The 144179-nt window shown below is 34.7% G+C and overlaps 6 protein-coding genes across 9 annotated transcripts; 3 read left to right on the top strand and 3 right to left on the bottom strand.

Annotated features, from left to right (window-relative positions):
• The first annotated feature begins 16998 nt into the window (after positions 1–16998).
• Positions 16999–21078, top strand: LOC128995761 (uncharacterized protein K02A2.6-like). Its single transcript, XM_054420779.1, has one exon. It carries the CDS (start codon positions 16999–17001, stop codon positions 21076–21078), a length of 4080 nt encoding a protein of 1359 aa, XP_054276754.1.
• Positions 21079–22442: 1364 nt separating this feature from the next.
• Positions 22443–30437, bottom strand: LOC128995375 (GILT-like protein 1). 3 transcript variants are annotated; one of them, XM_054420384.1, is made up of 7 exons: positions 30366–30437; positions 27938–28010; positions 27400–27534; positions 26906–27088; positions 26083–26238; positions 25234–25319; positions 22443–22664 (listed from the first exon to the last, which is right to left on the bottom strand). In XM_054420384.1, the coding sequence occupies exons 1-7, from the start codon at positions 30401–30403 to the stop codon at positions 22631–22633; spliced, it is 705 nt and encodes a 234-aa protein (XP_054276359.1). In that variant the 5' UTR covers positions 30404–30437; the 3' UTR covers positions 22443–22630. The 3 variants fall into 3 exon arrangements, with proteins under 3 accessions (XP_054276359.1, XP_054276358.1, XP_054276360.1); XM_054420383.1 differs by lacking the exon at positions 25234–25319 and adding an exon at positions 24807–24892 and having other exon boundaries at positions 30366–30433; XM_054420385.1 differs by lacking the exon at positions 25234–25319 and having other exon boundaries at positions 30366–30420.
• A 3554-nt stretch (positions 30438–33991) lies between these two features.
• Positions 33992–45874, top strand: LOC128995760 (pickpocket protein 28-like). Its single transcript, XM_054420778.1, has 11 exons — positions 33992–34041; positions 34426–34656; positions 35511–35604; positions 41511–41677; positions 41880–42081; positions 43015–43117; positions 43453–43620; positions 43927–43986; positions 44450–44609; positions 44860–44954; positions 45310–45874. The coding sequence occupies exons 1-11, from the start codon at positions 33992–33994 to the stop codon at positions 45495–45497; spliced, it is 1518 nt and encodes a 505-aa protein (XP_054276753.1). The 3' UTR covers positions 45498–45874.
• Positions 45875–48857: 2983 nt separating this feature from the next.
• On the top strand, positions 48858–54822 carry LOC128995159 (GILT-like protein 1). Of its 2 annotated transcripts, none has more exons than XM_054420076.1 (6): positions 48858–48970; positions 49562–49628; positions 50750–50896; positions 51869–52048; positions 53840–53986; positions 54573–54822. In XM_054420076.1, coding segments are annotated over exons 1-6 (627 nt in total). In that variant the 5' UTR covers positions 48858–48968; the 3' UTR covers positions 54657–54822. The 2 variants fall into 2 exon arrangements, with proteins under 2 accessions (XP_054276051.1, XP_054276050.1); XM_054420075.1 differs by lacking the exon at positions 50750–50896 and adding an exon at positions 50553–50699.
• A 1260-nt stretch (positions 54823–56082) lies between these two features.
• On the bottom strand, positions 56083–84335 carry LOC128994104 (AP-3 complex subunit delta-1-like). Its single transcript, XM_054418365.1, has 26 exons — positions 83877–84335; positions 82525–82620; positions 81272–81400; positions 80670–80810; positions 79319–79448; positions 78618–78757; positions 77544–77617; positions 77008–77057; positions 75902–75951; positions 75473–75521; positions 74668–74813; positions 73855–74003; positions 70815–71039; positions 70104–70254; positions 69599–69822; positions 68748–68904; positions 67986–68106; positions 67296–67417; positions 66734–66846; positions 66455–66551; positions 65995–66157; positions 64783–64943; positions 64088–64234; positions 62890–63027; positions 59009–59188; positions 56083–58343 (listed from the first exon to the last, which is right to left on the bottom strand). The coding sequence occupies exons 1-26, from the start codon at positions 83970–83972 to the stop codon at positions 58134–58136; spliced, it is 3459 nt and encodes a 1152-aa protein (XP_054274340.1). The 5' UTR covers positions 83973–84335; the 3' UTR covers positions 56083–58133.
• Positions 84336–89478: 5143 nt separating this feature from the next.
• Positions 89479–127200, bottom strand: LOC128995973 (uncharacterized). Its single transcript, XM_054421068.1, has 4 exons — positions 127052–127200; positions 103585–103677; positions 92277–92344; positions 89479–91365 (listed from the first exon to the last, which is right to left on the bottom strand). Exons 2-4 carry the CDS (start codon positions 103675–103677, stop codon positions 89703–89705), a joined length of 1824 nt encoding a protein of 607 aa, XP_054277043.1. The 5' UTR covers positions 127052–127200; the 3' UTR covers positions 89479–89702.
• Positions 127201–144179: the final 16979 nt, after the last annotated feature.

Genomic DNA, 144179 nt, shown 5'->3' with positions numbered 1-144179 from the left:
ACCTACGGTAATAGCTTATTCCCTATTTGAGAAATTCGCTAAAAGCAAATTTCGTCCACAATACCACGATGGATACACTATACAGTTATTACTAAAAAAAACTCACCATTTTTATATATCTCCTCAATTAGTCCTTAACAGAAAAATTGTGTTTACCTAAGAAAACATATCACGTAAAAGGTTAAATTACACAATTAACTCACCATGTTGCGTTCTAAAAGCCACTGAATAACTGAGAATGGGTGTTGCATGGTGTTATGGTTATTATTTTATTCATAAACTTTGAAGGTAATTACATGCTTCACGAAAGTGGTTGTCATTACATTTCAGTGTAATTTATAATTATTTAGATTATACTACAGCTATTGTTTCTCGTTCGGTCAACTTGTGTGTTTTAATACCAATTTATCGAAGTAGAATAATAGAGTTTATACTGTCGAAATATGCTTGAGGAAATATTGGAATAGTCGTTTGAGACAGATTGATCAAATGGAAGACTCTCAAGTTCAATGGTTCAATTTTATTTGTCATAGTTTTTGGTTATTTGTCTTTAGCTTAATATGCTCATATTACTTTACTTTTTAGAAAAAAAGGTTTGAAGTTAAAATAATCTGTCCAGTCTGAGTCTGGGAGTGTTTGTGTCACTGACATGAGCTGTGTGAGGAACTCTCCTGGCACTTATGTCACTTATGATGCCACCACTCTGTGATCTGGGCGAGCTCTATGATAGGAGAGCGAGCTGGTCTAGTGGTTAGAGCGCGGGACTCCGGACTCCGGGGCCCCGGGTTAAAATCCCGCCAAATCACCAATGGATTTTATCTAAGTGATAATGCCGTAACCCCTAGGTCTAGCCTGAAGTAATGTGAAAAACAATTCCGGGCTCGTGCCTCGCGTACTAGGACAAAAAAAAACTCCGGGATCTGGCACTGTACTGGTTCTGCCACTCCCGTCTCTGGAAACACTTCTTTGATTTCTTTCCCATTGTCATAGCAGTTACTGGCCTTGTTACTGGAGTTTTGTACACAACAGTTGTCATGATTAAAGGATTCCCAGAAGAAATACCCCCTCAAAAATGACAGAGGTGTTATTTGTCAATAATGTATTTGGTCAAAACAAGAATAAATTGTACAGTAAATTTATTAAATCATCATTCAATCATCCATATACAAATCCCAAAGTACCTATGAATTTTTGAGATAACTACAAGTCACACCCCCATAAACCATATACTTAAACTGTTCGTCATGAGCAGAAACCTTGCGTAAAACTATCCATTATTTCAATAATTGCCCTTTAAGGTCGTTATTTCTTTCTAAAGGGAACTTTCAATATACTTAATGTTAAAAATACCCCAGCTGTATTTGTATGTTATTCTTTCAATTTATTGCCTTATTAAAATCAGGTGTTAAATTTGTTTGTATTACTGTATTCTGTTTTGTTTATTTCAGCTTTATTTAACCAATCAATAGTTTTATTAATACTTATGAAGTCAAACGGGACGAAGCCCGTAATTTAACAGCTAGTTTCATATAAATACAAATAACCTATTCAAATTACATATCATTCTTTACCTCAAAAGGTCACTGAAAAGTCTAAAATATTATTGAAAAAACTGGTGGATATGGCGAAAATACTTTTTTTTAGATAATTTGGAGAAGTAGAGCTAAGTTTAACTTAACTTGGTATAATTTTTCCAATATGAGCTACTTTGCCATGAAAAATATATTCTTTAACTATTTTACAAAATTTGAAAGTGTGTGTTCGGAATTTTTGGTATACAGTTGACAAAAACACAGTTATAACAGTCACAAATTTATTTTTACACTGTATACATACAATATTCAAAGTGTTGCACTGAAATGTTACTAAGTTGGAGTTGGAGTTACTTTAATGTTACCATTCTTGTTTTTGAACCGCAGAGTACAAAAGTAGAAGATTTCAAACAAACTGAGGAAACTAAATCCCAAGAATAGTCCTAGGAGGCCTCCGATGTTAGCTAAAAAATAAACATTAATTATTAGCTTCAGCTTATTTAAGTACTACCTGCTGTACCCGTGCTTTGCTAGGGGGAAAAATCAGTTTCATAATCATTGAAATATATTTAGAATAAATAATCTATCATTAAGTTTTAGAGTGAATAATCCTACCACAGCTGTGTAAAATATATTTAATTTCTTTGGATCAGCTGTCTGAAATAATTGTGAAACGAGCATTTGGCAGTTCTGATTGTTTACATTTAAATGTCTACGCAAAGGTAAACATTGTGAATTTTCTCATGCTTCCATGGAGACCAATTAACATTTACTTTTGAAAACCTCACCAAAAAACCTTGAACTTCCAACAGGAAGGTGAATAGGCCTATGACATTCCTAGATATGTGGACCATTCTTGTGCTTTATTTTGGCTGAATCGGGTTTGTATTTTAGTCTTGAAAGCTGCCCAGACAGACAGACACGGCTTCAATTTAAAATAGTATAGATGTATTTTAGTGAAAACCCTACAAGCTAGGGAAGTAGACTTTCCATTTAAGCGAACTAGACGTACCATTTAATGCAGCCTTTTACTAGGTACTGCAAATAAGAATTCCATTAAAGAACGTGAACCAAAGATACCATTGAGTTTGGATACTCCAAGTAGACATTCCATTGACGCGAACCAGACGTTCCATTTTCTTTGGATACTGCAAATCACTCCATTTATGTGAATAAAATGAACCACTGACTTAGGATACTGCAGACATTGCAGGATGAATATGCTAGCTCCGCTCAATATTACTAGCAGACAACTGCATTGTACACCTAGTATTTGGATGTTTCAAATTCAGCTAAAATTTGTACCTATTATTACTACAATACAATTACTCTAATACAAATACTACCATACTAGTAGGGGTGTGACACTTCCTCAAAGTTTGTGTTTATGTAGTTCCTGTTTAGTTGTATTTAATGAATAAACAAAACAAATATTACCTATGAAGTCGCTCAGTCCAAACACCGCAATCCGTTTCATAGCAGTTACTTTCTGTGTCTGATATTGGACTGTCAAAACTGCAAAATTGTTCCTAAAAATTATCAATTTTTATAATTCACATAGTTAAACAGTAGTATTTGTTTAGTGTACAATGAGGTTTATCAAATTGGCCAATTTTCTGTGATACAAGGCTGTACTTAAACTTAAGTCAAACGACTAAATTCAAAACTAAAAACATTAATCGCTGATTGAGGGGAAACTAAATTAATGTTGGGAGTGTTAACAGCATTTTACATTCGTTACACCAGTATCGGTAGATGTTTTAACCATGAGCCTTCTAGAAAACCCTTCGCCTCAATGTTTTCTAAATTTATATCACAGACTTTAATAAAACTATTCTCGGAGGAGGAGGAGGTGGATAAGGAGGAGGAGGAGAGGAGGAGAGGAGGACGAGGAGGAGGAGGAAGAGGAGGAGGAGGAGGAGAAGGAGGAGGAGAGGAGGAGAAGGAGGAGGAGAGGAGAAGGAGAGGAGGAGGAGGAGGAGAGGAGGAGAGGAGGACGAGGAGGAGGAGGAAGAGGAGGAGGAGGAGGAGAAGGAGGAGGAGAGGAGGAGAAGGAGGAGGAGAGGAGAAGGAGAGGAGGAGGAGGAGGAGGAGGAAAAGAAGGAGGGGGAGGAGGAGCCAGCAATTAAGTAGGCTACTAATTCCAAGTATGTGGTTACATGAAGTAAGTTATGTTTTTTTCTGTAAATTAAGCTCATGAAATAGTAGTAGCTTTATGATGGATTAGCAAAAATGATGACTACTTAAAATTTACTTACTCAACGATCTTTCCAAAACCATTTAATTTGAACCCTTTTTTCGCTGCTACTGTCCAGTTTCTTCGATAGTTGGCCACGTCTATTTTGTAGTCGACCTCGAAACAAGATGGCATACAGTTACATCCTGTAGAGAGGGGGTCTAGTGATTTACCTGAAATTAATTTGATAATTTACACAAATTTCACTAAAATATACAAAAATAATAACCAGAGGATGCATTTTGAGAACTAAGAAAAAGTATAAACAACAAGTGTTATAACTTTTTAAATGATAAATTTGTGTACATCTGTATGAGTAAAAAGTCTTGAAAGATGTTTTTATTTATTTAAATGATAGCTAACACTAAAATTTACTGTGGTAACAATTATTTACGAAAGCAACTCAAACCCTCTATACGGTAATAAATACGACGTCAAGTTAGTAAAGTCACCACAAAGATTTGCAAATAAGTTTTTTTTTATAAAAAAACCGCGTAAGCTCAGTGAAATAACACATTGTACACATTGCATAGTTGCAGGATTTGGAACCTTTGCAGTGATGTTGAGGATTTATTAAAAACGGTAGCATCAATAGGGGAGTCAGAGGTCCTACATATCTTTGGTAATGTTAACTAAATGTCACTTTTCTCATTAGTTAGAACAGGTAGGATAGTGAAACTTGGTATACTTTTATATTAACTCAAAAACTAGTCACAGACAAAAGATTTTTCATTTAAAATTAAAAACATTTATTTTTTTAGTTTTTATAATTTTTTGTTTACAGGCTTCTACCATAGATAAAATGACTATGTTTTATCTATGCTTCTACTAGAGATATGATGAAATCCTCACGTCTGTGTTTAGAATAGTTCAGTAAGGCTACATGGAAAAAATTTCACAGCTGTATGTATTACCAGTCCTGAAAAAATACATTAAAGTTCTAAAAAGTAAAGTTGCGGAAATTGGTAAGTAAAGCCTCCAAGGGTCTACTAAGGTTCTATGAGTTTTACCTTTAAAACGGCACTGCAATGTTATGGAAAATATTTTTTTTTATACATTTCTAGGTTAGTAATTAAAAAAGTAAGTATACCATTTTAAAGAAGAAATTCTGTGCTATAAAAAGGGCATAATAAAAAAATCGACTTGGACTCCCCTTTCTGCTACTACGTTGAGTTATCTTCACCTTTTGCTCCACTCCATGCACAGGTCAAATATGTGCAGGTCAAATACCTAAGATAGGGAAAATGGTAATAAAGTGCTCTCTTGGATAGCATTTTTTTAACCATTGGAATACTTACTTATACTCTCCAGGAAACATTGTTGCTTTAAAGGTCCACAAACTGGGATGTCCTTTGTACCTGGAAAAATAAAATTTAATGAACTAGAAAGAGGTCAATGAGTTACCAAAAAAAATGTTGATCTGTTTCCAAACTAATTTTAAAATATATTTACACGCCCAAGAGAAGAGTTGGCCAAACAGCTATTTATGAAATTAATTTGACTTAAAATGGAATCAGACATAAATTTAGTTTCTAAAATTAGTAAAACCACACTTACGAGGGGCGTAATAAGGCGCACATCCACATCTCGACAGAGAAATGTTTGTTTCACACTCTAGGTCACAGTTTTTCTCTGTGTATATGTTGAAGTATTTGAGGAATCGCTCATCCTCAAAGAAACATCCTCGTTCAGCAGGGGTCCATTTTCTTAGGATTCTGTCAGTAACTTTGAGGTCAGGGGTGATTTTGACGACGGTGAGGTGATCTGCATGTACGTACGTTGAAGGATGAGCTAGAGTGGGTAGCTCAGCTGGACTGTGAAATGTTATCTGGAAAATGTTTTAGGTTATTCATAAAACGTAAGTTCCTGCAAGATGAGAAATTTTCACTGGTTGATCTCATTTAAGAAACTCTATCATTATCAGTAATTTTAAGTGACACATACTTAGGTGTGTGTTTTAAGAGTCCTTGGAGGCAAGTGGCCATCTTGGATAATTTCAAACAGCTGCTGAAGAGTAAACTGTCATCAAACAATATTTTTTTTCAAACACCAAAGTGGTTACAATTTAAACATCTAGGACACTGTGGGATCATACATTTTCTTTGCAGTTTTGAAGTGTTTTCCAAGAAAGTCCATGAAAGCCTACGGCCTAACGGCCATCTTAGATTTGCCAACCATAAGAGCAATGTTAATTTCAGTACCATCTCAAAATATGTTTTCAAATACCAAAGTGATTGTAATTTAAATAGTAAATTGTAAGATTAGAAATTTACTTTGTAGTTTTCTAATTGCTCTATGAGTTAGAACGTCTAGGCTCCCAGGACTGCAACGTGAATGAGAGTAGATTGGAGTTAGATGTTCATTGTAGTTTTCTTAATTGGCTGAGATAACCTTTTTCTATGTAAGGATCATTAAGCCCATTAATTAAAAAAATATTTGAATACAAACTTTAATTCAGCTGCATCATATACATAAGCAAAAAAGTAGTGGGGGACTTCCCTTCAAACCAACTAAATTTAGTGAACAGACTATAACAGTGTTATAGAAAAAGTATAAAGACAATAATTACTCTTTAAAAGATTTTAAACTACATTTCAGATAATCTTAAATTAGCTTAAGAAAAAAGGACAAAATTAGCAACACACAAATTTATTATTCAGAGATTGTAAATAGATTGTTGTAAAAACCATGAAATTTTCAGCTGTGCAAAATATAAGTGCTCAATTTTAGAAAATAAAAAAAATAAAGTGTTCGATTTAAATAGATTTTGAAAGATATTATTTTGCTGCTAATACATGTAGACTATTATAACCATCCCACAAATGATTATGTCTGGTGATTAGGTCAGACAAATAAATAACATAGTATAACTAATAACATAGTTAAGAACATTGCAATAAATAGGTAACCTGTGTTTGCTGCATTATTAACTTTCAAAAATTACATTCAAAAATAGTTTTGTGCAGTTCCAACTGTCATCGAATGAATAAATGGGATACTAAATCATAAAAGTCAACTAAAAGTGCACAGTCTACTACCGTTCTGCGTAATGAGACAAGCCTATGTGTAATAAATGTTTGTATCGGATTTATTTATTTGTTTGTGTGCTTGTGACAAAATGTCAATCACGCTTTTGCTACCCTGGCTATAACATGTAAGGTTAATTCATCTCTACGAACAAGTTGTATTAGATGACAAGTTAAATGTTGATGGCCATTATTTTAGAATATTAACCAACCAGAAACCCGTGGCCCCCGAAGAAACAGTTGTCGTCAAAGTCTTGGTTGTGGAGATTCAGTATAAAGGTTGCATCTCTGCCGTAGCCTCCGCCAGACATTCTCCAAGGCGGGCTGTCATAACGCTTCTGGCTTGGGTAGCCTCTATCAGGGCTCCAGATCATGCCTTCGTTGGACGACTTGACGGTGTACGTGTGTTCGTGAAGGCTATACAAACATACAGGGTGTCCCATTAACAGTCAAACGTCGGAAAATGGTTCTACGGGTCAGAGTTAAGAGAAAATCAAGAATGATTTTTTTAATGGCTCGTTGGCATGATATTCAATATTTGTTTGTGATTTAAATTTATATCTTGAAAACTACTAAAGATATATATATTAAATTTTGTATACAGTTTTAAAGAGCCGAAAACTGTTAGGTGAAAAATATGCATTGAAATTGTTTTTGTTTCAGAATGGTTGCAATTTTAATTTTTACAGCTTAAATAAAAAAAACTGGTTTTATTAAAAAACTCAATGGCACTTGTATTTAGCATTTAAAAGTTCCTATCAAATGACACCAAGTATTTGACACCTGTTGTATATATATTTACAAGTTGTAGACAGATGGTCGGTACAGCAGATCTCCAGGCAGTGCATTGAACGTGTGGCAAGCCCCGGCAACCGTCAGCATCGGCTGGAAGATGCTGCAGGGTTCTAGAAAATTCCGACTCATCCACGTCATCAGGTAACTGGTGTTGCAGTGTCGCCAGATCTCCTGCGGGGAAGTTGAAAAAAGTATGTTTTGCCCTAGGACGCTAGGCACGAACCTAGAATTGTTTTACACATTACCTTAAGCTGGGTTTTCCTAGACGCGGAGTCGGCCAGCGGAGAGAGGAACGCGGAGAGCGGAATTGAAATTAACATGGCATTCCGCTCCGCTGCTAGGAAAACAGTAACATTAAATTACCTAAGACAAGCTGAGTCCGCTCTCCGCGTTCCTCTCTCCGCTGGCCGACTCCGCGTCTAGGAAAACCCAGCTTTAGGCTAGACCTAGGGGTTGCGGCATTATCACTTATATAAAATCTATTGGTGACTTGCCGGTATTTTAACCCGGGCCCTCAGGGACCGACGCCCTGCACTCTAACCACTAGACCAGCTCAATCCCCTGAAGAAAGTAATAGATGGATGCATAAATATATATTGTTGAATAAATAATTAAAATAAGCAAAACTAAATTGAAAATTACAGATTACAGATGGTCTAATAAATAAGTACATGCATTAGACAACCAAGGGAATAAAACAAACTACTAAATATCGAATAAAGTTAACAAATCAAAAAGATACATCTAGGTAACAAAAACAAATTGGCAAATAAAATAAATAAATACGAACACAACAAATACGAAAAAAACAACATAAAACAAATACAAAGGGGAAAAATAAAAAAAGAACCAAGAAATTGATCATCCAACAAACGACTAGACAAAATAATCACACAATGAAAGTAACAAATCAACCCACAAATGAAAAGCAAAAAGCATTATATAAATAAAGAGATACAATTAATGAATACACAAAATTTTAAATCAATTTAAAAAAAACTATGTATTATATTGATATCTTAATATGTATTTAAAAATGTAATGTAGTAAATGTCCACAAACTATTAACATTTCTCAGTTATTTACTTTTCAAGTATATTAAGGTCAAAAGTAAAACCTAAAACCATTCTACATGATAGTAAAGTTATCTAAACTTCTAATGAATTATGGTTTGTTTACATTTAACAGTAGGCCTACATACGCTGAGTCATGGTCTCTTTTAATACAAGGCAGTGGCGAGAAAAAAGTGATAACGCCGCAGCCACGGCCTACCGAAACAGCTGTTACCAAAATTCATATGGAGCTTCTACGCAATATTTATATTGTTTACACGTTTGTTACCAAGACAACAGGCCACACACCAACGCCGAGGCCTTGAAAGGTGTAACAAAGGCAAGTCATTGAATTATTTGAAACAATTTAAGGTTAAGGATTACTCTCAATATTCTTTACTTACCTGATGTACATCATACAGGGTGTCTGGAGATATAAATTCTAGCTTGGAGTCTGTTATGTTTGAATTGCAACTCATTGATATGTACTCGTATATCTCACGTCTGAAATTTACAACTTGAATTAACATTCGTTTTGAGCCTTTTAGAAATGAGTAAATTAAAAATCTATCATGGTTTTGCGCTAAAACATGTTTTCAGCTGAACTTGTATTAAAATTGTGCTGTAGAGGTTTTATGCCATTTATCCTTTTAGAATAAAGATTGTGTCGTAAAAATTGCAATCACTTGTTTAGGAATATTTTCTCAGAGGATTTTTAAAACATTCACTTGTTGTGTTAAAGGTTAAAACTGTATTTAAATATTATGTACCTTTGTTGATGTTGCCTGAAAATGAGTCCCTACAAAAACTTAAGCATTAGTTAGAGTGATTTTGAATTTAAGGCAGCTTAGTAAAGAACGATAATTCAGCTTTTGATTTCAGCATGATATTTTATTGTAACAATCTTTATTGTTCTCAAATACAAGGTGTCAAGGAATTAACATAATCAGAAATACAGTTCAGGCAAAATACCATGTTTTATACAGTATAACACGCTGGACTATAAATTATAATGTCATTTTAGATAATACTTAAAAAAAACTGGTTACACTACTCAATCAAGTAATATATTATATTATATTTCTCCAAATAGTAACGTATTGTTGGTTTGTAGTATCTTCGTGGGAAGTAAAGTTAATTTATTACTTTCTCCCCCTATACAGTACAAAGAATGTGGTGAAAGTATTGTTTTCGGAATGTTTGAGTTTTTGTTGGATTATAATTTGCCCCCCCCCCACGGAAACCAAAACAGTGGTAGTCCGATATTGATGGAAGTTGGTATTTGGGTACTAATCTATTGCACCTTCATAAGTTTTTTTTACATTTTTAGGTAATTTTGTTTTTTAGACAATTTTTCAATAAAAAATAACATAAAATCACATTAAAAAAAAAAATGAAACGAACAAGTTTGATTAGGATTATTTACTATGTTATAGTCCTTTTAACTCTAAACAAAATAGAACAACCCTATTAATGTACTTAAAAAGTGATTGCATCTTTAGTGATGTTACCCATAAAAGATCACAATTACTCCCCCCCCCATGTTCATAAACAGGGTTGCCGATAAGCCAATGGGAGGAAGTACCTGTTAGATTGCTGACAATGTTTATTATTTACTTACTGCTCTTGTGTCATGCTGGTGTTGCCCTCGAAGGCAGAATGGTTGAAGTAAGATGGCCGCACCTGGTTCTCACTGCAGATAGTGATGGCAGGAAAGGGAACGTCCCATACAGGGGTGGGTTTGTCGTCTATACTGATCAGTACAGGTGTGTGTATGAAGTACATGATCTGGTCATAGACTGCGATCACTGCACCGACGTAGACCAGCGTTAGAGCTACTATCCAGAAATACCTGAGGAAAACATGATTTTCACTCTAGAATCACACTTAGGCTAAAACTTTGGTCCAATCAGAGAGATTGGGAAAGGTGTGATCATTGCAAGACACACTCATAAAGTTGCGTATCCTGTATCCATCTATTGAAACAAACAATTTTTGAAATAAAACAGATTTTGATTTTGATTTGATTTGATTTGCGTGAGCTGGAGAAGGAGGACAGAGTAATACCAAGGTCAGCCGCCGTCAAACTCTCCCACGCTAGTTTCCGCAAGGTCTGCAGCCCTCAACGCCTACAACCATCAAACTCTCCCCCTTGCCTCTGAGTTTGAATAGTTTGGTTTGGCCGGCCCAACAAATCTGTTCTGCGGACCACTGCCGTTAAGGTCTCCCACCGATAAAGGGAGACCACTTTAAACTAACTGATATCCTATTCCAGTTTACGGATAACTAAAGTAATGGCATTGACTGCATTTTTAAAGAATCGTCTACAAGCTAAGTAAGACCTTTTCTCTCCCTTAATTGAAAATTAATTTAAGAGCTCAACAGGCAGTTGACAAAGCCACAGTAGTTTACACAAACTTTTCTGATTGGTCTTATAATTTATTGAAGTCGGTAAAATGACCTGTAAATAAATAGAATACATTAGTGAAACCAAGCATTCCTAGACGTACAGTTTTCTATAAATAGTGTTTCAGATGAAAAATGGTGGCTTGTCAAGGGGCACCCCCGAAGAAAAAAGTTCAAGGGTCCCCTCCTAGACAATTTGGTATTTGTAAAGCAGTTTGGTAACTTTCATAATTTATTTCAAGGGTACACATTTTTTCAAAGGTCCAATGGGGAGGATCTAGTCCCTGCAGCCCAGCACCACCACCACTGCAGGTGAGCCAAAAAGATAATAAATAAAAGAGGAAGTATGTTTAAAACAAGCCATCTTTGATGGTGCCTCCTGTTTTCCCAATCTGATACTAAATTTAAGGAGTAAAGTACGAGTCCTGACCTCTCACTTAGCGAACGTCCAGATTCAGAGAAGTACTTGAGCCCATGTAGAGACGTTAGGTCAAAGTATTCCTTGATCTTCAGTCCTCCAGGGATGTAATGCCACCAGCTCAGAGGGATGTCCCTTGTAACCGCTCCTATCTGCTCTTGTATTTTCTTCTGAGCGTACTCACAGTTCTGAAACGGTAATAATATATTTATTATAAGTTTTTTGCTAAATTATGTAGCTACTGGCACAAGGTGTAGATTGACTTAGAAATATACATGACATTAATGTAGCATAAACTATACGCCTTATTTTAATATACCCTAAAAGCTTTCCCAATGAAGTTTTTGATTTGTTTGGGTAAAACCTAATAGTTTTCGTATGCAATGTGTTTTTCTTTTTTAATAACAAAATAGTCTTCTAGAATGTTGATAGATTATCCAAAAAGTTACACTATTTACCTTTATGTATGTACAATTTCATCGCAAGATTTGTTCATTTTTAGATTTTTTACAAAATTACTAAATGTAATTATTATTTACTGTAGTTATACTGTTGCATAAATGTCTGCATAAATTTAACACGTTGGCCTAATTAGGTTTTCTCCAAGCTATTGAGTATTAAGATAACGCTAAGATATTGTATCCAATTATTCAATACAACAATTTATTACTATTGTTGTGCTCAATCAATTCATTTAAGACTGAACAAAAGAAATGGGACGACAAAAATACATGTTTCTTGGGAAAAAACTAGATTTAGGTTGGAGCTCGTTCGCTACGCTACCTCGCCTCCAGGTTGAAGTTCGTTTGCTACGCTCCCTCACATTTTGGTTCCAAATTAGCTGACAAGCTGTTGTCATTAATAAAAAAAATAGTAATAGTGCTGCACCCTGTTGATAATCCTTGTAACTTTAATGCTATTGCACATCATAGAACAGAACCAGCTTGTTTAATTGAAACAGCTGTTCATTAATTCCATTTAAATATGAGTACTCATGAGGTTAACATGGGAAACTCCAGAGCCACTGGGGCGGAGCCCGAGAGTCCGATCAGAATAAAAACAACTTAGTTTTCCTATTTAATGCCTAATGAATCAGTGTACCAAATTTCAGCCTCCTAGGTATTGTAAATGGGAAGGGGGAGAATTAGTGATGAGTGAGTGAGTGAGTGAGTCAGTCAGTGAGGGCTTTGCCTTTTATATAGATTACTGAAGTTGATACAAATAGTTAAAGAGAGATAAGTAGCCACAAACGTTGGTTTTGGATGATGCACACAAAAAAATGTATATTTACGATTTTATTAAAGTTTTCCAAGTATGTGGGTGTAGTACTGTACACAAAAGGTACATAATAAAATCCACAGCTCAACTGAATAAGGATTCAATAAAATGAAATAAGCCAAATTCTCTGGTATTTTGAAACGAATTTTACTGTGGCCATTCAGTGCATTATTGAAGATTTACATGACCTAACACTGTTAATGTTGTTAAATAAACTTGATGAGTGTACAGTCAGGTCAACCATTCATGCGACACGCAACACGACACGCCATATTTGACATCATTCAGTTTGTTTGGTTAACCTTATTCACCACCATAATGTGGTATGAAGTTTGTCTTGAAAATGTATTGAGTTTGATTAGGGGAAAAATGATGTCAATAACCTCAATATTTTACAAAACCCAGGACCTTTTGTCAATTTAATTTCAAAAAATAATTTAATCATATTTATAATAAAGGCATTTAGCCAATTTCCCTATTTTAACAAACGAAAATAATAAAAAATGATCAATTAAACCATTTTTTCATCACGTATTCCCTAATATTTCCTGCACAAAAACAACAGATTGTGCTGATCTAAATTATTGATTTCTGTCGAATACAAGAATCTTTTACCAAGTCTATATAACAGTACGTTTTATTGCGAGCAATAGCAACTTTCAAGCTTCATAAACTTGATCAGCAAAAATAAGGTAGAAAACATAATTTTAGACACTAGCGCATTCTATGTCCAATCATCATCAGGGCCAATGGTTGACTTCGTTTTTAACATTCGTGAAACTGGTTAAACAAGGCTACATGATAACTCTTATTTTAGTTTGTCAGTTTCAGTTCATGGAAAAACTTAAGTCCTCTGAGTCTTTCAATTGGCTTATCACTCACTCACTGTTCGTGTTATCCGCTTATCACAGATCTGTTATAAGTTAACCACCGTTTTCCTGATAGGTCAACAACACAGGTCATTGCTTAACAAGGTTGTATCTACAAGACAATTCTCGTTTTTCCCACCCAATAACTTCCAATACTTTATATCTGACTAATCATTTATCACAGGGAAAATGAATTATTCTTGATGAAATCATTGATTCAAATGTTAGAGGACGTGGTACAATTTACAAATTAATAATTAAATTCCTTTAAAAATCGTTTGAAAACTTTTAAATCTAGAAAATTCCTATAGACAAGCATTTTTCTTGAAAACACTTTTTTCTCAGCTCGTGTGCATCGCTGGGAAAATGTATGTATACTGTTTGAGAGACAAGTATGTTTTATCTATGATATTATCCTGTAGATGTGCACAATCCCTTTACAAATAAAAATAGGCTAAAATATAAACACGAAAAATAAATTAAAAATTAAAAGGGCCTTATGGGTTGCCATGCTGGGGACGAAATAACCACGAAATACAAACAGAAAATAAAACCAAATGGAAGGAATTCCTATCAGATGTTTTATTTACAGTGGTGAAACAAATAGAGAAGTCTGTAAATGGTATATTTTTGGTAGAGTTTTCGACCACCGAACGACCTCTAATATTAATTAAAGAGTACAACTCGTCACTCAATTGTAAAATTTTAGTTGTGCTAGTATCGAAAAGATACTTACTTTGTGTCCATGTGACGAACATGATTTTTCACCGCACTGCGCCATAATTCCCTAAACGTACATTTCATGCATTAACCTTTATAAATGATCTTCCAAAAAGGTTTCATTATTGTTTGGTAATACCTAATACTATACACGAATAGCAGCTATTGTTATTTAGATGTATTGCGTACTACTTGTCAATATTCAATACCATTAGTTGTGTGAATAGTCAGATGTATTACTCTTCAAACACAATAATAAATTCATAGTTTATCGATGGAATTCTGTTACATTTCAATTAATCTAAATGTCGATATGGAGGTGTTTTTGAAGTGAAATATTGAAATATTATGTTAAAATAATGATATACAAGAACAAATGTAATGCTATGATAAGTATTTTGGTTAAAATAGGACTTTTTTCTTCGGAAAATAGAGGACAAACTTCACAACTGTAAAAGTGTACCTCCCCTGTTCTCAACTTCAGCCAACTCTTTTTCGCCCTAGGTAGAATTTTCGGTGCATTTGGTTACGGTTATTTATATTTATTTTTATTAACGCTAAGCTACGGTTATTTTGCAACGCAAGTATTGAAAATAGCCAGAGAGAAAAAAAGTGCTTAATATTTTTAGCTTTAACATTCGTTTACTAATTTTGACGGAGAAAATCGTTCCGAACAGAAAAAAACTTTAAAAGTAATTAGTTTTTGGTCATGGAAGGTTTGAAATTAAGTTTCTGACTGCGATTTCAGTATATAATGAATAAACTATTAATTTATTGACTCATTAAAATTTAGGGTAACGGAGCGTAAAAAACAAATGTAGACCTACAATAACTTGAGCTTGCGAAAACAACATGTTGGGTCTGGTTCCCAACAAATTCCTAATATCGATAATATCCAACAACGCAATTATGCATATTAGCTGATTGACAAAGAGCTAAAGAAAACAGGGATGCAGTAAGGAAACAGGGGACATATGCTTGTTTTGTTGGTAAAAAGTGTCTTGTACTTGTAATGTGGGCTGTGTTTAAAACACTCTGTATGTAATAGTCCTTTTCAGTCCCAAAAAAATTGTAAAACCCACATTGCTGTTTAAATTACGGTTCAAAAGCAACTTTTATGATCTCTCCCATAAAATATCATAGTTACTCCCACCGCTTACCCATGATAAGGGTTGTTGACATGCTAATCGGAGTTAGTATGTGTCAGTTTAGTAATGACGTTTACTTTTACATGGAAGTGTAAAACTTTAAGGACAATTTTCCAGGACACACTGTGTAATATTACATGTCATTCATTCATAATCATCATTAATATTAATTTCTCTATTATTTTTGTGTGTTTTCTCCTATAATGTTTTTTTAAACCTACTAATGATGTGTTAACAGTTATTTAAAATGTTTCTCCTTGTTAATATGTATTATTTTATAAATTTTTTGTTCAATGTTATATACGTTAGTATTCCACAACCCCACAGAAATATCATACATTATTTTATGTTACAATATATATTTATGTCAATTCTCCATATCTGTCTTTTACCTATAAAAAAACAACAATAATCAAATTTACTTAGGTTAATCATTGTAAGATAATTGCAATATAATAATAGTCAAATATAGTATTACTTTTCAAAATTAGTCCGAAAACAATAAAAATTGATGTGGCAAGTGTTAGGTGAATTCGTCAGCTGTACCTTTCAACAATGGAAATGTAGCTTCCATACCTTAACTATTGCATCTGCCAGCTGTTAACTTAATTTTACAGGACATTGTGTCAGGATATGAACTATGATATAAATAAATACCATCTTCCACTGTGATAAATACACTATACAGTTATTAATAAACACAGACTTACAATTTTTATATAATTTCCTTAATCAGTCCTAAACAGAAAAATTGTGTTTACCTAAGACCTAAACCTAACACGTAAAAGGTCAAAGTCCACAAGTAACTCACCATGTTGCGTTAAAGCCACTGACTTACTGAGAATGGGCGTTATGGTTGCATGACACGTCAACTTTTGAGGTAATTACAATATTAAGGCTTCATGCGATTGTCATTAGCTTTCTGTGTAATTTCTAATTGTTTAAATTACTGAAGCTATTGTTTTCGTTCGATCAACTTGTGAATTTTTAATACCAATTCAGCGAAGTAGTATTAATTGAGCGAAGCTCTTACACTACACTCCTGCTTTTGTTTTACAAATCCCCTCCTCCTCCTGAACGACTAAAGCGACATGCACCAAATTTAGCACAATCATAGTAACCAACCATGGGAAGGTATAAATCTGAAATGGTACAAATGGGACCACAGGGCTTTTCCCTAAGTGAATTGAAAATTTTACAAACTTAACATGGGTGTAGTAGAAGTCATTATAGTTTCATATATGAACAGTTATAATTATTAGTAACGGAAGAGTTATTATGTTTTGCGGGGTGGCTGCACTGTGCACTGAGCCCTGAAGTGGGATGATTCGTCACGGCTCCTTCTTCTATGTCCAACAGCGATCGTAAGTGGTTCTTTATAATTACTGTCCACTTTTCTAGCGTAACGTTAGGTTACGACATTTTGGCGCAGTCGGTAATAAACCTTTTTATCATAGTTAGGGTAGTACGCGATAACAGTTGTTGTTTTAGTGCGTATTATAGTTGAGATGATTAAAAATGGCGAGTATTAGTGTTGGCAGGATTTCTGAATTTAATCCAAGTGAGGAGGACATTGTGCCCTATTTGTTGCGCCTGAAACATTTTTTCAAAGCGAACAATGTCAAGAAGGAAAACGAGGTGTCGGTTTTAATTACAGTTATTGGTCCCAGGGTTTTATCGGTCCTATCCGATTTATTATCACCGGTAGAGGTAGATTCTAAGACCTATGATGAACTTGCAGCGTTGTTGAAATTACATTATGCGCCCAAGAAGTTGGTTGTGGCGGAGCGATATGTATTCTACTCTCGTGTGCAAAAGCCGGGCGAAAGCATAGCGGAGTTTGTGGTTTCAATAAAACATTTGGCTAGTTCGTGCAAATTTGGTACCTTTTTGAAAGACGCTTTGAGGGACAAAGTGATTTCCGGCATTTCTAATGAAACTATCCGGCAGAAATTGTTGTCGGAGGAATTGGACTTTGACGAAGCTTATGCGTCAGCGCTCAGGCTGGAACAGGCCGAATCGCAGTCAAGCCTATTTGTGCAACCTCGTGGGGACATTGCGAAAATCAATGTGAAAAGTCAAAATAGGCCTAAAACTTTCATGCATAGGAGTAGTGAAAATCAAAATTCTAGAAACTCTTGTTGGAGGTGTGGTTCTGCTGGTCATTGGCCTAGTGCGTGTGCGTTCGCCAGTTACAAGTGTCACGGTTGTCAGAGAGTAGGTCATCTCAAGAAAGTGTGTAAAGCCAAGAAATCTTCTAGTTTCCATGGTAAAAAGTCGACACCTAGGATGGGGGTCCATCAAGTGGAGGAAGAGGTAGGCCTAGGCCTAGAAGTTCCAATGGCAGAGATAGGTTTGTACAACCTTAAATCAGGATCAGACAACGGCTATAAGGTAGGCCTAGTGGCTAATGATGTATATTTAGAAATGATTCTAGATACAGGCAGTGCCTTGACTATATGTCCTTCTGAGATATTTTATGAAAAATTTTCTAACCTCAAACTTAGGCCAGCAAATGTGAAACTTACTACTTATTCAGGTCATGATGTACCTGTTCTGGGACAAGTGAATGTCAATGTTAAATATAATAATCAGCAGGCGAGTTTGCCTTTGACAGTAGTTAGTTTAGAAAGTAAGAGTCAGCCGATTCTGTTGGGGCGAAACTGGTTAGGCCAGTTGAGGTTAGATTGGCAAAATGTGTTTTCATGTAAAGCCACTGTGGATCACAGTTCTGATTTGGACATTGCTAAATTGAAGAGTAAATTTAAGTCAGTTTTTCAGCCTGGAACGGGCGAAATTAAGGGTGTTAAGGCTCATATTGTCTTAAAGGAGGGGACAGTCCCTAAGTTTTGTAAGGCGAGACCAGTGCCTTTTGCGTTAAGGGAGAAAGTTGAGAGTGAGTTGGACCGCATGGTTCAAGAGGATGTTGCGTACAGAGTTACTAATTCACAGTGGAGCACTCCACTTGTGGTTGTCCCTAAGCCTAATGGTGTTAGGCTTTGTGCCGATTATAAGATTACTCTTAATCAGTGTATTGAAATGGAACATTATCCGCTTCCACAGGCTCAAGATATTTTTGCAACTCTAGGCGGTTGCTCAGTTTTTAGCTGCCTTGATCTTTCAAATGCGTATCAGCAATTGGCGGTAGCGGATGAATCGCAACATCTGTTGACCCTAGCTACCCATAAGGGTCTGTATCGTTTAAAAAGGCTACCATATGGTTTGTCTTCAGCTCCTGCAATTTTTCAGTCAGCCATCGACCAAATTTTAACAGGTCTTCCAGGAACGGTGGCGTACTTAGATGACGTCTTAGTGGCGGCTCGCTCTAAGGAAGAGGGGCTTGCCCGTCTGGCGCAGGTGCTGCAACGCCTTGATGAGTTTGGTGTTCGAGTAAACCAACAAAAGTGTAAGTTTTTGCAATCTTCAATCGAGTATTTAGGACATGTGATTACTCGAGATGGTCTCCGTCCACAAGAAAGTTTGTTAACTGCGCTGCGTAAAGCGCCTGAGCCTAGTACTAAGGAAGAGTTACGAGCCTATATTGGTCTAATAAATTATTATCATGCATTTATACCTAACCTGTCTGCTAGAATAAGCTGTTTTTATGACTTATTACATAAGGATCATCCATGGGTGTGGTCGGAGGTGTGTTCTAAGACTTTTCAGGAGAGTAAATCATGGGTGTTGGACTCAAGTTTGTTAGTTCACTATGATGTTAAAAAGCCCATAGTTCTGACGTGTGATGCGAGTCCCAGAGGGGTGGCTGCTGTTCTATCTCATCTTATCGATGGTCAGGAAAGGCCAATTGCCTTCGCATCGAAAACGCTAAGTTCCAGTGAACGGAATTATTCTCAGTTACATCGGGAGGCTCTGGCTTTGATCTTTGGAGTCAAAAAGTTTCATAAGTATATATATGGAAGACACTGTATTCTACAGACTGATCATCAGCCGTTGACGGCTATTTTTGGCTCTAAAAAGGGCGTTCCTAGTATGGCGGCAGCTAGGCTGCAGAGATGGGCCTTGATTCTATCAGCATATGATTTGGAGGTTAGGTACCGGAAGGGAGTGGATGTCCCTCACGCTGATGCGTTGTCTAGGTTACCCTTAGCAGAAGCGGAACCTATAGAGCTGGATGCTAATTTTGTTTCACATGTAGATGTGTGTACAGAAGTGATGAACAATTTCTGTGTTGTCAAGGACATTGCACCTATTACTGCCTTGCATATAGGTAAAATGACGGATAAGGATCCGATTCTTTCGAAGGTCCGAGATTTTGTGATGTACGGCTGGACGAGCTCGGTTGAGCCAGAACTAGCTATTTTTCTAAGGAAGAAGGACGAGTTGTCCGTGGAACAAGGTTGTTTGCTGTGGGGTTCTCGTGTAGTGATTCCAAAGAAACTGTATTCATCTGTGCTTCAAATGTTGCATGATCAACACCCGGGAGTTACACGCATGAAGATGCTGGCGAGAAGTTATGTCTGGTGGCCAGGCATGGAGAAGTCGATTGAAGACGTGGTGGCCTCTTGTTCTGCGTGTCAGTTAACTAGGAATTCGGTACCTAAAGTACCGTTGCAGCAATGGCCTACAACATCAACTCGATGGCAGAGGATACACATTGACTTTGCGGAGGATCCAGAGTCGAGACAGCAACTTTTAGTTTTGATTGACACATACTCTAAATGGTTAGAGGTATTTATCATGAGTTCCATGAATTCTTCCAAGGTTATCGAGAAACTCCGTACCTTGTTTTCATCGTATGGATTGCCTGTTGAACTGGTGTCGGACAACGGAAGATCTTTTACTAGTCAAGAGTTCAAGACCTTTTTGCATAACAACAATGTGAAGTTCACATTAACTCCCCCGTATCATGCGGCTTCAAATGGATCTGCAGAGAGAAGTGTTCAGGAGGTCAAGAAAAACCTTTTGCGTCAAGTGATTGAGGAACATCAGCGTTCTCAGCGTACCACTCTTCAAATGAAATTAGATAATTTCTTGTTTGCGTACCGCAACACTCCAAATACAGTTACTGGCTTAACCCCTGCAGAAATGTTCCTGTCTTGGAAGCCTCGTACTCAGTTGGTTATGTTAAAACCCAATCTCCAGTCATCCATTGATCAAAAACACAGGGAACAAAAAGATGCAGCTGATAGGCTTAGGGGAAGAAGCAGATTTTTCTCAGAAGGTCAGGCAGTCTATGTCAAAACTGTCCGAAATGAAAAGATATCTTGGGTTCCTGGCAAAATAATTCTAAAGAGAAGTCCGGTCACCTATCTGGTGAGTGTTATTGGTGGAAAACCCCGATTTTGTCATGCGGATCACTTGAGAGCTCGGTATGCAGAAGAGGAGGAGATTTTTGTATCACCCAAGGACCCCGTTGTATCACCCCAAGTGCCCAAGAATTCACCCCCGCCGGAGGATCGACCAACCAGTCCCATGATGATGTCACCTGTACCTAGGCCTACGACCAGTCCCAGGGAGAGCCTAGGGCAAGCCCAGTCTCAGCCAACTCCTGCGTCGCCGCTAGCACAGTGCAGCCCACCACCCTCGCTGAGGAAGTCTGCACGGACTGTGCGAAAGCCTCACAGGCTGGACTTGTAAAATTATTACTGAATAATGGGAAGAAGAAATTTTGGTTGCATTTTATTGAAAGTGAATTTATTTTATTTTGAAAGTTGAGTTAATTTTGAATTTATGATATTGACTTTTTTTTTTATGGGGAAGGCGAGTGTAGTAGAAGTCATTATAGTTTCATATATGAACAGTTATAATTATTAGTAACGGAAGAGTTATTATGTTTTGCGGGGTGGCTGCACTGTGCACTGAGCCCTGAAGTGGGATGATTCGTCACGGCTCCTTCTTCTATGTCCAACAGCGATCGTAAGTGGTTCTTTATAATTACTGTCCACTTTTCTAGCGTAACGTTAGGTTACGACAATGGGCCTTATGGGTTAATTGGTTGACATGAGATTTTTTGCGAGACAACAATGAAAATGTAAACAAGAGTCACACCATATATTAGTCAACGAATCATCTCAATAGCACATTACAAATACCGTACAGAGAAAAAGGGAAGACCAATCGGATTAATACCATTGAGCATAATTTACTACAAAATGGATAACCAATAATTATGGTCAGCGGAATAAGGCTGATGCACCATTGACTTTAAATAATCAAAATAGCTATTCCATTAATGTGAACCAAATATATGCCTACCATTGAGTGTGGATACAAGTGGACTTTCCATTTATGTGAACTAGACGTACCATTCAATAATGCAGACTTTGAACGCAGAAGTTTTAGGTTATAATTGTATTTAATTTATAATGCTTTTATTTGTTTTCATTTGATATGTGGACCATCCATATACGTATAACTACATCGATGTATTGATATATCGATATATCGGTATATTGATAAATCGATTGTGTGGATTTTCTAGTCCGCAGCTCATCTTAATCTTTCGATTCATTTATCAACCAAACAGAAAAAGTGGAGTTCTCTCACAAGAGAAGAAATTTTTCAGTTTTGGAGATCTCCCCCCACTAATAAGCCATAACAATGGAAAAGTACTCAATCAAAATATTAGTTGTGTAAATGCATGAAAATTAGATATTACATGTTTTTGTATGGATACCGATAAGTAAATAATATAGCTTTCTAAATATTTTATGCTAAAAATATGTGATTCGTTTTATTTTACTTCTTAACTACTAACATTGAATATTTAGTCAATGCTACCACTTGATGAAATAAAAACAATATTATTGTTTAACATAAAAAATATAATTTTGGAAAATAAAGTAAGTTATGTGCCTTAATTTTATTTTTTTAGCAATTATAAAATAGCTACATACAAGACAATTATTTGTGAATTTCATTAATTTTATATGTAACATCTTTAATTTCTGCAGAGGATAAATTGTTATATTATTTTTTACAAACAATAAAAAAATACAACATTTAAGTTTTTTAGCTTTTTATTTTCCTCCACAACGTCCAGACGTAAATATACATTTTGGTGAGTTAAATACTATGATGGACTTCTCAAAGATTGGTTGTGAAATGAAATTTGATTAGTTCAGCAATACTTTAATTTTCTTCCTACACAGCTCTTGAATGTAGTGACAAACGGTCAACGTGAATTTGCTTACAGCTGCAGCGTGATCTCTCTTCTTATATTTCTGTAAAAATATAGAAAATATTAGAGAACTAACACACATTTAGGTGGCATAATGATTTGTATGAAACGGCTTAGAAAATAACCTATATACTAGCTTACTAGCGTTGACAATAATTGATACTATATTATTATAGACTTATTTATAGACTTAATTATACTAGACAAATCTTGTATTTATTTTTGTGTAAATCATCTTGCTTTGATGCGTTATTGTGTAATGGTATTTGCAGTATAAATAAATAAATAAAAAAAGAAGGAAAAAAAATTAATTAATAAATTAATTAACTAAAAATAATAAAATAAATAAATTAAAAAAATTATAAAATAAATTAATTAAAAAAATAATAAAATAAATTAATTAAAAAATAATAAAATAAATTAATTATTTTAATAATAAAATAAATAAATAATTAAATTCCAAACAGAGAAAATTGAAATAGTTTCATAAACAACTATTACATAAACTGTTATTTCATAAACTACTCGTTTTCCCGTGAAATAAGAACAAAAAAGAAATACTTGTGCGTTTTTGACCCACAGGCAGACGTAGTGTTGTTGGCTTCAATATTAAATTTAAAATCACAGGTTTTTTCAACACTAAGAAATTTATTTACGGTTTTCTATTTGTTCTGTTTATATTAGTAGAGAATAACTATAAAGCAATATGAGTGATTAAACAAATATTTGTATGGACACATAATATTCTGTTTTGCTAGTTGTGAATGTCAATTAATTATCCTATATAGTGAAGAACAATTCAATTTGAACTACATTTCTTAGAAACTAAATGAACTAGCTACCTTAATAGGCTTAACTTATGTGTTATGGAAAGCAGGATAAGAGTTCGCATGAAAATAAAAAAAACACATATTTTATCGAAAAATTGAGATAAATGACTGAAAACGCATTTATAAAATGTTTAGGGAATACGGATTTTTATCTTCCAATAACAAAAGAGTTTGCAGGTCAATTTGATTTTTACTTTATGACTTGCGCAAGTTATATTTGATCGTAGCCTCAATCTGTACAAAAGACAGGAAATATTGCATTACAGTCGAGTTTTGGTCATCGGGAAATAACCGTGTTTTGATTTTGCGAAAATACTGAAGTTTGAGATACGTCCCAGAAATTCATGTACCTATTAATATTATGAAATAAGTGAACATCAAGATTATCTATTTAAATTTCACTGACTTAAATTGTTCGATCATTTACAAAAATATTAATCAGTTCATAACTGACAAAAATTTGTTGACCAAAAGACTGCACGAACATGAAAAAGTCGTATTTCAAAATTATAATACTTCTTTAAGAACATTTTTTCTCTGACATAGGATGTGTGGACTTTATCAGTTTTGTGATCATACTACAAACATTCGCAAAGAGACAATTATCAAGTCTGTTCCCGCGTGAGAGTCGAACATTTCTGTATAAATTCATAACATTTATAATATACAACAAAGATAAGAATTTTATTGCCTGCAAAATATAGGTTACTTCCAGTAAAAAATGTTTTATGCTTTTCTAAATTGTATAGATTCGACACATATTCTATATTTATTTCAGCTTGGTTTGAGTAATCTCTTTCTAAACCTTCGGTCTATGCTAAAAACGTGTTTAAGTTAACAATGTAGGCAATGCTTTCTCGAGATACCGGAAGAATATTTTCATTGTTGTATGGTACTGGTTTTACCTAACCAGTTTTGACTTTTGATTTGAAATTAATTCAGTTATGTATTATGTAAAATCCCCTTGATTGATTTTCATTATTCGTGCATGTTGAAAATCTTAGTCGAAACATGTAAAGACGTGTCTGTGTTATTTTTACCTAGGCTACGACACGTTGACAATCAAGATTCTGCAACCAAACCTCAGGATGTACAACAATATTAATTATTTTAATCTGACCCACATAAATTAAATATTTAGATGAGGTAAAGCCTCTTTGATAATTTTATTTCACATTGTTCTACGCAAAACAATCACATTATTCATTCACAAGCCTATTAGTTCTGCAAAAACCGTACCTATAAAGTACTAGCTATTTAAAAACGGTGGATTTTCGTCGGTGTTTTCAAAGAACTCTCACCCTACTTTCCAAACTAAATTACTTTTTCCGATAATAAGGGTGGAAAATAATTACTTTTCTTCACACAAGTCCATTTGAAATCCACAGACTGTTTTTAAGAACTCGTTCAGGCCTTCGCCACGATCTTTCTTTTTAGGTGTCTGAAAGAAAATTAATACAAATTTACATTTTTCGATTTCATAGTTTCTATTTGCATGCGAACTCTTATCCTCCTAATGCTTTTGAGAAGTTCTGTTGGTAAAACTGGCCCAATTGTAGGTCTCTGGCATAACTACGACTAATTTTATCATAGCTCATGAAATTATTTTCTAAGTAGGCCTATTATTCCTTTGAACTTATCTGACACATGTTTACAAAATGGCAAAAAACAAAAATAACTATAAAAAAATTAGAAAGACCAATCGCCTGCAAACTCTTCAGCGACTCTTGCCCTGCTGTCCTTCCTAACCTAGAATAATCTAAAAAGTAAACAAAGAATTACTTCTCTTCGCACAGATCGAACACAATTCGACAGATTAACTTTTTGAAATTTGTCAAGGCTTGGGCATGGTCTCTCTTATTGAACAGCTGAAATACAAAACAATACGATGAAGATGTTACTAATAGACTACAAGTTTTTAAGCGTATTAAAACTATCTATGGTTTATTAAGACCATTGATAGCTGGTTTTAATAAACCAGCTATCAAACATAACCTGTACAGTAAAACCTACAGTCAACGGTAAAACTCAAATGTCTTTGGCTGGTGAGTGGAACTGTGAATTATTTTAACCTGAGTAAAACCCATTTTTCGTTTTTCCCACAAACAATTTTCTTTTTGGTGGGGTGATTGTTTCAAGAAAGATCACCATTATCTCAGTGCAAAATATATATTGAGCGTATGGTACTCTTTAAACTCTATTTAAATATAACTTAATTTAAACATTATTTAATCTATAATATATTTGGCTTATTGTGCTGTGTCATATGGAAATAGATAAAAAATGTAGTAAATCAGTTTTCGTTACAATGACGAACCATTCTACTAATCCAAGTAAGCACTTTTTCTGGGGTATGGAGATGACTCAAAATTGCACGAATTCTAAATACATTTTAAGTAATGCTTAGTTTGCCAGTAACTCTAGCCTGAGTTGGTGTCCTTGATCATCAAGCTCATTTTTCATTGTTTTTAGCATTGTGAACTTGTTCAAAGGGTTATTTCGGTCGAGCTCCACCGATTCACACAATTTTGAACTCAACATGAACAAAAAATATTATTCTAAGTATTAATAACTTTTTTGTTATCTAAAAGTGAAGAACTGTTAAATTTTTCCTTGAGGTTTCGTACTTACATCATTAAACACTATCTTAGGTAGGGAATCAAGCTTCTTGGGGAACATCTTCTGTGTTCTGATTCCGTGGTTGACGACCAAATAATCGGTGTCAGGGGAGTTGACACAATCAATGAACTTGTGAGCGTCTGGCCTGATGTGGATCTCGTCCAGGCACTGAACAATCAACAATCGATTAAAAAGGTGTTATGTAATACCAATATATGCATCATTATAGTTGGAGCTATCCGTTGTGAATGAATAAATAACAATATATAAATAAATAAATAAACAAAAAAATGAATAATAAAAAAAAATATAAAAAATAAATAATAAATAAATATTTTTTTATAATTAAGTTAGTAAGTAAATAGGTAAGTGGGTAAGTAAGGAAGTAAGTTAGTTATTAAGTAAATAAATAATTAATAATAAAATCAACTAAATGATAAAATGTAGAATCCCAACTGGAAGTCGAAAAATTAGTAACTATTTCGATATTGAACAAATTTTAAGAGAGATGTCTTGATAAATCACTAATGTACGATACAACTGGGTTGTTTAAACCTAAAAATTGAAACCTTCACAAAATTCTAAAAAGGTCCTAGGCGTAATAGCTATTTACGTTACAATCGTAGTAAGAGCGTTTTTACATCACGCAGGTGAATGTTGTGCAACGAGCGGAAGGGAGTTGATAATTCACCTAAGTGATGTAAACACGCTCTTGCGTAACGTGTAAAGTAGCCTACATTTATTCCACCTTAAAATTTTCCTAGTCCAATTAATTAATACTTGATTTAGGCTCACATAAGACTTAAATTCTTAACAAAAGTGTTACACGACTTACGTCTGGTAGTCCGTCCATTTGATCTTTCTTGTTGATCAGACACTTGATCACCTTGACCATTTTCAGCTTGTGCGCGTGCATCTTCTTGATCACACAGGCGTGCAGTTTGTTGGCGATGCATTCTTCTTCTCCTCGAGTGCAGACGAACTCCAGATGAGGTTCTGGCTCTTGCTCCACTGATACCTGTCACAGAATTTACATATCTCTCAGTTTATGACGTGATAAGCCAATCAGCTGTTCGGAACAAAGCGCAGACAAAACAATTGGATTGGACTTTGGATGATATTTTATACATGTAAAACCATTGAGCATTTCAGAAATTGAGTTTGTGGAAATGCTGCATTCATCAAAGCGAGTTATTTTGTTGATTTAGATACAATTTTAAGATAATTGACACAAGTAAATTTAATGGTTCAATTTGGACAATTCTCGACGGCTGGCTGAAGACACCAAATTATCTATTAATTTATTTTAATGAATACTCTACAACTCACGTTAGTTTTTCCGAAGGGGACGAGCTCAATCTCGATACCCTCTTCAATCTGTTCCCAGTGAGGTGAGAACTGGTTGTTGATGAAATCCTTGAAAACGGGATCCATCGCTTCGTAGAACACCGTCACCTTGACAGTCTGAAAAACATATGCAGTAATGAAGATAAAATACAACACAACAACAGCAACAACAACAACAACAACAACAACACGAACAACAACAGCCAAATATTAAACCAGACCAGAAAACATTCAAATCTTTGAAGAAACCTGAGGGGGGTAACGTATCTGAAAAAAGTTGATAGGAAGCAAGATTCCACCAACATGCCATTTTGTCGACAAGCCAGTTGACCGACATTATAAATTAAATATCCACAAGAAAACAATGTTGCTACCGAAATATAATTTTGCCGACAAGTTAGATAATCGAAAATATTTAATCATTTTCTGCATATGAACATAGTAAATATTGTTGTACAATAAATTGATAATATATATATATATATATGTCTCAACGGCAATTGACGGTAACAGCTCATACCTTTGAATCTCTGACAGCTGCGTGGAAGGCGGAGCTGGCCGCCACGCATAGCAGCAGAATCACACCTGCAAGCCTGAAAAAACGTAAAATAACTATAGGAACACAGCTACAATTACCATTAACAATACCAAAATAAAAATCCCGTCCAATTTAGCTGTAAAAGTTATTTTTATTTTATAGAACTTGATTTAATAACCACGTTGGTTTAACACTTACTATAGTGTGCAATTGGCCAAATTCTATTTTTAGTTTTGGGTTTTTATACTTTGACAATAGACGAGACAAAAAAGTAGTTAATGCAGAATATTCTAATAGTTCAATGTTTTCCATTATTTTTTATTATTAGTAAAAGCATAAAAGACTTATCGCCAAAATGTGTATACACTATTTTAAGTTATGTCACTACGATCACTATAGGAAAAACGTCCCATCTAATGTAAAAATTTGAAGCAAATAAAAACGTGGCGCAATCTGTTGGGATGGTAAAAGAACTAATGGCGATATTCTGTGTCAAGTGGTAAATCAATCAGCTGATGGCTATGATTAAGCTAGGATGGATCGGTGGTGAGTCGGTGGCTCATTCGGTAGCGACGCGGACTTCGGGCCCAAGGCAGCGATGTCGTGGGTTCGGATCGGGTTCGGATCCTGGTCACTGCCGATAACATTTTATCAGTACAGTTCACCTTTGTACTGTACCGGCTCACTCCTTGCTTTGCTGCAAACGATCCACGCACGGGCGCTTAGTCTATGTGGACGGGCAAATGCAAGGTTAAAAGAGGCCACCAACCTCTTTTTTTTTATAAAAAATAAAAAAATAATGAAACTGCATGTATTAATTAATATGTATTTAATTTATAGTACTAGGAGACTGAGCATTGCTCAGATTGAATTAAACATTAAATATATAAGTCAATCAGCTAAGTTAAATATATTTATTATGTACGGTAAACAATATCAACAGATATTAGATTATACAAAGTACACATTTTAGTACACCTTTATAAACACATAGATTGCATTAAAAAACCTGCATCAGCTGTTTTTACAGCAGGTAAAAAAGCGTATTGACGATAACATGGGGACTTTAAAGGGCTGTAGGGCGGAAACTGGATTTTACAGCCTTGTGACCAAGTCCAATCGATTTCTCGTGGCCAAATACCCCATAATAAAAAAATTAAAATTACTCTGACGAAAAATAAAAATTTGTCTGTACACGCGCTTGTTTTAGAGTTTAGGACTCAACTCAATTATAAGATGGTCCTGAACTTCATACATTTTCTTGGCTTCAAATTTTACATTGGACGAGGAGAAGTATACTCAGAGTATAGTCAATACCACAATTAATTCAATAATTGGGGTATTTTTAATACAATATTTTTAATTAAATATTTTTATAACTATTTTCTGAGTTGGATTTACACTCTGAAGCCAGTGTCACATTCATAAAACCGTTTTGACATAATTCGACATAAATCTAAGTTTCCAACAACTAAGGTGCAAAGTTATCTACAAACATATGTTTTATATCACTACGTTTCTTGCAGACGTCATCGATGTACAAGGAAGTTACATAATCGAATCATGACGATAAAACACGTGGCAATTCTACTGCAGCCTACTTTTCTCTGGCTAGAACTCATCTATTTGTAAAGCTTAGCAAACTATAGTCATTAAAAAAATGTGTAATTTATATTAAAGTAATAAAATATATAATAATACTATGTTAACGTAATTGTCCTTATTTCCCCAAACTAGAAACTTAACATACAGTACCCCACTTAGTGAAATACGCTCAATATGTAAAATGGCGTCGATTGAGTTTATGTTTCTATTGTCACTATGGTGCAGTTTAAAAAAAGTCTTTTTGTAAATTTTATTTTTTTCCAATTTTTTACATTAATTGATTTACCATCTCACAAACTACCTACAGTAAAATTATACAGTAATTATGACTAATGCAGTTAATTTTTTATTCAATAATTATTATTTGGAAAAAATATGCGTGTACTCAATTGTTTTAAGCACATATTGAATTGTTGCTTATTCAAAATAATCTATCACACAAAAGGTGCACTGCATGTAAATAAGTTGGAATTTAGTTATAACTACGATTTTAAAGTTCATTTATGCAAGACCTAATATTATAAAATACACAGTTTTTTGCACTCTAGAGAAATATTCCATTTAAAAATCTAAAAGTACATTTAACATTTTTCTACAATACAAAAACGCAAAAGTACCAACCATTGACAAAATCATCGATACATCGATCAAATGCGATTTTAGGAACCGGCGAAGGTTTTTAATCCGCAATGTGCAATCATTGTATGCAATCATTGACTATGCAATTCAATAATAAATTACGAAGTAAAGACCAAACTGCATTATTGAACATATTGCAGGGTAGGCAGGAAGGTGTTTTACTTACATTTTGCTTGTAGCCACCGTGTTGACTGATAAAATCATTCCAACGTTTGCCCTGATAGCTGTTATCTTTCTCTGTTACCATACGCGGTTCGTATTCTATCAATGATGCTTGGTTGACTAACAAAATATCACGAATAGATTTTGTACTTTCCCCCTATGGAGGAAGTATTGTTTTCGTAAACACAGAGTTTAAATTTTCGGTGGATATCAGCTTTGGGGTCCCCTGAAGCCAAAAGAGCATTTTCAAGTATCTGTATGGGTTTATGTATATGTACAGATACAGACCACACCAGTGATCCCATTTTGCTGAAATTTGATATGTGGGTAATTTATGGTACCTCCAGTTTTTTTATTTTTTTTCGAAATCTCGATTTTTAATGGTGATTTCCCCATAAAATAACGGTAAAGTCAAATAAAACCCGGCTCAAACTACTCTGATCATGATTAAGTATTTAATAGTCGTTTTAATTCTGAACAAAAATTTAAACCCCCAATTGCTGCAAAAATGACGGTTAAATAGTTATTGTACGGTAAAATTTGTGATTTTACCTATACATGATCTTAGTTGTTACTCCCTCTGCTTACATAAGTTAACTGCTTATATAAGTGTTGTTGAAAAGCCCATGGGAGAAAGTATGATTATCAAAGTAGTTTATTTACTGACTAATGGTGAGTTTATTGTAAATAGTTGAGAAATCATAGATTGCTCAGTTATATTTCGTATGTTTATTAGAATTGGATTATCATTTTAATAGGTTTATATTATTCTCAATTAACAATAAATGATGTCATAACTCCCGCTAATCCGAACTAATTGGGACTAGATCCTTTTCGGTTTATCTATTAGTTCGAATAAGTGAAAAACGTATTGTAATTTATTACTTACTTACTTACTGGAGTGGCCACTGGTACCCTAAGAGGTACTTGGCCTCGCCCACACACTGCCTCCAGATGTCTCTGTCTTTGCTGTCATTTTCACTCCTTCCCAGTCTTCTTACATCTTTTTGTACTTGATCCTTCCATCTAAGTTTGGGACGGCCTCGTGGTCTCCTGCCTTCGGGGTTTCTATCAAGTACATTTCTCGTAGTGGAGTCTTCCTCTCTTCTCGAAATATGTACTTTATATTGTAATTTATTACAAAATAAAATAATGCATTTTCAATTGATCCCACACTACATTGTTTTAATATACTTTCCATGCAAGAAATTAGTGCAGGTTCAGCTGGTTGCTTAATAAAAATAGGGCTTTATTACGTACCACTGTATTGTTATGAATTTTTACCGGACACCAGCTGATTATAATTGGCAATAAGTCGACTTAAAATATCCTCTCTTAGAAGTTAAGTGTAGTAATTGTCCTTTAGTAGTTGGGAATATACCACGGATTTGTACAGTTTTCACATTGTTCGGATAGTTTAGAGTAGTAGCCTATGGCGAAAATATCGTACGTAACTCGTCCAAAATGTGTTTACCGGACTAGTAACGTAATATAACGGGTTCATAATGACCGCTAACATTTTGTTTTGTAGCTCAGCTAATTCATGGGTTTTTGTTTTCGTTTAATGGTTCATTAATAGAATTTGTTTTAAATTATAAGTTGTTGAAACTATTCAGATTTTCTAATGGCGGTGGCATAACAAATAAATGAGGTGTTGTTTAATGGTTTTGCGGGCGTGAAGAAATAAATAAAACAACGCTGTGTAAAATAACAATTACAGTTTATTTAGACTCAAATAAATTCAAGAATTTGCGTTTTGCTCATATTTCTTTGAGTTTTAATAAACTAATTGTTATTTTACACAGCGTTGTTTTATTTATTACTTCACACCCGGAAAACAAAGATTACATTGATTTCACAAATAATTTATTTGTTATGCCACATCCATCAGAAAGGTTTAATAGTTTGAACAACTTATAATTTAATAAAATACTATTAATTAAGAAACCATTCAACGAAAAAAAGCATCTCTCTTGCTCTAGCCCATGAATTAGCTGAGCTGTCATAAAACAAAATGTTAGTGGTTATTATGAACCACCCTTTACTATATTTAAAATTTATTATGCAATGTAAACTGTGTTCTGATTAATCATTACCAAATCAGCTGTAAATAGCATTATAATCAGCTGTAAAATCAGCATTAAAATCAGCTGCTTGTATTGTTGCATTGTTTTCCTCAATACATTGTTTCTACAGCTGAGGCGGTACCGTAGCTTGTTTTTTTTATATTTTTGGAGTTAGCTTGTACACTTTCATTGACTCAAATCGTTAGTTCCTTGTTAGTTCTCATAAAATTAAAAGTTGAGTATTAATACAATGAATAGGATAACCTCAAATAAATATCCTATTTCTAACTAAGCACATTTAAGTTTAATGCTTCTTTTAAACGTTTCGACACTATTTGTTATTAACGTAAATTAAAAACAACTTCCATAGAAAATAGCTTGGAAATAATTGTTCCTATAATTGACAATTACATTTCGTCTTTATTTGCTCAAACATTTTTTGTTTACCTTTTTAACCTAGCATACATGTTAAAATGATGTCAAACGTCAAATCACACAAACAAGTCTTTCAACAGAATGAAAATAAATATTTGCATAGAATTATAAACACGCGAAGTAACGGAAGGGCTCTTGAAACACATGCAGACGTCATTCAAAAATAATAAGCCCTGAACCATTGACTACAAATTGTACATAATCAATGCTTAAACGTTCTTATACACATTGTGGTCGAGAGTAATCGTGATCAGTGTTTCAACATGAAGAGGATTACAATAAAAAGGGTATATCAGTGTTTTGATTGATAGAGCACAACGGTCAAGGTATTAACGAATTTACTGTTACGACTCTTTGAGATTTGAGAGGGATTATGAAAATCAGTTCAATTTTCTGTGTTGCAACAACCTCTTATGCTAAGAGAGGCATAAATAACATTAGGCTGTTATAGCTTTTGGAGTTGTAGGTTTTCTAAGGCTTAGAACTAACACACTCGGAGGATATGATTATTAAAACTTAATTTTGTATAAATAGTAGTTCTGTATACATGGAAGTTTTTTATGCATAAAACGATGTATATTTATTTGATGATTTTCCTGATGTCTGTAATGTTATCTTAATCTCTTCCTCGATCTTCTTCGTTGCTATATTTTTTTTTTAGTGAGTAATGTAACTGTCATCTTGTCTTCGCCTACATACACATACAACACAGGCACAAATTGATAAAACTAATTTTGGCTTTCTTATGCAATAACATGTAAAATTAATTAACACTTTTTATCATAAATTGTTTACTTATTTTCCTAATTCTTTTTTACATAGATGGGCAGTCGCCGACAGCTCTGGTGGGAGCTGCTGAAGGAGAAGGGTCCGGACTACGTGAGACAGTTTTCCGAGATGACAACCCTACATGGAGTCCGCTACCTGGCCGAGCGGAACAGGAGCTTACTGGAGAGGTGAGGTACCTTGCTTGAATTTTCATCTGACCTGCTACAGGTGACAATGGGATAGTCAGAAAGGTCCATGCGGTAGGTAGTTAGATAGTGCAACAGGGTAGGAGGAAGAAGTTGAGAGGGAGGGGAGGGGAGGTATAGGTATAAAAGCAAGTGGTCGAGAGGTATAGAAAGTTATGGAGGAGGAGGTGAAGAACGAGGTAGAGAGAGAGGAGCTGAAGGCAGAGTAAGAGGTAGAAGTAGAGGATGAGATCAAGATGGAGTAGAGGAAGAGTTAAATGTGAAGGAGATAGAAGAGGTGGAGGAGGGGGTTTAGGGGAATGAAGGTGTGAAGACGGAGGATAGCTAACGAGGAGAGCAGAGGTGGAGGTAGAGGTAGATGTGGAGGTGGAGGAAAAGACGGAGTTAAGGTAGAGGTGTTAAGAGTAGTGAAAGTGGAGGTAGATAGAGATGTAGAGTTTTAGGTACCGGTATTGATGCTATGCAACCTATATCCCTACCACTACCTCTTTACTAATTGTCTACCCTAATATGCCAAATTTTGTGTTAGTGTCATTGAAAACTATTTTCTCTCTAAAATTGTAAATATCTGGATTAATCAATTTGCCAGATTGTTCTGGGGCCTGGCCATGGTAGTGACGTACTCCAGTTGCTGGTACTTTGTCGCTCTGGTCAGTTCAGACTTCTACACCACCCCTGTCGTTATGTCTGTGGAGACCCGAGCCACATCTAGCTGGTCCATCCCCTCCCCAGCCGTCACTGTCTGCACATCCAGCCACATCTCTCATGCCAAGGTGGATGTCTCAGCACTCTACAAGGAGACCAACCTCAACGATTCAATGTAAGAATTAACTGTAACTAAGTTGTGTAGTTACCCCCTTAAAGCTGTACTGTAGCATTGCTATTTTATAAAACACAAACCATGGTAAATGTCCTTGGCAAACGTAGTCCCTCGTAATTTCTGCGATGAAATCTTAATACATCCAAGTACCACTTTTTCCAAAGTTGATATCAAGGATCTTTCAAAAGACCAACCTTCAATGGCCCAACCAATAATCTCAACAGTTCCAAGTGAGGTTTTAAAAGGCAATCTCTTTTTGACCAAAAACAAAATGTTGATTAAGTTGAGTCCTCATAAAGTCAGCTACATCTCTCTTTTCAAATTCGAACTATCCACACTTCTTTTTACAAGTGAAGTAGAATAAGCTCAAATTCGAATTTAATTTTTAATTTTTTGCAAGGTTTTGAAATGCTATACAGTAATTCTGGGGTCTCTCTTGGTGAACAAAGAATTTATCATTATAGTTTCTAAAATTAATTAGATCTCAATATCTAGAGATCTGAAAACAAGTAAGGTGTAATGTATTTTAAGTATAAATGAAAGATGAACTTGAAACAAGTGAAATGTGTTATGTAGTTTTGTAAGTTACTCAAATTTTGGACTTTTGTAATTAGTCCGTTAGCAAAATTTAGGCGGTTTTACGGAAAGGGAAGTTACCCCACTACTCTTTGCTTAATGTATGTTGAAGCTGATTGACATTTTGGCAAACCTCAACTGTTTAGCTATATTGTTTTAAATGTAGGATCAAGCGGAGGGGATAGATTTCTTTACCTAAAACTGCCTACATTTTGTGAGCATGAGTATAAGTTTCAATATTAGTTATAGAGATTATGACGTGTGTCTTTGCATCTCAGGAAGGCTCGGCTGGACGTTGTGCGTAACCTTTGTGGCCATGCTGGAGGAGGATCTGACTATCTTGATGATGAAGCTTTAACCCATGTAATTAAAGTAAGTTTTCAAAATAGCCACAGTCAGACAAAAAATTCCTATGTAGAAACTGAATAAAATCTTTAGATTTCCTAAGTTAGTAAAAATACCATCAAACTATAAAGGCCATTACTTACCATCTCAACAACAGTGGTGTTGAGACATTATATTGTTATTGATAAGAATAAATAGGTCAAGAGAAGATTTTATAACAAAAGATTATTTTGTACTGATAATGTATCTGTAAACTACTACATGAGGAAAAAGAAATTAACATCAACTGCTAGTTGTGGTTGAGGAAAAGCACGGCCACCTTTAACTCCAGACCGCGACCTAGTTGAAATGGCGACATTGCAAGTAGTGTTTTGCGGCAGACATCCCATAAAATAACATGACAGACAGGTGACACCAGCTAATTTAATTCACATACTATTTATTTAAATTTTAGAATGTATCTATATAAATAAAATTATAGTTTTGTCAGTACATTGCATACAATAATGCAGTTTTTGGTTATTTTTACGTTTCATAGCCTAAGAAAGCCGAAACGAGTCTTATCTCAATTTCTGTCTGTTTGTCTGTTTGTCCATTCTGTGGTTCCGTCTGTAACGCCAAAATGTCATTTTACGCGGCCTACTCCTAGAAAACTAGAGTACCGATCAAGGTTCTAATCATTTTTCTGTATTTACTGGAATGGTGAGAGTGTCTTTGGCTATAAAAACATGGCCTCGATTCTTAGAAAACAAAATAACGAACCATCAAAAACCCCAAATTTTATCCGAATGTTTACTATGAATTTTATGAAATAACGATCAGCTGTTTGGATTAGTTCTCACTTCTAGCTGTCACTGATATGTTTACATTAAAAGTTGTTTACAAATACCGCAACCATTTCCGATCAAGTTTTGTTAGCACATCCAAACCAAGTGAGATTAAAAACGTTGTGCCTTACTTAACCGGTTTAATTAATCGCAAGTGCAACGATTGTTCTTGAGTTTTGATAACCGGGGGAAATACTCTGCGAATCAGTGTTGTATTAGTGCTGGGAAACTTACAATTTTTAATCATCGTCACCAATAGCTTACAAAAAAGGTTTCCACTCATTGACGGCGCTTCAATGACAGTTGTGTAAAGTGCAAAGTAAAATATCACAACTGCAGTGGGTGATCGTGGATGTTGCTGCGTTCTTGGAAGATCTTTCTGATTTCGCTGTGATCGTAACAGAGGTTTAACTTACAGATGTAGCTAAACTCGCTTTTCCAATGTGTCACTTTGGTTTCTACTTACAGTATACTTACATTTCGACAACGATATCGGTACTTTTGCTACTTAAGAAGTAAAACTACAAACGTCCAAAACCCCAGATTTGTGCGTTTTTTGTCACATTTCCTCCGAATATTTGCTAGATATATGTACCGATTATCGTTTAGAGATTACGTAACCTTTAAAATAAGAAACCATTGTTTGGATAAAGGTGGTTTCATCAAACTGTCATTAATATGTTAACATTAAAAGTTGCTTACAAAAAATGCTATTAATGGGAATTAACTTTGATTTTCGAAAACTAAAAAAAACCAAGGGATAACTTAACTTTGGTACTGCACCACATTAACTGATGGTTTTTTGAGCAAACTATAGGCCTAGTGATTGTTTAAAGCTTTACATCGTTAACGTTACATGTTACATGTTTTGTGGCCTGTGTATTTATTTATTTGCCAACGGACCTATAATACAGTTTGATTAGAAGGACGGTTTGAATTGGTTATAAGTACTATATAGTTCTTTTCTTAAATGTAAACGTTGGTTATTGCATGGTTTTTTTGCTGCTTTTCCTTAGAACCGGTGGTAGTATTAAGAATCATTTTTACATACAAACGAAACCCAGAAACATATCACTATTTACAACTATAGTTAGGCCTATCGTTAGTGCTGCACCTTATTTCTTATTAAATTTAATTGATGTATTACTGTATAATTTTTGCATTTTCTGTCTGGACTCCAAAATGTTAGTTTATGCTATGAAAATGATAAAACATTAGTGAAAGATTTTTTTAGCAAACCATAATGAATTTGTAAAGCTTGGCGTTGATAACGTATCAATGATTTGTGGACTGTGTATATTTATTTACTTATTTATATATTTGCCAACGGATCTACACACTAATTTTACAATTTGATTAGGCCTAAAGACGATTATCATAAAATTTGATGACACTATCAAAACTTTCAAATAATTATTTTGTTTGTAATTTGCTTTGGTTAAAGCGTAGCAAATCCCCTAATTTAATTTTGTATTTGTGTGTGTATGTCTGTTGGTAACGCATTAATGTCCTTATTTCTCAGTGTTTCATGGAGAAGACAAGAGCGCCTTTGTTAATGAAAATTTCAACCCGAATAAAGTGAATTATAGACATCCCAAGAACAAAACAACCTGCGCAGAAACGAAAAGATCACGTTGTTCGCGCGGTAGGTGTGGCGTACCATTCAAACCTGCGCGGCTCGAAACGGCCCAGGGATCTTTCGTTTCTGGTATTACTATAGTGACCCGGTGGCTCAGTCGGTAGCGTCGCGGACTTCGGACCCATGGCAGCGATGACGTGGGTTCGGATCCTGGCCACTGCCACTAAAATGTATCAGTACAGTTCACCTTTGTACTGTACCGCCTTGCTTTGCTTTAACGTTCCACGCACGGGCGGTTAGTCTATGTGGACGGGCAAATGCAAGGTTAAAAGAGGCCGCCAACCTCTTTTTCAAAAGTAAAGTAGTAAAGTAAAGTGTGCAGTACTGAGGTTGATGTAGTATTTTAACTACTTTTAACCAGTGTCAAAAGTAACTTTCAATTACAGGCCTACCTTAGGGCTATGCCTCATAGATTTATAAAGCAATTCCTTTTATCATTAGATATAAAATATGGACTAACACGATCGGGTGACATTTAATTGCAAAGCATTCGTTTTGGCTTTGAAACTGTCAGATATTGTATTTGCGAAGGTTTATATGCATTCCTATACAGTAATAGTTTTGCCAGCATATCTGGAAAATGCACACTAAATATGCAAACCAACTCCTGTTCTGAATATAAGGTTTCAACTTACTACAAATATTCCCGTACTTTTCACAACCGATTGGATTATCGACATTACAGGTATTTAAACCACTTTAATTGTATCTTGATAATCCGGAGGCTACCCATTCGAAAAAATATATTTTAAAAATGCATCCTATTCCACCCCGAATGTATACTAAAAATATTTTAATAAAATATTTTGTTTTAATATTTTATAAATGTTATAAAAAAATTATTAAAAAATGTATTTAAATATTTTAAATAATAAAGATTTAGTGTGAAAAGCATAACTATTAGTTGAGTAAATTGATTAAATAGTTCATAAAAACAAATTTTGAAAAAAATCTAGAACACAATTTTTTTGCCAGGACGGGGAATTGAACCTGGTACCTTTGTCTTGTGAGCCTCCTACCTTACCTCTGAGCTATCTGTGTTAATTTGTTTTGAGGGGTTTCTAGTGGTGAAAGAGTAGCCGACAGTTGCAATGGTCGCAATACTTGAAATATTTTTGATACCACAGTATTTTCTGTTAATCTGTTTAGGCATCAAGTAGATGAATTGTTTTTCTGGGAGTTGGAGAGGGTACTGGTATTTGAATAAAGATTATTTAATTACAATTAGATTAGTAATGTTATTATAATTTATTATTATAACATTAATTAATGTTTCCCCTTTAATTGTACAACTATTAAAAATTAACTCAAATAAGTTAAAAAATATTAATAAAAAAATTGCATTATTTAATTGTTCTATATTAAGCAGGTGTTCCCTGCTCTATAATCTATAACTAAATCTATAATTTATTATAGATCCAATTTACTATAGATCCCATAACCGTACCGACCATTTCCCAACGTTGGGCCAACAATAACAATGTGTGCTACATGGGCGGACATCCGGTATGTTAAAAGTTCACTTTTATAAGATAGTCTAAACATTTTGTTTAACTGTTTGGAAAAAAGGAATTATTTTTGGGGTGATTTTAAGACAACTGTAATATACATGCGATTTATAGTATAGGCTACTTGAATTATTTAAAAAAAAAGTCTTTTACCTAACCCGCCATGTTAAACTTCCCTATCCTAAGCGTGATGTATACAACTTCCTTACTACTCGAGTGATGTAAAGTATCAAAAAACTCACTCGGTGATGTAATGAAACCCATTTAAATAACATTGAGTGGATAACTTAAAAAATATAACTCTATGGAGCCAACGACGTTTAACGCTAGAAATCAGCTGTGTGCTTGAATTTTATTGTTATTGTTATGTTTTGGAGAATTTTCCTAACCTAGCTTTTGTTTGTAAATGAACCTTACTGTTATAAGATGAGTGAAATGGGTAATGAAAAATATTGTTCGTAACCTCCTGTATATTGTCGGGTCAGGTAAAATCTTGTACGTTACACGTTACGCAAGAGCGTGTTTACATCACTTAGGTAAATTATGCAACTCGCTTCGCTCGTTGCACAACTTTCACCTGCGTGATGTAAAAACGCTCTCACTACACTTGTAATGTAAATAGCTATTAGTCATGGCCCTAAAACAATTCTTTAAGGAACAAGAAATTTGCTGTCAAAATATATTTTTTAAATGTGTGGGAAATATATTTTACCAAGCTCGGTTGAAACAAATTACCAAAATATATTTTTAAAACTTAAACAGGCTATTTATAAAATATTTCTATAATATTCTTTATAAAGGTGTTATAAAGTGTTTTTAAAAATATTTTTACAGTTACAATTCTTTAAAAATATTTTTAAAAGCTATTTTTTATGGTAAATAAAATATTTTAAAAATATCTTTTACATAAAAAACTAAATTATTTTGTCTTAATATATTAAAAATATTTTGTAAATATATTCAACCGAAAAATAGAAAATATTTACAAAATATATTTTTAAGACAATTAAAAAATCATTTTAAAATATTTTAAAACTATTATGTTAAAATATTATTCAAAAATTAAAAAAAAGTATTTTAAAAATAATATTAAAATATATAAAATATTTTAAAGATGGATATATATTTTTAAAATATTTATAAAATATCTTTGTGCTGTCTGGGATTGAACACCAAAACAAAAAAAATTGAAAATCTATTTCTGTACATTTAAAAGTGGAGTCAATATTTTCAAATCCCAGTAACCAAGCCTCCGTATAAAAAAAAATAAATCGGAACCTGGTCCAGGTCTTACCATGAGACCTACGGTAACAGCTTATTCCCTATATGGAAAATTCACTAAAATACACAAAATACCATTAGCTGCCACCAAACAAAACAGCTGTTACAACACTAGTTGCGACGTTTTTGCCACTTCAAAGGCCGCGGTCTGGAGTTAAAGGCGGCCATGGGAGAAGTATGTGTTGACATGTATTGTAATAGTGACAAAGATGAACATATCCTTTTCATTAAAACCAATTACTTGGGAATTTTTGGAGAAGAGGATGGACTGCAATACGTTTCGGGTAGTTAGGAATCTCCTCCTGTTTTCGAGTGACTCAACCTACCTAACATACCTAAAGTTTTTTCCAAACATTGACTACGCAACAATTATATATTACATAACCAAAAAACAAGTTTACCTCTCGAAACGTACAGTTTTCAATTAACGTACCATAAACTAAAATTAAACTAGTTACCAGTAACCATCACAATTATGCACTTTAAAACACAGAAGGTGATAAGAGTTTAGCTAACTCTGAGAAAATTAGAGTTCAGGGGACAAAAAGAAAGAAATACGCTCACTCTTTCCAACAATTTTACTGAACTAAAAATCAACTCAGTATTCTACCACAAACTAGCACAGTTTTCTAAATATAATCTTGACTGTGAATGTAATTTTACTCATCCTGTTGCCAGAATTATCTGCCGGATGTACGCAACGTTTTCATCTCCGTCACCAGGATGCACAAGAACATAGAACCTCTCCCGGCGCATCTACAGACCATTATAACTCCGTCGTCAATCTGCTTCGTCCACAACATGCTGCCGCTGGAAGCATTCCTCAGACCTGAGTTTCTGGAAGTGTGAGTTATCAGTCATTTAGCTTCCATATAGATGTCTACTTCAGTATCCAACAGTCAATGGTGCACTCTTACAGATTGTTAGTAAAAGTCTTGTTACGACACTCTTTGATGGCCAATAGCACCCTTTGGGGGATAATCTAATTGTCAAGTTGTATTTTCCTCTTTTATAAGTGGCTATTTTATATTTGCCTGATAATTGCAGGTACAAGAAGTACGGACTGTTGGACGGGAAGAGAGTGGACCACAATGTGTGGACTCCAGACCTCGGGTATCAGAGTGAGCGTTATGACGCTCTACCACTCAGATTGTGGGGTAACGCGTACTCCAGCAGCACACGGTACTTGCTGAGCGTCCGGGACAATGACTACGATGACGTTTGCAGCTTCAACAATAGGGCGTTCTCGGTAACTGCTTGGATATTGTTGATGTATTTAATTCGAATTGTAGATTTTAACAGGTTTGTAGTACTACGAGTAGTTGTGTCATAAAGAACTAAAAAAACTCACTTTTTAAAAGCTTTTCTTGTTTTCCAAGAATTTTAAAGTTTTAAAAACTAAAAAGTTATGTGAATGAAAATTATGAATAAAATACCCCCTTAAAGATTGGAATTGTCAGTTGTTTACATGAAATTAGCTAAATACTTGCATAAAGTAATCTGATTGCCAAGGTAGCAACTAGTTTGTTTCTTAAGAGTCCTTATGGAGCCTAGACGTTCTAACTCATAAAACAATTAAAAAACTGCAAAGCAAATTTCTAATCTCACAGTATACTAGAAAAAATATTTTGAGCTGGTAAATAACTCTTCAGTGGCTGTTTGAAAATAACAAAATTAAATATTGCTTTTATGGCGGGCAAATCCAAGATGGCCGATGGCCGTTGGATTCCATGGACTGCCTTAATATAAAAATACATTCAAAACACAAACAACATTTCTAATTTGACAGTATACTAGATATTTACACTATCACCACTTTGGTGTTTGAAAAACAATTTTTGGATGATAATTTACCCTTCAGCAGCTGTTTGAAATCATTCAAGATGGCTGCTAGCCTCCAAGGACTCTTAAGGAACCATCTTCAGTCCTAGTAGTTTAAAATTATCATTTAATTTGAAGGTCATTCACAAACTTCAACAAAAATTAACACAATTGAAGCACAAGATGTAACTAGCTCTAATAAAGGAAAAAACATTCAGTCACCATAATCACACTCAAAAGTAGACAATATGATTCACACTTCTTTTAAAATGTTATGAGAAGTCTACTTGCACTGTTCAAAATCAATAATGAAAATATACCAAAAACCTTTTCTTAAGAAACTTTAAAATATTTCCTTCAGATATATCTTCACAATCCAGCTGAAATACCTTGGCGAGTACACAGCAATATTTTTCTTAAGACAAATTACCGAGTCATGGTTTTCATAACTCCAGTTGTAACAAGTAAGTGTTATTTTTATTATTTTCATATGCCTATATAGAGTTTTAGTCTATTATTAAGTTAATTTTTGTATTTTTATCACAGAAACTACTATAAGCTATAAACAATGTCATTTTAAAATTAATTTTTAATTCAATTATTTGTATTTCTATTAAGTTTTAATGGAGAGATAACATACCAAAAAATTTAATTTAACATAAAAAAATGAATTCAACAACGAATCCATGAATTTAAAATAAAATTAAAATTTTGTAGATTTTACATTGGTTTCCTATAGTTTAAATTTTTTATTCTAGAATGGCCATTTTTTACTTACTTATATCTTGGGGATTTTCAGGTACTGATGATGTGGTGAAGGTATGGAACCCTATGAAGAGAGGATGCTACTTTGAGAGGGAGAGGTATCTCCGCTACTTTCACATCTACACGCAGCGCAACTGTGAGAGGGAGTGTGATTCTAACAACACCTACGCTAACTGCGGCTGCGTCTCGTTTAGCCACCCTAGTAGATATCACTTTTTTATGTAACATTATTTATATCCACTCCATGAGAATTAATTTGCTTAGGTTTTCTCTAAAGGAGAGGTCTAAACTCTGGTATTTTCCTAAATTTTTTTAAACGTTTGTGAATTTGACAGTATAGAAATTGACATCAACCTCTTGTGGTTTAATTCAATTATGTTATTTTCACTTTACGTCTAAAACTACAGCTTTAACATGAAAATAGAATGTATACTTCTCTTAACAGCCAAAGAAAATATGCTCTTAAGTGTAAGCTATAAATATGAAACTAATTTTACAAATTTTTCAGGAAATTTATCAATGCCACTTTGTGGTCATAGCAGACTGCTATGTGTGGAGAAAAGTCAATGTAAGTCATAACTTTTTTTACAATACGTAGTTTAAATAATTCATAACAAATTATATGTATAGTGGATATGGTGTTTTTAAAAATCTAAAATATTAACCTAGTGTTAGAATATAGTCAAGGTAATTTTTAAGTACTGAAATGGCTCAATACTCTCGGTATCATTACCATTATCAATTAGAGATGGGGACGCCACCTAGGTGTGTACTTTAACCCAATGAGTGAAGCATGTGTGTAGAATAGACAACTGTAACATGATCTGTGTAGCTTTTGCACTGACTAAATCAGCTGTTTCCTTAGTAAGGATAATTTATTTAAAGCCCTATGATCAGCAACAGATGTATTTAGTTACAACCAAACCATCAAAAAGCTACTGACTTTTCTAAGGTTCCGGCAACCTTTTATCAGGTGAGCACTACTGAGTTTGCCAAAGTGTTGTGTGTTTAAAAGTCGTTTATTGTTAAAGCTATGATGATCAAGCAGGAGATGCGATTGAAAGGCAAGGATAACTGTCAATGTCTTCCGTCGTGCAACGAGATAGACTACTTTCCGGAGATTCACTGGCGACCCTGGGAGTTCATGGTTAATTCTTCCTTCGCCACCATCCCCGGAAAAGTGGACCTCAAGTAAGGCCTCAAACATCTGTTTGTGGAAAAATGGAAGTGCCCAATTTTACAGCCATTGAGTTAATAGAGTCTGCCGGTTTGCAACAAAATTTTTAATGTTAACCGTTATGCGTGTTTAATGACAAAGACGGTTTTGTTGAATTTTCTATTTTAGATTCAATTTTCTAGTCAATTTCCCAGTACTGTTGGATTTGAAACTGTGTCATATAGTGCTAAAGATAATAGAATAATGATATTTTCTTAATTTCAGCACAACTTCAATTTCCCTCCTGGCCATTGCGGTAAAAAAGAAGTACATGAACATGACAAAAAGAACTGCTTTAATGGGTTCTGCAGCATATGTTGGTGAGATTTATTTAGCCCATTAATAGATAGTTTGATAGTTTAATAGATAGTTAGCTTGTGTAAAATTTGATAACTAAAAGTGTATATGTACCAGGTATTGGTTTAGTTTACACTATTTCAATAGTAGTAGTCCTCAATTATAAGAGATGTAACCTTATATTTTACAGATAAAAAATATATTGATAAAATTTGTGGTACAACCTTTATTGCTGTATTGTTAAAAAGTCAAATAAAACCCCCCCAGATTTAAAGGAAAATAAAAAATGTCTCGGATTACAGAATTGATTACAGCGTTACACCGTGGTTATTTTAACAGACATTTGATGAAAACATTCATTTAGCTTGGGTTTTTCAGCCAGCATTGGAGGGATTTTGAGTCTTTTCCTTGGCATCAGCGTGTTGAGCCTCTTCGAAGTTCTGTACTTCATTACGTTCCGTGCGATAACCAACATCTGGAACGTTTATAAGCAGGAACACCAATTGGAGATGAACCAAAGAACATTGTGGGCGTTCCGAAGCAGGAAAAATCCTTTCATACCTTAATTGTTCAAATAATTATCATCAAAAACAATTATAGTCTAGTTATATTTTTTAATTGTTTTACCTATACCAAATGTGACATTAGTGCGATAGTTTATTATGACTTTCCCTTAGACGATTCATCAGTTTTCAAATAAATTGATAAAGAATGTGGCTTTTCGTTGTAATTAAGAAGTAATCAGTGAATCATCCAAGCCTTGGTCAATAAAAATTTACTATTAGTAATGAATGATGTTAGATCAGTAAGATTATGATAACATCTTAACCGAATACATACCTCGAGCTTAGATTATAGATTAGACCTTAGAGTAGGAATGTCAACATTCTGTAAAAGAATAAAGGAATAAAGTCTAAAATCAGCAAACTGTATTAACTATGGAAATTACCAAAATAAAATTATACGGAATCCTAATCGAACTAATTTCCATCTTACACTATAGTGTATTTTGCTAACATGTGTTGTTTTATGTAAAGTCTTTTGGTGTTAATTTAAGGGAATGAAACTAAAAAAAATAACTAAATATAACTTAGAGATAAATTAAACATAATTTTTGAAAAACAAAGCATACACAATGTAATAAATGCCTGTTAGATATAATTTTTATCTATAACATTTAGATGACTATGACTAATAGGAGGCTTTTTGTTGACGTTTCTGAACAGGAGAGTTTTTTCCGGGATAAGGTTGTCAGCCTTATGCCCAACCCCAAACCTGGAGGACCAGGGTATCCCTTCTTGTCTGTCTCCTACCTCACGTTAAACCACCATACAACCTGTAGTATTGTATGGGTCAGAAGTATGGGCAATGTCAAAACAGGCTGGAAAAAAGCTGATGGTGTTTGAAAACAAAATTTTAAGGTGCATCTATGGTCCCATAAATGAAGATGGAATATGGAGAATACTCACTAATAAAGAGATTCGAGAGCTATACAGAGACCCGGACATAATAGCCCAAATCAAAAGTAGAAGACTCAGGTGGGCAGGCCATATCACAAGAAGAGAACAAAATGCAACAGTTAAAGCGATAAATGAAGGACTACCAAGAGGAAAGCGGCCCTTGGGACGACCACGACTTCGCTGGAATGACCAAGTGGAAAAGGACTTGAGAAGATTGGGGGCAGAGGCTCAATGGATGCAAGACAGAGAGAGAGGGCGAGGCATAGTTGGCGAGGCCAAAAACCTTCTGAGGTTTGAGTGGCCTAATAGGTAAGGTAAAATATGACTAATAGGAAATAATATCAGTATTTTATTTGCATCCTTACGATATGTACGCACCGCGATGTACGCAGACGCACTGAATGTAATGAAATATGTAATGTAATGAACTTGGTTTGATGGAGCTGAAATATAAGACTGCACATGGAGTAAAACACTGTTTATTGAAATATGATGATAATGCTAAAACTGTATAAATGATAATGAGTAAATGATAATATGTAACATGAAACTTGAAATGTAAACTTGATTGTGATATGTTAAATGAATGAAATTGTAATGCTTGAAAAATGACTACCGACGCGACCGAACGTTGGTGCCTTACTGACCTGTGTCACTCACACCCCCGAAGCCCCTGGGGTGGGGACGACACTTGCCGTTTTGGCGCGAACACTAATAGGAAATAATATCAGTATTTTATTTGCATCCTTACGATATTTACTTCAGAAATGACTCTTATTCTTTCTTATCCATGTTAACTTGAAAAAAAATTTTGGAATCTGTTTGAATAGGTATCTATTTATTAAGTGTTTATGAGTGAAAATTTAAAAACGTTCGTTTTCATGTCCCTGGCCTTTTACTTCGTAGATACTGGATTTGTAGTTTATTATTATGTGTTTTAATATTTTTTGGGACGGGGGCAACATGTTACACACATTTATTTGGTTTTAAATAGGTTCTAGGTATTTTTTCGTATTTTTAAAGTCTTGAAATTCACGACCATGACGTGTCCCTAAGGTACATTTTCCAACTTTCACGCTGTTTTTAGACTAATTATTCATGCCGAAATATATAAAGCCATATTTTTTGTCATCAATAGTTATTAAACTTATAAAAAAGGAGCATATTATAATTTTATTGTCATTGCAGACTGACTACCATGATAAAATAAGTCTGTCCCTCGATTTGGCGTCACGACCATTTGGGAAAAATTTTCAACTTTGGAGCACGACAGTGGCAAGCCTGGCGTCGATGGGGTCAGTTAGTTTTAGAGACTAGTTCGGGGTGTACGTCAGGATTGTAGTGCCGGTCGTTTTGAGTTGAAAGGAGGAATTACAAGATTAATAAAGGAAAGATTGTGTTTTTTGTAATTTTGGTGTGTCCATGACCGTACGTAGTCATTCGATGAAGTAGACATAGTGTTAATTTTTGTTTATAAGTTATTTCAATTGCCAGATTAACCTAGAAGTCCACTTTGTATCCTCGAACATGAGGTGCAGGGCTACTGCCAGAACAGAGCCAAATAACACGTAATTTCACGACCAAAGTTTCACGACCATCGCGGTTTTTTTCACGACCAATCCAGGATTATGGATTATAGTGTATTTGGTCGTGACAATAACTTTAATATAATTGTAAATTGAATTGTTGAAATTGTTTAGATCAATTGAAACATATAGTTTTATTATAACTAACAGTATAATTGAAGGATTGTTTGGAAAGACTTAGATTATTCCAGACAATTCACGACCGTACCGCTTGTCCCTGACCATCACGTTTATGATTTCTATCATAAAAATTTCAAAAATTAAAATATTGTCATATTTTAATGTTTTATACACAAAAGAAGCACACCTCTATACAAACATAACGATTTTTCGGGTCTCAGGTAAGTTTTTTCGGAGTTATACAAACTTAAAAAGATTTTATTGGCTTTTTTTCTATTTTTTGAGTTTTTTTATTTTTTTCTAGAAAGACCAAATATACCAAAAGCTTAGTGACCTTTTTATTGTATAATGGTCATAAAAGTAAATTAGTTTATAGCAAATCATAGTTATAAAAATAATATTAACTATTTTTAATATTAATTTAAACGTCCGTTATGGTCGTGACAGGATTTTGTGTTTTTCTACTAAAGATGCTCTTTAAAAAGAAAACTACCAAAGATATTGCGTTACCGTGGACATTTTATGAAACTTCAAATGTTAATGAAATAAAAAAAATAATAAAAGTTTTGAAAAAAAGGGGGAAAAATATGCAAAGTGCTCTTCCTGAAAACATACGTTTTTAAATTTTCACTCTAATATCGTTAGGTACTTGTAGAAACAATATTAAAAAATAAACTTGGTTTTCATTATCTAAAGGTTTGGTTGTTCTTGAATGATAGCCTCTTAAGATCTGGTTATTGTTGAGAAAGATAATGTCAAATGTTACTGATTGTGGATAGATACGTCGGAATTAATCCTATGCAAATTGAACAACCTTCTTCATTCAGTTTGGTGAGAATTTCTTAAAAAAATATCTGTGAAAGGCTATAAAATGTAAGTATAGTAGATTTAGATAGAACTCGAACACAATTTTTTTTTAATCATGCATTAAATTACACAAAATGTAGCTTTAAAAAAATGTTTTTACAGTTGAAAAAAAATTTGTCGGATGTTTCTAATTTTAGTAACTCAACACTCCTTTGGAGGGTGAATAGCTTATAAAGTTTGGCTTGATTTCTTAGTCGGATTTCACAAGATATAGTTTTAATCTGTGTGGTATTATTTGAATATTAATGTACATATTTTCAAAAAGCAAGGTTAAATGAGTATTTTATAACCTCTATACCATTTGTTTAGTTTAACACAAAAATGGAAGAATATCTTTAATAAAAAGGCGTTTGTCCTTGCCTAGATCACCTATAGATTATTATTCTAGATGCGGACCAACAGTTTGGATGGAAACCAACAAGATGGAAACCGCTGTGTCAACATTATCACACACCAAATTGCCAGTGATAAATGAGATTTGAACGTGCATGCTTCTTCAAGGCGCACGTCTTCTAAAAGACTTGTGTATTGATTTCTGGTTTCTTTATTAGACTAATTGCACCCCGTCAAAATCAATTACCCAAATGAATGTTACAGGTTTATCAAAGGCGGTTTTGTTGTTTTTAGCATTCTTCTAGGACTCCTCAAACTATCAGAGCAGAAAGTAAGTTGATATGAATTTTTAGATTTAAATTTCATCCAAGATTTACAGATGTTTGATTTTACATTACAAATTACATAGTGTCATTTTGAGTCAAATATTTTTGGGTGTCGAAAGAACAAATTGCAATGTGTAAGAAGGTTATCTGTAAACAGGCTTATAACAAGCTTTCAATGCGGTAAAGGGAGCTAAATAAAATCAGAAATCAGCTTCTACTACTACTTCTTGACTTCATTCACCAAAATATTCTATGTGGTCCTCTTGCGATACAACGATCCATCTCGTCAAAATAGCCAATGATAATGAGGGTGAAAACCGACAAACCCGCTAAGTACTATCCCTTTCTTGTGATTAGATTTCTATGGGACGAGAGTCAAACTCTAATTCCTCTTCAGGTTTTCAAAGTAGAAAATGAACAGCTGAAGTACTTCACTACAGCTGATTTTATTTAATGAGGAAATTGGCATGAGTGAAATTCCAATTAATTGTAGCTGTGTTAATGATACAGATCAGCTGTTTCTTTTAATCAGTACCATCAATAAATACAAACCCTAAGAAGCTAAATGCTTATGGAGAATAGTCAGAATAGTCTCCTGTTCAGCTGTTCCATAAGGATGGGAAATCTACTAAGGGAATATGTTTTATCTGGCTTTAAAATATTGATTGAAGAAGAAATCAAATCTATATACAGCCATGAACAAAGAAATGTTGCCATTTTACATTAACTGCTGTATGGGCTATTAAATGATAGCTGTGTCTAAGGAACATGTCAGCCTTAGTCACTAACAAGACCACAAGATCGCGCCACTCATATTTGGGTTAAAATACGCACATAGTGGCGTCCCTATCTTAAATAATTGATATAATTGAAACTGCTAACAAATAACTTACACCTTTCAAAAACTGTTGAAGGTTTTTATTTTTCAGGAAACTGTTAAGATTACTGTGTACTACGAGACATACTGCCCAGACTCTATTGATTTTATTCAAAAACAGCTGACTCCACTTATGGGAGAGTTCAATAGGTATCCTAACTGGCTGGAAATAGATCTTGTTCCGTTTGGTAAAGCTAAGGTACTGTAACATTAAACAAATGCAAAATTTTTATACAAATTTTATTTCAGGAAACATTAAAGATCACAGTTTACTATGAAACTTACTGTCCAGATTCAATTGGTTTCATACAAAAACAGCTGACTCCACTTATGGGAGAGTTCAACAAATACCCTGACTGGCTTGAAATAGATCTTGTCCCCTTTGGTTTTGCTAAGGTATTCACAATTAATTTATGTTTTTAGCTTAGACTGTTTTTGTCAAGAGGTTTTTAAGATGGTATGTTACAAGTTTTAAAAAGTGTAAAAAATAAAAAACATATAATAAACTACAACAAAAAACCAAACTTACTCACTGGGAACTAGTTTGTTGTAATTTAAATTGATAATTTCCTTAAATATCTTATTACTTATTTATACTTTTGGTCAACTAAGAAATTTTTTTTATCATATTGTCAAGAAACATCCATTTTTAGTTCTCTACATTGTCTGCAAAATCATCGTTTTCAGTTAACTTCAAAGAGGGAACAGAAAAAAACATACATTTTTGCTTCACTAACCTCCAAATTTGTTTGCGAACGACGATATTTTAAGCTATGTTTGTAAACAACAGAAATGTTAACATTGATGACGACTTTGTATAACCTCAAATTATGTCGTGTAATATTGTAATGATTAGAAGGTTATTTCCACAGTATGATGAAAATGGTTGTTCATCACACGGAGCGAAAGTGTCTTTTTGGTACTTATTTGTATCATAAAACACGATCGCATACTAAAAAGAGCCATTTTAGCTCCTAGTGATGAAAACTACTATTTCATTCCTTTACATTCAATGATTTTTTTTAAAGTAATTTAAACATTGTCATGTTGATTCCAACTTTAGGTCAACCAATAAAAAATATTTTGGTTCCTTTTTCAATAACTAATTAGATTTTAAGGTTATCTGATAAAAAGATAGGGCATTTGCTAGGAATTATTAAGGAAATAAACAGGAAACCAGGCTTACTTTTAAAAAAGTCCATAGAGACACATAATATATACCGGTACAACATATATTAAAGGTAAGCCTGTTTTCCTGTCAATTTCCTTAATAATTAGATTTTAGTAAGTATTTCCCGATACATGACTAAATTGTTTTATGATGTGGAGTTAGTTTAGTATGGTAATATGTTGATTTTTTTTACACAGGAGGTTGCACACTTGGAGTTTGAATGTCAACACGGACCAAAGGAATGTTTGGGTAACAAACTGAATGCTTGCGCTATCAAAAGTTTAGTGACTCACTCTAAGAAACCCCACTACTTGAAACTTATCAACTTCATATACTGCACCATGAATGCAGAAAACCAGATAAAAGCTGCATACAAGGTATTTAAGTGTATCATATGTTTGTTAAAAAAATGAAATGTATCTCTTATTTTTTTTTGTGACATATATACGTAAACTGCGCTGCTAGTGAGAAAAAAAAAAAAAAAAAAAAAAAAAAAAAAAAAAAAAAAAACTATAGTAAACCCTCATTTATTGTGGAACCAGATGAGATTTCTACTTCTAAGTTGTCAAGAACAATTAAATTATAGATTTGCAAGCTGGGGATTTCCATTTAAGAAGGGCTTGAGTCAAGCTTTTGGTAATACAGTAGGCCTACCTCAAGCTTTTTGTATATTATTTGTTGTAATGTCATATAATAAAGATTATGTGTCATAATTCTTCTTTTCAAAATGCAATTTAAAGTTAAATGATGTGTAGAGTTAATTATAGATTTTAAGAAGATCTGAGCAAGATGAAACAAGGAATGAAGGAACTGAGTATTATAAAATTGTACCTCATTTTATTTTCTTCAAAAGGCAATGTTTTCTGAAATTAGTAGTCATGAAGACCAAGAATACAAATAAATGCTTAACTTATAACCATTAAAATTAATCATGTAAAATGAAATAAACTGCACAGAGAAGTAATGTATAGAGGAAACATGCTTATGGAACGACTGCGCTCTTTTAGCTATAGATTGTTGTACCGGAAATATACTTGTGATGAGCAAGGGAGAGCCCCAGGGGCGAGTGGAAATGAAATTCCTACTGCACAGGGTACAGGGTCTTACTCCACCGTGAGCGTTGTAGTACACGAGGGAGAGGGAGGCGGTGTTGGACTTTGCCTTAGACACCAGTGACTAGTGCTAGACACACCACTTAAGTCTACCGTTGATTGTTTGTTCTGTACTTACTTCTCTGTGCTATAAGTAAAATGCATTAGAATTATATCGCTAAATGTAATCTAATCTAATCTAAATCTAAATCTACTCACTTCACAGTAGGGGACGAGCGGGTCTAGTGGCCAGAGCGTGTGGGACTTTGGTCCTTGAGGTCCCGGGCTCAAATCCCGCGACCAATGGATTTTATCCAAGTGATAACGCCCCAACACCTGGTCTAGCCTGAAGTAATGTGAAAAACAATTACGGGCTCGTGCCTAACATCCTAGGACAAAAAAATGAATATTTCCTGCAAATGGCGGAGACGCAATCGTTGTCCCCAGCAATCGTGTAGTAATCTTTTGACGGCACAAGCTTTGCTGAAGCTTTTTGTCCTATCTGAAAACGAAAAAACGTGTTTTATTTAACGGCTATAACTAAAGAAGTAAGAGCTAGCAAAGATTTAAAAGAATTTTCATGGTCAGGAAAAAAAATTTTCTACAAGACACTTGTGCGTTTTCAGATAAACGCACCCCTTCACAAAAAAAAAAAAAAAAAACGCCCTGTTAAAAAAAACGTAAAAAAGGCGTTAAAAAAAACGCCCTCCTTTAAAAAATTTGCATTTATTTTCAAATTTTCAATTGTTTTTACAACTTTTTCTACCTAAATAAATTTTTATTACATGTTTGTTTATTGTTAGTTCATCTAAAGGACACCATATTGACAACCTGTAAATGGTATGTAAAAAAACTTTAATGGTTACTCTTTAATATAAAATTAACCTCATATCCATATAATTATTAGTTTTCAAATTATAAACCTACAAAATCAGATGATTCTTTTTGTAACACACTGTATTATAATGCCTTAAAAACCATGTTTTACAGTACAGTACTGTGATTCGAGAGTGAAAAAACAATTCATTGTATAACTTACCACAAAGAATGACGAACAAATTCTGACGATGTTCACAGTGTGCTCAACAAACTTCGGTCAACTACGCAAGAATGATCCGTTGTTATGTGGATGGGACAGGAGACAAGCTTATAGAGGATTATGGGTACAGGACTGCGGCATTGGACCCTACTCTTTCATGGGTACCCACCATCGTCTTCAATGACGTGCGTAACATTGGATATACTTAAGTAAATTTTATTCAATAGCTGCCAAATGAAGCCAAACGCTGGCATCATTTTTGATTAGCGAATATAAACTTAGAAACATTTCATGTTAAATTATTTTGAGAGAATGCTACATGCATCCAAAGTATATTATGATTTGACGCAAACAATTGCTACAGCCACCACATCCAAAGTAGCTTTTGTTTAATTTGTTTCAAACTGTTGTAAAAACACATAGACTATTAAATTAAAAAATAAATTATAAAAACAAAAGTTTTTTAATGGTTTCATTTTGAAAAATATAACCTACTGACTGATCAATCTTTTAAGTATTACTAGTGTATAGGTTTACTGATGAAAATAAACAACTAAACACATCAAACAAAGACTTTTCAGATACACTTTCTGTGTGTAGTCGAGTCTTAGTGGAAGAAGGAGCGAGTACAATCCGGATATCCTTTGCTATAATCCATTTACCTCAGTAAGATTAGACTGCTGTTTAAGCCTTTCTACCAAAAGTACTTAAAAACTGGCTAAAACCATCTTTACAATAACATTTTGAAACATTTGATTTTCTATTTTTCAGGTGTTCAACAAAACAGAAAGTGACGAAGCTCAACAAAATCTATACGGCGTAGTTTGCAGATACAATCCTGACGCTTGCACCTAAGAAATATCAACTTGGAAATTATAGGAAAAAGTTATACTAAGCCAAAATATTAAAGAAAGGACAAAAATATATACAAATATTAACTTGGATCTATAGATGTATTATGCTTGTATGTACCACTTGCCTTTATTTTTATGTGACTGTGAAAAATAAATTTATTAAAATGCTTGTCATGTAATAAGCCTCTTTAACACGTTCGCTGCTGACCGCTAGATGTCGGGACGGCGCCAGGAGCTGAACTAACGCTCGCCGCTGTTTAAACATTGCTGCCGATACATTGAATTACAGTAAAAACAACAGTAGTTATACTGGATGGCAATGTTCTGCAATAAAACTGGCCTTGGACATAGTACTAAGTGATTCTGATAGATAGCAGCACTACCCAGGTTGCAGTCGGTAAAGTGGTGTCGCTATCTAGCAGGAAAGAGGTGGGACAAAGCCCTGTTCTTAACGACCCTGGTTGTGATTTTGGGAAACTATATTTTTTATTGTCAGAAAAGTACGTCCCCACAAGCTGCAAAGTAATATAGGACGCTCGTGACGAGCTGGCTGATCCATGGCAACGTTAAACAACAATGAACAGCGACGTTCCGGAACGTTCCTAGCTCCTGGCGCCGTGGCCCGTTTGACGTTCCGGAACGTCCGTAGCAGCGAACGTGTTAAACACTTCAAACCCGTAACTGTAGTTATAGAGTAGGTAATTAGGTAGTTGATCAAAGGCAAATTTGCACGCTTTATAATTTAATCAATTAGATTTAAGTAAAATTTTCAGTAGTGAGTCAATATTTAAAATTATTTAAATGGGTTCAAATCTCTTTTGATTTTGAGAGGAAGATATCCAAATTTGTGTAAATATTTATGTGTCTCTAAAACATAAAGCATGAAAAAATCTCTTACCAAAATTATCTACCCAAAACTAATTAGCAGTTTTAATGCAGGATAACTCACTTGATAAGCAGAATGCAAATTTGAAACTTTTATTTAATTACCTTCAATAAGGTCCAAAAGTGAAAAAAATCTGTTTTTTAAGAAACCAACAGACATTTTTAAGAGGCTACCGACCTCTTCTAACCTTGCGTTTGTTTGATAGGATGGGCCTCTACAGTCTTTTCATGTAATATTAAGTAGAATGTATCCAACAAAGCAGGAGGTACAGTACAGTGTAAGAACTATTAAAATTAGAAGTAGCAACACTAGAACCTGATCTCACGTCATTGCTGCCTTATTTTTAGTTGTTTTAGTCTGTTGCGCTATAGGCTGAGCTATCAACTCAACATACTTTTTTTTAAATATTTGAACCCAAAACCTCGTGAACCAAAGCCACATGCTCTACCCACTGCAATACTGGAAACTTGTAGCACTTCGAATTGCTGCCACTACCAAAAGTTTTCCCAGAAGGTACCAAATTACTAAAATAAACAATATATTAAAAAACAAAACTCATTTATTATGTATATAAATAACAGTTTCAGTAATTATATAAATAATTGTAGTAATCGTGTAAGGAAATTAATAGATGGTTTAACGTTATAAATAAATTGCACTAGTATACAGATTTATCATATTTGCGTAACCAGGCTTGTTTTAAGGTTGATGAGAGCCAAAGCTTTTTGATTCACTTACTTACTTTTTGATACAATTACGTAACAGCTGCTTGTTTGCTTTAGCAAAATTAAAAAAAGATGTTGGAAAACGTTTTGAGACGATATCTTAAGATAAAAAGTATTTTAGTTTTCTAACTAAGTTTGCATAGTGGTGCATTATGACAACAAATATAGTTGATCACATAGGCAAAAAAGGTTTTTCAATCTTCGCTCTTATTTTACCTCGGCTTCTCCTCGCTCGTGCAAATTGAGCTCGGTTTGAAAAGATTCACTTTAGGCACCAAAAATATTTGACCATAAGTTTGACTTAATTTATATTTATTTAGTAAACATTATATGTTTATGTATAAAAAAAAACTAACAGCTAAAAATGTAAACAAATGAACACATGCCTGTGAAATTATTAAATAATTCATACTTGCATATCTGCAATGAAACTCATATACTTAATATTTGACTATTTCAGTCAACCGTTAATTTTTCATGGTAGCTTATCTGTAAAAATTAGAAATCCCAACCAGAAGGGTAGCAATTGGTTTGTGACAATGATTGATTTAATTTTTATAATACTTCAAGTTTTGATAAAAGAAAATACAATTGACAGATTGTTTATAAGATACCTTATCAAACGAGTGTGGGATTAAAATAAAATATTCGTTACTTGATAAGTTTTTTTGAGACATTTGGAAGATGTAACTTAGCCTACTATGCAATTTTGCAAGTTTCCAATAAAAAAAAAACTAAAAAAATTGTGAAAAAATACAATAAAACAATGTTTAACTATTTCATTCATAATTTAAATTATCTCACTTTGATATATTTGTATTGTTAATATAATGATCTGATAAAACGTAAATCATTACACGAATAAATGTTTTTACTGTAATGGATTAAAACTAATAATTTATGCATATGTACAAAAACAAGATTAAGACACATTTTCTAATAATATAAATCTATATAATAACAAGAATAGAGTACATTCGATAACAAACTAAACCAAGAAATACACCTCAAAATAATATACCGAGCATTCAATTATGTACAAGATAGTAATGCATACATACGACAGTATAACACCATATAAAATATTGGAATGTGTCATTCATGTATTGGACATATCACCTCAAGCATACCGAATTGAGAATATTATAAACAAATACTTCAATTTGCATTCATTGAGGTGGCATTTTTGTCCTTTAATCATAACACAAAATAATAAAAAAAAACTGCTTGCTTTTGGACTACTTGCATTATTGAAGTACACTTGCATGGCATTGCATTTTAAACTGATCTTTTTCAAATTTTAAATTTTAATCTTACAACTTTAATAAAAATAATTAGTTTGATTAGAAGTTTTAAATAACGTAATCAGGCAACATCACTATTGTAAAAACTGTTACAGATAACATTTTACTCATTCTACTACTTTGGGAAGTTATCTTTGTCTTTGACAGAACAATCAAGTTAAATATTTCCAGCCTAAGAGCAGTTGAAACTTCAAGTAACAAGTTATCAAGAAAAAGTAATGAATACACATTTTGAGAGACTATCTCACTCATGAACAGATTTCCAGGCAGATAATAGCACACAAAAAGTTCACAATGATTAACTTGATATTTTAACTCTAAAGGGCTTCCTTAAAAATAAGTAGTAGAACAGAAGTTTTTAAAACTCCCATTCTACTACCTCCCAGAGAAGCAGCCCCCTCAGAGGACGAAACGTTAACGTTGGACTACTTTTTGCATGCTATCTGGAATTTCTTTCATGAATAATTTAGATCTACCATCCATTCCTTCCTCAAAGCATTCCTAATCCTAAGCCAAGCGTTCTTTCTTCCAAAAACCGAGTTACAAGTTTATCTAGAGGTGGGTCAAGTGGACAAGATAGTTTGTATCTCGATGAGCAGTGACTGAGCCAAGCTCTCGGAGGAACTCTTGGCTTGAACTGTGAGTTGTTGCGGGTCTGACTTGACTAGTAGACAAACCTGGTGTCCCGATAAGGAGGTGGTGAACAGTGAGGCGGCTTGATCTACTTGCTCTACTACAGTCAGACGACATTTGGAGCTCACTAAACTCACCATCTGTGTAACAGCAACAATGCATGTCAAAGTTTAGCAGGCGTTGATCATAGGAGGGGGGAGATATTGTGAAGAGGAAGTGTTTGGCAATGTTGTGCGAGTTGGGTGGAAGTGTTGTTGAACATTTGTCATGACCTACAGTGGGTTAGGTTGGTGCACTTGGACTGGGGTCAGTTTTGTAGTGGTGTGGATTGGAGGATAGGGTAATGCTGGGGAGCTAGAGCTTAAAGCCTTTGGCGTTGAGTCCATTTAAGACTATTCAAATTTGGGGTTAAGAGTATTTTATTAAATTGGGGTTTCAAATTGTACACAGTTCTAGTCTACTTAACTTTTTGTTCGTTATTAATTTGTCTGCTTTGTATTATTTAATTTGTGGGCTAATCAAGTTGGGTTTTGTAATCGAGTTCTGAATTCAATTCCTGAGTTACGTCGCCAAAGTAACAGTGAGCGGGGCCTCAACCCTGAGGTTACCTACTATTACAGCATTATGGAAAGAATCTGATTACGAATTAGTTATAACATCCTACCATTCCACGACAATCAACCTTTTTCACCATGTCAGAGTTTTTAAGCCCCTTACCCTTGATAACTTTTCAATACAAATATTTAAAGTTGACATTTATACTTTATCACAAAGTTAGATTTTTCAATTTAAATCTTTTTCATACCTGAGGAAAGTCCCTAGCGACCACGGGACGTAGTGTGATACTACTCTGGTGCGTCAGTTGACCTTCAGACAGGAGACTAGAGAACGCATCCTGGCTTATCTTGGTATCTCTCAGGAAAGCCGTCACTCCAACTTGCAGCCAGAAGTCTACCTTGTCTTGGACAGCACTGCCGTCTTGAACCTAGAGGAAAATACTGTTTAGACAAAACATGAATGGCACATTGGCTGTCGACTACTACTCAACGATGCATTTTTTATTTGAAGTCTTCGGGGTCATATGTTGGGTCAAAATCAATCTTCACCTTATTTTGGAACAAGAAAAGTGAGAGAAATGACGAAAGGAGACGATTTCCCCGCTAACGCAGAATATATTCACGATTTTACCTCAATCCTGGAGGAGGTTCATGATGTGCATGATTCTCCATGGCTGTAAAAAAAGATGTTCACGATTTCACTGCAATTACAGGTGACGGTCATTCTCAGTATAACATTATTATCTTCCTATGAATTTCCTAAAAATATTTTGGTAAGGACATGAAGTAAGGACAAGAAAAATTTACCAAGACCTCTGCAAAATAAAATATTTTCAAAATCTAATTTTTTTAAACAATTCAATTCAATTTATTTGGAAAATCTCAAAAATATTACAACATTTCATAAACAAAGCTTGCTGCAAAAGCCAGGAAAAATTGGCTTGTCTGCAGCTCATAGAGATAAACTTGTTCTAGATAACAATGTACTTTGTCCCTTGGTCAGTCTTCTCCATATTACACTCTGGTTTTCCTTGTTTCTTGTCAAGATCTGCTACAGTAGAACCTCTTTAATCCGAACCCCCGTAATCCGAACGTCCACTAATCCGAACCCCTCATTGCTGTACTCTATACACAGTACTGCAGTTCTTTATTGTATACTGTATTTAATTTACAGTACTGTTTATGCACCATGGTTACTACTGTATTAAATAAACACTGTATTTTACTTTATAAAACATTTTTTCACTTTCCCCAAAATAATGTTGATCAATTTTAGCCATGTTTTTGCTATTGTTATGTAAAAACAACAATATGTTCTGTAATCCGAACTATTCAATAGTCCGAACTACCCCTGGTCCCAATTAGTTCGGATTAAAGAGGTTCTACTGTATTTGTTGTTTTGACTTATTCTCTACCTTTCTATATAAGACTAGCTTGCTTTAAAAACAACTTGAAACAATTATCTTAAATAAATAAAATATATAACAATAAATAACATGCATTAAATACTTCTCAACTTTAACAATAATATAATGAAATAATTTTTTTAACAATACAACAATACATAACTAAATAAATAATTAAATAATTTATAATAACAACAATATTAAACCAGTTTTAATGGATTCCTTGAGATGACAATACTAAAATAAATAACGTGCATTAAAGGATTTTAACTTTAACAATAATATAAAAAGAAAGTAATGTAATAAACAATGTTTAAATGGATTTATTGAGATAACAATGCTTAAGCCTAGATTTCAAGACTCTAAAACTAGTTATATTTTCTATTTCAGTTGGCAATCTATTAAAAAACGTTGGAACTAGAAATTTTCTAACTCTTTTTGAAAATTTGTTTGTGGTCTTAGGAACAATATAAAACTGTTTGCGTGAATTGTATCTATGGTCATTTTTTACTTTAAATTCATTTGAGAAATAGTAATCAAGTAAAATTATATACTCAAATAATACATCCACTGGTAATACCTCAACTATCCTATATCCGAGCAGAGGGTTTTCTGACAAAACAGTAGAGTCAAGCTTTGTCATAGTTTTTATGATTCTATTTTGCACAGTTTTTATTTGATTTATGGCTGTGGGTGATGCTGATCCCCATGATCTTAAGCCATATCTAATCACTGACTCACATATGCCTGAATATATGATTTTCATTGTTGTAAAAGGTAAAAAATCTTTTAAATAGAAAAATTTTGCTGCACAAACTCGTAGCCTGTTTGTTACTGTCTTAATTTGTAAATACCATTTCATATTGTGGTCAATTGTTATACCTAAATATTTGTAATTCACTACATTCTGTAATGGTAGGCACCCACATGCAGCATTTTCAAATTGTTTATTGTGTAAGCAGTCATGACAATGGAATTTCACCTTTATTTCTGAGCATTTGTATGACGGTGAATGTATGTGCATCAACTTTGATTTATCTCCATTTATAGCTAGACCATTGTCGTGGCACCACATGGTTAAACTTAAGAAATCTATTTGCATTTTTTCAGTAGCTTCCTGAATGTTTTTGTTGGATAATACAAGCGCAGTGTCATCTGCATACATATATATTCTACTAAATTGTAATATTTCAGGAAGAGAATTAACGTACAACAAGTATATCAATGGCCCTAATATACTACCTTGGGGTACCCCATACCTTAAGATTTTTTCCTCTCCATATGTACTCTTAATTCTAACCTTACATTTTCTATCCATTAAATAACTTAAAAACCAGTCTTTAATTTGCCCTCTTACTCCTGCTGTGTCCAGAGCCATTGCAATTGTCTCATGCTTTAAAGTATCAAATGCCTTACTAAAGTCTATAAATATTACTAAAACCTGTTTTCCTTCACTAAGCTGTTCATTTATATAATCTGTAAAATCTAAAAGTAGCTCGTTTGTTCCTTTCTTCCTCTGATATGCATATTGCTGTTTGCTAATAATACTATTCCTTTCTAAATGGTCAATCAAATTATTTGCAATATATCGCTCCATTAACTTACTAATAGCTGGTAAAATAGATATTGGACGATAATTCAAATAGCTCTCATGCCTTCCTGCTTTATAAATTGGTCTAATTACTGCAGTTTTTAACAGTTCTGGAACGCAAGATTTTTTAATTGAAGTATTTATCAGTCTTATTATGGGTTCAGACAGTAAATCAGAATTGTTTTTATGTCCTGCATGCGTATATTATCTAAACCAGGTCCCTTTTTCTTCATAGATTGTACTAATATATTAAAATTTTCCTTATCCAGGTCTGGTATGGTTAGAGTCTCCTTACATTTCTTTTGCTCCTTATATTGTGACACAATTATCTGACAGTCATGTAAAGATGCATATACACATTCTGTGAATTGTTCTCCAAAGGAATTGCACACTGTTTCTATTTTGTTGTTCTTATCCAATAAATATTTCTCTACGACCTCATCTATATTTTTTGTTTTATTTTTTCCCAAAATTGTATTTATATTATTCCAAGTCACTTTGTTTCAATTACCATATTATTTTATCTATAGTACATTATTTATCATCAACTGTTGCAAACTTAAATACAATTAATAGAAATCCGATTATCCGAGCCGCCGAACTAACCAAGGTAATTACACTACTGAACATAGCCTAGCCGTTTTTTTTTCAATTTTGTTCCAGGTCCACAATATTGATAGCCGGGGAAATGCAGTTCCACCGGTAATAAATTGGTTGTTGGTACAAGTTGGTAGAGAAACACCTTTTTATTTGATTATAAATCACTTATTACTGTAATAATAAAGCGTATTCTCAAGTTTGAATTTGATTTTTGTCTAGTAATAACCTATAATTTTTACCGCTGTGTTATCCAAGTTATTGATTATCCGAGGTAGTCTCGGTCCCATTTAGCTCGGATAATCGGACTTCTACTGTACTATATAAAATTTAACTCTTTTGTACTAAAACTACCATAACAGTACACTACAGTCTCTCTAAACAGTCTCTACACTTATACTGTATTGCTAAGCCGTTCTGACCCGTATTGTAAAACAAGGAAAAAATCATTTCCCTCCCCAAAATTCAAAATTGATGTCCTAAAGATCTCTAATATTTGTCACTAAATTGTGACAGTGTAGTTGTATTTTTTTACCTGATGTATATAAGTCAAAGTCCCTCTGACTTTATGAGGCCTCGTCGTGTCCGCCACTTCCACCAGTAACTGAGCCACTTCACTACTGTTGCCGTTCACTTGGACCCGCAGCTTTCTGCTCATCTCGTCTTGACCGTTCTGTAAAATATCACATCTCGTATTCAATTCCATTATACAAGTGTAGCAAGGGAATGCAATCTTATGTCATTGTTTCTTAAAACTATTGGATGTAACTAAATAACTAATTTGACATTTTTCATTTACAAGCAATGGTAAGGGAAATAATTTTTTTCTGTAGGAATATGGTCCTAATTATTTAGCTATAACTTATAAAAATTACAATATAGCGAGGTGAAAATAAATAAACTACCAAATGACATAGGAAGTTCTCAAAGATTATGAGTGATGAAAGTTATGAACCTTGTAAAGTTTCAAGGATTAAGAGTCACAAAGTCTATTCAATTCAATTCAATTCGTTTATTCACGGCAGAAGCCATTGTACAATAAATGCCATTACATACGGGACGGTCTAGATATTAATGACCAGTGTTCCAAGCAGGATTACCACCCTTCCCGATTCAGTAGGGACAGAAAATTTGGCCTGTGTTATGTCTGTGTCTTGGAAGGAAGGGGGGCCTGTCCTGATTTTTTCCTAACCAAAGGTGGCAACCCTGGTTCCAAGGCTAATGTTACTGAAAGGCTATTGTTACTGAACGTTTAAGAGCTAGAAGATTCTAACACTAAGTCAGCAAAAAAGTATAACGTTCCTTAAATACCTGATAATATTCGTTTATATCTACTTTTAAAATACTAAAGTAGATCCCATCAATACGGACCAACTTTTACCTATTTTTTTTTTTTTTAAAGAACATAGATAATGATGATCAAACAATGATCAACTTAAAGGAGTGTACTACCGTATATCATTATTCTTGCTCCTTTGCTTTAGTGACCAAGACAGTTGATGTAACAAGATTACTTACTTTACAATTAGTTGTCCTATTTGTTTGACTTGGTTAAAAAAGTTGGAGTATTTAAACAGAAGCCAGTATTTTACATCATCACAGGGGCAAAATTCAATTATGTTTAGGTACATGGGTACTTCAATCCATAGACAAAACTGATACCAAATAAATATTTAATGCATCAGTGCAGCAATATCTAGATGCTAACAATCTTTAGAAGCTAACCAACTCACCTGTTGTACAAATTTGATGTCTTTTGAGTGAGACAGAGTAATCTCAAAGTCCCTCATAGAAGCAGAACTGTGGTTGGCCAGACTGAGTCCCACACAAACGTACGGACCAATGTCCGGTCTGTCGTCTTGAGCCCTCACCTCATAGTCCTGAGGAAAAACATATAACAATTAGTCAGAACAAAAAAGAATAATAAACAATATTCAACTAAGAACTAGCCACTACTTAACTTTAAATACTTATTAATTACCTACTAATAAAATATATAAAAAAACTGTACATAAAAATGGGTTTTCTGGAAAAATTAGGGGCATGTGCTACAAGTAAAAATGTCAACCAAAACTAATTTTTACAAATTTTATACTCGTATTTTAGAAAAATTTAGAGACATTACTCATTATTTAAGAACAAAAACACTAAATAATAACATTTTTACCTGTATAATATGTACATTTTCCGTCTATTTCAAGTATATCAATTGTTAATTTTGAGTTTTTTTAAAACCCTAGAGGACAGAGTTAATTGACCTTTCATAGTTTTCAATCTAATTCTTAGTCAGCAAAGACCCAGTTTTAAACATTCAAAAACATTTCTCAAGATTTAACTGGCAACCTTTAACACAGTTCGGTCGGTACTAAAACCACTTAGGCATAGCTAAAGCGAACTCCCAACATGAAATGATCACAAAGCCACTTACCACAGTCAAGACCTTGTTGCATGCTAGTCTGGAGATGACAGGTTTGTCTGGGATACAGAAGATCTCCTTGGAAGGAGTTGATATTCCCAGAGCCTCTTCATATCCTTCCTTCAGCTTCACCAACTCATCTTCGCCTCTGTGTCTCTTCTTGTCTTTCTTTGCTAAAAACATCAACAAGATTGAGATGTAGCCAATATGACATCTGTTCAAATAATCACCAAGTGTGGCTTTAAAAACGGGGAGTCGTGCACAGTAGACACTCCATCCCCCTGTTAAAAGTTGTTACAGGTTTATACCATAGTTGAATTGAGCCAGTGAAATTTTGCTGAAAATAAATAGCTGACTCTTCTACCAATGATTTTTTTAACAAACCACACTGAGAGGACCTACAAAATAAACTATACCATCTTTTGTGTCTCGCCAATTATTAAAAACTAAGAGAAATAACGTTTTTGCAGTAGCATACACTATGAAGCAGCTCATTAAGCTATGTTCAATTTGAATGAAATAGGTATAAGCAATCTGTCAAATACTTTCTCCTATCAGCATGTCAACAACCCTTATCGTGGGTAAGCGGTGGGAGTAACTATATTTTATGGGGAAAACACAAAAGTTGCAATAGCTTTTGAACCGTAATTTTTACAGCAATCGGAGTTGAACATTTTGTTTTGAGGGCAAAGGACTAACTTAAAATACAATATATTGATAAGGTAAAACCTTTAAGATATATTTTTAGAAAATTAAATTTTTCCAGTAACTTATTTTATGGGAAAATTACCATAAAAATCAATATTTTTCAATAAATGAAAAAAATGTGATGGATTGGTACCCACATACCAAGTTTCATCAAAATTGGACCACAGATGTGGGTCTGTAGCTCTGTACACATCCACACACACATACAGATATCACTTTGAAACTCACTTTTTTATGTTCAGGGGGACTCAAAACGGATCTTTTCTACCCAAAACTCAAACTTGAACATTTTGACAAAAACAACACTTTCTCCATACTATGTATATAGGGAGAAAGTAAAAATCGGCTACCTAGTTCCTAGGGATGGGGTGTTCATCCTACTGTATCCTAAAGTGAATGGCGTCGCATACAATTTAAAGAATTGAGGATATGAGATATGATGGTCACAGGGTTGTGTGTCTCCATACAGTATGTTGCTACTATACTATATCTTTCTATATGGATTGCTATACTTACTCTTTGACGATGAGTGTTTCTGCTTTTTTGGTTTTTCACTTTTTTCTACGCTTTTCTTCGACTTAGTTTTCTTAGTTTTATGACTAGATGTGGATGGAACTTCTTGGTACTCGGATGGAACTTCTTGGTACTCGTCGTTAAATAACAACATTGAAGGCACTTCCTGAAACACACATTTATTTAAGAAAAAATCAGTCTATATAGTTTAAAGATATAGATAGGCATGGGAGATGAACACCAATAGGTTTGCATCATTATGCTTGCAGTTGTAAATTGAGTAACTAACTTGAATAATAACAATATTCGGTCTCGTTTTTTTTCTTCCACCTCCAATCGTTTGAAAGCCTCCATGAAAACATCCATTGAATTTGACTACCCCTAGTTTCACTGCCCAAGATATTTTGCAGCTATTAAACAAAATTACTAAAAGCATAACAATAATATTTTTAATTTGGTTTACCTTTTCTTTCTTTTTGGACTGGCGAGATTTAGGAGGGTTCGGAGTATTTGTAAACCTATGTTCTAACACTGGAAGCCTCTCTTCTTCTCTCAACGGTCTGAAACAACAATTTTATATGGTGATTCAGGCCACAAGACAATTCTGGTCATTGAAATTCCAATGCAGAAATAATTCATGGTGAATGGTTAAACTATCATCTATCTGCGATATATATATCTACCAGTATTCTTTTCAAAGACAATATTATATTAACACAATAAGGTTTGTGGCTCTACTTACTCGTCTAGATTGATGTCGAGAGCTCTATGAGGATCGTCGTGGTCCCTGGCATCACTGTCACCTCCGTCAGAGTCTTGAGCTCCCTCAGGCATCTCCCCGACCCCTCGATTGACCTGTGGGAAACATCCACAATGAGCACAATGAAGCTAGCACTCAGCATAGCAACGCTGGTGGCGCTGCCTACGAATTGACAGGCAAAGCTCTCTCAAAGTACTTAATGCTTTTTACCATGCGGTTGGCATTCTGGGTTATAGTAGTATGTTTTCTGTGCTAAGGTTCAAGTGACTAAAACATATTAAAAAATAATAATATGATAGATTTTTTTACTGAGAACATTGGGCACTTCTTTCATTTTAAAAATCAGTTTACATAACAAGAATGAACAGCTTATGCCCTTGACACGGGCTGAATATTTTTGTCACAGAAATAAAAAGAATTACTTAAACCTGGAAACTCATAAATTGAAAAACGTTTTTACAGCAGTGGCTAAATATTAATTTAGCCTATAGAGCACTTAACAAGCCGTTTTCTAAAGTAGGGATAAGATTGACAGCTTACTCACCTCAACTGGAATAGGTTCCACAGTTTCCTCGTCTGAACTATGATCTTCTACTTGTCCTGTACTTTTCTTCTTCTTGCGTTTCTTAGACTTCTTTTGCGTCTTCTTGTTTTGGTAAGTGAGACCTGTAAAATGCATTATTAATTATAATTATCGATTATCAATCATCGAGATGTGGACGCCACCTAGGTGCGTATCAAAACCCGAATATGAGTAAAGGATGAGTGTAGAATGGTGTGAGATGATCTGTGTAGCTTTGTTACTGACTAAGATCAGCTGTTTGATTAGCCAAGATCATTAATTTATTTATAAGGAACAGCCGGATCCAATTTCCAACTATTATAAATCTTACTGACTTTTCTCAGGATCAAACCGGCGCGACCTTTTGATTGTAAGGCGAGCACTATAACCACTCGGCTATCCAGCCAATCAAAAGATTTAAAGTAAAAAAAAATAACCAAAATGAAAATTATTACATCACTAAAATTGAAAGCGGCTATAAAAAATCTACAGTGATTAATTTTATCCTACATTAGAATAACTTAGGAGGCAACATATCGTGTAACCAATGGTAACAGAATACAAACTCAACAACGTGAATTGTTCAATATCAGCTGAATTTACATTGTAGGTACAGATTTTGTGTCATAGACATTTTGTAAATTGTCTTAAGAATCTGGATTTTTTAGTTACCTGATGTTATTTTCAGCGGAACCTGCAGATCTATTGGAGCAACCGGGATGTTGGAAACCGAGTCAGTCATCTTGAGATAGTGAGGATTCATAGATTGTTCTACCTTCCTTGCCTCCCTCATCTGCACACACAAGATGTCATAAGAAAAATGAGATAAGCCTCCAAGATATTTTCAATAGCTTTGAAAAATGTGTGCCACTGCTTTGTTGCTAGTAAATTAAGGTAGAATGAGGAAACTTAACCATTTACGCTCCAAAAGCAGATGCACAAGGTCATCACAAGGTAAGAAAAAAACATGGTTAAGGCCCTGTATTATCTCTGGAGTTGAAAAGGGTAAGGCTATCAATCTAGCATTTCAAAACAAGAATTATGAACATGACAGTAAAAAAGCAAACCATAACGAAGCAGCATTATAACATAATGGTCACCATCTTAAGAAAAGTCTGTAAAAATAAACAAATCTTTAACTATCAAGTCTGGACACTAATCTTAACTAAAAAGTTAAAGAATTAGTTAAGCAACAAATTTACCAATAAAAATTCCACACAATGCGATGATTTTTTAAATGTTTATCCAAACCCATCCAACATGTAAATTTACCTTTAATAGTGTGTCAAATGACTTGGCAAAAGGATTAGATGCATGGCAAAAGGGTAAAGATTAGCACAGTATTATATGCTCTCAGAATTTTTTTTGGTATTTTTTACTTGACAAGAAGGTAAAAAATAATCATCAAACTTAGAGCGTATTTTTCAAACCAACCTTTTTCAATTGTTCTTCAGTAGGTTCAGGATTACTCTTGGGCTCTGATGTCTTGATGAAGATGTCCGCTACAGGGTTGGTCGCCTCTGCTTCTTCTTCTTCCTCCGATTCTGATGAGGGAGGCGGAGGCTCATTGATCCAAGCGTCCAGATCCAAACTGAAACAAACATCAGGAGAAACTATCAATAAATTTAACCTAGGCTGTGACAAAGCCTAAGAGCTGTCTAATACCCATTAAAAAAAAAATTACTTTGGCCTTATGGTTAGGGTCTGTGGGTCCCCGATATTTTTGGGTAAAAAAGTGGAAAGGGTCTGCGATCAAAAGTGACAATTCCATCAGATTTTTATACGTGACGTTTACTGCTATGCAGTGATCGTAGGAGACAATAATTGTGTTGCTGTGAGCACAAATAAAGATGTTCTTCAATTCCCCTTGAGTACCGTAAATTTTGCAATTTTACCATGACCTCTCAAAATATGTTCAAGATTTTATCAAGACTTTGGAAGACGTTCACGGTTTTGTTGTGACCGCAGAAAATGTTCATGATTTCACCAACAATACACGGGAGATTGTAGCAATGTTGTTAACGGATTTGAGTGATTAAGTTAATTTTTTATCAATAATTAATTTACAAAGCAACCAATCTTAGCCCGGCCTTAATTTTGGAGACCCCAACAAAAGCGAACATTTTTTACCCGACTCAAAGTAAAAAAAAAGTCCTGCGAACTCCTAGCTATTAGCAATCATTAGATTAATCATTCAAATAAATAAAAATTATTATTTTGTTCTTATGACACTGGCATCTATTCTTCACATTGGACACTTTAAATTTGCTATAACTAATCCTTACCCTTCGGGTATTTGCACTTTCTTCTGAGCCTTTGGAGCGACCGGGTTGAGTTCTCCACTGAAGAGTGCTGCAATATCTGCAGCAACCTGCTCAACATCTCCCTCATCCTGCAGTCTGCTGCGTACCACCTGCAGCAGCTGCACAGCACTACTGGCTCTCTCCTGTACCTCTAGATCAGCACTGCTCACATACTGCAGTAGCCCTTCAATCACCAGGTCACACTCCTAACAACATAAAAGAGCATAAAGAACTTGCTTTGATTGCAAGTGAAAATGATTATGTCTCTCAGACAGCAAGAGATGTTTACAAAATTGCTCCAATCAAATATTACTTTTTGTACACCCCTTGAAAAATGCACAGACAACTTTTACATATGTCCACACAAGCTGACAAACAAATTTGAATGAATAAAAAACAATCGGAAAAAGCACCAGATGCTTCTGAAAAAAAAACAAAAAACAGTAAACCTTTACAACACAATTTAAAATGTTTGATGGACCCATACCTTGATCGCCTTTTCCACATCAGACTGGCCCAAGATCACTGAGAACACTTTCAGTATGTTCTGCACATAGAACGCCTGTATATGGCCAGGAAGGGCGTTCACTCTGCCGCTCAGCATGGCTTGTAGCGTGGCTTCCGGATCTGTTAACTCCCTGCAACACCAATAATTACATGGGTCATGTTCTGAGTAAAACAAAAAAAAACTTGTTAAGCAGAATACTAAGTGGAGAGAGAACGTTCCCAAAGTTGATATGAAAATGTTTTGTCGTCTATGTATAAAAACTATACAACATTCTTAAGATGGTTAAAACATGTTGTAAGACTTTTCTACAAATGGACCAAGCACCCTATGAGGTTGTAAACCCCATTCTAGGCAAAGGAAAGTAAACCAGTTATTTACAGACTTAAAGGTTGGATTAGACATATAAAAGACCGACACACCAGGTGGTGTAGTTTAACTATAAGTGTAAAATGAAAGAGATGACAGCTTCCTTAACTAAGATCAACTTGTCCTTTAACCAGGACAATTTAAAAACCCAACGATCGAGAACAGTAAATTTCAAACCATCAAAAAGCTTCTGATATTTCTCATTATTAAACCAGCCAATTTTTGATTACTAGGTTATATCAACTGATTTCTATGATTGCTACCCAGCTATTCTCAGTCTTGAAAGGGTTAGATAACGTTTAAGTTCCACCTTGATCAACTCACGTTGCAAACTCTCCCGCGATCCAGGCGGCAGCGTACAACACGTCGGCCATCTTGGAGCCAGGTTGTGTGAGAAGGTGAGTGTTCTCCAGCAGCAGAGCCATGTGCCGTACAGCGTATCCACGGATAGCCTGCACTCGGATAGCGACATCCAGCATCTGTGTGGCTACTAGTGGTCCGTGTTGTGTACCTTCCATCCGGGTCAGCTCTACTAGGACACTCACATACCTGCGGGATAAAGTCGTGGTTAGGTTTTACGTGTTCTAAACAAAAGCAACATGAGTAGTTTTGGGAGGATATGTTAGCTTTTGGCTAAGACTATGATAAGGGAGAAGGAATGGATAGATAACCATAACCATTATGGATAGCGTTTAATTTAACCAAGAAAAAAGCTTTAGATTTTTACAAAGAGTGTCACAACCTCAAAACACTTTCAAATCTTATTTTCAGTTTGAATCTGTATAAAATGTAAAATGTTGATTTAGTGGCTCATATAGGTACAATTTTAGCAATTTTTAGGGCCACAACTTTTAAATTTATAAAGTTTGGTAAAAAACATGTTGGGAAACTTTTAATAGGCTAAAAAATATAAAAAAGTAGCCTATGTTACCAAATAGTTTTCCAAAATACTACTCCAAAACTCTCAAGTTGATTGATTTGAAAAAATAACAAAATTGTGGATTAGGGCTAAACAACTAAAATTGGATTATGGCAGTTACCAAAAAAGGCAAAAAACACACGGTTCCGGTGCAATCATCAAAATAACTCGCGGTCATGATCGCCGTGATCGTTGGTATAACTCCAAGGTCAAGGAGGGATAGTCAGTATGACTACACGGTAACGGCGCGATCGTCGGTATGACTCTGCTGTCACAGCATGATCGTCGGTATGACTCGCGGTCTCGGCGTGATCGTCGGTATGACTCCGCGATCACGGTGCGATCGTCGGTATGACTCCGCGATCACGGTGCGATCGTCGGTATGACTCCGCGATCACGGTGCGATCGTCGGTATGACTCCGCGATCACGGTGCGATCGTCGGTATGGCTACGCGGTCATGGCGTGATCATCGGTATGATTCCACGGTCACGGCGCGATCGTCGGTATGACTCGCGGTCTCGGCATGATCGTCGGTATGACTCCGCGGTCACGGCGCGATAGTCAGTATGATTCTATGGTTACGGCGCGATCGTCGGTATAACTCCGCGGTCAAGGCGTGATCGGCGGTTTGACTCCGCGATCAAGGCGTGATTGTCGGTACAACTCTGCGGTAACGGCGCGATCGTCGGTATGACTCCGCGGTCATGGCGCGATCGTCAGTATGACTTCGTGGTCACGGCGCGATCGTCGGTATGATTCCGTGGTCACGGCGTGATCGTTGGTATGACTTCGTGGTCACGGAGCGGTCGTCGGTATGATTCCGCGGTCACGGCGCGATCGTCGGTATGATACCGCGGTCACGGCGTGATCGTCGGTTTGACTCACGATCTCGGCAGGGTCGTCGGTATGACTCGCGGTCTCTGCGGGATTTTCGGTATGAATCCGCGGTCACGGCGTGTTAGTCGGTATGACTCCGCGGTCACGGCGCGATCGTCGGTATGACTCCGCGGTAACGGCGCGATCGTCGGTTTAACTCGCGGGCTCGGCGGGATCGTCGGTATGATTCCACGGTCATGGCGTGATCGTTGGTATGACTCGCGGTCACGGCATGATCGTCGGTATAACTCCGTGATCAAGGCGTGATTGTCGGTACAACTCTGCGGTAACGGCGCGATCGTCAGTATGATTCCGTGGTCACGGCGTGATTGTTGGTATAACTTCGTGGTCACGGCGCGATCGTCAGTATGATTCCGTGGTCACGGCACGATCGTCGGTATATTTCCGCGGCCAAGGCGTGATCGTCGATATGACTCCGTGGTCACGGCACGATCGTCGGTATATTTCCGCGGCCAAGGCGTGATCGTCGGTATGACTCGCGGTCTCGGCATGATCGTCGGTATGACTCCGCGGTCACGGCGCGATCGTCGGTATAACTCCGCGATCAAGGCGTGATTGTCGGTACAACTCTGCGGTAACGGCGCGATCGTCGGTATGACTCCGGGGTCACGGCGTGATCGTTGGTATGACTTCGTGGTCACGGAGCGATCGTCGGTATGATTCCGCGGTCACGGCGCGATCGTCGGTATGAAACCGCGGTCACGGCGTGATCGTCGATATGACTCCGCGGTCACGGCGCGATCGTCGGTATGATTCCGCGGTCACGGCGTGATCGTCGGTTTGACTCACGATCTCGGCAGGGTCGTCGGTATGACTCGCGGTCACGGCGTGATTGTCGGTACAACTCTGCGGTAACGGCGCGATCGTCAGTATGATTCCGTGGTCGCGGCGTGATTGTTGGTATGACTTCGTGGTCACGGAGCGGTCGTCGGTATGATACCGCGGTCACGGCGTGATCGTCAATATGACTCCGTGGTCACGGCACGATCGTCGGTATATTTCCGCAGCCAAGGCGTGATCGTCGGTATGACTCCGCGGTCACGGCGCGATCGTCGGTATGACTGCGGTAACGGCGCGATCGTCGGTATGACTCCGCGGTCACGGCAGGATCGTCGGTATGACTCGCGGTCTCTGCGGGATTTTCGGTATGAATCCGCGGTCACGGAGTGTTCGTCGGTATGACTCCGCGGTCACGGCGCGATCGTCGGTATGACTCCGCGGTAACGGCGCGATCGTCGGTTTGACTCGCGGGTTCGGCGGGATCGTCGGTATGATTCCGCGGTCATGGCGTGATCGTTGGTATGACTCGCGGTCACGGCATGATCGTCGGTATAACTCCGCGGTCACGGCGTGATCGTCAGTATGACTTCGTCACCTGCGTTTTTACTCGTGAAGCGGCAAAATCTCCGATGATCGGATCAAATCCCATCCTGAAAAATTCCGGAATCAAATGTAATCCTGTCCCAAAAAATGGAAATATTTTTTCCCGAAATTTCTAACATGAATAATACACTAATTTGTTAGAGATTATATGATTTTCAACTAACCACTCAAAGTTGGTGATATACTGGTAGTTGTTCTGTGAGCAGATGTCTATGATCTTGGACAGTAGCTCGTCTCTGTAGGTCGTACCCTCTGCTTTGTCCATGTGAACCATCAGCTTCTTCACTATCTCCACCAGTGTCTTCTTTGACACCTGGAACACAGAATAAATATAGACATAACGTAAAATATACTGCAAATAGTGAGTCGTTAATTTATTCAGTGATAATAGCATAGACTAATATAATAAATATAGACTGTCAAAGGAAGGTTCCGCGATGTGCCGCTAGAGTGTGCTCGGTGTTTGATTTGCTCCCGCTGTCGGCTCCTCGCTGTCTGCTACCAGCACTAACACTCTTGCAAATGAAATGCTACCGAAGTAACAGACCTACTTTTCAATATTCCTTTACCTCCGGCTTAACCGTTTGCAAATTGCTGTAGCTCTCCAAGCGTTTAAGTTACTGCTCAATATTAATTAAGTCAGTAAACTCCAATCCCCCGGATTCCAGGATTTCCGAAATTGGCAACACTGGTCCCAACAAACAAGTTGTCATGGCAACAGTTGCTATCACTTTAGCCGCAACAGTGTTTGCCATACCTTAACAGCACTCCTAGAGGTGGACACCAGAACATTGCTAACCACAACACTAGTGTCCGGTCTATGTTTAATTATTTTTGCCCATGATAATGATTCTCAATAGCTTGTGTCTTGTTCACTAATTGATTTTCAAGACTACAAATTATTTGTATTCTGAGTTTACAAAATAACTCTCTAAAATAACTTAAGGAATTATAAAGTAACTATATGAATCACTGACCATTCCATAGAGCAGATCCAATGCTCGCAGCCTGATGGATTCGTCCTTATCATCTAGACACTGCATTACCAGATCCTTATGTGATTGGACAGACTTAGGGTGAGACTTGAGTATCTTGGACATGGCAAGTAGGCCTAGGTACTTGACTGAAACATTGCACAAGAACATCAATGAACAAGCTGATTAAACACTTTCCTGTCAAAAATGGAAATTTTTGAGAACTCCAGAGAATTTGGAGTAGAAGAACAAAGAATTCTGAACTTTAACTTTAACTGACAGGCTGTATCTATTCAATCTTGTCGGGTTTTTTTTCTGAAGAAGTCTAAACACCTCGATACTGATCTCCTCTTTAAAACGTTCTACATCAGGATAAAATATCTTTGTTATGTTTAGTTACCTTTTTTGTGTAAATTGGACTATATTTTTTCAGTCATTGTAAAGTAACTAAACTCTATTTATAAAAAAACAATGCTTATAAATTCCATGCAAAATTTTTAAAGACTTGCTTTGAAGTTGGGTAAATTTACCTCTTAAATTGGGTTGAGATATTTTCCACGGTTGAACTTGTGCCTATTCAGTTTTGAAATTGGTAGCCTATATAGGTCCTGTAATAATAATAAGATAAGGCTGATCTGGAAGATTTATTTTGCTCGAGTTATTTTTATCATAAAGTTATCCTAGCAGTAATTTATTTAAACTTATAAACGTTTCGTTTTGATTCTGTATTTGATTCAATCTGTAAATGCTTAATAATCGGACGATAAGGCTACTTAAAATATAAGGCTGAACTTCAATGGCTACTTACGGTTTTGGTCTGAATCTTCAATGAGGATCCTTAGCTTCTGCACACAAAGCTAAAAAACAAAACACTGTTATTTTGATAATAATTAAAGATATGCAAACAGAAAATTTAGTGCCGTAACGGTGTTGGGTTTTAAAATTTTGCAACCCACCCCCACCAAAATTAGAATAGCTACTATATTAAAATATGTTTTTAGAGACAATTTTTGAAAATAATGAAAGCAAGAGAAATAGAAAAACTAAATGTTATCAAAAGAAATTTTCTGATTTATCAACACATAAAAAAAATAAAAAATACAAGAAACACCTAATTTTAGTTTTATAACTGTCCAGTTACTAGTTATTATATGCTTGCAATTAAACAAATAATTTATTGTATTATTAAATTGTATGTTTACCTTGCTTAAATACAATATTTGATCATGAACGTTACCTGAATGGAGGCACTGTGGTTGGGCATTCCAGAGGAAATGGAGATGAGAACTGAAACAGTTGAAAAAATCTATTAAAAAACCAAAATGTATTATCAGCGGTCTGAAAACAATCAGATAAACAGTAGACAGAAAATAACACATGTGGGAAATGAAAACAATCGGATAAACAAGGAAATATGGGAAATCTACCTCCTGTATACACCTCCTGGTTAATGTATTATACTTAAATTCAAATGGTTTACAATAACTGCTTTTAGTAATCCTTGGTTGCTAGTGGCAATTAGTTAGTTTCGGCTCTTTCTCTTAACCATCATCAGGCCCCCGGTTCATAAAGAGTCATGTCGTAACTACATTTGAAGGTCATTAATAGTGTTCAATAAATAACAAACAGACAAGAACTTGAAGAAACATGAACGGATATAAAAAAAAAACACTGAATAAAAAAGTCATTGACATTTTTAAGCGAACACACAGAGAAGTAAGGTACAGAGGAAGCATTCAATAATACAAGTAAGTGGTGTCTAGTACTAGTGCTGGTGTAAAGCGCAAAGTACAACACCACCCCCTCGCCCTCATGTACTACAATGCTCAGGATGGAGGAAGACCCGTGCCCTGTACGATAGGAATTTCCGCACAATGCTAGTCGCTCAGGCTCTACCTTGCTCGTCACAAGTATATTTCCAGCACAACACACTAGAGCTAAAAGCGCACAGTTGTCCCATTAGCAGATTTCACCTTCTCTGTGGCAAATGTGACCGTGCTGAAGTAAAGTATAGACTAGCGGTCAAGGTGGCTTATGTGAATGTCCTTTTGTTAATTTAGTGTTCTTTGTAAAAGTTGTAGGTTTTATTTTTTTGTCTGTTGTTATTACTATTGAACTACATTAACAACCTTCAAGTAAGCATGACTAGACTCCTTATAGGCCTGATGATGGTTCAGATTAAGAGCCAAAACGAGTTGCCTACAACAACCAGGGATTACTATATAGGTATTGTAATCTATTTTAAGAAAGCTTTTTGTTGCCAACTTCTTTTAAGTAAAGTTACAGTACAATAACAAAATATAATAGGTAATAGAAAATATTTAGGCCTATTTAAATAGTTACCTGCAATTACAGTGTTGATGCACTCATAGAGCAGCGACATAGCCGAGGTGCTGAAAATACAAATACATGTAAGATTAAGATTATAGGCCAAATCAATGATCACAAGCTATCTGTTGGTCATAACTAGAATTTTCAAAACTTTGACTTGGTTATGGATGTTAAATGGAACGTGACAAATTAAACAGCGTGCAGTTGTGAGAATAATCACATAATTTCTTGGTTTTTACTCCTCTAAGAAATTTGACAAAATGTTTCAAAGTTATAACAAACAATTATCTTTTTACTTCTAAGTACCCTTTTGGAATAAAAACTACACTGATCCCATACCAAAACACAAAGTCTACAGTATAACTACTTCCCAAGTGGAATTTTACTTAAAGTTTTGCTTTACAAAACCAATTTCAACACCTACGTAAATTGTGCCTCCTAAAACAGCTCAACAATATAATACTTTACAAAGACGCTAGTTGTAAATTATTGAAATTATAATTTAATTAAAATTCTTACATAAAACTATAAATACTGGTAATAATTACCTGTGGATGAGGTTGGTGAGGGGTTCTATGAGTTTCTTACCAAGCCGAGGTTCTAAAGGGGTCAACGCTCCAAACTGCAACAATACAGGAGGATTACTACGAGAACAAACATGACTAAACTAGGTTACCTGCAGATCAGTTCGATCAGTGGTTGAGAAAGTTTTCTGCCGATCCGTGGCTCTATCAATGTCAACACTCCAAACTGTAACATGCATGATTAGAACTAGACAAGGAAATAAAAATGATCAACCATCTTCACTATCCAGTTTTGGAAAGATAACATAGTTTTAGTAGAGGAGTCATCTCAAAATAGCATACAACATATAGATGGCAAGACACATCCGTGGATAAGCTCACATCTAAATATAATTTATTTTGCAAATAAAGATATTGGGCTAAATAATTTAAACTCAGTACAAAAATGTATTTTACTTTTGTGGGCCTATACAAATTTTCTGTAGAAAGCGTTTGAAATGAAATTACGGTAATCAAAATTATCTCCCACATAAAGGAGAATTCACTTCTGTGCGTGGAAGTCATTAAATTTTTGAAGATTTTTTTCCCAAATAGGAGTTTGGTACGTTGGAAAGTTACGCTGGAGGGCTAAGTGAATGGTGGCTGACATTCCATTAATTGACAACTGGAAAAACAGTAGACCCCTCCCCCTAAGAAATAGAATAATTCTTGTTCTAAACGGACAAGAATTATTTTACAAACAGAATTCATATATGAACACATACCTGATGGTGTTAATTAATCATTATCTTATTTGTTGTTTTTTATAATGGATGTAAGCAGAAATATTTTTTTTTGTTCAGTATATTTATTAGGCCTAGTTTACTTATTAGCATGACGACAGTCTTTCTTTGTACTTTGTAGCCTACTTTCCAAGATGTTATTAGTGAATATAGAATTTGAAATTGAATTCTTGAAATTTTCAGTCATTTTAGTTTAAAACCGTACATTTAACTAACCTATAAGGTTTTCAATTTCTGCATAATCCCATTGGGGAAATTGATACATTATTTTAGGCTACTTTTTTTAATGTAGGTAGGCCTAGTTGACACAACTAACCAATTTGATGATCTTGATTAGCATCCAGTTGTTGGTAGATGTAGTCATCAGTTTGAAGAAGACAGGCGCAAGACTAAGGTAGTTCTTTGGGTTCTTCCTCGCCAGCTCACAAACTACATTAACTGCGGCAGACTGCACTCCTAAGAAATTAAAAATAAATTGTTATTTTTTTATCAAGATATAATACATTGTTATAGTACAAAATACATTGTTATACTTAGACTTGTCATTGTCATAAAAAGTGTGAAAATTAGTCTTCGGCGTTCGCAAGGTTAATACCGCTTACTGTATTTCTGACCACTCACTGTATTTCTATGTTTGGTTGCAGCCACAACAATAGCTTCTTCTCACCAGGACCAGGTTTTCTTTTTTTAGTTTGAAGTTTCTCTCTAGGTACGCCTTTCACAATTAAACAAACATAGAAAAACAGTTCTTCCAAAGCTATTGGCCTGCCAAGCGTTTAGGAGTTTCCATTGTCTGTACCCCTGTACCTCCAAACTACAAGGACAACCAAAATGAAATTCATCCCAGCTCACCGTTTAAAATACTGCGGCCAGTACCCATTAAGATTTAACATAAAAATATTTTTTCCGATCAAGGGTTAGTGTAGGCCTAGATACTTTCACTAACACTATATACCTGACTATGAACGTGTTAATGCCCATAATTAGCCTATAATGACTATCACAACTTTTACTAACCTGAATCAGGATCTTCCAACTTTTCTTTCAGCCGAGGAAAAGCAGGCCTTAGGGCTTCAGGGAATCTTAAGAACACTTTGTACATCATCAGCACTGCCTTTTTCCTTAGATAAGGTTTTGTTGAAGTCAACTGTAAAAAAACGCAATTTATTTTTTATTTTATTTTATTTTATTTTGCATGCTACAAAACAGAATACAAATCCCATTAACATTGCAGCACTATTCTAGTTTGTACAAAAATTGAGAACATGCTATGAGTTCATAAAATTTAATAAAGTGAATCGTTCATAGACTAAGAATAATAAATATTAATTTACTATTGGAAACCGTAACATACATGCTTAATTTATTTGTACTTCCTTAATTTTAAAACCTTAAATGGGTAATTCAAATATTATTTTTGATTGCAAAATTTTAAAGCATTGTACAACTAAAGTTGACTTCCTCTTATCACAACTCCTCGGGACAAAGGTTAGTCTGGATAACGATCGTTCTGGATAAACCAACATTCCCTAAATGTCCCAAGGACGTTAGGCCTAAGTTAGGAACGTCTAGAATATCTATCACTCATAAAGTAATTAAAATAAGTTATATTTTACTTAAATTTGGGAGATCATTTTATTTAATACGTACGTCAACGCTGGTCTCAAATTCTTCCCACAAGAAGTTGTTTCAGTTCCCCCCACTTCCTGTCAATCCAGTCAACTTAAACAGAAGGGGGGGTCTACAAAATTGCCGGGTTAAAGAGTTGTCACTTCTGCTAAGTGTAGTCCGGTTGAACTGATGTCCAGATAAGAGAGAGTCTACTATTTTATTTTAAGATTTAAAAAAAGAAAAACGCACAGAAAACAGCATCCACGCGAGCACAGTGTTTTAATAGGGCCTAAAACTGCAAACACATGGTCATGGCTTCACTCCCCACTAGTCGCTTGCTGACCTTTTGTCATTATTTACCATTGGTCAATCACTTTCCCACATGCTTTTTCGGTGCCAACCCTCCTGACTTTGACTAGTCACAGTAAATTTGTTTAACATATCATTGTGCTGTTGTAATTTTTCAGTTTTGAGCTTTTCATTAGTTTAAGCATTGTTCAGGATGGTAAAAATCAAGCAAAATATTTGACTAAACCCTTAGATTTTTTGTTTGTTTTAGGACGCTAGGCACGAGTCCGGGATTGTTTTTTGCATTACTTCAGGCTAGACCTAGGGGTTGCGGCATTATCACTTGGATAAAATCCATTGGTGACTTGGCGGCGCGCTCTAACCACTACAGCAGCTTGCTCCCTCGACTAAACCCTTAGTAGGCCTATTTGAACCATCCTAGTTCCATTCTACAAGCTAATATTATTACCAGTGTCATAATGTCATTAGCCAGATCACGGGCTAGGTCTGGACTGATGAAGCAGGACAGTGCAGAGAGAGCAAGTCCTGCGTCGTACTGGTTCTGACTGTTCAGGTCCTTTCTGATCATGTTTGTCGTCAACATCAACAGCTGTCAACAAACAATAAACATAATATAGGCTATCTTTCTATTTAAAAAATAAACCTAGACCCAGGGAGTTTGAAAGATAAAAGTATGTCAAATATGATCACTAAGATTCCCTATACTGTGACCTCAACACATTCCAGTTAAGTTTAAGAGAAAGATAAGTAAAGAATGAATGTAATTTAAATTTAAATTAAGGTCATATTACTAAAACAGTTGATTCTAAGTCTAGAACACAAATTTCATGAGAAATATTGAACAATAGAGGCCTAATCCAAAGATTAAAAAAATAGGTTTCCAAGCTTAGGCCTACTTATAGAGGAGAACAAAACCTTATTTAAAATATTGGTGTTCAGGCTATAGAACAGGCTAGAAAAACATGTTTTACCAGAGGTAACAATTTAAGTTTAAATGTTAAAAATATAAACATATATTTAATTGTGAAACAAATATCACTTCATACTGACCTCTGTGTCAGCATGAAAACACTGTGAGGATGCTAAATATCCTATGCGTTTATATGTAAACTTAGAAGAGCTCATTACTTCAATGATGTTGAATCCAGCCCAGCTCATATCATAGCCAAGCATTTGAAGCTGAAACAGACATATAAGAATTTACACAAATTGTAAAACAATTAGGCCAACAGGCTACATTCTCTAGTCATTTGAAAATGAGTAGATTCGTTACCAAAGTAGGCTAATATTGAAAGCAGAACTTTGTTTTAGTGAACGATAAACTCATCTATGATAGTGGTTTAAATAGTGGTTTAACCTTATTCAATGGATTAACGTACCTTATTGTGGATAAACTCATCCTATTGGTTGACGTAAAGCAAAATCAATAATATTTTCAATGGTAAACCTTAGGACTTTGTTCTATCAGCTAAAGTTTTATAGCTTGCAATTGCACTATGAACGCAAGGCACAATAGGCCACAATCTTTTCTGCATTTAGGCCTAGCGCACACGGTCGATTTTTCGATCGGCCGATAAAAAAATCGGCCAAAAATAAATCCCCCTTGATTTTTGTCTAGGCGCACACGTGGCGATTTTTTAGTCGAGAAATTGATTTTTTTTTAGTGCGTTTAAGCTATCCTAAAATTGAATTTGTTGAATTAACCTGTGTTTGTGCTCTTCTAATTAGACCAAAGAAAAAAAGAAGACAAATTAAATATTGGGTTAATCCGATAGTAAGTCAGAGACTTTAAAATCGACAGTTTTATAGACAATACACTTTACGTGATGACAGTAAAAAGTTCTCTAATTACTATATAATGTCTGTTGAAAGTTTCAGTTTTTATTATAGGCTAACAGCTGTGGCCTTTTTAGCAAAGAAAACAACACAACTCACACTACTCCTGTGGAGAACAACAAGTCACTGGCCGATTTTTTAGTCGACCGTGTGCGCGGACTGATAACAATCTGTACGTTAAAGATTTTCGGGCGACAATCGCCTCGCCTACGAATCTGTGGCAAAACCCAGATTTTAAAATCAGCGCAATTCTCGATCGCCTGTGTGCGCGCTTCCATTCAAATACATGATGCACAGATCGGCTGATGAAATAGTCGCCTCAAAATAATCGCTTGTGTGCGCCTAGCCTTAAAGAAACCTCAACAATCTGCAGTTCTAATATTTTTCTGTATTTAGGTGGTAGGCTATTCTGGAAGCCCTCACTTTACTATGCTAAATTGTTCTCACAGTAACCACCCTTTACTTACATAGGTTAGTTTAGCCACAGCAGTAGCTTTGACGGCAAGGTTGTCCTGGCGTAACTCTTGCTTTATCTCTTCTATACACTGAGCAATGTACTTTGCCTGTAAAAGAATAACTTGTTAGTCAAAACCTAAGTGTGGGTTGGAAAATGTGGGGTCGATATAATTCTAAATTTTTTATATGGAGCCTCTTTGGGCTTTTGATGGAATGATAGGCCCATATTACCTACTAGCCTATTAAAATAAAATCCAGTAGATTTAGTTAGCGTTTTGTTACAGGTGATGTTACTAAATGAAGCTTTCTAACAGACTGTTAGGATTGGATGGTTGTCCTAAAAATAACAGGCTTCTTAGACTGTTCCCTTAGGCCTACACACTTTTCAATGCAAACTGTGACACCATCTTGGTTGTGATGTTTTACTGTGGTGTGACTTTGCTGGAGAGGCGGTATGAGAAGGGTCGGGGTTATTTATGATCTAGGCTATTGCCAGTTTCACGTGTCTTTACAAGAGCCTAAAAAAGCTAAAATAAAAAAGGGATGTTTATAGGAATGCACCTGATGTTTATAATGGGAATCGCTGGTGGCTCTTAGGCTACCTACATCTTATAATATCTGGAGTCTTCTCCACGATCAGCCAATCGGGGACTACTCGTCAATATTGCTCAATTAACTTGCCAAACATAACTTCAGATATATCTCACAAACGTTAACACTAGGCTATTTGGTAGGACTGGGGCAAAATTACTTAAAAATCATCAAAAATATAAGCCTAACCTAAGTTACCGGTAGCCTACTGTAGCTAAACAAATAAAGTTAGTTTTTTGCAGAGAATTTGGCCCTAAGTTAAGTTAGGCTATAACAATCTAGCAAGGTGATGTGCATGTTTGTGGCAAATCTCTCAGTTATGAGAGATCATGAAATCATACTTAGGCCTAGGCATGGGCCTTAACTTAAGTTACCTCTGGCTTGATTAATTAAGAGAGCTATCTGCAGATAGGCCTAGCCTAGCTTAGTGAACCGCAAATAGCCTACCTAGTATTGATCTGAGGATGTGACCTCTAGTGGCCATGCCATGAAACCTAAGTTAGGATTGGTGGAAGATGACCATTGACGAAGTAGGCCTAAGTCAGGGCCAAGAGCATGGAGCTTGAGAAGTTCAAACCCAGTAAGTTAGGTAGGCCTACCTATTTAAACAATGTTTTGTTTTTAGGCCTTAGCTTAAGTTACGACTACAGTAAGTAACTTAGGTTAAATCCTAAAATAATGAAAAAAGCTCAACAGTAATCTTGGCCTAGGCCTATGCCTAATCTTAAGATAACACAGAACAGACACATTTAAAATTATTAACTCTACCTACCTCATTGTCTTTATTATTCCTGATTCCTCTCACTAAATCAGTTAAATTCTTGTCAAACATCCTTTCCATAGTCCCCCGCACTTTCTTGAGAGCCATATTTATATCACTGTTTCAACACTATAAGTTAATAAGTAAACAAAACCTATTAATGCTATTCCTTTAGAGATTTTAGAGGTTATTTAACTAGCCAACTAGGCTCAGCCTTTGACATCTCCAGATTTATGTAACACAATATGAAATGAATACAAACAGCTGTTGAACACCGATTTCCTAGATTCGGGATTATTGTCTAAATCCACTATAAACAAAATTTAACCTTCCAGAGAATTTGCATGACGCTTGAACTAGCTCATGCTCATGAAGATAATGAGAATAAACAATTCACATCAGAAACAAATCCGAACAGAAAGTTTAAAGTTAATAAAATCAGTGTGTATACTACTATGGATAAAGTGAAGACAAGGCAAACTCAACTCACAAAGGCTATCTATCTATATGAATCTGACATGCGGATGAAAAGAGGCTTCACAAACTTTAGACACATTAATCGAAAACATCGCAGTCGAATCGCAACGATCATTAGTTCGAACTTGAAGTCGATACTTCCTCTACAACATACTCTGGCCTAGGATCAAGGCCTAGGATAGCATAGCACTGGCAGCAGTGAGCAGTGCAGCAATTAGTGCAAAGCAAAAAACGATTGGTTCTTTGTTCATCGAGTGTGAAGATGCTTCATAACTGCGATATGAGCTATCGGTGACGAATGTTTGTGAATCCTATGCTATCCGGTATGTATAGTTCCTTTTTTTTATTAATCTTTAGCAACACAAAACTAGACTAACTGTTTATCATGAAGCTGCTTAGTTTTCCAGCTTGCCATACCAATATATTTTCCCATACAGTATATACTTTCATTGATTAATGGTATTTGTTATTTAACTCTAATATCCAACAGCTATCTATGATTGACGATAATAACTACGACAAGGGCCCAGACTTCGGTTTTTAAATACACATTTTCATTTTCATAATAATTTATTTTTGAGTATTAAGTAGGCTATTAGTTCACAAAGTTCAAAAGGGAGCTCTCTGAAATGTAGTCCTATACAGGGCATAGTTTTGGGAAGGCCATTTCACAGATGCTTCCTTTTGAACTAACCTTTTTTTAATAGTTTTGTAGTGATTCGAATAGTGTATTATTGGAATAATGCCGCAGTTTTGGACGATGGTTGCAGGTAATATGGTATTAATAATGTATTGTGAAATAAATGTATTCTGTAGGCTACTATTTGATCATATGGATATTGCAGCATAAGGCATATCAAGGGCACTGGGCTTCGCACCTCTAGACACATATGGTCTCAGCATCACAGCACTGACGAGGTATCTCTTCATCTGCCTTGTTTCGCTTTGAACTTTCTATAATATCGTAGCATTGTGTGGACTCCCTCCCGACACAGTAGGGGAAATTGGCCGCCTTCAGAAAATCCAAAGAAGGTATTTTTTCGAGTTGTTGAACTCAAGATGGGTTACAACTTACAACTACCGGTATACAGCGATATCCAAGCGAGATCGTAACTCAATAATTGGGCTTCAATCGTTACTTCCGAGAATAGAGTTAGCTGATGTTACATTTATCGTGAAGTTTCTAAATGGCGATATCTGATCTGCTCCAAACTGTCTGGCCAGATTAACTTTCGAGTCCCTGGAGGAACTACCAACAACTGAGCACAACAGCGTGTAATCCCTCGTCTCCATAGGATTGGGAACATCCCGTCACACTCTATGTTAACTTTGGAATACCTCAGTTGGAACCACCTAAAAATTGCATCTGCATTTCAGAGATCCCCAATAGACTCCAGCATCACTACTATAATTGTATACTCTTCATACAATGATCCAATATTTATATTTTCGCTCTTTGTGCTATGAAATGGTATACCTCTTCTGAAGAAAGTAGATGAGGCATAATCTTGAACTAAGATAAATATTTAAAAATTAGCAACTCGTACAAAAATGATTTGAACAAAAATACTTTTGAACAGAGAAAGAAAGTGGAAGTAGTATTTGTTTGGTTCCAGTTCTTGTAACTAGTAATTAACTGTATAAAGTTGTGAGGTAGTCGGGATCTTAGTCTCATGTAGCCCCATCAGTCAACTTGCTATTGTCTAGTTAATATTAGAGATGAGATAACTGGCTCAATAACTCACCTTAGCTTCATCTAGTGACATAGCAGTGACCAGCAACAAATCGTTACATAATATCCATTTACTTACAGATTATATTACAAGACTTACGTGAACATCCGTGCGCAAATTGAGCATTTTAATAGAGTTTGAAATTTGTGCCCAAGAATAATTGTGTTTCTAGTAATATAGAAACAGGGTAAATTTGCATTAGCCTTTTACGTTTCAAAGACGACTTCATTGCTGACAAATTTAAATCCAAGAAATTAATATAATCTGAATTTTTTTAACGATTAGACTGTTGTCAATGACTTTTTCCGCTGACTCTTGTACGGTTTATATCACGAAAGCTTGTATTCGTGGTTTATATACTATTGACACTGTATATTTTGTACAAAATGAACAAAGGATTATTTGACTTAACTATGCAAGGAAAGGTAAAAATAAACTAAAAAAATAAACTAAATTCTTGGGTCTCATGGTAAACAGTTCACTGAACTGTAATCACGTAAATTACCTTAGTACAAAATTATCATGGTCAGTTTTTATATTAAGAAGATTTGGTAAAGTATGTTCAATTGAAACTTTGAAAACAATCTACTACTGCTTTTTTATTCCTATTTAACGTAGGTACTGTGTCGAAATATGTGGATACACTACCAAAACAAACATAAATCAACTTCTAGCCATTCAACAAAAAGCTTTGAGGTGTATGACTGGACTGAGCTTTGGGAATTCTTGTGAGGGAACTTTCAAAAATCTTGAGATTCTTACCGTTCCTTGCATAATCATTTACCGAGTTTTAATATATTTCAAAGCTAACATCTTTAAAACAACAAATGAACAAATTCACTCATATGACACTAGAGGTAAAAGTAACATCCATATCAGTAGGCATGACATAAGTCGACAAGCATTGGCAAGTATTTTTTTTGCTCCAAGACTTTGGAACCATCTACCAAATCAATTTCAAAATTTCCCTCTTAATTTATTTAAAAAGAAGTTGAAGAAAATTTTAATTAAGCTCTGTTTGTTCATAATAGATGCATTTTGGCTAGTGACTAAAGATGAATTTAATTTACAAATTATAGAATGTTAGAATATGTTATAAGGTGAAGAAGTTAAATTGTGTAAAATTATGTTTGTTTATGTTTAGGATTAATTTAAGAGTCAGGAGATACTAATGTACCGCATTATGTATTTTACTAACAATAAAGTTCGTGTATCTTGTATAAAATAGCACTAGTGATTTGAAATATTTAAAATATGTAGTTTGTACATCTTATACCGCAAAGGGTATAATTTACCTCATATTTCAACTATCAATAATGTAGCCTATTTACGATTTACCATTACTTTTCACACATTTTGTTACTTGTTTACATCAATTCGACAGTTGTAATAGATAACCAACTGAAGGTAACCAGCTCTAAACTACAGTGAATTCCCAAATTTAAAAACCTTTATAAACAAGTTGATCATCAACACTGGACCTTAAAAGCACCGGTTAAATAAAAGCATTCCCTCGGTGGTAGGGAGGGGGTCTGTTAAGACCTAAAGATAAAATGCACTTTTAGATTGACTTTGCTATTAAATATTATAGAACCATCTTGTAAAGTTGAAACAGCTGACTAAATTCTGTAATTCCCTTTTAAATATGAATACTCATAAGGTTAACATGGGGAACTACAGAGCCACTGGGGCGGAGACCGAAAGGATTTTTGAGATTAGAATATGCCTATATGTTAATCGGGAATGTGAGCTATCATCATGCTAAATTTCAGCCCAATCAGTCAAGTAGTTTATGCGTGATTGAGCAACACACAAACACACACACAAACGCACAAACTCACAAACTTTCAGATTTATAATATTAAGCTAACGACAATTTAAAAACTAGTATACTAATTTCTGCCCAATTTGTGTCAAGGGCGCTTTAAAAATAAGTAGAGTGATATGTTATAGTATGGAGGATATGTTTTGGGAAGACAATTATATAAATTAAGGTCCAAGCCACATAAAGAAATGCTACTGGGATTGCTCCAAGTTTTAGGTCAGCATAGATACAGTTTTTTACAGTTTCAACCATATTGCAATAGGCCTACTTTTACCAATATCAGGGAGTTTTAACCATATCCTCACCAAGACCTTTTTTCAATCGATTAATATATTTTACCAAATTGAAAGTCTGTAGACCTTAACAATGTTCTTAAGATAAGTCTTAAGATCGGAGTATTTGTGTTGCCAGGAAACAACATTAAAAACAGGTTCCTTTACATTTTAGCTTTTGGATTAATTTATTGACATAACGTTGATCAGCAGAGCTAATTATTTGCGATATCGAGGGCAGTGGGTCGAGGAGATCTGGATGGCAGTGGACAACCCACAAACATTCTCGTCACCGCCCACCAAAATCATTTAAATTTACAATATATATTGATCAATTTGAAATGTAGAGAGTGGACAAGATTTTACTTACTCTTTCCATACAACTGGTTTGTATTAGTTAGGATTTGTTCCAAAGTTTGTAAAAAGTAGTTTTGAGTTGGTCGCTTTTGTTGGAATGGATACGAATCGAGGACAGCGATGTTGTACGTTTTGTCCTGATGTTGATGTCGTTTAACATTTATTAGTATGGATCTTCTACATTGCAATACTGTACCTGTTCAGGCTTGCTCACCTTGATAAGTTCCACGCACATGCTTAAAAATCCACGATGAGGGACAAACTAAAAGGTAAAAAAATCACCAATCATCTTAAAAATAATAATAATAACTTTGTGAGACAAATTGTTTGTTTAGATTCTATTTAGAAATTGGTTATATGAAAAGAGGAATTTTCGATATGCAAGTTTGGAAAATGAAAGAACAACAAGCCATTTTTGAGCTCTTTGAACTTCACTTTCACCTTCCTAGAAAAAGTGTTATATAGTGCTACAAACTTCAAAAATAAAACTTAAAAATTAGCTATTTCATTATTTTTGCCCAATCTTGTAAGAACTATCTCTTACTTCGGGTTCGACCCTCACACATGCCGAAGAAGATGTAACGTGTAAGCTACGTTAATTGAGTCATGTTTATCAATAGTCATGTTATCATATAGTTTGTTTCAAGTAAATATTATTATGGTAAAGATCAACAAACGAATACAATCGTGTCTCCACTCTATTATTTTGAGTTGAATAAACTTTGCATTAACATACGTGGAACTTGAGACGTCAAGTTTACTTTACGAACAAAGCATGTATGCTATATTTCTAGAACAACAATAAGCATTGTGGTTTTAATTTGAAGCTAAAAATGTCCACATGAAGCAGGATAAATTTGGAATATTACATATATAAGAAAAAAATACGTATTTCGAATATAATAATTCGTTTTCCACAGTATAGAAAGTAAAAGTAAGAACAAGTTAGGTAATGTATTCCCAAATAATTTATTAGTTCAACAATTTCGTCAACCTACAATTAAAAATTAACCTACTTCAGGTATGCTGTTACTTTTTACAACTGCTATTTACAACTAAAACGGTTAAATAATTAGTTCGTAGACTAGTTTAAGCACCGACTAACTTAAAACTAAAGTAACAATTGAGTTGGTTTATTCATTTGGCATTGAACTTTAACAGTCTTGTTGGTGAACTACTTTACAATTTTCAACGACTCTTCTTCGTCCGAACTGTTTTCGTTTTTCTTCGACTCTTTCAACATGTCGTAAATAGACATTTCAAACTCGTGGAGTGAATCGGTTATCGAAGACCTTCTACTTGAATTAATCGAGTCTTTTTTCGTAACAGTTTCCTTACTATTTCCATCATCTACGCAGTTATGATGAAGCGTTTCTCCATTTACATTCTTTTTACTGTCACTTTTACCAGCTGAGTTTGAACTTTGCACATCAACGAAATGTCTACCTTTGATTTCCTTGAAGTCAAAAGAACTCACTACGTTGGACCTTTTATCTAATAAACTATTCAATCCGGAGTCAGCTTCAGCGAGTTTCGGAGTTTGGAACGAGTAATCACTCAAGAGAGTTTTGCAACTTAACTCATTGTCCGAATCACTTCCATTCAGTCCAGAATGGTCCGTAAGTTTATCGGACGACAAAGATTTGTAGATTATGTTAGTTTTAGTGTTTGTCAAAAATATCGATTCCTCTTTGCAGAAGTTTGCAGTGTCACTTTCCTTATTGTTTTGGAGGATGTCCAATAGCACGGAATGGTTAGTGTCTCCGAGAGGGGAGGAATTCACCCCCTCAGCTGTTTTCGTTTCAGGCATAAGATGTAAATGGTTCGGCAAAGAGTTGGGACCGGTAACATCTTGGGAAGGTCTTACTGAATTTTCTGATCCTCGCCTATCTTTACTGATATCTGGGGTGAAATAAGGCTCTGAATCCACATTCAGGATATTTTGCAACCACGCCTTTTTGCTGACAGCTGTCTTTTCCCGTATGTCATTGTTATCTTTTGCATTGAGCTGTTGAGCCTCACTGCTTTCTTTCACGTGAGTGATATTTTGTGTTGGGTTGTTTGCGTTTTGTATTTCACTTTTGGTCACTTCATTGGCATGTGTACCATTTTGAGACTCAGTTTCGGTGACATCTAAGTGATGTAGGCTTTTATTCTCTTTCACTTGATTCATATACTCGTTGTCAAGAACATGATCTGTCTTCAAACTACTTTTCTCCTCTGGTTTAATATACTCAGCGTCGAATGTATTAGCTGTATCAACTCTGACCTGACAAACATTGTTGATATCCTGTATGTGCGCCAAAATGTTCAACGTTTCTCGCACACTTTCCACACTTGTCACACTCGATTCCTCACTGAACTTCAAATTCTCCTTGTCTTCAAACCCGCTTTCAGCTGAAACCTCTGAGATCGCTGATAGTTTGTCTACGTAGCCTAAACTAGAATGTAAGAGAGTCCTTGAACTAAAGAGTGTTTCGTTTTCGATCGGAATGATTTCAGGTTGATCAATATCTTCTTCGCTAGTTTGAAGATTCTTGATGTTTTCTTCGTCTTCGTGTACTCGAGACTCGAGGATAGGAGTGACGACCATGGTAGTCCTTGAGGATAAGTCTGGAAGAGAGATTGTTGATTTGCTGAGACAATCAGGATCGAGATTCAAGTCGTCCATGGACACTGCAGCTCTCTCTAGGTCCTTGTTCTTTCTTCTCTTTTTCCTAGGTGGCGGCACCGGCGCTGCCTGAGCTTCTGGTACGACCAGTGTCATCGACCTCCAACCGTCCGTTGAATCCTCTGGGACTAGCGTAGGGGAGCTGATGGTCAACCTCTCATTGGTCCTGGAACAAGCACGATATGAAATTAGAAGATTTAGATTATATTTCTTATTATAGATTATAAAGTCACATTTTTATATATGTGGCGCCATCACAAATAGTGTGTATTTTAAGGGGAAGGTGAGTAAAATCTTTTATTATGGATACAACTAGGAACATTCCATACCCGTGTTAAATATGTCATAATTTGTCTTAATAAAAAATCGTCGTAATTGACGATAGCCACTGACGTATTGTGCTGATGTATATTACTGATATCTGTCGAATACACCAACATTTTAACCAAGTCTAACTGATGGATCAAATGTGAGCTATAGCAGCTGTTACGACCTATCAACTAAGTTGGAAACAAAAAGTAAGCTGTAAAATAAAATGTTTAACCCTAGTGCATTCTCTGACTAGATCACACAAAGAAAAAAAATGGCGACAGCTGGTCCATAGATAGGATGTATACTTCGGTATCGAATAGTAAATTAATTGTAAACTGTAAGTGTTCAAAGACTTCAATAATAGCTTTGTTACTGAACAGTGAACACGATCCATAGAAAAATATCCAACATTTCAATATTACACTATTTTTTAAAACTTAAAACCTCTTTGACTTTTAACCTACAAAGCTTTGTTAGACACTAACAAGTAATTCTTGGTAACAATTTATCAAACGTCAAAGAGTAGAAGTACAGGTAACGGAAAGACAGCTGTGTCATCATCATATCGAATATTTGTTGCAAAACCAAAAGTAAAAGAATTCAATTTTGTTTAGTTTTTTTAAATAAGTATGAGGTACAAAGTTTACTTTTAAGTTGAAATCGCAATATTTTAATGTATTACATAAATGAAAATATCTATATAGTCTATTAATTTTATTTAAATAAAGTAAACAGTAAAATCTTCACCGCAAAGCTCATTATTACCTCAATGGCTTGTTAGGTGGTCTGGGAGGTCTGTGGTGGTGTTTTGGTTTTCTGTACGCTTGTCTGACCTGGAACACGTAAAAGCATAGATTAAACCTTTGACTATTGATAGAGCTATACATACCATTACCATTTTAAAGTTGTTGCCAGTTGTTCAATAAAAATTTACGCAGTTAAAGTGAGCTACCGTCAGATTGTGTTGATTTAAATTACTCATTTTCCGTTGAATATGCGAACTGATTAACCAAGTAACATTGACAGGATGACTTATTGTGTAAGTTATAGCACCAGAGAGCACAGAATAGAAATTTATATTCTGTGCTCTCTGTATAGCACAGACAATGGAAACCGCTATAGCATCTTTTTTATCAACTCAACTATTTCAGAAACACCAAATAAGGTAGAAATATAATTTTAGATATTACAAAATTCTGTGACTGGCTCACTCAACTATGTTCTTTTCATAACAAAATTGGCAACAGCTGGTCAATAATGAGATATATACCTCATTTTCTAAAAGTCAATTAATTATTAAAAATGCTCTGTAATACTACTGAGCAACTGACATAATGTATTTCCCATCTGCATATCAAACTTTAAAATAATTTACACCAGCAATATGTCAATACAGAAATAATTAGGTTCATCAATATTTCAAGGGGTTTGTGGCTTCTAGTTGAAATTGGTTGTTTCATGTTAAGCTACATGATACATTTTAAATAGTTGTATGACTGGAAACGAGATCGTTGCCTTGATTTCGTCAGAGATTTAAAAATAATATGTTATAAATTTATGAATAATTGTCAAAAAAACTATTTCAAGTAATAAAGACAATAAACAGTAAAGAAAAGTCTTAAAACATGTACTGAAATAAGAAAGAGTTATTTAGTCGACATAAGCGCACTTAAAAGAACATAAAAGAACACCAAGACACTCTTCAAATTGTACAATAGGATGAGATAAACTGCACAAATTAAAGTCAACAATTTTACTTTGTGTACTTCAGCTTTTGATTATAATTTAAGATAACAAGCAAAGATAACAAACAATTTGTAATGTTTACTGAAAATAGCATTCGGTAATTTATAAAAAAATTAACAGCAAAGCGCACTCTTTATAAACCATACATATCTAACTAACCTTGAAACTGTCTCTAGTTGTTCAACGAAGAAGATAAATTTATGTTGTAGTATGTATGTGGTTTAAGTTGGCTGAAATCAGCTGTTTGCATTGTTTTGTTCAGTGTGGTTTAAGTTGACTGAAAATCAGCTGTTTGCATTGTTATTCTGTGTACTTCAGTGTGGTTTAAGGTCTACATAGCCACTGCGTCTAACTACCTAACGATGAGCTAATTAACTCCACTAACAGGAAGCTTTGTAAGAGTCAAAGGCGATAATTGAGTTTAACAAGTCTCCTACAAGATGGCGGCCTTTAACTAACTTGTGTACAAACTGGCCAAACTGTTGCTTAGACGCTTCCATTGTAAAGAGTTTCTGTTCTTGGTAACAAGCGCTGAGATTTTTCTTTTGTACAGTGACAATTGGTAATAGTTAATGAATAGGTGGTTAAATGATAAGCTGCTAGAAGACTCAGCTTTAAATTAGGTTTCAAATGATGTTTTTCCTACAGCATAAACGAATTTGGAGATGAATTTGGAGATAATTAATTCTACTAGTACTGTGGGTTAAATACTATAATACTAACACATTTCCTTCAGTTCTCGGTTAATATTGAGTTTTCACCACTGTGACTATGCAATTTTAAAATGTTAACCCATACTTTTCTTATGTAGGTAACTAACACTGGTGAAAAACAATTGAATAAATAACGTTGTTAATGACTAATTTCATATATATGTATGACCATTGATTAATCTTTATATTTCTGTTGTATGATTTATTGGTGAAGATTAACTATCACATGTTTTTATTATTGTTAAATAATGAGTAAATAAATAGTGATTGAAATGTTGTACTAAAATTGACTATTCTTATTTTGACTTTGATAATTGACAATTTAATATTGGTGCCGAAACTAAAAAAGAACCATGTCTTACAGAAAAAGTAATAGGGAATTTAAACCTCCAAAAAGGTATACTCCTGATCAGAAAGAAAATAATGATACCGACAAATTATCAAAGAATGTTTCTGAGAATGTAAACAATGACACTCAAGGAGTAGCATTGAGACAACCCAGCATTACTTCTATTAGTTCAAGGATGAATCCACAACATCAAGCAACACAACAATGCACACAGGAGCAAACAAGGAGGCAACAATTTGCAACAGGAGACAAATGGAAATAGAACTTGAAAAGTTGGAGGAAATACAAAAACTGGAAGGAGAAAATGAAGAAAAGGAGCTGGAAAGACAAAGACTGATGGAGGAGAAGGATATGGAGCGACAACGGCTGAGAGACGAGAGGGAGCTGGAGCGACGTAAACAAATGCTGGAAATAAGGGCTTCTATGAAATCCCTATCGGCAAAATGGTAGTCAAGTCTGCGGATCTGAGGTAAGCATAAGTCAAAGCTTAATATTTCAGTGAGAGAAGAGAGAATCTGAGAGTAAAGTCGTAAAGTGGATAATGAACCGACAGTTCATCAGTGTTCATCAACCGCTATGACCACGGCTGCACAGTTACTAGCAGATTCAGTCAAAAAAGTTATTCAACCAACCTCTCTTTGCCGCCAACATCTACCAAACTTTAGTGGTAGACCAGATGAGTGGCCTACGTTCTTTTCTGCATTTGAAAATACCGTAAAACTGTATTCTGATGATTACAACCTAGCTAGACTTAGAAACTGTCTTGAAGGCGAAGCCTTCAAAATGGTGAAACCTCCTTTTTGTTTCCAGTAAAAACTTGCATGCCATAATCAAAACGTTACAGATGCATTTGGTAAACCTGAGTTTATCATTGAGTCTATGATGAACCAAACTAGAATGCTAGCCCCTGTAACATAAGACAATATTGTTGGCCTCATAGAATTTTCTACAACCATTCTTGACTTTACCTCTACAGCTGAGTCTCTTCATATGGAGTACTACATGACAAAACCTGTACTACTTAGTGAACTGTTAGAAAATTGCCAAATGAAGTAACATGTGAGCAGTATGTGTTTAACTAGACCTAGCCTAAGTGATTTTTCAGATTTGTTAGAGAGACAATGTTCTATCACGAGTATCTATTTTCGCCCAAACAAGGAAGTCCCGACTACAAAGAAAAATGACTTCAAACCTGTGTTGACCAACTCTTCAAAAGCAGCAGTTCCCACAGTTGGCCCACTTACCTGCGTGTTCTGTGGTGTTAAGCACGATAATGACAAATGCTCTATACTTCAGAAAGCTGATATTTCCGAAAGGTGGAAAATGAACCAATTTCATATCCACAGCATCAAAGTGAGAAAACAATGAGTAAACAAGTAAAATTTATAAAAACGTTTTCATAATCTCCGAAGCTCGTAACGTGGACAATCAGATCGTTGCTACAAGAGGCTGTTTGAGTAGTTCCAGCCTGGTAAGTTATTATTACGAGCTCGGCTCGATTACATGAGATATAACGCAGTAAAAGTCCCATAAACCGGTAATAAACCGTATCTAATACTCTTAATTTCCTACTTCTTGAATATCTCGTTAAGTGAGAAACGGGGGTGTAAAAGTATACTAATTGATTGGGAACAGATTTGTTGAGACATTAAATTGTTGTTAATGTTGTTTTAAAACAAATAATTTAAATATTGATTGATTGTAATGAAATAACTAATTAAAGAGTTCCTTGTGTACTTTTCCATTTTAAAAATGCATTGAATATCTTATTACTTATATTTCTGACCAATTAGATTTATTTTAAATTGAACGAAAAAACATGGAATAATTAATTCGATACAATACAATAAATTAAAACATTCATGCATTTTTCTGAACAAAAATGTGTAAAACTATTGATTATATAACGGATTACCCAACTCGAAAATTGATAACTGACATTGATTACAAATTAACACCCCATTACAAGTTATACATAATTTATCTTATAGAAACTATTTATCAGTTTCCCTAAAATTTAGAGTAAATATGATGACACACTTTCTTGCGAAATGGTCTTCAAGCAAACGCAAAACTTAAACTTTTTTAGTTTCTGTTTTATCAATTTTATCCCTTCTCATTGTTTAAAACTGACCCATATTTGTCCTAGGACGCTAGGCACTAGCCCAGGATTGTTTTTCACATTAGTTCAGGCTAGACCCAGGGGTTGCGGCATTATCACAAAACAAAGTCCATTGGTGATTTGGCAAGATTTGAACCGGGGACCTCACGGACTGAGTTCCGTGCTCTACCTATAGACCTGCTTGCTCATCAGCTTGAAATTGATACATTCATCATTTATATTCCCCTGTATTGATTTACCAATGAAGATTCACGAAGTGAAATTACGTTTAGGTAAAACCTGTGAAATAATTTACCTTACAAAATTTTAACACTTATCTCGTCATCTCGAATCCCTTTGAATCCATCAAAAGCAAAGACTTTCCCGTTTTGTAACAGAACTACATAACAGATCTGAGATGGAATGAGGACCGGTGAGGCCGTGGAAAGTAAAGTAGGTCTACAATCATCATTTTGGCGGACAGCCCACTTGGACTGGCTGTAGCGGTATTGGACATTAGATATTGCTATTGGACGTTTGGTGAAACGATACTTGGGAGGTGCTATAACATGCTTACTTGATTGAGATGTAGTATATAAGTTCTACATTTCGAATATATTTATAACTACTAATTATTAACGGCAAATGGATATTTTTGACACAATGAATGCACGATGAGTGTAGAATGGAGTAAGATTAGCTGGTTCTTTAGTAGCCTATATATTAGTAGGCAAACATGGACATTTCAAACTCGAGGAGCGAATCGGTTATCGAAGACCTTCTACTTAAATTAATCGAGTCTTTTTTCGCAACAGTTTCCTTACTATTTCCATCATCTACGCAATTTTGAAGCGTTTCCCCATTTACATTATTTAACTTTTACTAGCTGAGTTGAAACTTTGCATATCAACGAAATGTTTACATTTGATTTTCTTGAAGTCAACATTTTTGATTTTTATTTTAAGTTAACATGGGCCTTACGGGTTGCCATGCTGGTGACGAAATAACAAATAAACATATAAACAGAAAATCTAAACAAATGGAAGTAATTGCAATCACATTTACAGCGTGGGGTGAAAAAATATAAGTTTGCCACGAATACACTGTTCAAGTATTCGTAAAGTTTGCACAATACATATTTTTGGTCGAGTTTTTGACCACGGGACAACCTGTCTTTTATTAAAAGCCCAATAGTGAAGGTTAGATGGGCCTAGTTTCTAACCATTAAAAAGCTGTCCATAAAACAATCTTCCCAATACTATAATTATAACAAAACAATTAGAAACATTCCAACATAAAAAGTCTAATGCTTAATTGTTTACTTGACACTAATAATTCTGCCCTTACATCAGAAGAATTACTAAAAAAAAGTTAACAAAAAATTTCTAAAATAATAAAGGATGAGTTAATCTATAGTAGATTTAGAGCACCAAAATCTCCTCTTTTGCGTCCACATCCCATTGTGAAGCATGGGTAAAGCAAATTAACAAATCCCTCCTGTCAAAGTAAAATAAATAATATAAATATAACAATGAATGAGAATAACCCCATAGCATTATAAACATTTATAAAACCATAACAAATCGTTTTTTATTCCTCTTCAACGTTCATTCAATCAGCTGTTTAGACGTTTATAGTATTTCCCCCATATCAGCTGATGTGTAAGTTTCTAGCTGACAGCTGTCAACTACAGAGGTTGTCTGTATCAGCTGGGCAGAGGCTTGCAACAGCTGTTGTGTTGGTAGTACTGTGTAGGTTTCATGCTAATTATGTCACGTTGGCCAACCTGCCATTGTTAAACATGCAGAGGATTGTTCGTGGGATTCGGTTATGGCAACAATGAAGAATGTGTTATGTAGTGGACCTATAAGTCCGCACTTCTTCGTTGCACTGTTGTAAAAACAGCTGTTTTCAATACATGTGTTGCGGGAACAATGAGGTTATTTTTATCCTCAGGGAGAAAAAAGTTGTGATGTGGAGTCAAGGATATCAACTGGCAATATTTCTGGGTTTAAAATTCCTTCACCGATATTCTCGAAGAAAATAGTCCCAAATGAAAAAATATAAGTTAATATATAATATATACAAAATATAAAAGTTTTTATTTTATTTATTTTAATTGTTTACATACTTTCATAACACTCATACTGTGATCATGGCCTTAGTGCCGAAATACGTATCAGTTTAAATAAAAAATGAATTTCAGGGTACTCTGGTTTTTATTATTTTGCTTATTAAAGAAAAAATATAAATATAATGGCTATACCTATTAGTCGATGTCAATTTAGGCTAACTTAAAATTTATATTAGAATAATTCCTACTATAATATTTTGTTGCGTTTGCAAAGTAATGTCTGATGCATCTAATTTACTTCATAATGACGAAAAGAGGTCAAAGTTGTATAAATTGGTAACATACGTTTGTATACAGGGTTAGGCAAAAGTCTGGAACCCCCCCCATTAACTTTAAAACGAATCACGCCAAGGAAGCTAAACTGAGCACACCTTTATATGAAATGAAAATGCACTTTTTGGTCAGTATAAAAATTTTTTCCGGGACCCCAAAATGGGGGATTTTGGGGGCAACTCAAAAATTTCAAATGTTAAGCCCCATCGAGTGACACCTCATTTTGAAGGTCTTGATTTAAGAAAACAAACAACGCAAACTAGAGGTCCCTATCTTAACCCAGTCAAAAATGGCGGTCACTTGAAATTTCAAAAAAAGCAATTTGGAAATTTGAATAAAAAGTAATAACCCCCCTTCTAAGTTTTTTCTAATGTTAATTACAAAGATATCCTTTTGGTGGTTGTGCAACCTTCGCAGGTACTTTATTATTGTCAATTCAAAAATTTTGAATTTGCACCGAAAATGGGGGATTTTGGGGGCAACTCAAAAATGTCCAATTTTAAGCCCCATCGAGTGTCACCTCATTTTGAAGATTTTGATTTAAGAAAACAAATTGTGCAAACCAAACTTTGTCATCTACTTCCAGAGTAATTTTATTAGTTCACTTACAATTATTGTACATTGAGGAAAACCAGCCGCATTACTCGAAAAACCCACATTGGAAAACAATAACTCTTGAGGGCAACTTTCACCGGCTTTGACATTCTAGGACCACAACCTTATCAGTAACTATCAGACTGGCATTTGGGTGAGACTAACCACTAGCCAATATGGTATGTTTCATAATTTTACTGTAAAATGGAGCTGAGTGAACAAGAGCGGATCACTATACTAATTATGCGAGGATATGGTGACAGAATCAGAAGTTATGTACAGGTAAAAAACTTATTTAATGATTCTTTTCCTAATCGTAACCCTATTTCAAAATCAGTAGTAATAAAAACTGTTCAACGTTTTGAAGAGACAGGCAGTGTCAAGGACCGTCCCAGATCAGGAAGACCGAAAACTGCTACAAACGAAGAAAAGTCATTGGATGTTTTGCAATCTGTTGTAGAAAATCCCCATGTCTCAACAAATGTTGTTGGCCTAAGTGTAGAGATCTCCCAAAGATCAGTGCGTAGAGTTTTACACGACAGCGGTTTTAAAGCATACAAACTTCATTTAGTTCAGGAACTATCTGAGGATGACTTCGATCGTCGAGTAGAATTTTGCGAGTTAATGATGTCACGTATTGATAACAATACTATTCAATTAAATAACATTGTTTTCTCAGATGAAGCAACTTTTATGGTAAACGGAAATGTCAACAGGCATAATTGTCGCTACTGGTCTGATGAAAACCCTCACTGGATGAGAGAACAACATACACAACATCCGGAAAAATTAAATGTTTGGCTTGGTATTGTAGGAGATAGATTTATCGGACCGTTCTTCATTGAAGGTAATCTTAACTCTGCAGTGTACCTGACAATGCTCCAACAGCAGATTATTCCCGCTGTCCAGTTAGCAACTAATAACAGTGATCAGATTTGGTTCCAGCAAGATGGAGCACCTCCACACTATGGCCGGGATGTCCGCACGTATTTGAACAACATGTTTCCAAATCGCTGGATAGGGAGACGAGGGGCTGTCGAGTGGCCTGCAAGGTCACCTGATTTGTCACCACTTGATTACTTTGCTTGGGGCCACATTAAAGATAATGTGTATAAAACAAAACCACAGTGCATCAATGATCTGAGGAACAGGATAGTTGAGGAAATTCACAATGTTCCACGAGAATCCATTCAACATGCTGTTTCACATTTTTACAACAGGCTAGGACATGTCCAGACAGTACAAGGGGAGCAATTCGAGCATCTTTTATAAGGAAATTAGGTGAGTAGAAGCAATAAAATTTGATAATAATTATTAATGTTAAGATGTTTTCCTACGCCATATTGAAAGATAGTGATTAATAAGAATTGTAACATAAATTACGTCTAATAACGTTTTGCTTTTTAATAAAACTTAAGTACGCACTGTTTATTGACTGTTTATTGATCAAGAATCTTCATAAGAGGTTATTAAATAGTGTGATGCATTTTCAAGTGACCGCCATTTTTGACTGGGTTAAGATAGAGACCTCTAGTTTGCGTTGTTTGTTTTCTTAAATCAAGACCTTCAAAATGAGGTGTCACTCGATGGGGCTTAAAATTTGACATTTTTGAGTTGCCCCCAAAATCCCCCATTTTCGGTGCAAATTCAAAATTTTTGAATTGACAATAATAAAGTACCTGCGAAGGTTGCACAACCACCAAAAGGATATCTTTGTAATTAACATTAGAAAAAACTTAGAAGGGGGGTTATTACTTTTTATTCAAATTTCCAAATTGCTTTTTTTGAAATTTCAAGTGACCGCCATTTTTGACTGGGTTAAGATAGGGACCTCTAGTTTGCGTTGTTTGTTTTCTTAAATCAAGACCTTTAAAATGAGGTGTCACTCAATGGGGCTTAACATTTGAAATTTTTGAGTTGCCCCCAAAATCCCCCATTTTGGGGTCCCGGAAAAAATTTTTATACTGACCAAAAAGTGCATTTTCATTTCATATAAAGGTGTGCTCAGTTTAGTTTCCTTGGCGTGATTCGTTTAAAAGTTAATGGGGGGGTTCCAGACTTTTGCCTAACCCTGTATGTATAGCAAAGCCGAATCAAAGCAATTTTGGGAGCTATCTGATAAAGTTAAACATTTGAAGTTTTTGTTTTGTAAATTAGTTAGCTTAACGGGCTGACTAGTTCACTGGCCAATAATTCTAACTAATCCCAGGCCAACTAGATCAATACATTTTGCAGGTCACTAAAATCACAATAAGTCTTAAAAATCACAAAAACTCTTACTTGTATAAAAAAGGAATGTCCTTAGTAATTTAAAAACATACCATTGCTCAGAGTATATTTATATTTTTGTAAGAATATATAATTTATTTTATTTTATAAATGTGTGGAATATGTTTTAAAACAACCAAATTTGTGCTAAGCCACAAAGTTTTCAAGATATTTCATAAAACAAAAACACTACAATATTTCAACTTTTCCCACCTCTCCAAAAACTGACGCTCTAACCGATGTAAATTTTTACCATTGAATACTGGGACTATATTGAGCTTAGCATTCACTTTAGATATTGAGGTTTAGTACCGCACTAATGAGTACTACGACTATCCACAGTACTGTAATAATCCTGATAATTAAATCAGTTCGTTAATTACAAGGAAAAACGTGTTTCGGATTCTACCATTATTCCACTTGTAAGACTACAAGATCGCGCCACTCATCCTACACTCATATTTGGGTTAAACTACGCACACAGTAGCATCCCCATCTTAAATAATTAATATAAATGGTCGAATTACACCGTACTATATAGGAAATTCGCGAACAGAGTAAATAGTAACAAACACTAACACACTAAACAATTTACGTTCACATATTTATTCCCCACTAGGACTGGAGTGGAATTCTCTGAACTGAGTACAACAAATGTAAACATCACCTTCTCCCTCTGTTATCTGACCCGATTAAATCGTGAGTAACAAAATGAAGGTAATTGGTTCAAAACGCTCTCTGCTCTCTCATATGACGGTGTAATTAATGTAATTACTGTTGCTAACTGAGAGCTGCAATAACAACTCACGGTCTGCACACATTGGTACAACATGTAATTAGGAATTACAGTGAATTGCAGGCAGAGTAATTATTGTTTGGCTACATTTGGTCAACATAAAGTGTACGGGTTTACAGACTGGTCAAAAAATAAACCTTTAAAGGAGACTTTTCAAGGATACAATAGACATTTTGACTTCAACATGTTAAATCCTGTATTTCTAGTTATTCAGTTTTATACAGGGCGTATAAAAACTCTGTGGAACGCTTTATTATTTGTTAGGTCGAAAAAATGGAAAGACATTAAACATGGACTTAAGATGTCCGGTTTTCTGTCTGTCTAGCTATTTGTTATGTTATTTTCACAAATGTAACCAAACCTAACCCCCGAAAGCAGTGACAGATAGGATCAACCTTAACATTTTTTCAAATTAAAATGGTGGCCCTTTTAAAAATTCTTATCTTAAAATTAGGTAAATATATTGAGTTATTTTAGAGGTTCAAATTTGATACAAACATACATTTGTAACAATGCTGATACATTTGTAAAGTATGTATCAATACTACAGTATATAATAGCACATAATTTATGTAATTGGAGAAATCAAGTGCCGAAGAATCAGATGGGCTGGTCATATATTAAGAAGAGGTGAAGTTTGTAGACTGGGAAGAGTTTTAAAGGGAAACACTACAGGAAGACGACCCCGGGGAAGACCTAAGCAGAGGTGGTGGAAGCAAGTGCAAGAAGATTTGGAGAGAATTGGGGCAACGGAGGATGATGCGAAAGACCGGTTAACTTGGCGAAGACTTGTTGGTGCGGCCAAATATCACCTCCGATATAAATGGCCCTGTAGGTAAGAGTAAGTAAGTATCTTTCATACGCCTTGAGTAAGTATATACATACATTTGTAAAATCACATAGACGCAGACAGACAGAAAACCAGTCATTTTAGACCCATGTTTATGTGATGTTTTTTCACACCTTCAAATATACAAATGGTTTCCAGAGTATTTGTATACACCCTTTTACGACGCCTTTAACCAATGTCAGGGTACTAAAGTATAGCCAAATTTGAGCTAGCCTACTTTCAATATCCAAAGTCAATGGATATACTCACTTGATCGGTCCACCTTGACAACGTAGTATTGAAGGGCTGTTTGTGGCTGAATGTCCTTTGATTTTTATCAGTCTTGCACCACACTCCGCCCATCTGCAACAGAATACATCATTTACAGAGTTATTTTATATTATTAAGTGTGTATGTAATATATTACGTCCTGGCCTTTTGCCGAAACTATTCACAGATAAGATCTCCGCTCTATCGAAACTCTCTGTAAATATATCACATTATATTTAGGCCTAGTTCAATTGTATCAAAGGTTCCTAGGCCATTGCTAATTTATGTTACTTTAGCTTGGGTGATTGATTTTGTACGCCCATAAAATGCAAGATCGAAGTTAAATTGGTTAAATGAAGTTAAGTAAAGGCAACTTTAATAAAAACCATATCACATCAACGCAAAACGGGCATTAAATATGTGTTCACAGTTCCTACAACATCATACCAGATTTGTACTGGGTGTCCCAGAAAGGAATGTATTTTTATTTTGGAAAAAGCCGAATGTCCAAGAGAGATGGGATAAGGAGCTAATCAGGTCTTTGTAGCTATGCCCGTGGAAAATCATTTGCCATGGATTGCTTTACCGATAAGCAGCGTGCTTTCTGTGTACGTGACTATTACCAAATGCTTTCTTATGTGATAACAACGACACTTCCACGCTTAATACAGACTGCATGATCTCAACCAAACTCTAGTGAACATAATTAAATGCTGGGTGTGCAAATTTGAAGCTACAGGATCGACTATGAACCCTCGTCTCATCGGTCGCCATAGAGAAGTGCGTTCTGAACAAAATAACGAGCGTATTACTAAATTTGACCGTATTTCTTTGAGGATAACCAAGGGAACACTATGATAGTAAAGTCCCAGTGATGAGAGTGGCTAGTTGACACTGTTAATGAAAACTTAAAAACTATAGTTTAAAAGGTACAGTTGGGACCCGCGACCTAAATTTGGGTACTCCGGGCACCCTTTTCAATCTACATTTTGGAGGGAGGTCACCTTTAGCACAGAAAACATACTACTATAACCCAGAATGCCAACCGCATGGTAAAAAGCATTAAGTGTTTTGAGAGAGCTTTGCCTGTCAATCGTAGGCAGCGCCACCAGCGTTGCTATGCTGAGTGCATGGCAACGCTGGTGGCGCTGCCTACGATTGACAGGCAAAGCTCTCTCAAAACACTTAATGCTTTTTACCATGTGGTTGGCATTCTGGGTTATAGTAATATGTTTTCTGTGCCTTTAGTTATGTTTCACCCAATATTTTTAATACATGAAAAAAATCAAAAGATTATCCACCAATCAAGAGTTTTGGAACTGAAGTTCTCACTACGGCATTAGTAACATTAATCAATACGGCAAGGTTGAAGGATCCTGATGCAGTTTGGCAACGATTTCAAGTTGGTAATTATACGATTAGTCAGAGTTCGTCTCCATTTAACTACCTACATAAATCATCAAATGAGATCGCTTCTGAGTAACAACTTTGCTAACTTGACTGACGGATCAGTTCAATTAGTTTATAGTTTTTGCTCAAAGCTTCGTCGTCTTTGGTACACTGTGAAGTGAGTAGTTAGATGATCAGGTTTAATATATCGCTGGTTTTACAAGAGGTTTACCTGGTGTAGGGGTTAAAAAGTGGGAATTATGGTTTGGAAGTATGAGTTTACATCATGCCAGTCAGCAATGCAATGTGATGATAACCCACTTAATAACTTGTACTCTTAAAATATAAAACCTGAAATATACACGAGTACAAACCGGAAATTCTTGGTATAACTCGTCAAAAGTGATCGACATTGTAAATTCTATAAATTTTACTTTATGTTTAATAAATATTTGTTGTCCAATGTTTACAGTATAAGTGTAGACATACTCATAATACCTATTCCATTATCACGTACCCATTTTCCGTCTATTTATTTCTCGTCATGATTCAATTAAGTAAAAAATGATACAAATTTAAGCATGGCTCAAGGGAATTTTAGGTTAATAAGGAATGCTTTAATGTTTAATCCTTTTTAAATGTAATTAATGGTAAGTTTTCTTAGCAGTGTGTATTTTTTATGGGATTTACTTTAGTTATTTTTAGTTTTAGAGACATTTACAAATTTACAAATTTTTTGGCAATAACATGATTTTGATTTATATGGAAAATATTTAGAAGCATTTAATTCAACTAAGTAATGCACTTCTTATAGTGAAATGCTAACACTTTAGTTGCAATGACAACATACTTTACATGGAACTAGAGGTGCGACGGTATATAACCAAACCACACACCTGAAGGTCTAGGTCAACCTGTTATTTGTCACTGTTACTTTGGTAACTGTTGCGCAATCGTTATAAAATCCCGTTATCGTCTCGGAACCGGTTTCTTAAAACCTACTGTTAAGATGTTTAAGCTATTGGGGAGACCTTTTGATGTTAGAAAGATTAGGCTTAGAATATGACAAAGTCCAGCTCCACAGAAGACTAATTTTGTAAAAATTTTATCAAAAATATTTCAGTGTTTACAAGGGAAATTTAGTTTCAAAAAGAAGTTTTTATCATAAGTTACAGCACCTTTTAAAGTCACTTTTATGTTAACAACAAAGTTAACAACAAATGTTAAGACATTTGTTGACAACACTTGTTTGCAGCAAATGTGTAAGCATGTCGTTGTAGATTCCGGTGTAAACGTGGCATTAACTATTATTGTAAACTTATGTTTCTGAATTGTTTTGAAAACAAATTTTCCTACAGTCACCTGACAAAGTGGCCTTCCTTGCACTGATTATAGCACAGAAAGTTGCTAATTGCTGCATTTACTTACTTTTGCCGCACTCTTTTTACTTTTGCAGCACTCTTTTTCCACACTCCAGTATTCCAACCCAACAACACAAAAAAGCGTGCTTTTATTAGGCACGTTATACGTGTACGCTTGAAAATAAGTTTACATTTATTACGACTACGATCAGCTGTTGCAACGTTTCCCATTCCGTAAATGTTTGGATTTACCCTAACCTAAAAACGTGATGTAATAGTGTTTAAAAGACTAAATATTTATATGCTTTATAGTAACTGTAGGAAAAATATAATGTGTAACGCAAGTGCAAACTGCCTAGTCCCTTTGCCTACTAGTTACATAAATAACTATTTCTACTGCAAACATTGTAACACTTTTAAAAATTTTATCGTGTTTTATGTTGTGACACCAGTGTAGACGAGGCTTGACTAATAAATCGTCGAATTGTTCAAAGAATTATTAACGTTTTAGCCATAGATGCACATGATAGTTTGCGGAATTGAAGCAATGTATCAAACGAGTAGCAGGAAAAAAGTTTTTAACCTTATGAACAAACACAAATATTCAACTCTTAAATTTAAACCACCTAAGATAACAATGGCGACATATAAATCACACGTGGCTAATCGGGGTTGTAAATTGAGGTGAATTACCATTGAAAATTTACAGAGGCCGTGCGGCTTGATTCGGCGAAATTCACAAACAGATTACAAAAGGCGGCGTGTAAATGTGACGGTATCACATGACGTCATTAGTCACGTGGTTTGGTCGACCAATGGCAGGCGAGATACGTGTCACGTGATTTATGCGACAAAAACTCCCTTTGTCCCCATTTGTATCCTCTGCAGTGAAGAATTTTGATTACTATTAGAAGTTGATGGAAGTATTTAAGGGAATTATGACGTTTGTATGTTTAAAATTAGTTTGTAATTAAAATAGAGAAACAATAAAAGAAAATACTGATTAGGTAACTGAATAGTTTATGACACTGAATACTTTGCTCTTATTATTCTTGGTTATAATATTCGTAATATGTCAATTTAATTTGAAATAGATAAAGAACCAACACAAGAAACTGTTGAGGATTTTGAATATATTCATAGCTGGTTAGATAAGTAGTCATAGCACAGAATAATAATAGAGACACTCCTCATTCTGTTGTTCTAAAAATCGCCTACCAATCTAAAGGTCATTGGTTCGACTCTAGGCAAAGCTAGTAGCTTTTTGATTGCTAAAAACTGAACCCAGATGTCCCTGATCTGGCTTTTAATATCTGATTCTGGCTAAAGAGAAAGTTTATTTTAGTGGGTAACAAATCTACACACATAATAAAATCCATTTTACTCCTACTTAGCTTAAAATACCTTTGCAAAGGTAATTAAGTAGGTTCTTTATTAAAGTTATCAAGCGATTAAGTTCATATAGCAATCTAAAGGTTGCCGGTTTGATACCCAAGAAAGTCATTCACTTTTCCTTATTACAATCTCAAGTAAAACAACAGCTATGAACTGCGTAGGTAAGTAAATACAGTGTTCGCCTAGGAAGGTTCGGCTTTGACTAACCTAACCTCCTACCTAACCTAACCTATATTTGATCGTTTGAATGTGAACCGGGTTATTCTTTATTAAGTGGCTTTTAGCCTTTTAGTAAATGGTCCAGACTTATATTTAAAGCTACACAAGTCATATCAGCCCACCCTTGTATTACATACTAACTTGTAATACACTAGCGTTTTTAGTTACCTACATAAAGACTAAACCGATTTGAACAAATCTAATAAGGGATTAACTTTTATACACTTTTAAATTTGTTGTGTTCCAAATACCAGTTGTATAATCTACAAGTAAAACGCATCACTAAGTATACAAAGGATATCATTAATGAGATAATCTACAAGTTGTGCGAATGTAATTTGAAACCCAATCAGAAATATCGTATAACTTGAGAAGGCGGTGCCTCGTCATGGACTGATTCCTTTGTAGATTGACAAACTGTATCTCGTGTACAAATAATATCTAATACAAATATATAAATCAGTTTCCCAGAAGATAATTTTTTACAAAACTAATACATCATCGTTCTTCATATAAAAATCGCGAACCTAAGCAGTTTTCTGTGCAATCGTTCAATCAAGTCGTACTTATAAAACACATTTTAATACATGAACACACAAATTAGTTATAGGTTCAGGCTTTGAAACCAATAGGAGCCTAGTAGGTAAGATAGGAGCCAATTTGTTGTAAAAAGGTCTGTTTGAATAATTTTCTCGAAGGACTTTTATTGATACTATATTATTTTTTTTCTGTGGGTCTCTTAGGCAAATCAAGAACATTTTTCAATTACACCGACGACCAACCAAATAGACCAAATAGACCAACCAAATAAATCCGTGATATAAAAATACCTTACATTTGTATATTTTATACATTAATATCTTATCTTTGAAATGCGGTGTACAGTACATGACAATGACCTTATTAACTGGAACAAGTACTAACGGGAACAGTGAAATAAATATTTTATTGGTTGATTTAAAACTTAGGTTAGGGCTGTGCTGGAGTGCTGCGTTAAGTTAGGTTTAGTTTAGGTTAGGTTAGGATAGCTAACACGCCTGTATTACACTTACATGTATGTTATACAGTACATTTATTTTATACATGAGTTTATACATGTTTATATATGTGCATTAAAACTGTTCCATTAGTGAAAAAACCCCGAAAAAGACGCAAAATCCTGTATGAAGCAAGGATAATCAAACCGAGACAGAAAGGACCGTCAAGAAGGACATTGATCCTGGAGAAGATCGCCTTACACCATTCATCAATGTCTACAGGACGACAACCGGGATAAAACTGGGCTGAATATCAGGCTGAACAATCCTACAAGTGATAGTGATACTGCCACTTACTGGGATAATGGGGATGTTAGTCCAATGCCTTGTTTACAAAATTATAAACTGTATATAGCTATGTGTGGGGAGAGAGAGGGGGAGAGCGAGGATAATTTATGAATCGAGATAGCGTCGTTATCACTGTGAGTTGTAAACATTAACTATGGCCTACAACAGGATCCATTGTAGATGCTGTACTATGACCTGTGCTTTTTGCTTTTGCCACACCTTCATATTCTAGGGCGTTAAGTTATAGCCCTGAAAAGTCTTCAAATTTTTCACGCTACGCCGCGGTATTATACATTAGACACAATTCGTGATTGGTTGGATTTGAACCCAAGACCTCTGGAACTGAAGTCCTGCGCTGACCACTAGACCAGCTCCCATACTCTCACCTGTACTAAGCGATCCTCTATATGACCTCCTTTTTCCTTTATGCCCCACCTTTACATCCTAAGACGCTAGTTGTGGCCCTGAACCTTTTTACACACTTCAGACTAGTGACAGTGGGTTGCGGCATTATCACATGGGTAAAATACATTAAAGTTAAAGTTAGTTAGTCCATTGGCGGGACTTGAACCCGAGTCCTCTGGTACCGAAGCCCCACCCTCTACCACTAGACCAGATCGCCCCCCTTATAGGACTAGCTCCTTAAGACTAGCTACTATAGCTATGGCTTGGAAGAGGGTGCAATCCAAAGGTTATGTCCTATTCCGCCCGAGTTTTATTTCGCCCGGAGCCTAATTACTCCCAATTCGCCCGCGGTCCCAGATTAACCCCTATAATCCTCAGCTCTACCTGCGTCAGGAGTCCTATTCCATCCACGGTGGCGAAGCCCCACCTCCTAGGACCCCACCCACCCCCAACTATGTAAAAGCCCTCCCCTACCCATCACCCCGTTATCCACCTCCGACTACACGGCTATTTAAACTTAAAATATTTATTTGACAAACCAGACAAACCAAGCGAATTTCCTTTATATTAATGTAAAGTTTAAATACGAAGTTTTAAGCATTAAAATATAAAGGGGCATGTGCCCTTGATGTAGCCGCTGTAAAGATATGTTAAATCTTTCTGGAACTTTCCTTTGCGTTGAAACGCTTCAACAATGATATTGATACATGTTTACGACATAACAGATTAATAAAATTTGCTACCTATGTGCTGTTAGTTACTGTATGTTTGTCTCCCTATCCAAAATGTGCAAATAAGCAATTTAATTATTTAAAATATTGCGTTTAACGGCAAACAGCACACCTAAAAATAAACTTTTTTAACGAAATATCAATTTTCTGTCATATAATTTTGACGTCCCGCAAGGAGTCAGAAAGAAATCTTAAATTGAAGCATAGGTTGACATACATCAAATTAAAGGTGTTTAATAGCAGAATATAATGCCGAAAATTTGAACTCAAACAGACAACCGAGCCAAGAATGACAGTGGTTCAAAGATCCATTTAATTTGCATTGCTATTATACGCTTACTCCTAAGGGTGGTAACCCTAGGAATCGGAAGAAAATCGTTAACGTAAGAATAGGTCGATATGCACATCAAATTAAAGGTCTTCACTAGTAGATTACAATGCCGTAAATTCCAGTTTAAAAGAACGCCTGAGGAAAAAATGGCAGTCGTTTAAAGATCCAAAATGGCTGTTCCAAGAAATCTTTGACCGACTGCAATTTTTTATTCAGCTATCCGTTTGAGTTCCAATTTGTGGCAGTATATTCTGCTAGTAAAGGTCTTTAATTTTATGTACATGTCAACCTATGCTTCTATTTAAGATTTCATTCTAACTCCTTGCGGGACGTCCCCATGATATGACAGAAAATTGATAGTTCCTTAAAAAAGTAGATTTTTAGGTGTGGTGTTGATGTACCAATTCTTATTGATTTATATGCTGTCGTTTTGAAAATATTAAACCGGTCCGGGACTTTTAGGACAGCCTGTATATATAAATGTGCCTGTTAGCGTGATAACTCAAGCAAAAATAATCCGATTTTGATTAAATTTCGAAAAATACATTTACTCGAACGAGTTCGCGAATCAGCATGATCAGACTATGGGAACAGGGTTTTATGGGGTAAAAATAGGGTTTTCTTATTTTTTACCCTTAAAACACAACATTTTACAATTTCTTTCCAAGCCGTTAAGTAGAACTTAAAAAACAAATAATTTAGTATATTGAAGCATTATTTTGCGCCTAATGGTTACGGAGAAAATTCCAAAAGCTTGTAAATATAACATTCCCATGTTATTGTTATGGAGAATAAGTCAAATGTTGTAGTTTGCTTGTTTATGAACACATTTTGATCAAATTTAAAAAATAAATTCATTTCCTACTAAACTATTAACATTTTACAAAAAAAAAAACAAAAAAAACACGTTTTTACTCTCCCAGTTGCAGCAAACGTAAGTACTAATTCTATTTCAATAGGGAATACCTACATGTGATATTTTAAGGAGGCATTTTAGTGTAAATTCAATCAGGCAAATGGAAATTCATTTAGACTGGAGGTTTGCTGTGGTGGGGGTATTTTAATCCTTACACTGTCAATTTAAAAACAATCGTGGGATGGTTTAATTTACTTTTAATTTATGGTGCAAAATGATAAAATAGTTACCGGTATTAGAATCATACCAGATGCCATAGAATTTACCACTCAATCATGCATAAATGAATTATAATAAGAACATCTATAAATCTGTAAACCCTAAAATTGTTCTTATTTTTTGCCGAAAGAAACATAATTTTCAAGCAAAGTAAACGTTAAATTTTAAATATGTTTTCAGTATAGTACTATCTTTGACTATCCAATCGTTGAGTATCCAACAGTCAATTGGATAACATAAGCATATATTTAGAATATGAAAGTTACGAGGTAAATTAATAATTTGGATGAAGTTGACTTTATAATGCGAAAATGCGCGCTTGTGTCTATTAAATATTTATATTAGCATAAATAATCACATAGATTTATATAAATGTGCATTATGTTTCGAATAACCTGTTTTAACTAAATAGCAATTATGCAATCAAACTGTATATGTCAACCTATGCTTCAATTTAAGATTTCCTTCTGACTCATTTCGAGACGTCAAAATTATATGACAGAAAATTGATATTTCGTTAAAAAAGTTTATTTTTAGGTGTGCTGTTTGCCGTTAAACGCAATATTTTAAATAATTAAATTGCTTATGAGCACATTTTGGATAGGCAGACAAACATACAGTAACTAACAGCACATAGGTAGCAAACTTTATTAATCTGTTATGTCGTAAACATGTATCAATATCACTGTTGAAGCGTTTCAACGCAAAGGAAAGTTCCAGATTATAAAGATTTAACATATCTTTACAGCGGCTACATCAATAAGGGCACATGCCCCTTTATATTTTAATGCTTAAAACTTCGTGTTTAAACTTTACATTACTACTAGCTGTAACCCGCGGGCTTTGCCCCGTTTAACTTCTTAATTTTCAAGATGATCTCGTTCGCATGGCTCAATCACGTCCTGGTTGAAGTTCGTTTGCTACGCTCACTCACCTTTAGGTTGGAGCTCGTTCGCTGCGCTCACTTGCCTTCAGGTTAGCTCGTTCGCTACGCTCACTTGCCTTCAGGTTAGCTCGTTCGCTACGCTCACTCACCTTTTTGGTTGCAAATTAGCTGTTGTCATAAATGTAAAAGAAATAATAGTGCTGCACCCTGTTGGTAATCCTTGTAACTTTAATGCTATTGAACATCATAGAACAGAACCAACTTGTTTAATTGAAACAGCTGTTAAGATTCATTAATTCCATTTCTCATAAGGTTAACATGGGAAACTCCAGAGCCACTGGGGCGGAGCCTATTGGACGGATCACGAAATTGATGGTGTATAAACCTATTCCATGACATTCTACACGTATGTACCAAGTTTCGTGGCAATCGGTTCAGCGGTGTCCGAGTTTATCACCCCCAAACAAACAAACAAACAAATATATATACAAACATCCTCTTTTATACTTATACTTAAAGGAAATTCGCTTGGTTTGTCTGGTTTGTCAAATAAATATTTTAAGCTTAAATAGCCGTGTAGTCGGAGGTGGATAACGGGGTGATGGGTAGGGGAGGGCTTTTACATAGTTGGGGGTCGGTGGGGTCCTAGGAGGCGGGGCTTCGCCACCGTGGATGGAATAGGACTCATGACGCAGGTAGAGCTGAGGATTATAGGGGTTAATCTGGGACCGCGGGCGAATTGGGAGTAATTAGGCTCCGGGCGAAATAAAACTCGGGCGGAATAGGACTACACGCAATCCAAAGGCCCTTCTAGGTCATTTATGGCAATGTTCCTAAATAGTCAGTGCGTTCAAACAGCCGTGGCATCTGACGGATTAGGAGACCCCATTTAAACCCTTGGGGTCTCCTAATCCCTCAGGTGCCACGGCTGTTTGAACGCACTGTAGGTGTAGGTATGGACGGTAATCACGACTTTAGGGTTATGTTAAGTACCTCTCGCTGCTGAAATGATTTATAGCGGAAGAAACATTTATAGATCCTGGGGCTCAAACACTGTGCATTATAGGGGGAGTCATATTTAGGACCTGAAAAGAACCAAACTACTGTATCAACCTATATAAAACAATAGGATCATATGGGGAAAGCACGGATTAAGTGCTGTAATCGTGATATGCCCCGAGGAATCCTTTTTAGGGCCTCCTATAGCTTTTATAGAAATGACCAACAAAAGTGGAGTACTCAGTAGATTGGATGCTGTAACAGAAACCTAGGATCCATTCTAGATCTAGGTGCACATTGTCACAATGGCCTACATCAGTGGAATCCGTTACGGTAAAGTCACATGGATGAACCATTTGGTTTGGTGACTGCATTGACAAGATGCAGGTGGTCGACTGGTTTATAGTAGAAATGTTTGGCTAGCCTTGAACAGTGAACACTTGTCATTAAGGCTATCGAGTTCTGTGCCGCTCCATATTGTTAGTATTTCGGTTTTTGGGAAAATTCAAACAACATTGGGACTAGTTTACATTTTTGTTTAGATTCAAGTTAACTACGATTAAAATAGTTTTTTTCATATTAGTATTGATTTTCCTACCTAAAGCATACGAAGCTCTTTCTAATTTCTCCAATTATCGTTTTGGAACCTAAATTACTGAATTATAGCTATGTCTATATAGTTAATACGGTTAAGGGTTTTCTCTGTAACATAACTTTTTCGATAGTCCTTGTAGATTTGTACGATTGAGGTGTTATTTTGAAGCTTATTATTTTGTAGAGAGACGCATGGTGACGAATTAGGTATTTTCTTTAGGAATTTGCCCCTCCCCCACTTAATTTATTTCTAGAGACCACTTTATAAGATCCAGGTACGTTGTCCAATTTTCTTTATAACAGTTAAATGTTAATTGTAACTTAACAGCTGATTGCTTGATAACTCAAAAAAGTTGGCAAATCTGCTGGTGCTGGAAGTGCAGTAAAAATTGAATTGCATAGAAATCAGCTGACGGCGATGAGCGAGCTATAATCAGTACGGAAAGTGTTGCCTACAGCAAGTCTCGGTCATGGTCCTGACATAGATACTCGCGTGCCATTGCAATCACGTTACCGTTTACTTCCGGGCAGCTGATTAACATTTTCTCTGCGACTCAATTATTGCCGAGCAATTAATAGTATTTAATTAGGTTTGATGTAATATATTACCCCCGAAGAAAACTTGCAGACTAGGCGAAATTCAATTAGTCTGATTGGATTTTAATTAAAATATTTCATTAAAATACATTGCAATATTTAATAAAAAACATTTGACTCGACGATTACTTAGGTTTGCTGCTACAGAAAAAGTGGAAAAGTATGTATTTTTTTGGGACATGTAAAAATCTTAGTATGAAAAAAAAATTAGAAATGTGATCAAAATATATCCTTACAAGATCATCACATCTACATCAGATTATTTTGTCTTTTATATGGATAACATAGAGATAGGACTATTTAATGTAGGCCTACAAGCTTTTTAGAACTTTCTCCGTAACCAGACTCATAACCACGCTTCAATTTACCAAATTATTCGTTTTTGTATTCTCTGCAAATTGTTTGATCAAAAATTACTAAGTTTCATGTTTTGAGCATAAAATGGTTAATTTTTGAACGGATAGTGTTTTTGGCCTTTGGGAACATCAAAACGAATGGAAATCGGTCCATAATTCAGGTAATACCACTTTTCCTACGGTAAAACCTTATTCCCTCTATGGAAAAATTGCTAAAAACAGTCAAATTCGGAATTCGAAATTTAAAATACGAAAACCACATGTTATTACACACCAGTTTTACTGCATTACACAGTAGTTGGTCCGCAACGAGAGGAGTTGATAAATGAGTTCTACACGGTGTAAGAACACTGCGTCTAATCGGGCGATTCTCCAATCAAAGTTGTGAGCTCCATCAATTGACGTCACAGCCTTTGATGGATGGAATCAACTTGCTCTGTTGTGAATTATCACAGTTTCTCGCTCCATTATAGATTTACGAGACTTTCCAGCCAAGTTTTTTTCCCCTCAAAACAAAATACTCGACCGTCTTACACCATATTTAGACATTACTATCAGGTTATCCATGATATAATATATATATATATATACAAGTTTAAGTTTGCTAATTTCGTAATCAGATTGAATTGTTACAATGTTATTCTATAAAACTATCGAAGAAAAAAATCACATTCGTATAGTGCAAGTTCTCATCCTTTTGTAAAATTTATAATCAGTAAGTTTGTATGTGTGCATATCTTTGGGTTTCTCATATTCTTTACCATTTTTCCTGAACCATTTCGTAATTTTTATTTTTTAGACTATTATGATTGGTTTATATAATCCAAAATATTATAAATCTATCGGGGAATATGTAAATTTTTCCCAATATTAAGATCCTTATGGGTCAGATGAAGACAGCTAAAGTATGTTTTGTCCGGCTTATGTAGTGGGATTGTAGTTTGCTATTTGTTTTCTAAATTAACTTAAAAATAAATTTGACCAAAAAACAATTGATTTGAAATATATTTCTTCGTTGTCTATTACCTTAACCAAAGGGTACAGAAAAAAATTGCAAAATGCACCCTAAACACTTAGTTAAAATAATCATTGCAGTCAAACGTCACCAAAAGAGCACATTTAAAAAATCATACTGTAAGATTTTAATCGCGAAAATAAGCACATTAGAAGGAAGAATACTGCAAATTGGAACACTTTATGATGTTTGAATACCAATTGCTATGCTATTCGTTGGGATCTGTATTTAGGCCTATACAGAAAGAAACAACTACATAATCAGCTGTTTTCGTCACTGAGAATTCTCATTGTTGAGACTATTTCATTAACCGCATAATTAGTTTATGTGGCAACGTTTCTTTGACGCACAACGCAAGTTGCTTCAGGCCTTTCTAAAAAATATAACATTACATTTAAAGTCAGTACGGATATCTGGGTTAAAAAGTATGAAAGTGTAATAAAAATATTTTCCAGGAAAAAAATTAACACTTAAGAAAATCGTTTTGTTACCGAAATTAATCCTTGTATTTTCAGCACTTTAAACCAAAAAGGTTTTATGTTATTTCAACTTGATTCTTCCATTATTTAAAATGACGGTGTAACATAGAAGCAACTATTTATAGTTTTCCTCCGATTACATCAAATCAAATCCTTCTCAAATAATCCTGTGACTTGTATTCCAATCTCTGTGGAATTTCAAGATCGTCGGTTTTGGAACGATTTAATTGGTTCCACGAGGAGAGAAAAAGTAGTATTTCCAGCCAAAGGTGTTTTGGCGTCAGCAGAACGGGTTTTGCTGATGCTTCACAAGTCAGTAGGTCGGCCAGGTCAGCAATGGGTGGCAGGAGTGTGGCAGAGAGATTATCAAGTGGATTGAGATACAAAGTTATATAAGCCAGACTGTGAAATTTAGGATACAAGCTGTGGCATAAATGCACATAAAGTAGACAATATCAAATCAATTTTATAGAATGTGATTGGTTAGATGTGCACGATTATTCACCTTTTAATTTCCCCACTCACATAGTACCTATGTGGAGAAAGAATTGTTTTAGTCAACGTTTTCGAGTATAGGGTGGAAATATGTGTTTTGGGTATCGCTGAATCCAGTAATGTGGGTTTTGAAGTAATGTCTGTGTGTATGGATGTGTACATAGCAACAAACTACACCTGTGATCTGATTTAATGGAATTTGGTACGTGGTTAATCCATAGTATCTTCAGGAGTTATTTTTCAATTACAGATATTTTGATTTTTTTTGTGGCAATTTCTCATAAAAACCATAAAGAAGAAGATTATTACAAAATTGGCTTTACCGATTTTGATTAAAATTTCGATTGTTGTGGTCCTTTAATCTCTAAACAAAATACCACCACTAATGCTGTAAAAGTTACAGTTCAAAAGTTTATTACTTTTTCTGTGATTTCACCCATAAAATATCACTTATTTCCACCACTTAGCCATTATAAGGGTTTTTACTATTGGGAGAAAGTACTCGTATGTGTCAGTTTGCTGATAAAGTTTATTTTCATTAATTATACTTTCTATGACCACAAATTTCATAAATACTAATAACGTATACTATCTTTATACTACTCAATTCATTATTATTCCCACCTACCCACATTTGTCAAGACAATTTGTCAAAGAAATCACTCTTATCACAAGCAACATAAAGAAATTAAACCACTAAATATGAATAACTAGCGGATAACAGTGCAGTTAGAGCTATAAAACAAGGCACACCATAAACCGAGCAAATTGATGGTGTATCGTAAATTTCTAAAACTGTTATCTTCTTGTCGATAAAGAGTGTTATTAGCCTCCCCGACCCGAGCCATCTCGGAGTGAGCTACCCTGGATGTGTGCCTGGAGCCCCCGGGAATAATCTGGTATACATGATACATAGAGTACTTTTGGAATTGTACTTTTTGTATACGTAAAACATTGCTGGACAATACGTTTTTATTTTATGCTAGTAGCTATTCCTGGTCTTTGCCAACGGGGGTGAGGAATAAATCGTATCAGCTGTGACATATTTTCTCACCTTAGTTTTTCAATAATTCTTCGCTGGGAGTAACAATGATATTTGAGGGGTAAAATAAGAAAAAAATATAATAACATTTGAACCGTAAGTTCTGAGGCATTGATTGTTGTACATTCTGTTTTGAGTTAGAAGGGCCACAATTTACCAAATTTGGATCGAAATGATACTACTAATCTTTGTAAACATTCCTTAGAAATACTATTGACTACCTATGTACTAAATTCCAAAACACAATCGGAACTTAAATGTAGTTAAACATGTCTAGCCTCTGGATCACGTATTTTACAAATAAAAAGGTTAAATAGCTGCTCGGTCGGTTATACGTTTATTTCAGTCAGCGATCAAGTTTTCGAGCCTAAAGGTTTATTCACAATCCATATACTAAAGTGTTTGAAAAATTCCTTTCGTTGGGGTTGTGAAGAGTCGTCAAATACATTAAACATTTACTGTGCACAACAACATTTACAAAAATAATTTTTCCAATTGTAATACTGATACGGTTGCGTGGTCATGACTGATCTTTAGATCTCTACACCGCACGAAGGTTAAGAGAAAGAAGGATGATAGGAGAGTATTAAATACATTTTGTTTAAATATCAATAGGCCTACCAACATGTAAGAGAACTAATTTATAAGCACGCTGATACCTAGGGCTGGGACAATATTTACCTAGAGGAAAGCTTGACAACTATCACCTGATTTACAGTCGAGGGTAGATTCGTGACCAATCAGCTGTTTAATCACCTGTTTCAACAGTGCAAGCCTACAAATATTTGTAGACGGATGGAGATTAGAAAACAGGAAGTAAGCAAGAATGCAAACATGAAGAAACATCTTTAGGAAACAGAGATATGTTGCACTGGTTGCAGAATTTAGGGTCTGTAAATGTCTTGTTCGGCATTATCATTAATTTAGAAGTGCAAGTAAACTTGAAATCATAGTTTTAAACCATACAAATTTCCATGATGAATTAATAATTTCGATGTCTTATAACAACTTGGTTTACATTTTATTAAATCATAAATTAATATCTGCGTGAAATCATTATGTTACAATATGGTGTAAAATATGTGTGTTTATTTTATAACACAGTAGCTATAAGATACTGTTATCATCTCAAGTCAAGTTTCCTTGTCCCCAACCCACTTGATAATGCTTCAAGTTCAGCTTGGTTCAAAGGATGTTAGGGAAATGTATTTGAGTAAAATACAATAATTCATTAAACGGAATTAATTTAGGATGGAAGTCGTCCTAGTGCATGAAAAGACGGATACAAATAAAATTAATGTCATATTAAAAAAATACATTGTTATTTCGGGGCCGTTTGTATCCCCCTTCTACACAATGAAACGCCATTTACAAAAAAATATGTATTCTGAATTTGAACAAGTGAAGTAGCAATCAAATAATTATACACTGTACAATAGTGATTAATTTATATTTCAACTGTATAAAAAATTTGTAAATTGCTATCAAATGCCTCTCCGGACTAAGCAAATATCCGTATTCAATATTTAGGACATCTGGGTCCTTATTAATTGATAAGGGTCAGGATTAATTATGATTTACTCAGTTCTATTTTTAGTCCTCAAAAGCATTAGTTTTATTTACGTGGAAAACATAGAGAGGCACTCTGATCCACCAGGATTTCCAAAAGTAGTCTTACAATTTATAGTACCGAATGCATGTTAAAATTCCGATGATGGAAAGTGATTCTAAGTTTGCTCATAGAAAGGAGATTCTTAGTACGAGAGATATTTAAACACGGAACCTTCCACGGGTGAAAGTGTTTGTCAAATTTGGAGAAGAGCAATGTCACTATTTAGGTTAAAGTATTCTTGGCCTCTGGAAAACTAGTGCAAGAGAAACCCTCTTTTGGGCTGAAGAGGTCGCTTTCAATTGGAATTCACTTGATCAGGAAATTCTATTTCTTCCAAAACGTTACAAAACGTAAAGGACTAATTTCTGTTCAACGATAATATTAATAGGCATAGTAATAATTATGCAGACATGTTATTTACCATATGTCCAAGCGTGTTTTTGACAACGTTTAGTTGCATGGACAATAAATTGAACCTACACAAACCATTATGTTGGTTCAACTAAAATCAAAGATAAGTTACTCGGTATTCGAGTTAAAGATGAACTTTTTGGTTCGAAATCATTGGTTGCCAGCAAACCCAAGATTGGCCTACCTGGGCCTGTCTTCGGGAACCAGGAACTTATCAATTGGTATCCTGATAATATGTAAATATGAGGAAAGTATTTTACTGATATCCTACAGATTGTAGATTAAACATTTGTCCTAAAATTCCATAAGCTATGAAATCCAGTTATGTAAACCTGTACAAAAAAAAAATACTTTGGAATCAGCTTAGCGTTTAAGCTCTAATACAAATTAGATTAAAATTAATCCATTAGTTTCTGAGACATGAAAATAGTATAATGTATATGGTTTTGGTTTTACAGAGAAAAATTGTTATTGAACACCGAAATATATCCTTTCAAGCCTTTCAGTCCTTTCAGGCCCACAATATGAAAGTAGGTTCAACTTGTAACTGGAAAAGCAAACTCACTTTTATATCACACAGCCCACAAATTTCCGTATTGGATAAATTCCTACAGTAAAAACCACACAGAATGTTGTTCAGAACTCCATACACAGTCGTGGTATACGATTTACTTTCAGAATCATTGACAAATCAGAACATGTTTTGTTTTCAGTCTTCACTCGTCATAACACCAATAGCGTTGTGAGAAAGTGACAGATGGCAACAATGAACAGCTGATCGGATAAAGCTCGCGAACAATAGATGGACCAAACCATACAGGGATTTAGTGCATAGAAATATAGAATTTCGAATTTATGTTGGTAAAACTGCTTAACTGTTAATTGTAAAACCAACCTGAAGTGGTCCAATGAAGTGTATTGATAGTAAGGTAAAAAAAAAATAATTAGACACAAATTAATTGAAGAAGTTTATGATATAATTAAATATTGAATATATATAGTTAGGTATACAACGATAGGCCTTAATGTTTGTCAATATGTATTAATTTTAACCACAAAAGTTACAATCATTTTGGGTAAAAATCCGGTTTGCTGGCTAAATTCCTAAAAGGAAAAATTGGGTAAAATTAAGTTTTTTTCAATTAAGAAGAAATAATTATTTTATTTTTCAAAATAAAATAAAATACTATCAAATATATACACACGTAGAAATAACTATCCTAACAGAACCTAGCTTGACTAGAATTAGGACTTAAATTATTTGAAGACATTTGACAAATTTGACAAAATTGAAAGAATTCAACCTTATTTTGGTTACAAATATTTTTAAATATCAACAGTGAACTGGAAATAATCACTGTATTCTTATAGATTAAACATAAAGATAAACATAAAGACGTATACAATGCACTTACGTACACGTATTTATTTTTTACTTCGAGGTCAAGCCCTATGCTTAGCATAATTTTTAACCTATGTATTATGTAAGGGGCTTTGAGAAGTGTGTGCCGTGTTATAATTTCCATTACATATTAAACCTTATATTTCTGGACAACAAACATGATCTTCTACAAGCATACAGACGTTTAAAAAATATCATACATCTACGTAGTTTTTGAAATAGCAATTTTAACTACGCATTTTGTTGAAAAGTTTACAGTATTTTTGTGATTTTCGATAAAAAGGTGTTTTATTATTGGTGTACACAAAATACTCCTACTTTTTCATAAGTCTACTTCATACAATCCGGACGCTTTGGAACCCAACAAATCTGGATAAACTAGGGTTGACTGCCAATGGTTTTGAGATGAGCATAAACCAATAAAACAATGAATAAATAAGAAGTAAATAATTTATTTACCATTGAATCAGTGTAATAACATTTTATTACAGTAGTAAATATACGAAAAGCGTCGATTTGTTTGGAATGTTGACAAACAAATTGGCCATTTCACAAATCAGTTCCAAAAGCAATCCGCATTCAACTCGTTCATTTCCGTCGTGTGACACTTGGACTTCCGGTTTCCCGATGTTCCGGTTATCCGACTTGTATTCCAGTGGTTCACTTTGAAAGTTTAATGAACGTGAAATCGATATTTCAATGTAAAAATTGCTCAATTAAAATATGTATTTATTTAACTTATTTAATATTTTGTTTTCGACAGAAGAAACAGTAGTTGTTGACACTAAAAAAGGTTAAAAAAATTTGTAAGACTCGAAACACCAATAATCGGTAAATGACATTAATGTCATATGTGACCTGTTCATGCTTTATCTGCAAAATAATGTTTACTTAAGTACGAGATTTAAAAACATATAAACAAATTGTAAGTCATGATATTCTTAGAATACTATACAATAAGAGATCGATTCTTCTTCCAGGCAGAAGTAATTTTAAAATTAACTTCAATCAAGTTACCAATCTTGTTCAATGAAAATGTTTGTTGAAAATATTTAGTTAGTTTTCCACACGGCGTATTCTCTCATTGTAAAATTACACGGTCATATGTTTGCTTCGAGACGTACTTTAACCTACTATTTGAGTAAACGTACAAATCACCATGACACATCAAATTGGTTTTGGATTTTACAATAGTATAAGAAGTCTACTAGGAATTTCCCATATAGAAAATAAGCTATTAATGTAGGTCTCATGGTAGGAGCTGGACCCGGGACCGATTTACTCTTTCGGCGAGGTTTCCAGAGGCCAAGAACACCATTAAGATTTATAAATATATTTTGAGAAAAAAACTGTAAATTTAAAGTTTCAATATAAATTATTATGGATAAATAAATAAAGTGTTGTAGTTTTCTTGTTTATGGATGTATTTTCATAAAATTTGGAAATACTAAAATAACATTTCAATAAAACCACAATTGTTACCTTCCCTGTAGCAGCAAACTTAAGCACTCATTCAAATCGATAAATGAAATAAATTTGACAATTTTAAGGGAAGAATCTAGTGGAAATCTAGCCAGAAATGGAAATTAACTTAGTCTGCAGGTTTTGCTGAGGTGTTTGTTGTTTACTATTCCTGTTTTGTACCCAACATTAAACCTGTTTTGACAATACGTAACTATCTATATACTATTTCTTGTTATTTGATTATATAAGAAACAGGAAAGAGTTGTACAATTTACCCTTTAGGGTAACATTTAGCCATAATGAGCGCACTCTTCACATGAAACATGGAAACACAACGACACAGGTTTGGTTTTGGGTTGAGAAGTCCACTTGGATTATTTTAAGTCAAAACTTCAACCAAACCCTAGATTGGCCTCACGCTGTAAACTTCCAGGATTATACATCAGATCTACGATGCGGGTCAAAACCAGTTCTATGGGAACCATTGCCACCGTGTGAAGGTGAAGGTCAAACAGAGTCAAGGTCATGATGATGGAACTTGGAACTGCAGAATCGAATGTTTACATCACCTTGACAACAGGTCAGATCAGGTAGGAATGTGATGAGCAAAAAGAAGCAGAATAACAAAGTCTGAAAAGTGAACGATTCTTTGCGTTTGGTACCATAAAGGTAAGGTGAAACAGAAAGCGGTATGGATCATAAACATAAACAATTGACGTAACTGACCCGAAGCCTATACTTATAACATTGACATAATGGTTCGGGCAGTTCCATTTAAGCAGTAAATATTGTTTACTTTCGGACCAGTGACATAATTTGTTTATGTTTATGATCACTGTTTCTGTTCTAGTATTCATGGTACAATCCTTTACGATAATATAACGTACAATCAAACCATTCACATTGAATTGTGTAATAGGACTTCTAAGCCTATTTTAAAATTTGAAGCCTGTTCTATTTTTGTTGAATTTTTGTTTCATGTTCAGTACGATTGTATACTGGTGGTGACGAAGACTTTTATTTCAGGGAATATTTTACGTTTTATAAGATTTACTAGCAGAGTACCCGTCCTTCGTACGGGGTTGGAATATAAGTATAAAATGCTTATTGCAGTTAAACTCAAGCTTTGCGTTTACAAATACACAGACACAGTTAGATAAAATTTGCTTTTTTAAATTTACAGTATTCTATAGTATTACGCATCTACCATAGCCGTAATGTTCTACCACTTCACCTAAACAAAAGAGAAAAATAAATTATCAACAATTTGCCAAATATCACAAATTATTCATAAAATGAAAAACATAAACATAACTGTAAACAATCCTACTTTGACAGTTCTCATTGCGAATCACAGTTTTTTGTTGCTGCTTAGTTCAAATTAGTTGTTTTCATAAATGCAAAAAAATATAGTGCTGCACCCTGTTGGTAAATCTTATTTTTTAATACTTTTCCATATCATAAAACCAACTTTTTTTAGTTAAAACAGCTGACTAGATTATTTAATTCCCTTTAATTATGAATACTCATAAGGTTAACATGGGGAATTACAGAGCCACTGGGGCGGAGCCCGAAAGGATTTTTGAGATATGAATATGCTTATATGTTAATCGGGAATGTAAGCTATCATCATGCCAAATTTCAGCCCAACCCGTCCAGTGGCTTATGCGTAATTGAACTTCAAACACACAAACAAACAAACATACAAACTTTCACATTTATAATATTAGTAGCCTATGATATCCAGTATCATATGGAACAACCGCACACCACTGATTGTAAATAAATAGTTGTATTTGTTAGAATTTTGTTAAACAATTTTGAATACTAAGAAACAAAATAAAAAATGGCCCTCAACATAAAATGGACGATGATAAACTTAAACTGTAAATAGCTAGTGTGTTTAAAAGTTTTGAACCTTTCTCAGATTTGGCTCTAAGGATCGCCTTTGCATATGACTAGTATGACCTTACATACACTAAGGTTAACTTAAAAAACAAGTCCTAGACCAGTTTTATGGTGAACGTTAACCTAATTTACCTAAAATAAAATATTTACGTGAAATTTAACATTGACTTAAATTAACTTAAACAATCAGCACGGCTTTTCTCGTGTTGGTAATGAAATGACACATTTTTCAAACGTAAGCACTGGATGAATGAATTGCAGCAAAGTCTTTGGCGACTGAGTTTTACAATTTAAGTAAGTAATTTTGTACGCTTACTTAGTACAACCTTTGACTATTGCTACTTCTGTATTCAATAGTCAATGGTACAACTTTAACATGGAAGCGTCTATCTTTTCATTGTACAGCTGTCATGTTTTCCTGGCTACATGCGACTTGCAGTAGACTGACAATTTCCTCAGTAATTGTTATCTAGCTACGTCACACTGTAAGCTCAGATAAGCCCGGCGTGTCCCAAGGCCTCCGTAATCGCGGGTTTGTTATGCCATTATTCGTGGTTGATTGCGCACTAGTTCCTTGCGCATCAGATCATTGCGCGTTGTAACCTGCCTTGCGCATAACTGACCTACAGCAGCGCTCGAAGCCACTAGAACCATTGATTAAAGTTCTTTTAGATTCATCCCCTTTATGGATCGGCTGAAGATTTTTACTTTTTCATTCCCATGTTAATCCGTAGCGGTAGAAAAAAAATGATCTTAGCTGAGTCTATAAGAAATCGTGTGGATGACAATTTATTTGTAAGCTATTTCTAGTCCAATGGTAAAAGCACGAATGTAAGAGAAAATACTTAGGTACAATTTACCACTCAACCGTCACCAACGTGGACATTGGATATGAATGAAAAAGATATTTTTGTAACAATTTTAAGTTACAATTTTTGATAGAAATATCTGTTTTAAATTTTTTTGTATATAATGTTACTTTGGTTTTTGATGAATTAGAGAATAGATCAGGGTACATTCAATCACAAGAAATATTTGAATCGTTCATTGCAGAAACCCCATAGGCTAACCAACATATTTTTCGATTTTGACTTTTTAGTATGTTATTGACAAATTGAAATACATAGTTTGGTACAGAAATCACACAACTGCGAAAGAATGAACGGGGCTGCTGCAGTAAACAATTAATTTACTAATTTAGTTAAACAACTTTTTATTACTGTAATTATTTTTTCGTCCAGTTGCCTTTTAGTGAAAAATAACACTAAATATTTTAGGGGAAATGTCGCTCAATTTATTCTGGATAAACTATGAATCGAACCCATCCCACTCGTATTTAATTCCAAAACAGTGACAAATAATAACAACACAACAGATTTCACACTATGTAGTAACAAAAACAAATTTCTCATTTATCCATATAAATTCATTGAAACGTCTACCATACATTGGCCTTAGAACTATCCAAATGACACACCTCTGATAGCTTTATGGACAGTAATAAACCCCATCAAAACAAATAATTTAGAAAAAGACACTCATGTAAAATCTAAAATGTTCTCAGCTTATATAGTGTATAAACATAAACAATCCAAACGTACTACATCGAAATTCCATAAATGTACAGACAAATCCCTTCTTTTTATACATCAGTAGAACCTTGATAGCAATACCCTTGAAAGCACCCTTGATAACAAGTAATTTTCAAATCGTGAAACTATCCACCCCTAAAACCATATTGGAAACCTCGATAAGAAGACTTTGATAACAAGTATATTTTTTAGGGACATCGCGAACGCATACGATATTCGTCTATGGATAAGTTAAGAGCTGTTTGTTTTGGTTTTTTTTCACTTTCCCATTCTTATTATCGAGGTTCTACTACTAATATTTAAAAGAAAGGAAACAAATCTGACCTTGTACTGTTGTGACTGGTGAAGTAGGCCGTAGAAGATCAGGTGTAAACCTCAGCACTAAGTAACGGGTCCCATACCTCACTAACTCACTGGCTCCCTAGCGCACTGTGCTCACCAGCGGCTACAACCACACTGGCTCACTGACGGAAACCTGGCGCTAGCGGTCATGTGACCCATCTCGGCCTACTGGGTGCCAGCCTGCTAAAAGGCAAACAAGTGTTAATAGATCTCTAACACCTCGTTGAGCAATTAGGAATGTAAGCTACTTCATTGACCTTTGTAGCTGAAGATGTAACGTTTGGATATGTAGCTGATTTTCGTCACTAAGATGACTTATAGTGCGACAGTTTAAAATCCGTTTAACTCTCGTTTTAGTTTTTTTGATAGTAGTTGAAAGGTACTTAAATGATTTACAGCATTCTTGACTATTGGATACGGTACTGAAATACTGGTGGTCAACGGTTACGTTATATTTTGTCATTCTGACTGTTTTTAGCAATTTTCCATATTGGGAATAAGCCGTAGGTTTTTTGGTAAGACCTAGGCTCAGGTCGGATTTAATCTTTCGTTTTGCAGTCCCCAGAGGCCAAAACACCATCCATTCTCATACATTTATCAGTGTTCGTTAGCACGATAACTCAGGTAAAAAATATCCGATTTCACTGAAATTTAATTCTAATGTGTAACCTACGTTTATTCAAAAGAGTTTATGAACCATCGTGATTGGACTATGGGGCGGGATTTGGGGGAATTTTATGGGGTAAAAATTAGTTTTACCACTATTGAGTCAAAAAACATTACATTTTATTTTACTTTATATTTATTTATATTTATAATTTTTTTTATTTATTTATTTATTTTATATTTTATTTTACCATTTATTTTTAAACCTAAAAGCTTAAACAAATATTTAGTACACTGAAGCGTTGTTGTACAAAATTAAAAGTTACATAAAAGAAAAAACTGTAAGCTTAGAATTTCATGATATCCTTATGGAGAATAAATTACGTGTTTTAGTTAGCTTGTTTTTGGGAACATTTTGATCAAATTCAGCTAATTTATTTGCCCCCCATTAGTACCCATAAATAACTGTAAAAATAAAAATCTAATTTTACATTTTTGCTCTATCCAGTGATGTCACCGAACGTCAACTTCATTTTATTCCACAGCAGACAGATCAAATTGAATATTTTATCCGTTTTGATTTTCGTGTTTTATAAACATGGCCGAAACATTTAGTTTGGGGAACACACTGGGAACGTTCTACCGATTCAGTAACGAACTTGACAATGGGCAGTTCTCAGTTCGTTAGAGTGTTACAGTCCAACGAGTAACACTTCATTTTCTGTTAGTTTCTTCTTTGCAGATAAGTGAAAATAACGTTTAACTATTGATGAGAACAGATTGTAGAATGTTTTAGGGCTTTTAATTTTACAAATTTAATAAAAACACTTAAAAGTGTGTTTCCTTTTTGTGTGATTTATTGGAATGCAAAAACTTGTTAACAAACTAATAAAAACTTATTGTCTTCATACAATAAAGACCAGAAACTGCAATATAATTAGATATTTTTGTACATGCTCAAAAGAGTTTCAAATATTCCCCAATTAAGTTGTTCAACCGTCTACCAAATAATGTCAAAGTATTGTCTTTAGATAAATTTTAATATCTATAAGTAAAAAAAGTCACTCAACCTAATGACAACGTAACAATACAACTTAATTGTTTTCATTTAGTGATATTTTAAATTTCAGAATTTTCCAGTCTTTTTGAATTCCAAAGTATAAGCCTATACAATACATTATAAACAGTCCTAATTGCTTTTCGGCCACTTTTAGTTGGTCACTACATGAACCACATAACTAAGACATTACTTTCTCTTCAGAATTTGGGCTATCGATCTATTACAGTTCCTCACCGAGAATTACTACAGAACTTTATGGTGAGAAAGTAGAATCACCCAGAATAGAAAGCTCGTTTATGGGTCAACTATTCGGTTGTTCAGGTGGTCAATTGAAACCTAAACTTGGAACAATGACCAAAGTGAAAACTTCATGTCACTTTCGTGACAATGGCTCGTGATGGAATTAAATAATTGATGTTTGACATACTACAGCGAAAACAGCTGATTTCAACACCGGCCTTGATTTGTGGACCTAAATTAGTTACGGTAGTTTTATTTCTAGAGCTAACAAAAATTTAAGATCTTGATTATAAGCTTCCTTGGTCAAAGTAGACTGATCATGCTCTTCAGGAAGGACCAAATTACAATAAATATACTGTTAAACAGTTATTTTAAGGAACCCTTGATACTAAGGGCGGTATTATTTATTTATTTATTTACGTAAAAAGACGAGAATTCAAGTAGATCAGCTGAAATTTTGTCTTACTTGAAAACTTTATTGTTACTAATGATTGTAGTTAAATCATTGTTGCATTGTAGTAGACTGAATTGAACTGTGCTGACTTGAGTATGGCGAGTTTTGTGACACAGAAAATATTATTATCATCATCATTATGAGATGAGGACCCACCTAGGTGCGTATTTTATCTCAAATATGAGTGAAAGATGAGTGTAGAATGGTGTGAGATGATCTGTGTAGTTTTTTACTGACTACGATCAGCTGGTTCATAAGTCAGGACCATTTATAAACCCATTGATCAGGGACAGCAGCTGGGTCTAGTTTTGAACCATCAAAAGCTACTCACTTTTCTCAAGATCGAAACAGCAACTTTTTTTATTGTTTGAACACTAAACAACAAAAAAATAATCAATAATTTTTTTAAATAATTTACAATTGTACTAAGTAGCCAACTAAGCTGTTAACAACTGTTTATTCGACCACATTTGGGGAGCGAGCTGGTCTAGTGCTAGGTGGGACTTCATTCCCTGAGGTCTTACGTTCAAATCCTGCCAATTACCAATGGTTTACAGTGATAATACCGCGACCCCTCTACACCTAGCCTATAGCAATGTTGAAAACTATTCCGGGATAGATTTTCCATTAACGTTTAATACAAAGTTTAATACATAGTGAATATGAACAATATTTTTCTTAGAATAATTTTCCAATTCACACTTCACGAACACTGAACGTCCTCTGTGTCACACACGTTAAATTTGCCATCAGAACCCAAATATTGACAGGAGAAGCAGAGCTAATTAACACCAGTTAATGAACTCTTCGACGACGAAATTGAAGGAACAAAGCTCCGCTGTTAATATCACCAAACGAGGGGAAACGTAAAGATGCTAAAGAGAATTCCTCTTAATTGAAGTGAATTCGATGTCGATATTTGTAATGATTTTTTATCAAAGGTAATTTTGTATTTTTTTTTTAAATTTTAATTCGATGGAGGACTTTTTTGGTGGAAAATATTCTCTGTAGTGTTGTTCTTTTTTGTAATTTTCTTTTGGATCAAATTACAAAAAAATAGGATTGGTTAATTGGGAGCTTTATGTTTTCGGCGTTATTATTAAACGGTAAAAATAAGGACATTTTAATTTTTGTTCTTAGTGAGGTTTACCTGGTGTCTTGAGCAGAGTTTCGGTCCTGAGGACACGGGTTCGATCTCGACAATGCCGTGAGTAGGTTCTTCACCTTTCTTGGGAAATAATGAGTTTCTTCTCTGCAACAAAGAAATACTTCAACTTAAAGTGGTCCAATAATTAACTGGATACAAATTGGTTGCAGTTAAGAAGCACAACAGTAAAACAAGGAAGAGTGATGTGGTGATAATGTTTCGTCTCTTAACCCTCATACAATATAAATGAATATGGTGGATGGTATTTATGGACACTTTTTGCATTAAAATACAAGTACATCCAAGGATAAAATGTCGTACCATACATTTTTAGTACAGAAGTATACCAAAAATGTACTTGAGACAATCAAGAACCAGGTTTATGAATACGATGATGCTTAGTACAGCTAGATTTAGACGTTAGCAAAGCTAAACAGGACAAACAAGTTATTAGGCATATATGTTACCGGAAAAGTATATAACCAGGGTGTTGAATAGCGTAAAAAATCGGACAAAGTATGAAATAGACCTCATTATATACTTTGCCTAATGATTCTATAGAATGGCTTTACAGATAAAGTATAAAATATGCTATAAAATGACTTTTTTAGGCTTTTTTCTTTGTTTGGCATTCATAAATAATAAATCCAATCTAAAATAAACCAACTAAACCTAACCTTATACAAAATGTATTTAATAATTCTAAAGGATATTTTTTAGACTTGTGGTTCCTTTTTAAGCATTTGCCATTGTTATCTAAACTAAACTTATCCAACCTAACGCAACCATAGAAAAAATATTGAAATTTTGTATAGTAAATAGTTTTTAGCGAATTTCCCATGTAGGGAATAAGTTTATTACCGTAGGTCTCATGGTAAGACCTAGACCCGGGACCGATTTTTTTTTTCGTTTTGAGGTCCCCAGAGGCCAAAAACACCATCAGTTCAAATTCATATATATATATTTATATATGTGTCCGTTAGCGCGATAACTCGAGCAAATTTGATCCGATTTTGATGAAATTTGGTACAAACGTGTAAACCTACATTTATTCGAACGAGTTCGCGAACCAGCATAATCGGACCATGGGATCAGGGGTTTATGGGGGGTTTTATGGGGTAAAAATGGGGTTTTCTCATTTTTGACCCTAAAAACTTTAAATTTCTTAATTTCTCTCTAGACCATTTTGAAGAGCTTAAAAACAAATAATTTAGTATATTGAAGTGTTTTTGAAAGTTCATTGACTACGGAGAAAATTAAAAAAATTGTAAATTAAAAATTCCCATGTTATTCTTATGGAGAATAAATAAACTGTTCTAGTTTGCTTGTCTATGGATATATTTTAATCAAATTTGGCAATTTGGTTTACCTATTTCATACTAAGCTATCAATATTTCAGTTGAAAAAACACACCTCAACATCTTCCCGTAGCAGCAAACCTAACTACTCACTAAAATTATTGTTATAGGAAATAAATCTAAAAATTTATAGGGAATATTTTAGTAGAAACCAAGCCGGGTAAATGGAAATTCGCTTAGTATGCAGGTTTGCTGCGACGGGGGTATTTAACAAATATATTTATTTTATACTTTGCATGACGAACTATTGGCATTCTATAGAACGCTTAGACATTATACACAATGCCTAGTCGAATCGTATAAAATCCTATCGAAGCTTCAGGAAATGTATAGAATGCCTGCAGTATACTCTGCCAACAACATATCCACTAATCTTTTATTCATACTTATGGTAAGATATAACTTAGCTGCGTTCTAATCCAAATCGTGGTTTGGGATTTACGAGTATTATATTATCTGTATATACAAGTTGTAATGGGGCTTGATTTCAAATCTGAAGGTCGCTTGTTCGATCCAGGACAAAGTCAACTCTGAACCCAGATGCCATTTGTCATTGAACCATCATTAGCCAAGGGGTAGAGCTCGGGGCTTTGGAGCCCAAGATCTCGGGTTCAAATCCCTAAAATCACTAATACATTTTTTCCATGTGACAATGCCGCGGGAGTCTGAAGTAATGTGCAACATAGTTCCGTGCTCAAACTTAACGTCCTAGGGGTGACGGTGAGACATAACCAATTGCAATGTTTAATTAATTATGCTATCTCATGGTTGTCGTTAGTAACAAAGAGTTAGAACCCATCCCTTTCAAAAAAATGTAAAAAAGGTCAATGGAGTTAGAACACAAAATACAAAATGGCGACGAAAAATACACCCTTGTATGCGTACGAGTAATTTATAACCATGGAAAAAGCCATCCAGATCACCTTAAACCCAGATAAACCCTCAGCTGACAAAATGGTATAAGTTCAAAATCTCAATTTCTTTACCCAAATCAAGCACGGCCATAGAATAAAGTTTCTATATTCCGTTAACCCCTTCTTCTCTGTGCTAAGCCCTGCTTGTCAAATACTATTGGCACGTCTTCGTTCAACACCCGCCAAATTTACATCTTATGGTTATGGCGGTCCCGGGCTTTTGTCTGCCGAGCCGCAAACGTGAGCAGCACGGAGATGTCTTTATTCAGATTTGACATGTATTCTGTTGTCTGTGTTTAGAACAAACTGTTTATGGTGTTTTTTTTAATTTTTTCAATACAATTATTTTTAGAAACTGAAGTGGACATTCGTTTAGACCCTGTGTATACTTATTTTCATAAAAAAAAAAAATAGTTTCAAAAGCCACCCAAAAGTGTATGCTAGTGTTAAATTTTTTTATTAATAGCATTTTCATGAATGTTACTATATTATTCAGTTTTGATTCGACTTATTTCCAAATTATATTATTTTTTCATTACATATTCGAATCGTAGAATCATATTTAATTTCAATTCAATTAACACATATTTCGTTTATAGAACGTTTTTCATGGCGGAGCTAAACTAATTCAACTTCGCTGAATCACACTACTAGAGTGATTTATCTAATTCGGTAGATACAGTTAGTTAAACCGAATTCAAAATCCAATACAAATGTTAAATTGGCAAACAATCCAATTTTAAATAACGCACAGCCATTCTGCTGCCAATCCAAAGACGCATTCACATGACACGTCCAGTGTCGATCTTGCTGTTTTTGATTGGAAGGTGTTTGGTAGCACTGAGCTGGAGATACTGGAGGCAACACTGGACTTCAAATCTGAGGTAGACACTGTCAACTTTTGTTATGTAATTTGTATGAATTATATATTTATATAATTAGTTTTTTGTAAGCATGTAGCAAAAATCACTTAATTTTGAAACAATTTACAACTTTGAAACATGTATTTGGAATGTGTCTAGTGTATTTGTATTCTTGAAATTAAATGGTTATTAGTTTGTGTAGGTTTTACTTAAGAGTGTTAAATTTAACACATTATTTCAATAGTACTATTTATGTCAATAAAGATTTTGTATATGAAAATTTTGAAGATTTTTTGAATCATAACTAGTCGAAATGTATAATTCATCCATTCTTGTTTAAGAATCCATGCTTGTTTAAGAAGCTTGATTTTCAAATACAATAAAATAAACAACAATTACAGTAGTAATATGCACTGGTTTTAACCTAAAAAAAAAGATTCCAATTTTTTTTTTATATAAACTTTAATAGTAGCACACATATAATGATTAAATTTGTAATAAAAAAACATTTTCGACACCTCATACAGGATTGACATATATTAGCAAATTTCCCTATATGGAAGTAGCTATTACCATAGGTGGCACGGTAAGACCTAGGCCAATGAATACAAGGGCCCGGGACCGATTTACTTGTCATTTTGATGTCCCCAGAGGCCAAACACACCATTAGTTAAAATTTTTATATATGTGTCCGTGAACGCGATAACTTGAGTAATTTTTGTCCGATTTGGATGAAACTTAGTTTGAAGGTGTCAGGTGGGATAAACTTGAATGAGTTCGTGAACCAGCATGATCGGACCATGGGAACCGGGTTTTACGGGCGGGTTAATGGGGTAAAAATTGGGTTTTCTCATTTTTGACCCTCAAAACACAAAATCCCCCAAACTCTCTAGACCTTTTTAAAGAACTTTAAAAAATAAATAATTTAGTATGTCAAAGTGTTTTTGTACGGTTATTGGTAAACGGAGAAAATTCCAAAAGTTGTAAATTTAAAATTACCATGTCATTCTTATGGAAAATATTGTAAAATGTTGCAGTTTGCTTGTTTATTGATAAATTTTGATCAAACTTGGCAAATTTATTCATTTTATACTAATCTATTAATATACTAAAACACCATTTATTAGTTTCCTTATAGCACACCTAGGTACTTGTTAAATCTAATGTTATCGAAATAGATTTAGTTGAAAATCATTTCAGACAAATGGAAATTCGCTTAAATAGTCAGCAGGTTTGCTGCGGCGGGGGTATTTTAATATGCTTTTCCAATTTTTCGATTTCTATTTACACCAATGTAATTTTTTACGTTTTGAAAAATATCGATCCAAACCCAAGAGAACGGTCCACCTGGTGTTAGTAAGCATCATTAATTAATTAGCCCAATGACTAATGGCATCTAGACCCAGTAAAGACCTCGCTTGGAATCGATCCAGTGACCCTTAGATTTAAAATCGAGCACTATAACTACTCGAATAACAAAACAATTGAATAATGCTTACCCCAAATGTTTGAATAACATCTTCGGACCTGAATTAATTGATTAAGAATTAATTAACTGGCTGTAGCACAGGTAAATAAAACTTAGATTTGTTCATATTTTAATGTTATGTGATTTTTAATTTCTCTCCCTACACATAGTATATGGAGATAGGATTGTTTTCGTCAACATTTTCGAGTTTGGGTTTTGAGTGGATATATCAGTTTTGGGTCCCCCTGAACCCAAAAAAAGTTGTTTTATAAGTGATGTCTGGAAGTGGTGTGGATGTGTACAGAGCTACAGACCAGTAGTGATGTAGGGCCTGTAGTCCGATTTTGATGGCATTTGGTGTATAGATCATAACCCATGGTATCTCCAGGAGTTTTTTCATTTTTTTCTAAGTTTAGATTTTTAATGGTGATTTCCTCATCAAAACTTATAAAATAACGAAAAAATAGGATTAAAAAGAATGGCCCGAACGATTTTGATTTTATAGTCCTTTATATCCTGAACTAAATGGTACAAATTCCATTTCCGTAAAAATTACGATTCAAATGTTATTGTAACTTATGGTTATTTTCCCACAAAGAACCCCTTAAAATAAAAAAAATCGGATTTCTGGAAAAACCGGATTTAATTAAAATAATGTACTGTGGTAGTTATAATTCTAAACAAAATATTACAACTCCCCATAGGTGTAACGATTACGGTTAAAAAGTTATTTCAACTTTTGTGATTAAAAAAAAAGGTTGTTTACAAGCTTATGGGAGAAACTACGTGTCAAATTGCTGATACCATTTATTTCAAATTGAATTTGTTCAAATATGCTTGACTAGAAGCCGTCAATATTTAACCTAGATAGTAACATTCTGAGCCAGCCTGGTTCCACACGTGGGTACCGTTGGAGCCTAAAATACTTCATACTTAAGCATCGACCCCTTTCACCTGCAGTTTAGTCGGCGTAGGGTGTCACCATTGTCACAAGGTAAGTCGAACTATTAAATATCTTCCCTTATAAAATTGTCGTTTTAGATCACATTAAGCATGCAATATTACAAGTAGAAGTAGGGGTCTTATTGTTATAAATATTATCAACAATCCGACATATTCTTTCTCCGGTTAGTTTGTCAACAACCCTTATAAAGCAGTAGGAGTAATTTTGGTATTTTATTTGGAATATTGAAAAGTTGCTATAGCTTTTGAACCGTAATTTGTAAAGCAATGGGAGTTGTACTGTTTTGTTTCGAGTTAAAATGACTATAACATCCTATACCTATATCAAAACCGTTTGATTAGTTTATAATTCAGTTTTTCCTTTATTTCGTGGATTTTATGGGCAAATCACTATTGCATTTAATATCATTGTTTAAAAATTTAACATAACCCCTAGTGATACGATATTAGTATCTACATACCAGAAGAAAACTTTTTTTGGTACAGTAAACTGATATAGGCCTACCTAAAACCTACTAAAACATTATGCCGTTATCAATAGCCTACTCTATCCATATCCTGTTTTTTGTGTTTTGGTTAACGTGCATTAATGTCAATTAAAATGTTCTCTCTTAATTTAGGATACGTTTACTAATTTGTGATATATTCCTTGACTATAATACCAGATTTTACTTCACATAGTTTTTAATTGGTTAAACAAATAAGATAAAAATAGTAAACAACAAACGCCTTTTATGTAAACTAGCCCAATTAACCTTAAAATCGTTTCAGCAGACCTGTATACGGATTATAATTAACTTTTATATAAGATTTTTGGATTTAACTTTTAACATTGGATTTAGTTTATGGCCAAAAAATCTCTCCTAAAGATTTATTTTTATTTTAAGCAGAACAAATTAATTTAATCTCAGTTTTTGTGAGGTAAAAGTATATGGTTTTTTTGTTTTTCTACTATTTTTTTACTGCACTCTGTATGTGCTTTAACTGAGTAAAGTTATCAATAATTTTTAAGTTATGTATTTGTTGCTTAGTGCTATAATCGACGTATAAATCCCAATTATAAAATCCAATTTAAAATAAGAGAGAAAAGTTGGTCGAAAACAGCGTTATTAAACCATCTGGAAACAACTATACGCGGTTTATAGGGTACCTATAAAAAGTATACGGGTTATCTAAAGTCAATGAAAACTCAAGCGATTTCAGAAAGCAATAGAGACTTCCTCAAACACTACAAACACTTACATTTATTTACTAAGTTTACTCACAAAATATTCAAATGTACACAGATAGTACAATTTTTAAAAGCACTAATTGGTACACTTAAACTTTGAATTTTAGGAAGATGTTTTTGTAACTGCACCAAACTGCCCCCATTTTAAGGTAGACAATATCTTACTCGAAAAACTAAATATATACTCAGTTTGCCTAGAAATACATATTATAACTTTGTTCAACAAGTTCAAAGTTACAACAATCCAACAAGCTTAAAACCGCTACATGATACACGTAGCTTATATTTATGTGGGTCTGTTATAAAAAAAGATAAAAAACCTAATCACACTATTTCGAGAGAAACAATATCCCCTGGCAAACAAAACAGGTGCAATATTCCGGGGGTAAATTGTCTGTCGATTTGAGTGTCAAAAACACACCTTACACCTCGAATCCGATCACTCCCTGCTGAGAGTATTAATCTTCCATTGTAACAAGTGAAATTAAAACTTTCGCCTGACATTGTTTACAAGTTTTACACAATAAGTGATCGAAGTTTCTAAGAGCAAACCTAACTTGGTATTGTGAGATTTTGAAGTACGATTTTGGGGTTAGGTTCTGATTTTGATTACTTGGGGGTTGAAGTGTAGTAATTATATTTTATAATGTTGTCGGTGTTGGAAAAACAGTGAAAAGTAACTCGTAAAGACGTCTTTTGAAAAGGAAAAATCAATCAAATGATTTCTCAAAATAATTATGTAACTTATAATTTAATTACCTAATGAAGCTGAAGGCAATAGGTGGGTCAAAATAAAGAGCACCAGAAATCTGTTTTTTCTAAAATGCTTCGTTAACTAAATATTCGCCGTTTTATATTACTTACACAAACATATTTATCTTTGAATTGGTCCAGCCGACATTTATGAAACTTGGTATGTGGTTTGAGGTAAAATTACTAGTGTAAAAAAATTAACTTTGTTAAATTCAAAATTTCAAAATGGGGGCTATTTTACTTTTACAGTTAAAAATAAAATTGCCACATTTTTTGATATGTTTGTTTGGAAAAGTTTAGTGAAATCGGTTTGGAATAAAATGTTTATGTAAACAATACAAGATGCAGAATATCTGGTTAACAAAAAGATTACAGTAAAAAATAAACGGTATCAGCATTCTGACACATACTTTCTCCCATAAGATCGTTCTAGCCAATTTTGGGAAAATCCGATTTTCCGTTATTTTATGGGGATTTTTATGGGAAAATAACATAATTTACCATAAATTTTGAACCGTAATTTTGACAGAAATGGGATTTGTATCATTTTGTTTAGAATATAAAGGACTATAACATACTAAATTTTTATCAAAACCGTTCGGGCCATTTTTGAGAAAATCCTATTTTTCCATTTTATTATGGGGTTTTATGGGAAAATCCCCATTAAAAATAAAATTTTCTAAAAAATGACAAAAACTATCAAACTTGTAAGGATCATAACATACTCTGTTAAATCAAAACCGGATTTTTGTCTAAAATCCTATTTTTTGTTATTTTATGGGGGTTTTATGGGAAAATAACATAATTTACCATAACTTTTGAACCGTAATTTTTACAGAAATGGGATTTGTACCATTTTGTTCAGAATTTAAAGGGCTACAACATACTAAATTTTTATCAAAATCGTTCGGGCCATTTTTGAGAAAATCCGATTTTTCCAGTTTTTTTATGAGTTTTATGGGAAAATCCCCATAAAAAATCAAAATTTCAAAAAAATGAAAAAAACGCCTGGAGATACTACGGATTAGAACCTCCATACCAAATCTCATTGAAATCGGACCACAGGTGTAGTCCCTAGCTCTGTACACATCCAGACACACAGACACACAGACACACACACAGACAGACACACACACACACACACACACACAGACATCACTTCAAAAACCACTTTTTTGGGTCCAGGGGGACCCAAAACGAATATATCCACTCAAAACTCAAACTCGAAAATTTTGACGAAAACAATACTTTCTCCATATACTATGGTATAGGGGGAGAAAGTAATTAATAATTCATGAATTTCCCTTTATTTTGACCTATGGATATAATTTCCCTACGTTATGCTTTTTACTTACGGGACCCTCTGTACGATGACCATTGCTGACTTAGATCAGCTGTTTCGTTTACGTATTAAAAGCTGATCATCGTAGACAGCTGGTGGTATTATTTTTCATTGTTTAAAACTGCACCCAGCTGTCGTTGTTTATTTTCGCTTTCAAATATAGTTTTGACTAAATAAACAGCTGATCTTAGTCAGAAACGAGGCAAAATTAATCACACTCAACTGTAAATGGTGTTCAGATTAAAATACGTAGAGACCTTCACTGTCAATAAACATTATAGTATCCTATATAGGGTACTGTACACAATAACTGTAACATCCCTTTTTACCCGCCAAACTTAACAGATTTTTACAATCAATGTGTAATTTTAGAGTTTATAAACGAGCAGAAGGACGCATGGTAACGAAAAAGGCAATTTCCTTGAGGACTTCGTCCTCCTAGCGTTTTAAATATTTAAAATGCTAGTAAAGATTTGAGCTGCTGACCGGTTCGAATGCCAATTGTAATTTAACAGTTGATAATTCAGTAGAGTGTTAAACCACAGTCAAATTTTAAACAATAGATTAAACATTTTATAAAAAACTACATTGATTTAATGCAGTTTCTAATTTTTTTTCAAAAAGGTTACTTTTTATAATTTTGACCTGATCGGGGTAGTTAAATCACTCTTTATAGTGTGAAATAAAATCATCAAATTTAATTGATAGTGAATTTGTTTATTCACATAATTATTGTCTTACAGTTGATAAATATAATCTTAGAAAATTAAAAGGTGCAAAAGTAAAATTGCATTATATTTTAAGCCTTGGAAACAAGTTTTGAACTTTAAAAATCACAATTTGTACACTCATTTCCTTGTAAAGTAATTTTTTAATCAAGAAAATTTATAGTTACATTTTCGACTATTTTCACTGTCGGTTTCGTTGTAACATTTAACATACATTTATCGTCGACAAGTGCACGAGCAGTAGTGTTATTTCTTTATAAGAAAGAAGATATTATTAATTTTCTATTATTTATAGTTTTTTCCTCACCGAATCAATACTTCACTGTAATTGTTTGGAAGTCAATCTCGATGTCTGCTACACTCTCCATCATTGCCTAAACTTTCAAAATCACCCGCTGGGTTGGATAATCCATTGTTTCGAAGAAAATTAAAAACTTTATAATGAGAAAAATTCCATAGAATATTGTTAGGTGTTCTTTTGGAAGTGATAGAAACTAATTTGTCAAAGACAGACGTGTTTTGGCGTCTTGATGTTCTTTTATATAAAAAAAATTCCAACATAATATTGAAAGACTATTATATCTTTTCGAAATTAGTTACGGATTTCCATAAAGTAAGTTAATTAAAAATTTATAATTCTTAACACATATATTTTATATAAGTTGGAAAACAATGGTTTAAGTAAGTACAGCCACAAGTGCAATAGACCTTCATTAAGTTTAATATAAGTTTTGGTTGTGCGAGTAGAAAGAGTTCTACGGAAGAGAACTAATTTATTTTAATTATCAAGGAACATTTTTCAATTTAAGGTTTTGCCCTTGACTTTGTTATTATGGATCATAGATTAAAGGAGACATTCTTTTAATCTACTCTTTGTCTACTCTTCAATCTATGCTTGTATCAATCTTGCTTTCAAACAGCCGATTGTAAAACTAAGTTGGCTACAATAGCTATAAATACTTGTAAACCAGCTTTTGCACTGTTGTTCCTTTTGTTTTAGAATTCCTGCTGTACATGTAATATTTTTGTAAGCATAACCTATTAATCAGTGGTTTAGTTATATTTTTAAACTTTTAAAACAGCTATTAAAGTTTTAACACAAAAAAGAAACAAAGCCACTTTTCAGAACTGCAGAACATCAAAAGAAATACGCAACTACACTCTTAGTTCTTGTTGTGTAAAGAAGAAACATAAACAAATTCAATAAATGTATGACGTATACTGGTTACAGTGCGGGAAATTTTATATTGTTGTTCGCGTAAACTATCTCCACTACAACCAAACACTATTTGATATGCTTATCTCTCGAACTTAGCAAACTGCTACTTCTCGCACTAGTAACACAAATTAATATTACAATTTCAACACAATTCCTTTCGTCAATTTCTTTCATTAGAGTACAAAAGAAACCAAGACTCTAAGTCACTCTAAATCCCCCACTTTTTATACCGAGCGAAAATAAAATCTACTAATGAGAGTACTAAAAAACAAATAAGGTCTTAAGTTGGTTCGAAATGATGAGCTTTTAGCGAAGACGCCATTAGTGTTGATGACGTCACAGTCGTTGCACGTCTAGCCGAGCCATCACAGCCTCCATCGTTGTGCCATCATGGCCATCAGTGGAACAGCGGCCATCTTTGTGAGGGCACATACGTGGGGCTTAGTAAAGAGCGATTCTCTGAACATGATAATGCCAATATCTCCTTTATACCCCACAATAAACAATACCTATAACCTTTTCTGATGTATTTTTGATTGGGGGTTTGCTTGGGTCATAAAAATGTTTGGTGGTAACGTAGGAGTAGAGTTTTAAAATTATAACTAATGAAGTTTTTCATAAGGGATTAGTGTGACAGATGTATCACATTGATTCAGGATCTTGAATAATTGGTGTTATATTTTTAATGGGAAATACCTAGAAAAGATTATTAGATTTGCTTAGAGATTAACCTTTATTCTTTGACTAGGGGGGTGTTGGAGTAGGGTTTATTTTAAAATTACGATTGAGGATATTTCCCATCACTACAAAAGTAGTTTCACGATTTTGGGATCTTGAATTTAAATTCATTTTTAGGTGGAGGAATCTAGAACATTAGATTTGTACAGAAACTGAGAATTTACAGAACACCCGTATTTGATTCATTTGTAGATCAAAAACCTGCAGAACATGGTAAAGAAAAGTTGGCGATGTACAAAGTATAAGATGGAGTATTTTATGCGAAGTAAAGAAATGAAATATTAATGTATAATTATCTCCTGTAAGTGACTCCGATCCATAATATTCTTATCAATAGGTCGATGGAGTTGAAGTTGATACATTTTTATTAACGATAAACTTAAAGTCAATAGCATTGTTAGTGATTTATCATCATATACGTGATTCGAAAAAATCCTTACGTGAAACTATTGCCTTTTAAAACGTCTTTAGTTGCAAAGATATAGCTATAAGGCAATTTTGGCTGCAAATATAAAAAGAAACTTCGCTATCGGTAGCTTAACAGTTTTGTTTGTGATTGCCGGGAGTATATAGTTCAAATGAGAGCTTGATAGTAGATTAGGAATATATTAAATTTCAGTACCAAAGAAAGAGAGAGAGAGAGATGGATCTTGCTAAACAGAGGTGAACAATGCAAGCCTACTTTTCTTCTATGCTACCAATTTTCTATGTCGATTAATTAATAAAAAAATCTTGTTTCAGATGCCTCGACTGTCACTGGTTTCAGCACTTCTGCTTTGTCTGTTTCTACACCAAACAGTAGGAATCAGTCTCCCAAGCATATTCGGCACCAGGGTCACAAAAGACGACGTCAAGAAAGATGAGGTGAAGGAAGATGTTGCTGTCACTTCCAATAAGGAAGATGGCGAGAAGGATGAACACCACCATGAACACCATCATGAACATCATCCAGAACACCATCACGAACACCATAAGCCTACCAGACCTCCAATAATCTTTAACATACCACATCCTGCTGACCACCCCCTGCATCCTCATAATAGGCCGGATCATCCCCTCCATCCTGATAATCTTCCACATCTTCCTCATCTGGAACTTCCTCATCTTGAACTTCCTCATCTAGAACTTCCTCATCTAGAGTTGCCACACTTACCTCCCTTGCACGAGCACTTGCCTCATATACATGAGCATCTTCAACATCACTTCCCTAGAGAGACCATTCATGCTACTAAGACTGTTTTTGTTGAGGTGGGTATCTGATCTGTTAGTGGCTAGGGTGAATCTAATGGTGGTACGTGTAGTTTCACTACTTCAGGGCTGGGCCGTTCCCTTATAAAATAGATGTCAAAATCCCAATGACGTAGAATTATTTGAACAAAAGTAATCTATTTAAAATGGTCCATCAAGTATCATGGCACACTTCACAACTGTATATAATTGAATATCTAATTACTTATACTACTTTATAATAGCAATTTTTTAACACTTTGGTAGGAACGTGAACCATATTCCTTGTGGATGATCCTGATGTTAAGATGGGGAAACCTATAACCATAGATGAAGTGTTTATTTATTCTATGCTATAACTATTTGGGATATGCAGAAAACAGATCTGCCAGTTTACGTAGGTAGGGCCAATTATTTCGGTAATTAAAAAGTGTGTTCGAAATTGTTGGTATTAATTTTACACCTATTATTTTTATTGAAAGTCTTCATCATGTTATTCAGAAAATAAACAGATTTTTCCTATTCCTCTAAGGTCTAATGAATTTTCTATAGGCTTAGAAGGTACCAAACTGGTCCACCGAGGAATTGAAATTCACAGATCACAGTCTGGTTTATTAAATTCCTCCTGCTTAACTGTACGTCTATTACCTGACCAATAGAATGATCCATTCAGTCAGCACCTACAGGAGGTCTTGCATTGTTAAAGTAACAATTTACTAGAATCTATGATGTTTCAGGTAACAGACCGAGTAACCGTGCACCCTATTTGTATGACGGCAGCCAAGGGTACTCCAGCTTG

The sequence above is a fragment of the Macrosteles quadrilineatus genome, unplaced genomic scaffold (genome assembly GCF_028750875.1).
Source record: "Macrosteles quadrilineatus isolate MER2022 unplaced genomic scaffold, UCM_ALF_1.0 Scaffold_5__1_contigs__length_97177068, whole genome shotgun sequence".
Classification (NCBI taxonomy): domain Eukaryota; kingdom Metazoa; phylum Arthropoda; class Insecta; order Hemiptera; family Cicadellidae; genus Macrosteles; species Macrosteles quadrilineatus.
Note: the sequence above shows the minus strand (reverse complement) of the source record. Positions and strands in the feature narration are given on the sequence as shown.

Bases quoted from the DNA above. Each gene is read 5' to 3' on its own strand.
- LOC128995375 (XM_054420384.1), bottom strand. From the start codon at position 30,403: ATGATTTTATCAGTCAACACGGTGGCTACAAGCAAAAT. The intron at 27,089-27,399 runs GTGAGTTGTAGA...ATTCTGTGACAG, and splicing joins TCCCCTTCGGAAAAACTAAC to GTATCAGTGGAGCAAGAGCC. The intron at 25,320-26,082 runs GTAAGTACGAAA...TTTGTATTTCAG, and splicing joins CTAAGATAGTGTTTAATGAT to CTGTTCAATAAGAGAGACCA.
- LOC128994104 (XM_054418365.1), bottom strand. From the start codon at position 83,972: ATGGCTCTCAAGAAAGTGCGGGGGACTATGGAAAGGATGTTTGACAAG. The intron at 69,823-70,103 runs GTATGGGTCCAT...TTATGTTGTTAG, and splicing joins ATGTGGAAAAGGCGATCAAG to GAGTGTGACCTGGTGATTGA. The intron at 68,107-68,747 runs GTTGGTTTGAAA...TTGTGTGTGCAG, and splicing joins CTGAAGAACAATTGAAAAAG to ATGAGGGAGGCAAGGAAGGT.
- LOC128995760 (XM_054420778.1), top strand. From the start codon at position 33,992: ATGGAGGAGGAGGTGAAGAACGAGGTAGAGAGAGAGGAGCTGAAGGCA. The intron at 34,657-35,510 runs GTAAGAATTAAC...TTTGCATCTCAG, and splicing joins ACCAACCTCAACGATTCAAT to GAAGGCTCGGCTGGACGTTG. The intron at 41,678-41,879 runs GTGAGTTATCAG...TGATAATTGCAG, and splicing joins AGACCTGAGTTTCTGGAAGT to GTACAAGAAGTACGGACTGT.
- LOC128995973 (XM_054421068.1), bottom strand. From the start codon at position 103,677: ATGGGCGGAGTGTGGTGCAAGACTGATAAAAATCAAAGGACATTCAGC. The intron at 92,345-103,584 runs GTGAGTATATCC...TACGTGTTCCAG, and splicing joins TGTCAAGGTGGACCGATCAA to GTCAGACAAGCGTACAGAAA. The intron at 91,366-92,276 runs GTAATAATGAGC...TGCTTGTTCCAG, and splicing joins CCACCTAACAAGCCATTGAG to GACCAATGAGAGGTTGACCA.
- LOC128995159 (XM_054420076.1), top strand. The intron at 50,897-51,868 runs GTATTCACAATT...TTTTTTACACAG, and splicing joins TCCCCTTTGGTTTTGCTAAG to GAGGTTGCACACTTGGAGTT. The intron at 52,049-53,839 runs GTATTTAAGTGT...CGATGTTCACAG, and splicing joins AGATAAAAGCTGCATACAAG to TGTGCTCAACAAACTTCGGT.
- LOC128995761 (XM_054420779.1), top strand. From the start codon at position 16,999: ATGGCGAGTATTAGTGTTGGCAGGATTTCTGAATTTAATCCAAGTGAG.